General features: G+C 45.7%; 1 protein-coding gene across 1 annotated transcript; it reads right to left on the reverse strand.

Annotated features, from left to right (window-relative positions):
- Positions 1–7,479: 7,479 nt before the first annotated feature.
- On the reverse strand, positions 7,480–79,660 carry LOC119176777 (transcription factor LBX2-like). Its single transcript, XM_075877345.1, has 2 exons — positions 79,163–79,660; positions 7,480–11,909 (listed from the first exon to the last, which is right to left on the reverse strand). The coding sequence occupies exons 1-2, from the start codon at positions 79,635–79,637 to the stop codon at positions 11,554–11,556; spliced, it is 831 nt and encodes a 276-aa protein (XP_075733460.1). The 5' UTR covers positions 79,638–79,660; the 3' UTR covers positions 7,480–11,553.
- Between the last annotated feature and the right edge of the window lie 64,519 nt (positions 79,661–144,179).

Here is a 144,179-nt window from a genome sequence, read left to right on the forward strand (position 1 = left end):
TGTGGTCTTGCCGTGATGCGAGATATGCCACGGTTATTTTATTGACGTCCAGTCCCCATTTCGCTTCTGATTTGATCCACAACACTCAGTTCAAATAAGTGAGTCCTAAAACCATCATACTTCTCCAGAAACTTATGAGCACCTCATATCTTCTCTTTTCTGTCGCGCCTTTTTCCTCTACGTCAATATATCACCACCCTCATTTATTTCTACTCGAAGAAACTTGCATTCCCTCATCCTCAGTATCCCGTAGCCCTGTGTTTGTTTCAGCCTGATTATTCACGTCATTTAACATCATCAATTGACATTTTATTACATGAAAGCCTAGTTCTAGAGCTTCACCTTCCTGCCTGCATATACCAGTCAAATTGATTTGGCTGCCCGCAAATGAGATAATGTGGCAAACAAAACATTAACCTGGGAGCTGTTGGTTTCTCGCCACGTTGACCTGCTTGTGTGATAAACTAAAAAAGTTACACCGTCCCCAACTAAAAGGAACCATGAGTATAGTATGCGAAGCAGCTGGCAGATAGACTTCAAGTTCCGTTCGACACGGGCACCTTGCCTGATGTTAACGCAGCTTTGCAAGTGGAGCAAACCATGAAGTTCACTTGTATTTTCTGTTGCTGTTACTTGTCCCGAACTGTTGTTGCAGCAAACCTCGCGGGTCCATGGCCACGCCACGCAGGAGCACATGGGTTGATCACGCGTCTGCAGAATCTCGTTCGCCGACGCCATCACGTGAATGCTGAGAGAGTGTAAGGCACAGAGGCCACAGCCTATTTAATACAGAGCCACTTACACGGGCCAGAACGCGCTAGCGCGTGAGCGCGTTCTGGCAATGCTCGGGCCTGCTGTTGCGCATGCGCAGTAAGGTTGTGCACGCCGCACACCGGATTGAACTCCACCATAAGCTGCTTCGCATCTAAAACTTCAGGGATGGTTAAGCTTCGCCTTCAAGGGTATAATGCGACAGCGTAATAGGGCGCCATACTCATCGCCTTCTCAAATGCTGGCATAATTGATATGTGGAGTTTGACGTTCTAATCACTAGCATGGCTTCGCTTCTCGGTGACTGCCGTGCGGCAACAAAAAAAAAAAAGAAACATAAGTGTGTGTAACATGACCTGTTTAAGACTATATTAGAATACCTATATTGTGAGTGCAGTTGTGAACTGCCCCCTATACCACAGTATACTCCCTTTTGCGAATTGGCGAAGTACCTATTATAGTGGGTACTAGGCGAACTTGTTCGCCATTTTACCTTATGAACACGTATTCGCGTCCATAAGGCAACACGCGCACCCATGCAGCTACACTTTTTGTTGATGTTGCTGCTAATGACGATTGCTTATACCTGTTCGCTATGCGATTGGTGTGGTTTTGAACCAGAATTTGCTACACGCTGTGCATGTTTTCGTGCCTGGTGCTATTTTGTGCCTCTGCCACGCAATATGCTCCTCGCACTACATGACATCCGTATACGTTTTTCTTGCTTCCTCGAAATAGTTTCAAGGAGTAGCGTGCTTGTGGGGTATAACACCTGCCTGCCATGCAGAGGTCATGGGTTTCTTCTCAGTGAAACCGAAAATCTTTATTATGCATTTATTTGCATTTTTTTGAAATTTTTCCCCACGGACAACGGTGATTTTTCGCTCACCAACGAAGCCAGCACCGACATATCTGTGAAATAAGTTCTGTAACGCTATCGGGTTAGGACCAATGTATCTCTTTTTAGAACCATTTACAGTCTCACAGCCACGGGGAGAAGAGTGTCATCTGGCGGTTTTCAAAGAAATGGACTGGTTCACTTGATTATGCATGCGCTCGTGTGACAGAACGCGTCACTCAGAAGCGGTGAAAGCTACTCGATAAGACACGTAAGCCCGGTCTGTGTTCTGAACACTGAATGGTATGCCCATGAAAATGTGCCGTAATGCATCCCCTCTTCGAGAACATGGTTACTGGAGGCTACCATGCTTCTTCTATATAGATTTGTGCTCGACGACGCCTTAAAAGCAGCGGGACAAATTCGAAATTTTCTTGCGACCAAAATACATGAATTGACAGATGCTAACTTTCTTTTCCGGACCCATGTAGTTTGTAATCGAGACTGCCCGCAAATTAGAAATAACGCTATTTAAAAAGTGATAGACTTTCGGCTCTTTTCACCAGCTGACCCTTCAAATTTCCTACAATAAAGATTGCTGAAATTAAGCAGTTTAGTATCAACGCAATGAAAATAATGTTGTGCTCAAACCTCTTGCGTGTGAATGCGCGCCCGTGCTTTTTCTTTGATAAAAGAATACTGGCACGATTTGAAGACATCGCAAACGGGGACATTTTTTTTTTTTGTTTTCTGAGTATGAGGTGTCAACGCTCTCCACACACCGTCTACAGTGAGACAACGCATATTAAACATTTTACATTGGTTTTAATATATTCGTCGCTGAGCCTATGCAAAGCAGCTCCACTGCAATGGACACTATCGCGATGAGTCAAGACCGTTCCTGAGTTTGCGAGCTCTGCATGCACTCTAAAACGCAGAAATCACGGTCAGGGCCACTGGAAGACCAATCACTCGTCGTTTTTCTCGTGCGCAACGTGTACACGATAGACGTGTCACAGTGGCTATCTTCTCGTGACGTCACACTGCGTTGGCACCTCACTGAGAAGCCGCCCTCTCAATATCGAAACCAAAAGTTTTTTTTTTTTTTAAGATATAGCGGCAGTAAAAATATGTTTGTTGCATTCCCAGAAATAGGTGATTGGTAATATGGGCAATCGCAGGGAACTGTGGGATACGACGGCTTCCTGTTCGACGCACCACGCGGGTTAGCAGCGGCACGCGCACATTTTTGTACCGCTCCGTTGAAAAGACACCTCTCCGTGCAATGTCAGTGCTTTAGAAGTTGTTTGTTTTGTTTTTGCTAACCATGACTGTGACGATGACAAGCTACGAAAGCTGTTAACGGTAAGGAAGCGTTTTTATCGCACAAAAATGATCTCCAATGCTTTTATGCTGCTCGGGGGTGCGATCAGTTTGGCTAGCAGACCAGTCGATACAGAAAACCGTTTTCATCGCATGCTACGTTACTGCAGATAAAAAATCACCATTTTAAAGATCTCAGGGGACGGGGATGACAGTAGCAGTGCGCTAAGAGTTTATTTCGGGATCACTGCTTCCGCCGCCATCGCCGGTCAATTGGCATGAAGCGCACTTATTGGGCTCGTTGAGATATCTTTTTTTTATTTCTTTTCTAGCCTTCAGCGCACTATAAGATGCATTTCTTAGTCGAAGCCATATGCTTGTTTGAACGCTGATCTTGATGCAGCTGCGCGACATGGCGGCACATAAACAATACAGCCAGACATAGACGGCACCGAATAGTCGAAACCCCGCGCTTGTTTAACGCACTTCTTCCTTTGGGTGCCGTTCTGGCGCACAGTTTGACCAAAATAAACGCAAATGAACTCGTCCAGCGCTTCGTGTAAACCTACTCTTGAGTGAAGCTTTCGCGTTTTTTGCCGTATGTATGGGTGCAGTGGCCGGCTCTCATCATATGGCAGGTGGATTTCGCCCGCGCGTCTCCATATCTTTCCTATAGGTGCGCCTGCGCGACGATTTCATTTCTAAATATAATATTCGCAGCAAATTCATGCGTAAGCTTTTTTTTTTTTTAGTGTGGAATACACACGTACTATCGTGAGCAATATGAGCTCGAACAGGCGAACGTGCGTCGAATAGCCTCGAACATCGGCCGATTTGCAGCGGCCGCTGTCGGAAACAAAGTGGAAAGGGAGGCGCGCTTAAGCTAGCCGTTGACACTCCCTCCTCGATATCGTTGCTTCCAAACGCAGCTTATAGCGTGTCAGCTGCTAGTGGCTGCTGTCGGTCATACGAATTGACATCAACGCGCACATCCACAACCAGTTGACCCAGCAGGCTATGAAGCTACTGAAACATCGGCTGCTGACGTAGCCGGCCGCGATACACAGGCCGTGCTTTTATTACATCTAGATGGTGTTCGCTGAGCATTTTGATACGCATCCTTGTTTTCGGGGAATTTTTTTATTTATTTTCGTGTTATCATTGCTAGTGGCCAAAGGCACGCGATAAACTACCGTTTCACAGCAACGAACATGCGGGTATGGGAATGCGGGAGTGCAAACAGTCAGCGGAAGAGCACCCTCCTTTTCCCCTCCGGTTTTGGCAGCGCCATCCACGTATCACCTTATCTGTATTTTCAGGTTCTTGGCCACGTATACTCGCGCGTTCGAACTCGTATTGCTCACAATAGTACCTGTGATAAAATGGTTTCCGCACACTCTCCATGGCTTCAACGTTCCGTATATGAAAGGCTACCTGTCACTGTGGCTCTCTTCAGAGCCGCGGCCCACCTCATTTTTCTTTCTTCGTTCCAAGGGAATCGATATATGCGTTTCCCTTTCACGCTCGAGTGGGAGCAGCCAACGGCTCAACAACCGACCATGGTTATCAGGACGAAGTTAAACGGGCCACCACGCACGCGAGTTCTGAATAATCTGAGGCTTGCGGCGAAGCGGTTCGCCGTCGTCTATTCTTCTAGAAGCTGGTAGGCGACGGTGCATCCCATAATCCCTCGCTCTTTTACTGGTCACCTATTGTTTTAGGTTTCTTGAAACCAGTATTTTATTTAGAGCAACAATCCGAAAATACTTAAGTTCGTGTCAGTGCACCTTTCAGTTGTTGTATTTGTTAATAACTTTATGAGAAAAAGAATTACTTAAGGGGAGTAGAGAAGCCAACGACACACATGTGGACAAACCTCTCCTTAAATACGTTTATTAAAAGCAGTGCAATCAAACTGATAAACGACCATTGACGTGCTGCATAAGGCTTGGCAACAACGAATACAGCATGTCGGGATTGCTAGAGATCGAGTGCTTTTTTTTTTTGCTTTTCTCAAGGTCGAGAGGCTACATGACATAGTTGCTGTCATTAAATATTTTCCAAACGTACTGTAGTGCTTGTAACGCATATAAACGAACACTACTCTAGAAGTAAGCGATAATATTCTTAATTAGGCGTCCAAGCACTCTACCCCCACGTACACGTGCATCTGAGCAACGCAAGAGATTCTAAAAAGAAGCTTTTTTTTTTCAGTCAGTGAGAGTAACCCACCTTGGGAACAAAAAGTTGGACGTCACCGTCATCATTTATGCCGGGGACGCGTGGTGGAAATTAACTCCATCGCTGGTGAAAGACGTGAGGCCCCCCGTTCGCCACCAGGTGCTGCGAGGCGCTGTAATCGTCCACCGCGACGCTTCCGTGATGGATATCGGGTACTTACTTGTCACGGCGGAAAGACGACCCTCCGAGCCCTGATCGATGGTAATGGCTCCGAGCGCAGATCGATGCCCAAATGATCAGGCACACCGGTGTGGAGCGCCTTGGATTTGTCGAAGGACTCCGGTATCGCAGCTGTGGGACGAGCTGCTAAAAGTTGGCTGAGCCCTTTGATTAATGAAACGCTTCACATCCTGCCTCCTGGCTAGTGCAGAAATGGGAAACTGTATTATGGAGGTGCCTAGCTCGTCGGGACGGGTGTCATATGAATGAATAACGCCACGCAGCGGCCCTCTCTACCTGCACGGGGGCTCATGCTAATGGTTCAACGTTCGCTATATTTGAACAGGGGCCTGGCAGCCGGCTTGATGTGTTTCGGGATGTTTATTGCGGTCCGAGGCTCTTTCCACCCTCGTTTTCTCCGTAATTTTTATGTACTAAGCACAAAAAAAATATGGCAGTTAATTGCTGGGCGACATGTGTAGAACTCCGAGCCTGTCGACCCGAACAAGGCCCCTTCCGATGCATTTTCCTCCAGTTATTAGTGCCGTAGCAGTTATAAATTTCGCTCCTATTTGATAGCGAGATCGAAGAAAAAATAACATTCACAAAACAGGCAGCACGCGAGGACCTATACAACACAATGTTTGAGCCGCCTTCGCGTACGTCATTTAGTGTGTTTGTAATTTGAGATAAGGGAGAGAGAGAGAATGAAAAGAAACTTGTAATATGCGTTAATAATATGCAGGCTCGGCGGATCAACGAGGAATATTATATAACCGATCACACAACGTACCAAAACATCCGCAATTTCTAAGACTCTCGTATAGTTTTACAGTTTTTCAACGCTACAGTGAAGGGCACGTCATCTCTGGCCGTTTGTGTTTCGAAGCATATTTTACCTTTTATCGTCTCACAATTCATGATGAAAGTGCAAAGGAAGCAGGCGTCTGTGCGATTTGCATGATAGGGCACGCTGAATTATCTCTGCTTGTTATCGGGTGAATTATCACGCATGCTTATGAATCCACATGTAAGAGAAAAACTGAACAGAAGAAATATAATTATCTGCATTACATCCTCGGACTCTGTCCCATTGAAGGTAGCAATTTACAAACAATAAGGTGCAATTAGCGCAATTATCTCGAAACATCACCAAAAAAAATATCGACCAGCACAGTGTATATACTGATACTGAAGTGTCTGGTTACTTAAAATACCTTTAAATCTCCAGCTGCCGTCGGTAGCACAGATGAGGCAAACATAAATGCCTTTCATTTTGTTCATGTCTTTTTTGTGTTTTCTTTTTACTGTGACCACAGTCAGGATGCTAAAAGTGGGTTTTAGGTATATATGTCGTCTTGTCATCTACTCTTTCTCATATTACCGCGACCGAATTCATGCCCCTGCTGTGATGCGCAGCATGCAGCAGCACATGTACACGTGCTTATTAATGAATGATCACGAGCACAAAATCATTCATTCTGTAAACAAACCATTATTGAGCGCAATGAGTCGCTCGCATTATTAGTCAGTATTTGTGACCCTCTTCTCCTTCGAAGGGAATTATACGTAATGTTCATTAACTTCTTATATCTCACCTTTCTGTTCTTTCTCAGCAGTATTATTTGCCACAAAAATATCTACTAAAGTTCTTACTACTAGTGTGCTATATGTATATCAAGTTCTCACTCTTTCCTTTTACTCCTTTCTCCAGTCGTATTCACACGCACCATGAAACATCCTGATTGAATGCACGCCAGGCATGTACACAGCTGTCGCCCAGCCGCAAGCAGCTGTACCCGTCATGGGACTGAGGCTCAACTTTCACACTATTGGGTTACCGAAATCGCGGTATGGCCGATCTCCACACTGCGCTCTGCTCGCAATGTCGTTGACCAGGTTTGAGTCATCCGGCATGTCGTGAGAAAAAGAATGGTTTTTCTTGTACTTGCACTCACGTGAGTTCGCGGGGGTTTCGTGTACGACCGAGTCATAAAATTTATGCTCTCATGCAGTTGAACTTCCACTATACTGTTAGAAATCCTCCATGACCGATTTTGGCTGTGGGCCGGAGTCTCAAGCCGTATGTGATGACTCAGCAATGATTAGGCGAGACTCCTGATGGCCAAGAAGTCAGAGGCGATGGATAAATTCAGATTTTATTGTTATACGCATTGTTCATTCAGCTATGAACGCTACAACGTCTCTCGAAACAATAAGAATTATCACAGGATCGTTCAGTGATGTGTACAGATACCAATATTTAACAAAACATTGAATACGCAAGTAATAATAAACATTTAGATTTTGTCGTGTACTTAAATAGGAACTACTTACAATATATGAAAGAAGCACGGGCAACAGTGGTTTTGTGATTGCAACGCGAACCGTACGTATACGTTTTTTTTTTCGCCTGAAGCATGATTGTGAACCAAGAGACAATCAAGATGCCGCGCCTCGATCAATAGGTGTGATTGTAATGATTATTCATCAGCTGGCTTGAAACCAGTTAAAAAACAAGCCTGGATGAAGGCCGAAATTGGACAGGCTCAACGAACACTACACGTAACCTGGCTGGCATCGCTGGCAAATTATGCATTCTCAGACGGGTTCAGCTAGTGTAAAGTACGATATTGGCGGCGATATTTCTCTCTTTTTTGGCAGCACTAGCCCACCCTCATTGTTCAATACAGCATTGGCCACCACTGTCGCACGGCTTCATTGAAAAGATAATAAAAAAAAATGAAGAGAGAAAGAAAGGACTTGACGACACAGGCTTGAATCTCACACGTAACAACACGCAAAAACACGACACAATGTTTACTCTCGCAGCAAAGACGCAAACTCTGCACAACAAGACTGGCTGCTCACTATGTACAATGTGTATAATGCGTTGCAAAGTGTATACGGAGCAGTCGCTACGAGACCTGTACGGTAGGCCCGGTATATTTGGTGTGAGCCGACGTTTCCTTCTGAGAAACGAACAGAAAAAAAGAATTAGAACTAGACAGTAGAAGAAGAAAAACTCATTCGAGAAATAGTTTACTCGAAGACGACTGTTGGTTGTTCGGTTTGACGTATTTACCATCTGTGTGAGCGAAGCCACTTTGCGAGCAAGCTTTCGAAGTCGTTCGCATTTTACGTATCTCGCATGATGTGTACTGGTTGGATGACAGTGTGCAAGCTGTGCGAGTTCTCTGTCGCTTTTTTTTTTCTTTCTTATAAAATCTACCGTTAGGCCTTGACCAAACGGCAGTGTTTTATCATGCATGGCAGGCGTTTGAAACTGTCGTGATCAGAACTAAAAGGCAATGATAGCGAGGAGATGAGGGAAGTGAAATGTTTATAAAAGCAACACATGGCAGCGTACGCCTTTGCTTCGTAACAGGCGCATGAAGTAAGTGGTGATGCAAACGAAAGAAAAAGAATCCTTGTTTGGGAAAGATTGTTTTTCATTCACGATTTGTGCCTTTCAGGCTCTGGTTGTGTGCTTTATTTCCTCTGTTTTGAACTGTACTGCGTGGGTTGAGGATATGCATATTGTGGTCGGTCACCGTGGAACTCTTTCACTGTACTGGCTCGTACTTTCGCTGCTGTTCCACTACGTATTTAAACCACGCACAGGAGGCCAAAAATGCGAAGTCCACGCGCATTCGGCCGGCTAAAAGAGGGAAGTGGATGTAAGGCCCATAAATGAAAGCCGCTCTGCGATGACCTTGAAAAATGCGAAAGCGGCATTCGTCAGCCGCTGCGTATGTTCTAAGGAGCGGCGACAGTTTTTCCAAGGTTGTTAAATTTCTTTTCCAGCAAGAGTCGTTCACTACTCCATATACATGTATATATACATGCTGAAGATACTTTCGTGAAGGCTGTGTGTGTATTTTCGTTGACAATGTTGTTTTCCTCTCTAATTGCGCCAATAAGCTGGATTCGAGCACTCGGGTATAAATATAAGTGATGGGCGTGTACCAAGCGCAATATTCGTGGTAAAACAATTTCTGACAAGAATGACTGGCACCTCTAACGGATGCCACAAACCGGGGATTCATGTCGCCATATTAACGATTGTTTTAGAACACCTCTAATAGTCAGACCATGGAAAAAATACAAAAGATACAAAGGTTCTCGCTTTGAGCGCCGTGTTGCATTTTTGTTTCGTTGTGCTGATGTACGAAGGTAAATAAAGCCCAAGGAAGTAAGACCAAACAAAACGACACAGAATGAAGCAAATATTTCGCGTACAGTTCAACATAGCCGAGGCCTGCCGGCGGCTGTGTTCGCGCAAGATGCCCGTAGAGTTTTACATAAATTTATGGGCGAAGATGTAACATATGTACACGGGACATAGCAGCAACTGCCGAAAGCATACGTATATACAGGGCGAAGGCCTTTGCCTCGCAGAAGACTCCGTTGACTCGCAGAAGACTCCGTCATTGAAGTCACCGCTGACCGACTGGTGGGCCCTCCGGACCTTCATTCGACTCTCCTTGAAATCGTTACACGCAGCGCAGTGCATGAAAAACACTGCGCGGGAACGGGTGTGTTTTCTTCGCCTTCAAGTGCAAGAGCGAATGGATTGCACACGAATCGGTGGCACGATTGTCGTGTTGACCGAGCTGCCGAGACGTTTCCTCGCACAATAGTGAACTGCTGGGCACGTACCACCGGCACTATTTATCGAACGTCATCTATGCTCTCAACGCTTTAGAACATAAACTTAATAAAATCGCCTTTTCTCTGATCAAGAAAAACAAAAAAATTCTTTTTTTGGGCAAAACATTGCAACAGATAGATACAGGGACCACGAAGAACAAGTCATCGCCACGTTATGTCCACTTTGGAAATGATTTCATAGCTTCTCTTAAAAAATCTGCACATGTTTTCAGCAATTAACTGAGGCAAACTGTTCAGTACTGTTCGCAATTTGATTCTTCAAGACCGGCGATGAAAAGGCAGGATTTTCTCTCTTATGAGTGTGCGGTAAAGTTCTGAAAATTTTGTTTTGTTTACAGTCATACGTTTTTCCAACTAAACTTTTATTATACAAAATAAGACTTTTAGTTAACCTGTCCATCATTGAAAATGTGTTCATGCTCTACTTCAGGCATCGATGAGAGCGAATACTGTTGGTTCCAGCCTCTCAAGCACGCCAATAGTAGCGGCAATCAAGCTACCCGCCATTTGAGCATGTATACGTGCATTGAATCAATTCACAAAATGTGAGCGCCTTCCTATCTCAACTTAAAATACTGATACTGCGCGAGCAATGTATCAGAATAAGAACGCACACATAAATAATAGAAAAAATAGTCTCACCGAAACAAGCTTTATGCGGTTTCACCGAAAAAGAATATTAGTAGACTTGACCAATGTGTTCACAAATAAATTGGTCACCTCCCCCCCCCCCCCCTGTCTGTTTGTCGGATGTCCCTTTGGTAATCCAAGACTGAGCTGTGCAGTGGACCTATCTTTACATGCAAGGGATGCTTGACTCTAGCTGCATAATGCCTGGATTTCTAAAGGTGGGCGTTTCTCAGAACCACAACTAAATAGCGTGAAGGCCAATACAGAAAGTTGGCTATCTTTCCCGCTCCATGACATCAGTGGTTCGCTTTCTAATAAGTAAGTTGATGCCAAGCTTCATTGAATGTTGCTATAGAACACGAAATGATCTGACAATTTTCGTATCGCGTCAGTAATGAATGTAAAAAAAAAGTCAAATAACAGCTCGTTGTGGAAGGCTCGCCCGCAGCCGGCCAGCACAATCGTGAAGAAAAGTGTACTTCACAGGGAACTACTACATGGTAAATAAATACTCTCCTTTCAGGACTTTGTCTGCTTGAAGTCGGCCCTCTTCGGGGGACCAGTTACGTATATGCGAGGAGCACGACTGAGTAGCTCCCTCTACCGGGGAGAGCGGCGAAAGAAAGGGAGGCATACAAGGCATTCAGAGAAAAAGAGCACACCAAGCGCACAGTTCGCGGTTTCGCGTGGTGGCTTGTAGCATGCGTGTGTGTTGTCGTGTGCACCTTGCGGCCCGCCGCGAAGAAGCGGACCATAGCACAAGATGGCAAAGCAGTGGCGACGGCGGCGTCGCCAACGCACTGTCCGACGAGTTACCCGTAGAAAGGCTGTCTCTGCACATGGAACCCATAGAAGGTATCGACAGTTCTTGCGAGAACTTTTTTTGGACTTTCCGAGAAGATCGTGGCGTCAGGGGCTCACGGTCCGCTCGCAGCCTTGTGGATGTCCTTCTTGAAACTGCTGAGATCTTGTATGTTGTCCAGTAGGGTCTTGTGAATGGTGTGGATCTTGGCAGCATCCATGTCCTTTTTGAGCTCTTCCATATCCCGCTTGAGCTTCGCGCGCCGGTTCTGGAACCATGTGATCACTTGGGCGTTTGTGAGCCCCAGCGACTGCGCGATCTCGTCCCTATCGGCGGGTGACAGGTATTTTTGGTAGAGGAACCTTTTCTCCAGCTCGAAGATCTGGTGGTTGGTGAACGCCGTTCGCGACTTCCGCTTCTTCTTTACTGGCTGCCGACCGTTGAAAGAGCCGCCGTTCTCCCTGGAGGAATCTGCGCAGAAAAAGGAAAAATACATGCTATAAGCGACGACGCTCCAGGGGCTTTATACGTCACTTTAACTTATCGCTGCTGAACTTTACAAAACATCTATTTACTTTGAACAATACGTCACAATAATGGCAACAAGGCGTTAATTTATTCGGTGGACCTACTGTCCCATCGTTTAAGCTTGTGTATATATATGAATGTTATGTCTGGTACTGAAACACTGACCACGAACAATTGACAATGTCATGACCTAATTTTCACAAACTGCATATGTTTTGTTTGCATTTGCCTTTCCTTGTTACCAGACTCGAAAGGCCAAATGCATAACTTAAACCGTGCAACTTTGTTTTATCACTCATCGTGTCTATATATATATATATATATATATATATATATATATATAAATATATATATATATATATATATATATATATATATATATTTATATATATATATATATATATATATATATATATATATATATATATATATATATATATATATATATATATATATATAAACCCCAAAAAAAACTTCGGAGCGTGGCATCGAACGTGGAATCTCAGCGTCTTGACAGCAAGCTATTTATATGTACCACACACCGCTGCTGACGGCCGTCTCGAGGGGATTTGTGTTTTCAGCATTACCAGCAAGATGGCGAAATGAGCGCGCGGCGTCACATCTCGCGGTGGCGCGCTCTCATCTCCCACGCGTATTTTGCAACGCTTAGAGGAAGGGCGCGACGCTCCCTCGCGCGCCCTCAACTCTATGCTTTCGCGCCCTTATCTCGCGGTGGGGAGGAGGGGAGGATCGTACGTCTTGGCTGGCCTCGGGCTTTACTTGGAACGATTCTGCTGTAGTTACATGGCGCACAAAGGTCACAGCAATCATCGCAGTCTCCGTTTTTCAGACAGAGCGAAGTAACAACTGAGACGTTCATTCGCGTTCATCTCTACCTGTGAGTACGTTTCGTGCGTGATTTCTGCGTGAGAAACGCGGGGCACCTTTCGCTCTGCTTTCTATTCTACACGTGACATTCCAATTTGTTGCTATCGCCTTCATTGCTTCATCTTTGCAGCAAAGCTGTGACTTTTTGTTGAGTTTTTTTAATTACGAAGTGCCTACTGTACACACTCAACCACAGCATACAGCCCCGCCGCGGTGGTCTAGTGGCTAATGTAATCGGCTGCTGACCCGCAGGTTGCGGGCTCGAATCCCGGCTGCGGCAACTGCATTTCCGATGGAGGCGGAAATGTTGTAGGCCCGTGTGCTCAGATTTGGGTACACGTTAAAGAACCCCAGGTGGTCGAAATTTCCGGAGCCCTCCACTACGGCGTCTCTCATAATCACATTGTGGTTTTGGGACGTTAAACCCCACATATCAATCAATCAACCACAGCATACAAAACGCACCTATCTCTTTGTAGAGCTTTCAGGAGCAGAAACAAACAACACAATGCACGTCACTGCCAAAATAATGATATTGTTGTAGCCGTCATAATAGGTGTAACAAAAGGAACGTTTGCAATAATACGTCCTGATGGTATGAAACACACATTAGAAAGCTAGCGGTTCATCTCGTTCTATTGTCTCACGTATATTCAACTATCGCCTTCTTTCTGTATTCCCCGCTACCACACTTGCTCATAAAAGGTATTTGTTTCTTTTTCTCGCTTCGTATGTTATTGTTTTCGATTGTACGCCAAGTGAAAAAGTGGGAGAGACATTGACAGACAAAATAGTCATGAAGGTTAATTCTGTTGCACTCGGTTTGCTACCCTACATTCAGGAAGGAGAAGTAAGCAGAAAGGGCAGAACAAAAGGATCAACAAGGATACGCACGCGCACATGACCTCATTCAATACGCAACCGAAAGTAGTTTCAAAGTTCTGTCGAATGCCAGGTGGCATGGTACAAACCATACAAGTAGGAAAGCCGAAAATCTTGCATGTGCAGGTATACGAATTCGTAGGTATCGGTTATCATACGAACATAGGAGCACATTCGGTCGCGGCTACCCCGAAAGCAGTGATAAAATCTGTTTCCTCTAGCACATGGCGTAACCACCGGTCCATATAGCATCCGATACACTCCGCCCGATTGGCAACGGTCCCGCGTTGTGGTGGCGAACAAGGGCTGATCCGTGGCGACGTCTTAATGGAGTTCGAGAAAAGTCGAAGGCGTTTGCACCGGCGGAACCGAGGGGGCGACAGGGGGCGGGGTGGCGACCGCACGACACGCGCCATTCAACGCCGTGCTGTCCTGGACGCCACCGACAATCGCGGTTTTCGGAAGAAGGCTTGATTTATGACGTGCCCCGGCACGAGGAGCCACGGCGGCGGCACCCCGCCCCGTTCTGGTCCAAGGAGCGCAGTGCGCATCAGCGCTCGATTAGCGGAGCTCTTGTTCATCTCGCGGCGGCACCGCGAAAGAGAGCATCTTGCGCGCGAACGCGGCGACAGTCGGCGCTTTTCTTGGCCGCGGTGTGGCCCCCGCACCGGTCGGCTATTGTATGCCGCATCCCCCAACCGCCGTGTTCGGTGATGTATCGACTTCTCGGCTTCGCGGCTCAGTAGTGGGCCTTGCAAGAGCGAGAGAACAGCGTTCAACCTGCAGAGCCGCCTGCGTGGTGTTCACCTCCTGCTTCGACTTGACACCTATTCAAAGAGTCCGATTTCCGCACGGCAATTTGCTACACGAGGAGGCGGTCGGCGAGAGAAAAATAACGAGCGCTACAGGCCGGCGATGACAGCGGGGGAGCTCGTCACCTTAACAGCGCTTCTATGAACTCGGCCGGGTCCATCGAGTGTGAGGCGAAAGAATGCGACCCCACGGCTGCGCATCATTCAATGGACCCGGAGTGTGACAAATTCACCGCTTTTGAGCGAGTCCCGCAAAATGAGTGGCGACCTTTGCAGCCTTCGAGTGAACGTGGTCGCCTTATTATATCGTATATACGGCGCAACAGAATGCACATCATGCTGCACATGGCCATTCCATTCACGAAGAAGTAGGAAAGGCTAGGTTATTTTCTGAAAAATATTCACATCATTGTGAGCCCCAAAATGCTTAAAACAGTGGTATAATTTATTGGAACAATTGTGTCACTTCTGTGAAACCCTCATTTCCAATAGCCAAAGGATTTGTGGAAAAAATAAGCAACGGTTTCGCATCGGACTGGTGTATTCTCATATATCACGTTTCAAACAAATAGTCCGTTCGTGCACATCTCAGGCTGTCAAATACCTGGCTTCGTCCTCACGCTTGGCAATTTAACTGAAAAATACTCTTTTGTTTTTTTTTTGGGGGGGGGGGAGGGGGGCAGCTCTCTTTTTTATGTGGAGTTTCGTCCACAAACCAATCTACGCAATTACGAGCGCGCAACTGCACGCTTTTTATCAAGCTCAAGAGGCATGTCGGCGGCAAGCTCGACTTGCACGTCTCGTGTTTCGGGCCGCTGTACACCACCGTCCTGCACTCGTCTATGCACTGGTGCTGCCTGGCGGGGCCATCATGCAGAATGGTGGGAGGAGGGTTAGATGGGATGGCGGGAGCGGGCGGGCGCGTTCACAAAATGACTCATCCTCGCAGTAGCACATTTTGGCGTGCTCGCGTTAGATTTCTCGCCAGCGCACGCGGCGGCGGGCGCGGCTCGCGACGTGAGACAGCCCGGTGTGGCTGGCCGAGCGCGCCAAGGGAGGATTTCCACCCATTGGAACTAATTATCTCGCCCGACCGCTCTGCCTCGGCTTCTTAGCGTCCTCCCATGCTTGCGAGGCGCATCTACTTTCCTGCCCGGAAACGAGACCTCCGTGCGGCTTGCTGCACGCTGACAAGCGCCCGCTCGGGATGACAGCGAGCGCAACGCTCCGCTGAGGCGCCGCCCGACGTGAGCGGACCAGAAGAGCTGCTGGCACGCAGGTCCAAGGAATAGCGCACAAGTGGGGCCCACCGAGAGGCATGCCGTGCAGTGCGCCTTGTTTTAGCATTATCTGCTTGCATAATCGTTTGTTCAAGGCGCACAGAACAGCGATTTCTTTGTTTATTTTCTGGTGGGAAGGAAAGCCTCTCTTCCCGGTTAATTGCCACGAACTTACCGTGCTGACGTTACCCGCCGCAGCAAACGAGATGACACCGTGTCGACAACCTTGAGAGGCTCGAAAACACGTGTAAATTGGTGGGTTACGTTTCAGTCGCCACGATTAGCTGTCTTGAATTGCATAAATGAACTCAGCTTATAGTCCTGTTTCTCATTTCTGCCTATGGAGACGGCAGGCATGAATGAATGACATCAGTACGTTGGCGTTGTGTGAAATAGTACGTCACGTCATAACAGAGGAGCACATCCTGCTGCCTCGTTCTTTCTGCATGCTTCTCGGCGTGTGTATACGTCCGAGTATATGCCATCAAAGAGATGACCAAAACGCAACGTTAGTGCACCTTGGCTGCCGATTTCAAAAACATCGCGGGAGCGAAGTGCTTAAGTTTTGTTGACCAGCGCCTCATTAGTAGACATGGACGCTTATACAGCTCCGCCTTGATGAGTAGCCCTCGTTATCCGGCGTCAGCGCGGGGTGAAGGCATTGTTGACGGCTCGAGAGTTGATTATGGTGTCGCGCGTGTGTCCGACCTGCAGGCACAGCTAATGTCCCTTGATTTGGGACGCAAGCTGAGATGACGCCGTATACGCACCGAAAATAATGGCGGGTAATTTGCCGCTTCCACGCTACGACGTTAGGCCCCGCGTTAATCTCCACGTTTTCTTTTCTTGTTTCCGCTATCTCGAGAGGCCAAGGAAACGCACAGCGTATAAGACCGCAATGGTGTTTGCGCGCTGCAGCCAAGCTTCTGCGCGCATTTTAGTTTCTTTTTACAGGCTGTAATTATTCTTCACACGGGCAGCTCAGTGTACATCATGCAAGCGATCTTGTGCTGTGGCAATGTGCAACATCGACTTGGGCTCTCGTTTATGGATTGACGAGCGCAACGCTTCATATAATAACCTATATGTAGTGTTAACGCACTTCGTTTTTCTGGCGGCATTGACAGCAACGGTTTTCGCCTACGCCTACTAGTAACTCTCAACCTGTGGCTCACTACTGAAATGTCAGCATCAACATTTTGTAAAATCAGGCGGCTTTTCGCAAGAGCAAGCAGCAGCGGCGCTTGCTCGGAACACTTATCCATGGAACCATCCATGCATATGGGTGCGTCGTCGGAATGGCAGGCACAATATAGGCAAGCGTCGAAGGTCTGTGTAAATATACTAAGTTTTATATGTAGATATAAGTTGCGGAGGTTACTTTGATCGGTTCAGATGGGAGCCTGAATACGTGTAAGACTATACTCCAAGATTGGAAAATTACGCAAAAAGAAAAAAAAAGCCGGATACAGTAATTGCAGCCTGCCTTAGACGTGAATGCTTCGTTCGATATATTTCGTGCTCGTGTTGTTCATTTTCTCTCCGCGCTGTTTTTCACTCCTGTACCGAAAGAATGCTGTTTAAACGAAACGCCTTGGATGCTCTTTGATGCGCCCTGGAGAATTCTATATTTATCCCGGGCTCGTCAAGCGACTGAATAATTTATTTCCGCCATAGTCGTAACACGCGATGCGATTGGATAGCTAGTTCATTCTAATTTTTACTGAAATGAAGTCATTTCACAAAAAGTATGTGTACAGAACGCGCCAATTAGATTTCGCACAATGCGACATCTTTGGTCCAAACAGACCCCTCAGAAAAGAAAAAGCGAGTATTTGATTGTGTGTATATATATATATATATATATATATATATATATATATATATATATATATATATATATATATATATATATATATATATATATATATATATATATATATATATATACATATATATGTAAGAGAGACAGCAGCTTTGTCAATGGGCCTAACGTACATGGGAAGAGAAGAGACACAACTTCGTCGTTAATTGTTGTAATTTTTGTTTTCCAACAGTTCATCTACCAGTCTTCGTCAGGTTTTATGAACAAGTGCCACCTGACGAAGACCGCGCATGCACATGCTTAAAACCTTTCCAGCTCAATGTTTCCCGTATTGAATCTCTTTTTTAGCTATACTTTATGCCGATATCCGGCTTAGTAATCTGACGTAAAGTGTCATTACTTAATGCAGCTGTTCGCACTGTCTGCCCTTTGGAGTAGATATCTCCACTTTGGCTGTAACGATGGCACGACGCTTGGATGCCATCTGTACAGGAAAATCTTTGGCTTGACCATAATTTGTTCCAAAGCGGGCCTAGGCTTGTCGAGAAGTATTTGGCATACCACTTCTCGCGTGTTGTTGCTAAAAGTGTAACAGTCCCACACCTGACGTGTCATCACACCGTATACCCGTATCGTGTGCGAGAAGACGCTCGTCTCGGCTTAATCACGAGACGAATGGCCTCGTCAGGCAGCAGACACCGCGTGCTTTTCTCGGAGCTCAACTGAGGTAGCGGCGCGAGCCACCTGGTCTCGGCAGCGGGTTGTAAAGCGCTCACCGGAAATGAATGGTTGCGGAGCGGCTAAGGTGCGAATGGCGTGCTGCCCGTGGGAGGATTCGTGGAGTTCCCTCCCGGAGACTGTCAGCGGCGGGGGAAGGCCGGGAACAAGGGACAGCCCGCCGTGTTGTCGGCCCTAATTGTGCGCGCCAGGGACCGACAAGCGCGGCGCTGACCATGGGTGGCCGCCCGCGGGCCCTCGCTCGCGGAAGCGCGTTTTGTACCGTATAGCGCTCGCTCGCTCGCAAATGGGGCTCCTCCTGCCGCCGCCTCCCCGCGGTCACTGTATACGCGCCGGAGCTGAACCTCTCCGATCATGCGTCATTTCTCGCTGCGGGGCTCGACGCCTGCGCCTGGCGAATGGCCCAGCAAACCGCAGGTTTGTTGGCGGCTTAGTTGCGGTGTGCGTGTGTACATGGCACTTAGTTACAGCCCTGTTTTCCTCTGGTGTGCGCCGGGCGGCGTCCGCTCGCGTATTGTGGGGACCGCCGAAAGGAAACGGCGAGTCTAGAATATATATATATATATATATATATATATATATATATATATATATATATATATATATATATATATATATATATATATATATATATATATATATATATATATATATATATATAATAAGGGAAAGAAGTGTATTTTGCCGTGTTTTAACACAATAATAATGAGATCTCACAGACAGTAATGCAAAGTAATGTACAGGGGAAGTTATTAGAACCATTGATTGATCGATATGTGGGGTTTAACGTCCCAAAACCACTATATGATTATGAGAGACGCCGTAGTGGAGGGCTCCGGAAATTTAGACCACCTGGGGTTCTTTAACGTGCACCCAAATCTGAGCACACGGGCCTACAACATTTCCGCCTCCATCGGAAATGTATTAGAACCATTGAAATGTAAATAAAAAGAAAGCAGAGTGGATGAAAAAATAACCAGCCGTATATATATATATATATATATATATATATATATATATATATATATATATATATATATATATATATATATATATATATATATATATATATATATATATACATACACACATATATATATATATATATATATATATATATATATATATATATATATATATATATATATATATTCAACGCCGTAGTAGGTGCTTCGAGTGTTGTTTCTTTGACTCTATAGAGAAATAAAACAGCAGGCCGAAGAAAGCGAAACGAACCCCACTCTTTACTCTTATGTTTCTTTTTCTTTAAAATGAAATAAACATATTTGCACAAGTGTACGCCACAAGTTACTCTGCATATTATAAGTATACACTGTTCCTTGAGGTGCCTTTATGTACAATTTCTCGCTCTGCGACTTTCGCTCGAATGAGATTACTTTGCTTCGATTAAGCCTTCTATTTGCATTTTGCAACACAATAGCTGCAATTACATTAGAAAACAAGCAATATAGGCAAAACGGAATGGACTTTTTGTTCCGAAATGCAGAACGAAAATTCGCTTGGACTGTGTTCATTGTGTTCGTGAGTCAGCGAATTCTCTCTGTCTTCTACAAAAGTCTAGTAGCTAAGGCACTCGGCTGCTGACCCGCAGGATCGCGGGATCGACTCCCGGCCACGGCAGTCGCATCTTCAATAGAGGCGAAAATTCTTGAGGCCTGTGTGCCTGGATTTAGGTGCACGTTAAAGAACACCAAGTGGTCGAAATGTTCGGATTCCTTCACTACGGCATCTTTCATAATCATATGGTGGTTTTGGAACGTTGAACCCCAGCAACTAACAAACTTGTTCCAAAGAATAAAAGAGAGAAAGCGAGAGAGCGAAGTATATAGCTGCTGTTAAAAGGTCCTGGAAAGAGTTCTTAGACTTAAGCGTGAAGATACCAACTCGGATGACGGCGCTCGACTATGTACATTTGCTGTCAATAATGGATCGGCGCATGCGGTTAGGGAGATGATCAAAGTCGACAATTTCCATTACGTTGTACGAATTTTGGTACGTGCTCTTAAATTTTCACCTAATCGACCACATTACCAGATGCGATGTGCACATCACAGTTTCGTGTCTGCCGCTCTCGAAAGCCTGCTGCTTCACGTCAGAGATGAGCGTCTCAGAATGGAAGGAATGCGGGAAGGGAGAGGATACGCATCACAGTGAAGCAGACGCATGTGCAGTCGTCAGCCATCTGACGCTGGATGAATGGGTATAAAAGATGAAAAGACAGGAAGAAGAGACCAACGTATCTATAGAACAAAATCGCGCGAGTTTCAAAGGCACTGCTACGTTCCAGTGTACTGGACGCAGTGTCGCAGTCAATTCATGTTGCCTTTGAAGGCTTGCGAGTACTGGACATATCATACAGTATCTTTCGTATGGACTGAGCGCTCGGGGATTTCAGCTTGCCGACGGACAAGCGAACTGTTAAGAAAGCATCTCAGAAGTTGAAGTTACTACACGGGTGTATTTTCACGAATGTGAATAGAGAGTAATTCGTTGACACCAGTGTCATATAAAAGAGAAGTGGAAGCGTTTAGCACAATAGCTACGTTACTCGTGGTAATAGCAAATCGAGGTGAACACAAAATAAATGTAAGTGAACGAATAAGAACGTATGAACAAGAAAAATCACCAATGGATCCATGCCAGAGCTTAAACTTGGAACACCAAGCGTTGTGCTCAGAGCTCAGATTGATTGATTGATTGATTGATTGATTGATTGATTGATTGATTGATTGATTGATTGATTGATATGTGGGGTTTAACGTCCCAAAACCACCATATGATTATGAGAGACGCTGTAGTGGAGGGCTCCGGAAATTTAGACCACCTGGGGTTCTTTAACGTGCACCCAAATCTGATGCTCAAAGTCGGTAGCAGCCGCCTCGGGTACACCATTTCTGAAACTACGCGCATGAAAGTAACTGAAAGCTACTTCATCTTCTACTTGCACATATATTGCGGCCAGAAGGGCCTGTAGTTCCAATACTGTCTTGTGCTGGGAAACATATGTCCATGCTTCAGGGTCCAAGCACAGGCACAACACAGGCTGGGCGTGAAGGGGCTCGCATGGTGGCGCGTCGTGGGCCCTTTGTGTTTGTGTGTGTGAAGCAGGAGGCACCCGAGCGAGTGTTGAAGGGGGGGTATGATGCGGGTGCAGATGGGCGGCCGAGCGAGGCCCGATTTGCTGCCGGCCCCGTTGCGGGCGCACGCACACAGTGTTCGAGGGTCGCCGATTAACGGCCGGCCCGGCCCCCTCGGACCGCGTCCGCCAATCACGTCGTCGTTGTGGGCCGCTCGACCATTTTTCAGCAGCAACGCGAGGCGACGCAATGAGGCCGTTTAGGCGCCCAGCTTTATTGCGCCCTCTGCGATGCATGCCCCCCCTCCTCGGGAGCTCCGGTTTGCGTGCTGCGGGCAGAGATAAATGACGTCTAACACAGTAGCTGGTACGTCACGCCAGCGCTGCTGCCGGCGGCCAACCGTTGCTGTGGAACGCACCACCAGCATGGCGATTTTGGGCCCCCGGTGCAACCATCGTCATCACTTTCTCAAACTTCTCGTTTTGGCGTTCTCACGCAGCGCCGTGACGGCCTCACAGACACAAAGGTCTTCTTTTTTTTGTAGGAAGACTTTTTGATGACTGTGCTCCAGCTTCTGGTGAGCACTTGCCGAGATCCTAACACTCGAGGCGTGTTTGCTGAGAGAACCTGTTCGAGGCTGCCCGTCGGGCACGAAAAGGCCCCCGTTCGTGAAACGACGGGAGTGCTTTGACGGACAGGCGACGCGAGGGATTAAGTTCTTTCTGGCGCGAACGAAGCGACCGGCCAGCGCTTGGCGAATCGTCAAACAACCAGCGGGCGTGCGGAGGTGCCGATCATCGCGGAAGAAACAATGGCGCCTGGGAAAGTGAAGCGCGTAGTTGAGACAAAGGAGCTCGTCGTGGCCTGTCACGGGGTATCGCCCGGCGCTCCTAATTGCCACTAATCACGGAGGCCGGGCGCGCGAAGAAGTCAAGCACCCACGGGGCCGTCATGCGTGCAAGCGGCAGCAGTGACACGACGCCTTCAACAGGTGCGCCCTTAAAAAATCAGATGCCAAGCACTCGCCTGACCTTAATTAGCCGAGAAGGAAGGCGACCCGGAGGCGCAACCGCCCCGCCGATTTTGTCGCTCCCCGCGTGGCCAGATGTTCCGGCGTGCGAGCAGCTAATAATGGAGGCGCGTCGGAGAAGCTCTCCGGCGCCCATGATATTCCGCCACTCTCTTTATGGCGCGCCAAATGGGCGGTGAGTGGGAATTGAAAAGTCTGATTGGGGAGGAAGGCAATCCCCAGGGGAAGGGGCGGTCCTACAGTCGTTGCCGGTGATGATGAAGGGTTCACGAACAGCCATTTCCTCCGCCCTGCGGCACACAATCGCCCTCGGCGCGCACGCACGCTTTGTTTCTCGGCGATGTCCGCGCGTCAGACGTCTCGATTCTCGCGCTGGTCCGAGTTTTGTCGAAATACTCGACGGTCGCCGCCCGTAATTTGACCGTTACGCGCTATCCCAGCGTGATGAGGTTCATTTGATGCAGTTTTTTTTTTTTTTTTTGTCGTGGCGGTATAGCGTCCTAATACTACCTCGCGCGGAAGAGCAACCAGTTCTCCCCTTTTGACTTCAGCTTGGAAAATATTGGGAAACAATGGTTGAGAAAAACAGCTGAATGCTAACTATATCATAAATAAGTTGTGAACAAGGGGTGTCGCTGGCCGACGTTCCTACAAGATGGCTTGTCTTCTTTGGGGCAGTAAGGTTTCTAGGCTTCAAGGCTGGTGCAGACTTGAAGAAGAGGAAGCTGCTTGCTGAGAGGTTGGCTCCAGCAACACCCCGTGTTCAAGAATTGTTTATGCACTCACGTTTCCATCTTGACTCCTGCATTTTTCTACCAATATATATATATAGCTTCAGGCGTAAGCAAGGCATGAAAAGAGAGGTCGCTACGAACAGTGGTAGCGTTCGCTAGAACTGATCGTTAAAAACAGAAACCATATTCGGCAAAGTCAGAGACGTCGGCGAGGGATCCTGCCCTTCACTGCAAGCGATGCGGGCGTAGTCTACAAACGAGCCCGGGTGATGGTTGCTCATGCATCGCGGCGGAGAGTTCGGGCGCAACCGGCCCCGGAGCTCCAATCGAATCGCACTCGAGAGGAGCGGGGACCGCCCTGCGGCGGCGTTCCAGCGCTATTTCCAGCTCCAACCCGGCTGACATGGCGAATGTGTGCGCTGGCCGGCCATCTGTCATAAGCACACCCGGCGCTTTTTTGATTCAGGCCGGCCGTGCAGCAGCGCAGCCGAGGTGGCCAAACAAAGACGCTCGCATATATATAGAAGCATCTGCGCAAATCACATCGCGCGCTCCACGTTAACGAGTCTGCCAGGAGCGCGCGTCGCTGGCGTCGCGGCGCCTCGGCTGCAGCGCATTCTTGGGACGGCTAATAGCACGGGCGCTGTTGGCTTTACCCCATTAGCTTGATTTATGAGCGTGCCCAACTCCAACGAAAACTGCGTCCGCTCACAACTGGAGGTCTATATAACAGTGCACGCTCACATGAAGTTCCTTGTTTATTGCTGCTCTCGGCGACTGCCGGCCCTTCTTTTCCTTTCATTCGCGCGGCTCTTTTCAAGCGGCCGCTTCCTTTCGCGCGCCGGCGTTCTGTCTCTGTCTTCCCATTTCCCAGCGCCATAATACGAGCCATTCTGCATAACTCGCATGGATTTCGCGAAATTCCGCAGCGCGCCGAAAGCACTGACCGTTCCTTTTTTTTTTGCAATTTCTTTTATTTTGCTTCTCGCGCCACTGCAGCCTAGCTCGAGACTTGTCTGACTCCTTTTATGCCGGTATGCCTGTTTTCAGTTGGTACTTCTTTTCTGCATTCATCCGCTACTATAGGGTTCTTCAAATGGCTCCATCTATTTCAACGTTTCGCGACGCGAGTTTAGTCGATTTCGCGCTGGACTAACAGAGTTGGCGCTTGTAACGAGCCGTTTCTGGGACCCGCGATGCTATTTTTTTCTCTTTCTTTTCTTCCCTGAATATTATATATCCCAGCGGGAAAAAATGCGTTTTTTTGTAAAGGTATTATGAAGCGGCATTTTTATATTGGTTGTGCAGCATTGTAGCCGGTGGGTGCTTATATATATATATATATATATATATATATATATATATATATATATAGCCGGTGGGTGCTTATATATATATATATACATATATATATATATATATATATATATATATATATATATATATATATATATATATATATATATATATATATATATATATATATATATATATATATATATATATATATAGCGTATCACCGTTACGCGATGTGTGTGTGTGTGTGTGTGTGTGTTCGTGCACGCGCGCTTTAAGTAGTAACAAAACTGTTATCCCAATCAGTGGCGGGCAGTCCAACCCATCGCATCTAAATAATGAATTTCACCACGAGTGTCTTGCTGTCTACAAGAAAACTGAAATTGTAGTCCTAAAATCATTACTTGGCGCTTGGTCGTGAAAACAGCAAATGACGCGGCAGGGATAGAAACAAGCAAAACTAATTTGTAACGCGCAATGCGTCATAATTGTTGGGGCAGCAGGATGTATTGGCTAACATGCAAAATGTTGATTGCACAGCGTGCGCGCTGAAACGCACAAAATATAACTGATTTCTCCGCATTTCTCTGATGTCTTGCACCACCTTCACTGGCCACATATTTCGGGCGGACGTAAACTTGGAAGAATGTTCGGTACCACATAACAGTCTTAAATGGTATGGTATTTCAGAGTGGCATGCACGTATTTGGGGGAATATGATCTAAACTGATATAAGTGTATCGTCGCCAATTGAATCATTATTTACAAGTTGAGAGTGAAACGTGCATTCTTAGAGCGCGCAGCGCGAGTTTACTTCTTTCAAAAGCGAGGCTTGAGTGCCGGTGCCACGTTGGCGGGATCACAAATGGCCGCTGGCGTGGTTAGCGAGCAACGATACAGAAAAGTAAGCCACTCGCTCTTGTGTTTTCTTTCATAGCGGCGCCCGACACAGTACACGCCACAAGTGGGTCTTCGACGTGGGATTTTTCCTCAGAGGGCAGAAGAGTGACGATGAAGGAAACGTGCGTACAAAATAAGAAGCGAACAAAGCCTATCATGCTTAGTGAGAGAAGTGCCCAGCGACCCACCCCTTGGAGCACGGCGGCAGCAAGCAACAGCAGCGGGGCCATTTGGCGGCCGACCATTGCGGCGGGCCGCGCAGCAGCGAAGCCTAAAGACCGGGCACGCATCCACTTTTTCCATCAAGTGGCCAACAAACTTTGGGGGAGTCTATAAAAGCGACGCGACTCCCGCAGCGGAGACGCGGGTGTCCGGCGAAGGCGTTGATTCCGGCCGATGTCACGAAATTGCCGCCGGAGGGGGGACTCCCTCGGCGGCCCTCCTCGCCGGCGGCATAAAAGGAGCTGCCGCCGCTTTGAAGATGCCGACAGGAGTGACCCGGCTGAACCCTCAACCTGGCACCGTCCTTAAGGCGCTAAACATCCCAAGGGGGGAGGGGGGCCCTGCAACCGTGCCGCTAATTTCCGCGAGAGCCTCACCTGAGCGGAGAGGGAGACTGATTGGGGAGAGGCGCACAAATAGAGACGGTGGAGGGGCCGCCGACGGGGAACGTCCGGTGCGCGCCGGGGGGGTCCACGGAATGGGCTCGTCGGCCTCTTCGATTACGGATCCATTCACTGGTATCGGCAAGCCCTTGTCAGCGGCTGCTTGGGCCGCTCACAACGGGACCCTGGCAGGCCTGGTGTCTCCGCCGCTGATTGCCCGATTGGATGCCCCTGGGTTCGACTCCGCCTCGAGCTTTGCACCCGCAATGAACGCCGGGCGCGGCCGTCCACGAAATGACGGAGGAAGACACAAGGCTTCGCGAGAGCGCCGCCTGGCCTTCCTGTCCTCGTATGTCTCAATGCCTCAATCCGAGTCCACCGTTGGCGGGCTGGCCGACTTGCTCTTCTGGCGAGATGGTCGCAAGAGACATTGGCCTTGCTTTTACAACATTCAAGACAGGAAAAGAGCCGCGACAGGGCCCGGGTGCCTCCTGAACATCTCCCAATAATTTCCGCCAGAGAGACGCGGCCGCTGTGGAATTTTGAGCGTCCGCGTGAATGCACGCGCCACGTTTCGCGATAGCGCGTCAGCTCCTCGCTGGAAATCACAGGGGAGTGAATAGCGGATTACAGGAACGTATATCCCCGCCCGGGGAATGTCGGCCGTTTGAATGACCGCGCATCTTCTCCTCGAAGGCCATTCACGACGAGAGCGGCACCCAGTGTTGGCCCTCTCCCGGCCAGGAGTCGGGGAAGAACAATGCGGGCCAGCGGTCTCGCCTTTCTTCTGCGCGCACACTCCCAGACGCACGCCCGGCGGTGGCCGGAACCGCGAGTATAAAGTACAAATTTTTATTGCGCCTAAGTAGGAGCGCGCCCAGACGTTTCCGAGGGGCCGCCCTCCCGCCGGCTCTCCTCCCGGGCCGATCCTAATGATACTGCGACGATGGATCAAAGGAAGCCGCCGTCCCAGGCGTGATGCTGCCACAGCGTAGACATGTAATTAAAACCTTGAGGTGCGAATTATGGCGGCCCGGCTGCGTTCCCCTTCCTTGCTCGCCTGCTTTGGGGGAAAAGAAATGACCGCAGCGCCATCGATGCTCGCCCCGGCGTCTCTTTGATCAGCGCACTGCTGTGGCCCCCGCTGCACTGTGTGTGCCGGAAATATGGCGCCGCAGCGACTTTTTCGTCACCAGCTTTCTCCGACTCTTCTCCACGGTCGCGTTTGGCTCGAGGCCGTTTTTTTTAAACGATGCCCGCCGCCCGCTGTGGTCCTCTGTTTTGCGCGCGGTCGTCATCAAGTGGGGCGTTGCATCGTTTTATTCTTCTCGTTTTGAATCCGACACCTTTCTCCTTCCTCCAGAGTGTGGCTATATGTGTGATGAGCGCGGATTTTTTTGCTTAACACCCAGCGGGCGTGTATACACCCAAAGGGCGCGGAGCCATGTATACGTCTCTGTTGGCTTCAAGGAAGACCTTGCACATCAGCGCCTCATTTCGCGAGCGCGAGAAAATAATGGTCCCGCAAGTGATTCATTATAATCCACCGCTCACGCTTCGCGGAGCTGTTCCCGGGGCGTTAGAACGTGCTCGCTATTATCTTGTCGCGGAAAACGCATGAAAGAAACGTCGCCCGTTGATCGATCGCTCGGCAAGGCGATAGTCCGCAACAAGCGTCCTCTCATTGAGCGGTCAAGACACGCTGCATGTATATATGGCCCGGTCATGCGGCTCACTTAATGCATGCGCGTATAGGGGCAGCCACGTGTGCGCGCAAAGCATGCATGTGTCCAGAGCACGCGTACACAAAATGCGTCCGACACCCAACCCTTTCGCTACCATTAAATTTTTCCGTGAAATAGAAATATCGGCAACTTTTTTTTTTCTGGCTTTTAATGGCGCAGTGCGCCTGAGAAACCTGCATGATGTCCATGCAGGCTGTTCGGGAGGATCGATCCTTGAACATAGATGGGGCAAAAAGTAGGAGCCACAGGCCTTCGGTATAAAATCGGTAAATTTAGGATCCCGCCTCACACTATAGTGTTCATATCACTCTGGTTTCTTTCTTTCTTTCTTTCTTTCTTTCTTTCTTTCTTTCTTTCTTTCTTTCTTTCTTTCTTTCTTTCTTTCTTTTTTTTCTTTCTTTCTTTCTCTCTCTCTCTCCTTCTTTCTTTCGTTAAGCTGACATCAGGTATCCCTGTGGTATAACGATCATGGTATCACGATCTAACCTCAGAGGACAGAGGTATTTATTCTAAAACAACAAAAAGAGCAAGGAAATCACATCTCACAAGTTGACACCAATTCTAAAGTTCTCTTATGCACCACTGTTCTTGAGAAGTTTAGAAAATGCAAATGTTTTATGGCACAGTACAACCAATTTCGCCTCAAGCTAAGCTTTAGTGTGTAGCTAAAGCACCACGAGAGAAGTAGAGAAGGACGAAGACAAGAAAGAAGGAAGATAGGTTAGCCGAACACATGCCTGGTTGGCTACCCAGCGCTGCAGGAATGCGAAAGGGCAGTTAGAAAAAGAGATCATTTCTTTCTCTCCACCACAAAATAAGGAGATAAATGCGAAGTAGCTTATATGCAGCTACAGCAAAAAATTCTTTACAACGAGAGGCCAACAGGCCCCTGAGTCTCTTGGATGATTGTAAATATGCCGTAACCACAGAACCTCCACGAAGACGCAGCTCGGTGGGCTCCTGATGCGCTGTATATAATCATCATCATCATTATCATCAGCCTGACTACGTCCACTGCAGGACAAAGGCCTCTCCCATGTTCCGCCAGTTAACCCGGCCCTGTGCTTGCTGCTGCCAAGTTATACCCGCAAACTTCTTAATCTCATCTGCCCACCTAACCTTCTGTCTCCCCCTAACCCGCTTGCCTTCTCTGTGAATCCAGTTAGTTACCCTTAATGACCAGCGGTTATCCTGTCTACGCGCTACATGACCGGCCCATGTCCATTTCGTCTCCTTGATTTCAACTATAATATCTTTCCTAATCCACTCTGTTCTCTTCTTGTCTCTTAAGGTTACACCTACCATTTTTCTTTCCATTGCTCGCTGCGTCGTCCTCAATTTAAGCTGAACCCTTTTTGTTAGTCTCCAGGTTTCTGCTCTGTAGCTAAGTACCGGCAAGATACAGCTGTTGTATACCTTCCTCTTGAGGGATAGTGGCAATCTACCTGTCATAATTTGAGAGTGCTTGCCGAATGTGCTCCACCCCATTCTTATTCTTCTAGTTACTTCAATCTCGTGGTTAGGCTCTGCGGTTATTATCTGCCCTAAGTAGACATAGTCTTTTACAACTTCAAGTGCACTATTACCCATCTCGAAGCGCTGCTCCTTTCCGAGGTTGTTGTACATTACTTTCGTTTTCTGCAAATTAATTTTAAGACCCACCTTTCTGCTCTCCTTGTCTAACTCTGTAATCATGAGTTGCAATTCGTCCCCCGAGTTACTCAGCAATGCAATGTCATCGGCGAAGCGCAGGTTACTAAGGTATTCTCCATTGACTCTTATCCCTAACTGTTCCCATTCTAGGCTTCTGAAAACCTCCTGTAAGCACGCGGTAAATAGCATTGGGGAGATTGTGTCCTCCTGCCTTACACCCTTCTTGATTGGTATTCTGTTGCTTTCTTTATGAAGCACTATGGTAGCAGTTGATCCCCTGTAGATTTCCTCCAGGATGTTTATATATACTTCATCGACGCCCTGATTCCGCAGTGTCTGCATGACTTCTGATATTTCTACTGAATCAAACGCTTTCTCGTCATCTATGAAGGCTATGTATAGTGGTTGGTTATATTCTGAGCATTTCTCTATTACCTGATTGATAGTAAGAATGGGGTCGATTGTTGAGTAGACTGTTCGAAATCCTGCTTGTTCCTTTGGTTGATTGAATTCTAATGTTTTCTTTACTCTGTTAGCAATTACCTTTGTAAATAGCTTGTATATACTACAGAGAGCAAGCTCATCGGCCTGTAGTTCTTCAAGTTCTTGTCATCTCCTTTCTTATGTGTTAAGATGATGTTAGCGTTCTTCCAAGACTCTGGTACTCTTCCCGTCAGGAGACAATAATAATAGGATAGACTATAGGCTGTATATAATAGGATAGACTATAGTTGCATTGGTATATTTGATGCATTTTCTGTGACCACGAACCTAAGCCAGCCGTACAGAAAAGAAAGACGCGGACTCTTTCCACGTCGCAAGGCACACAAGTCCTTACGTTTGCCACACTGGTTCGCTGCTTTACATATCCTGCATTGCCTAATTGTATAGTATATTACACGCTGTATACAATTGAACGTGGGCATAGCAAGAAGTCTCAGACATGTTTGGGGCTCCTGAGGGATGTCTCATCAGCAGAAGAATTGTGGTCTTTACCGAAAAAAAAAGTCACGATATAGTTTACACGCTATTTCCGATTAAACGTAACGAATTGGCCGCACCAAAAAAAAAATCACGTTATATGATCAGGAATTTCAGCGAGCGAGTCTTCATTATTAAAACGCGTGCATATATCATAAAGGTCATATTTTAATATACAGCAAGCAGCAAGAGGATGTTTTGAAAATGCGTAAAAGTTGATTTTCGTGATGACTAAAAGTTCCTGCTTAGAGGTTTGAACCTTAGCTTCCACCTATTTTATAACGTAGTGGGGACCGTTTTTTTTTAAATGAAACTAAACAAACCAAACATTCGTCGTCAGTGTGACTCCGCAAAAAACACGTTTCAGTAATTTTAGCTTTACACCTCTGCATTCGCAATGCCCTTCTAAGCAAACCTTGCTTTACAACGAGCTTTCAAAACGCCCACAAACATAACTACACTTTCTGACTACACTTTCCACAACATAGCGGAATTTCGATGGCGTGAAATAAAAAATATCCTCTTGTTGACGCACGAGACTCTGAGGCACAGCTCCTCCAAGTGACAGCTACAGCACTTCCAGTTCTTCTTGCAGACTACATTATAATTTGTTTATTTATTTATTTCTGTCAAAGTCGTGGGCTGCTTTGCGTGAACTTTGCTTGTGTGAAAGGCGCTGCGCGCAGGAGAATTCACTCATAGTCGCGACGGAATGCGGCTTTCGAGTTGTCACAAAAGTTGTTTTTACTGCGCTACTTACACGCTCAACAAGAAGCATATTTTACCTCTCTGTATACTGCAACAAAAGCGTGTATGCAGCGACTATTAAAAAGAACAAAAAAAACCTTATTCCCTGTTTTGTGCCACATGACTCTCTTCGGAAGATAAATTTCCAACTTATGAGTCTGCAATTTGAACAAAGAAAAAAATCATAGAGCCAGCGAAATCATGAATACATTATCACTGCGATAGTTAAACATTAGGCCATTTATGTCTCTAGGCATACACGCGGACAAATTTACCATTCCACTGCTAAAAAAAAAAAAAATAAAAAATCAAGAAATCTTGCTCCTAAAGTTTGGAATACTAGAGATGATATTTATAGAGCATTCAATTCTTTATTCTCATTCACTGTGATTCTTAAAAAAACACACAATATTGAAGAATTATTGGATTTCCGCGGTTTCTAGCAATATATAATATGTTGTTGTGACATAACATTGTAACGACGTAACCATGTTAATCGCATATCGCTGGCAAAGAAAGTCAGCGATAGAGTGCCTATGAACAACAGGTTTGTGAATTTGGGCTGTAAACGACACGGTAGAAGCACTGTTGGTATATATTTTTGAGCACGTGCCATGGATTTGACGAATATCACTACCAGCTTCGAATCTCACCGACAAGAGACACTGTGTTAAACTCATTGAAGAGAACGTAAAAAGAACGGTACCAATTTTCGAATATTCAAATTATTATACTATAACATTATGCTCACCACCTATCAGTATAGACCCGTATACAAAATTCACTTAACATAGCTATGTACGATGTAACCTGTGATCTCATATTCATTGTTTTGTATTTATTTCGACGTGCTGTAGTTCTTGGGTACCACTTCTTGGATGATGCTGTTAACGTTCGCAGGCTGCATTCCTGAAGATCCTAGACAATCAGTTGGCCTAAAGCAAGAGGCGACACTCCGCGCTCGCGTGAGTAGCTTATCCACTTACTTGTTCAGCCATGGTATCCTTGATTAGACGAACCTAACAAGCTTGATTTCATTTGATTGATCGATATGTGAGGTTTAACGTCCCAAAACCACCATATGATTATGAGAGACGCCGTAGTGGAGGACTCCGCATATTTCGACCACCACGGGTTCTTTAACGTGCACCCAAATCTGAGCACACGGGCCTACAGCATTTTCGCCTCCATCGAAAATTAAGCCGTCAGAGCCGAGATTGGATCCCGCGACCTACGGGTCAGCAGCTGAGTATACCTAAGCCACAAGACCACCACGGTGGGGCGACCTGACAAGCGCTATGCATAAATTACGACGTGTGCGATAGTGCGACTTTTCAGACGACTCTTTCACAAAGTTATCGGGATAGATGCATCAGTTAGGTATGTATACATTCTCCATTATAAATATCACAGTCACATACGAAGATTGTCCTGTTTCATGGATTGAAGGGCGCAGCGGTGATCTGTATTTAAGGGGCAACATAACACTATACGTGATAATTGTTATCGTGAACTTGCTTTTGACGACTAGCTTACAAACCTATATAGCTTTGCTGTACACGTTAGCTTGTAAAAATTGCTCAATAAAAGTACCTTAGAGTCATTAAAGCCCTCTAAACAACCTTTCAAAAAAGAAAGAACGTTCATCTTGGTTGAACAGTACACACGAGAAGACGACAATGTAAAAGAACACAGACAGGCACTGTCTTTTACTTCGTCGTTGTCTCGTGTGGGCTGCTCAACGAACGCATATACCAACCATATAGAGTAACATTACCAACTCACTCAAGTTTCCATTCATATTCGCGTCGCCAGCAGTTTGTGACGTCAGGATGAAATAAGCCTTCGATTGGTCGATGTACGAGATATATGCTATAAGAATTTCTATACCCTGCTTTGCCAAGCAGGCGAAAGCCCGTTCTAACGTGTCTCAGGTGACTATCAAGCGCCACGACCTGATTTCGTTTTCTGCATAAGCGACTGCGCAAGCAGAATTGTTGCGTATACCGTTTCATGTAACCGACAAGTGCGAAATTCTGACTGGCTCATGCACCACTTAGGGTTACATTGCATGAACTTTATGCTACATTGCACGAAATAAGTGGCGAAGAGGAGACAGCACTTGTAAGAAGTGGAAGTGAACGTGAGAAAGAAACTACTGTGGAACCTTTGTACTTAATTGGCATGGTTCAGGGACCATTTAGGCGAGCATGAATACTGTTAAAATATAGTACACTCAGCGTTATGAGTTCTTGTGATTACATGAATTGTTCTGCACTTATGTGTTAGCCCAGTGTTGAATCTGTTACCGAAAAAAAAGTAACTAACTACGTTACTCGTTACTCCAACAAAAAAGGGACGTGTTACTGCCCTACGTTACCCACGAAAAAAGGTAACGCGTTACCGGTACCATTGCCAAAAAAAAAGTAACGGACGCTATACCTCTGCCGTTGCTACACAATCATAAATTTGAATCAATGTGTCTTTTATACAAGAACTCAAAATAAGAAGTTTTATATATATCAAATTTTTGTTTCGCATGAAGCATGCAACCCTAAAAAAACGTTATATTCAATATTATCATTAAGCGAATGTTATTTGTTCAATTGCACCGGACCTTTGTAATGTTATAGAGGCTTAAAGTTGCTGCTTACATGTGATTGCTTGTGACTCTCTGGCACATAATGAAGCCATTTCTTTCAATGCGACATTGTACACAATATCAAGTTCAATCATCCACGCTAGCCACAAAGAAAGCACCACTGAAATCTCAAGAAATTTACACTAATCGACTTTTCCGGGTCCGAACAGCCCCTCCTATCTAGATCATCGAAATCAAAACTGGTGGTCCTTCGCGTCTAATTACCTGCTGCGCGCCAGTAGGCAATCATTAACGCTTTTCTTAAAAGGGCTGGGGATAGGGGGGGGGGGGAGGTTGCATGCTTTTGACACCAGATGTCCCTTGGTTCACTCCTGTCATCTCGTCTGGGCCACCAAAACTTATGGCGCATGCCTCATTGATGCCGGCATGCATAGGAAACACTTGATGGCTTATGCATGAAAAACAAATATTTGTGCATAAACATTTTTCGTTCATTAATACCACAGAAATTCTTCAGCATTTATGTAAGAGTGCTCACGCATAACAGCCTCGCTGGCTCAGGACATCAAAAACAAAAAAAGAAGTATCCACTATCCCCAAACCATTATCCAGGACAGTGTGTGCATCCCTTCAACATGTGAACTTGGGTACCCAGCCATCGCAAAGTATATTTGTACATCTCCCGCGCCACATTTTCCAGTGCAGTGTTCAAGTCTCCTATTATATGGCAATCAATTCGAACATGAGTTTTTTTTTTTCGTTATAAGGCAAAAACTAGCATATATTTTTTTCGGCTAAAGCAACCACGCAATTATTACGGCAAATTCGTAAAGACATTTTGATGATAACGCACCCCCGCTGAGGTGGTCTAGTGGAAGGTACTCGGCTGCTGATCGAATCCCGGCTGCGGCTGCTGCATTTTCGATGGAGTGGAATACGTTGTAAGCTCATGTGGTCAGATTTGGGTGCACGTTAATGAACCCCAGATGATAGAAGTTTCCGGAGCCCTCCACTACGACGTCTCCCATAGTCATATGGTGGTGTTGGGGCGTTAAACCTCACATATCAATCAATCATCAATCAATACATGTTAACGTGATCATGCGGCGTCATCACTTCAGGACATGTTTCGTGTGAAACGCTCACCTTCAAATGCAGATATTTACGCACGTCTCGTCCGGATAAGTGCTCCAACTTTATGGGTAGTATAGTGAATGTGTCGCGTGTGGACCTGCTATGTGTCGGCATGCCAAAATTACTTTTGTATATATGCAAGTTGTAACCGTCGAGGGGTCGTGCACCCTAACTGTTAGTACTTAACACATCAAGGAAAAGAATCGATTAAAAATGCATTCTATCCTACATGACAGTGATTTTACCAAGCTTTCTTTTCCCCTTCCTGCTGGTTTCGCACGTGGCCATGCCCAGTGACCTGAGGTGTACAACGCCGTACGCATTAGGATCAACAGTAAGCAGCAGCAACCAACGGGAGATGGCATACTATAGCTGGCGATGAAACAAGAGTATAAAAGAGAACTATGTCGATGGCGCGCCTTATCAAAGTCGGATCATGCCGCCTCAGCAGCAATAGAAAGGGAGGGGGCGTTCCTATAGATTGCTGACCATTAATCAGGAGCTTATTAGCAGCACAGGTAACCTGTAATTTAGCCAACTATCGTGCATGCTCTTCGGTCACATGAAGGGAACTTCCCCTGCGGCGCGTGGCGCTTGCCCGCACCAATGCAAGTGGCTTCGTGGCCTTTAGATGCGGCACCGCGCCAGAGTGGCACACTACCATCGAGCTTGACCCCTCTGAAATAGCCGCTCTGCAAGAGCACGCGTCGTTAGGGCGCGAAACTTGTGTCAACTTCTCCTTCGCACGACTTTGCTTTGATGAGCCGAACGCCTGAGCTGTGTAGAATTAGAAAGTCGTGTAGTAGAGATACCGCCATGTGAACGGTCTTCGCGTGGTTCTGATCAGCCCGCATATTAAAAAAGAAAAAATAATAAAAAAACGATTATGTAAGGAAAAACTGTCCGTATACACCACCAGCTGCCTTACAGCTCAGGTGGCCGGCCAATAACAACGAACATTTACGAATGAAAAATTTGTGAATTCGGGTCTCGATGCTCTCATTAACGCTGTTCAAGCGCCCTCTCTTAGCCGAACCTAGCCTGCGTGGCCAAGCAGGTTCTGTGCCTGTGAAATAACACCGTGATGAATTTCAGGGTAAATCGAGACCCTCATCCGGCTGTGTGCCTGGGCTCACGCGAGCGGAACACTTGACCTGGATGTCACGCTCATCCCACGAGATCTTGCAAACATTCAACGTAAATGAAACGTGCAAGAACGCCGGCTACGCGAAGATTGTGATGTTTGCAATTTATGTCACAGCTGCTGCTGCTGCTGTCTATTCATGCGTTCCCAGTATCACACGTGTTTAAAAGTAAATTTCTGAATATAGTGCATGGTGAAGCCTGTGTTCGTCGACTTTGGGCCTACAGCTATAGCAACGAGGGTTTTTCTTCTCGCTAATTTCACAGCATAATTTGTGTGCCCACTTACTTTTCATTACTTTCACCTCACGAGCTATACTGTTATGGCCTTTAATTGCTACAGTGACTTCAGGATGTAACCAATTATCAAAAGCTCATACCTGTAAACAAATGTAAACAAGTAAAGCAAGTAGGCCTAAGTAACGGCACGCACTGTGGGAGTGCTAATGATGCTACTATTGTTTCTTTAAAAAATATTCCGACCGATCATGGCAGTGCGGAGGCAGAGTCCTCGTTACCAGCGTGTATTTGACACGTTATACACACGTTATTTGACACGTATTGTGAGCATGAGCATATATCTTTTAAGCTATATGCTGGTGTTTATAGCAAAAAGTGGAGCTAAGGGTAAATGCAAGTCAGCAGCTTGCGACGTTAGGGAAATCGCATGACTTCTGCATATATGCCACCATCATTGGTGTTCTGCGTGTCTTCGTCGTGATCCTTCGTTATTCGTTTAGGAGCGAAGCTCCTTAGGGCGTGGGCTGTGCGTCCCCTGTAGCCTGTATGTAGCCACCTCTAGTTTAGTTCTTGCAGTGTTCACTAGATGGCGGTACCGTCCCCTGTATGTAGCCACCGCTAGTTTAGTTCTTGTAGTGTTTACTAGATGGTGGTACTTGTAGCTGATGATGAAAAGATGCAAGATGTTATAAAAGCGGTACTTGTAGTTGATGAAAGACGCGAGATCTTATAAAATAGGAATGATGTCACATATGGCGCGTGTCATTGGTTGAAGGCAATCGTTCGATTTAGTGCGGCGACGTACGCTAGGGGGAGCGATGTAATAAAATCGATTGGGCAAAATGTGCAGAGGATTCATGGTTTACCAGGTTTACCTCCGGAGCTTCGCCCACTCATCATCATTCACTTCGTGGATATGGCGGAATTTTTTTTTTCGCTCCCCTACCCCGGCATCACAAAGCTGACTAAGAGACTTCACTTCTTATTACTAGTACCCCATTCTTTTAATCGATAACCTGTTGGTCTTACGCTTAATGAAAGCCATTTTCTTTTTCCTGTAATTTATTTCGCTCGCTCTTCTTGAATATCGCAGGCCTCAGCACGTGCTACTATTTGCTGTTCGATGCTTTTAGTGACTCGCCAAATGAGCAGAGTTGGTTCAGCGGGACCAGTTTGCGCGCTACCGTAAGCACGTGAAACGCTTGCGTGGGGAAGGTGGCGTAATGGGTGCAATGCCTCTTCCTGGGGGGCTCCAGGAGCCGCGCCTAGGGTGATTGCAGCCACGGAGCGTAACCCGACGCGCGACTGGGGCTTCTCCGAGGTATCGGAGGAAGTCGTAGCAGTGTACGTGTTTACTCACACGGCATCGGTCGCAAATCGCGCCCATGACGCGCCGCAGCCGCCTAGGTGAGCTAGAGGCCCATTACGCCTGGAGAACCCAGGCTGCCGCTGACAGGGCGCACTTCAGGGCCCCAGTCTCGCCGTCCCTGCTTTCAATCGCTGCTGCCCGATAAGGGAGTGCCCGGATGCCGTCCGGCCGTCTGTCAGCGCCGGCGGCCATCCGTAAGTGCGCCGCTTCGACCAGCTTGTCAAACGACGCGCCGAGCGCGCTCCCGACTCGCGCCAGCGCTGTGCTCGGGCGCCGCGGGAGGCCATCTCCTTCTCGCGCGCATCTTTCAGGAGGGCGCAGAAGCCCCGGAAGATGGCATCTGTCAGCGCGTAATCCCGCTGTTTTCCTTTGTCCCCCGATCTTGTTACCGGAGCGTGTCGCCAGTTGCGGGCGCATGTCAACTCGTACTTTACTGGCGGCGAGCGCCGTAAAGTGCGCGACGATTCCTGCGGCGAAGGCTGACCCAGTCCACCGCGCGCGGATCCCCTCCACTCCACTGTGTGCACTTGGTCCGCGCTGCAGGACTGGCCGTTGAGTGATTTCTTTGTCTCGACCGCTGTGCGGTTGGCTACACGCGCGGCTGACTGGGCAATCACTCAGCGGCCGCTTGTGGCGCGCGAGTGCAATTCCTTTCCCAGGGCATGCGCAAATGCGTGCGAACAGTTCGAGGGGTCTTTTGTCGTCACGGTTGTGCGGACGCAGAGTCAAAATAGGTACCAGACAAGGCCTCCGTAATCCCTGCGCACACTGTCGGTAGGAAAAGTGGGCGCTCTGCAGACAGGCGGAAAGGGCGCTCCTTGATATAGCGCGGCGGCCGGAAACTCGCCGAGCGCAGAGCTGCTGGCGCGGCCGCGACGGATTGCACAAAGCATCTGTTTGATCACGCGCAGCTCGTAAGACTTCCAAAGCGGCCCCATTGAAACACACCTTCCTGTTGACACACGCCGCGGCTTTTGTGGCCAGCCGGCTGCTCCAGGCGTTATGTCGGCACGATTACTTCCTTTCATTTCCACGAGGGCCACTTTGGCGCTCTCTACACTATTTGCTCAAGCTGTTTCTTTGTTTCTTTCTTTGTTCCTTTCTAATGCTTGTTGTGTCTGACTGGTTCTATCTCGGAGCAGCTAATTTGTTCAATGACGTCACTGAAAAATAGGCTTCCACTGTGCTAAGAATAAATAGTGCTTAGCATTGTTTTCAAAGATGTGATTATGAAACACACAAAACCACATTATATATATATATATATATATATATATATATATATATATATATATATATATATATATATATATATATTGTGGAGGTGCTCACTACTTCTGTAAAGTTGTTTGCGCCATGTCGCGCACGTGTCTAACCCAGAAGCCGTACTTCGGAGTCACAACTACTGAGTGGTAGGTGGCGTTCTGTTCGCGAGCGTTGATCACCACTATCATCATCACGGCTAGAAAACGTTAGCGCCGGCGGCGATGCCTAGCGGCGCGCAAGAAACCAGCTGGTCTCTTCGACTGGTGGCATTAGGGGCGAACGTGTTGGCTGTTGCAGTGGGACCCCCGGTGCACGGCACCGTCTGCCGGGGCCCTTGCGGTGATCGAGTCAGGCGTTAGCGACACCACCTTGTTTGTCGTGTGGTTGAGTGTTGTCACTTGTGTAATATTGTGTAAGGTTGTCTTATTGTATAAGGTTGGTTATACATCACGATTGATGTATAATAACTCGGCTGACAATGTCGTCGTTCAAAAGTAGGTAAATAAATGTGTACTGGCTTGGTTTGTTCCGACCGCGTCTGCTGTGTCCGTTCACTCCAAGAGTGGTGGCGCTCTCCACTTCAGACCACTTCAGACTGCTGTGTGTGGAAGAGGCAGTCCGAATGATAACGAGACTCGCCGTGATGGTATAATCGATCGAGCAAGGCAGTTTCGTAAATCCGAAGAGGCCATGCAATCAAATCAACGTACTTCTATCGCAAGAAGCTAGTCGCCGAGCTCACGAGATGCTGTGTTAACTTATATACAGGGTATTTGACGTAACAAGAAGAAGGATTTTAAAAAAAAGGATAACGGCAACTGAATGAAATCAGCTACATACTGTTTGCAGTTATCTGGTGCTCGTTAGGGCACTATTACGTTGAAGCTGTAGAGGTACATGAGTGCGTAAAAAGGATAATTATAATAAAAAAAAACCAACGCTAGTACATGTTAATCGATGGGTCACCACGCTTGCACAATAGTCTCTCTTCTGGTTTGTCGGAATATTGGAATACTGAGCGCACCATAAATCGCTACTCAAATCCTTCAGGTGTTCCTATTACATCTTTTAAGATAACGTCGCCAAGCGCAAAGTTTGACGCATGCGTCTGGCGACCTCTCGTGGGATGATAGAGAAATAAAAAGCTACAAAAGAAAACACTTCGGCAGATCTCAGATTGTGACTAATATCGGGGGGGGGGGGGGGGGGGGCGTACACAAGCTTCTGCTTCGCTGGGTTACAATCTTCACGCAGTGCTTGGGCTGCGATTTTTCATATTGCGCTTAATTAGTTAACTAAAACCAATCAATATTTTTTCATTATTTACGTTAAGTACAAGGACTTTTCGTTACATCGTAAGGGCATTGGAAAAGCGACCAATCCAACGTTTCGCGTACATGCTGGGTGGTGCTGCGGGGTGAAGCCACCATGCGCACGCCATGTCAGCCTATCGCTAATCAGGTATACGACGGCGCCTTTTCCGACTTGTTGCGCTCTCAGAAATGATGACGCTCTGTGGAGCCGCACGGCTCTCACTCGAGTCACGGTTGAGGCCGCTCACGTGTTCTTTTTTATTTTTTTCCCAAGGCTTTCTATTCAACATTCGGACTGAGGGCATGGAACAAATTCGTGATGTCACGTTAATTTCTCGCAGTAGCACGTTGGGGACAACCTGTCCATAATTGCTTAACCAAATCAAGCAATGCTGCGCTGTTTGACCCTGTTTGAGCTGCGATGCAACCATCAGGCTCTTCTGTTTTCAGAGACACTTACGTTCCCGAGATTGGACTTTCTGTTACAAATACATTGTTATGTATGCGGCATAAAATGACTTTGAGGAATATGACTGTTGAGAAGACAGTTCTGCAGGCAAGCTGGCCCTGCTTCCTTATCGCCTTCCCAGAAATAAAGAAGAAGCAAGTAAAGAAGTGACCGTCCAATTAGACAGTGGTCCCATCGTTACCCCACCGACGTCGTCTCGCTGAAAGGCGGACGAGCGGATTGCGTGCAGGTTCTTCCCTCGTTATTGCCCTTCTGATGGCCATCCTCAGCGCCATTAGGCAGACGGGTGGAACCTCGGGCGGTTCTCTTGCGCCGACAAGTGCGGGTCGCTGGGTCCACGGACGGCGACCAATCGGATTCGGGCCGCCCACACGCCGCGTACACGAACAGGATCCCAGGCGCGGGAGGGGGTTGACTCGGCGTCTCCATCGCCGAGTGCGACGTGGTGTCCGCCCCCTTTCAAGAATTCGCGCCAGCAGGCCACTCTCGCTCGGCCGGCGCTCGGAAACGACCGCGTCACGACAGAGCCATTGACTTTAACAACAAAGCGTTCAGGTAAAACACTGACGACGTGCGCGCTCTTTCAAGGAGAAGCTGCTGCGCAACATTGAAAAATGGTATGTCATTATCCGCGTTCTCATTCAAAAGAAGAAGACGGCCGCGCATGACGAAGCCCGCTCCGCCCGTCGAATCGAGCGCTCTTCGTCCGGGGCGATAGCCATCGCCTTATCTGATGGGCAGCGCGCGCGCCACGCACTTGTATTATGCGCGGCGCAACAACCGGGGCCTTAATACCGGTGTTTTCGCCACCATTAGGCCCTTTTTGTTTCCTTGTGTCTGCCCATTGGAGGGGATGGGCTCGCCAACAGCTCCCTCGGCGGGAAACAATTTGGACAAGTGCGGCGGCGTTTCTTGATCTTGGCCGCTCTGCGGAGAAGGGAGCGGGCGGCCTGCTTTTGAACCACCGGAGCAGCCAGCCACACGGCGACGACCCAGTCGCGGTGGTCGCTCTCGGTAGGCGCCGTGGAACACGCGTTCTGCATTTCCGGCAGTTTCGTCGTTTAGCCAGACCCCCCCTTCCCCATACACTGGCTGCCGTCCCATCCTCTTCAGAGCCTATTCCTCCTCGGACATCTCTCGGTGACCGCGTAGAAGGTGTCGCTCGTTGTTGGCCCATTTTTGTGTTTCTTTTTTTTTCTAGCCGACATTCCTGCGTTCTAAGAGGGACCCCAGCCGGCTCGTCCGGTGCCTGTCGTCCCATAACAAAACAACACTTAATTTTGGTATTCAGTATTCCGTGCGCCGGATTCAAGTGATTTGAGCGCCGCTGGAGCTTGTTTAATTACAAACGTGCTTCGTAACGAAGCGTTATTACTTCGATCGAGAAGGTCTGCTGGAGTGCTTACTCTGCAACTGCGTATGGTCGCAGTGAAGTTCTTGTCTAGTGTGGTCAGGCTTGTTTTTAATTTGCTTGCTTTTTCTCCTGAAAGACAGATGTGAATGAAACAAGAAATCACTAGGCCACACGCTGTGTCCATCTGTACGTTATGTTTCTTTTCCTCTGCGCACAGTTATTACGTGAGCGCTATGTTGTCGAGGCTGTTCGTCGTAGAGTCGGTGTAAATTGTACCACACATTCCTGTTTATTTACAAGCTAGCAAGCCAGAAAAAAAAGCTACAAGAGTAAAACTGCCTCGTCGACAAAGTGGATAGAAATGTAATTAGCAAAACGATGAAGAAACATGCACGCGGGCATATATATAAAAATACAGCGGTATACTCATGGTGTGTACATACTCAAAAGTATGAAAATATTGAGCTGGGATATACTTTCATTTCAGTCTGCGTTTCGAACTCGATACTAAACCGGCGTGTTAAGCGGTTAATGTTTTACTCTTTCTTTTTGTTAACATATCGGCAAGTTTAATCGCAGTATATCGATTTTTCTGTTCGCCTTCTTTGACCACATTTAGCCTCTGATCGTGCACGTATGTCACCATCGTGGGTGCTGGCGAGCATTCGAACGTTGTTAGCCAGCTTCGGCAACAGGCTCTGCGCAGACCGCGGTTGGCCACGTTCTCGAAACGAAAATCCTCGGCACGTATAGGGCAGTTTGAACCAGAACTAAACCCGAGTCGGTGGCTGTACGAAGCGCCGTCTCCATACATGACTGTAGCGGGTGTGACAAAAACGCACTGGCAACGCGCTGCCATAGACGCGCCTCGACGCTCGCTCACGTCCGCACGCGCACATCGACAGCGGACGAGAACAACGAGGCCGTGACCCAAGGGGACGCGTTAAAAGAAAGTTGAAATCTAACAAATCACCGAAAGCCCGGGAAACACGCGCAGTGCACTGGCCGCCGGTTGCGGACGCACGTTGAAACGGTAGCATAGGCAAGCCCGCGTACCACGGCAGTGTCCCATTATGGCGGCACCGGAGGGAGAAGGTGTCAGCGACCGCGGTCGCCATAGCAATGGCTCTGCCAATCGTTGGGCACGGACGCCGGTGGCCGAAAGGAAGTGAAGTCTCGCAGCGGCGGCCACACCAACGCGCACTCGATGCGAGCGATTAACCAGAACCGTGAGCAGACCGGTCTTGCCGTTTGCCTCTTGATTAATTATTTCCGAGGGCAGTCCGGTCCGCTGCTTCACGAACGAGGCGAGCTGCCCCGAGCTTCATTCCGTTGTGTTTCATTTTTTCAATTTACTTTAGTCATTTTTATCGGACACGCTGCTGCCTTGTTTTCTGTTTCGCACGCTCCCGTGTCTGCAAGCTTTGATTTTAGTGTTGTTGCTTTCTCTCGCTGCCTTTTAGCCACATCAGAAGTGGCCGCGCTGCAAGATAATAAAGAAAAGAGAACGAGCGTCGTTACGCTCATGAGATTATACATATCTATAGCCTAGCAGCGAACGTTGCAGTTACGCAAGCGCCAAAGCCCGATGCGTCCGTAAGTAGAGAGGTGGCGATGGTTCAGATCAGCGCTGTACTTACAGCGAGAACACCTCAGAACGTTAGCTGCCTCCATTCGTGAATACAAGGTTACTTAATTGCGCACAAAAAGGTTGAGGCACGATATATGCAAAGTCTATAGTTTACAAAGACTGGTGGTTGAATTTTTTTTTTCTTTAGATGTGATATAAACGCCATGAAGTAACGTTAATGAGCTTTGAGAAGTCAACAAAATGCACTGTAGTGATTTAACGCAAAAAAAGTAGTAGTAGGTGTAGTAATAGTAGTAGTAGTAGTAGGGAAAAAGTAAGACACTAGCTCTTCCCCGTGAACCCGTTAAGGACACAAGTAGAGGATGATATGATACGTCGGGTTTGAACGTCCCAAAACCACCATATGAATTTAAGAGACGCTGTGTGGAGGGCTCAGGAAATTGGGCCACCTGCGATTCTTTCACAAGTAGAGGAGAAGCGCTGTTAAATATACGAAAAGAGAAAGGCGACATCATATAGATAGATAGATAGATAGATAGATAGATAGATAGATAGATAGATAGATAGATAGATAGATAGATAGATAGATAGATAGATAGATAGATAGATAGATAGATAGATAGATAGATAGATAGATAGATAAATTCATTGTGTTCTCGGCAGCATTCGAGAGTGAAATATAAAAAATAGCGGTTGTATTCACTGCCTGTTTTGTGATGCGACACCTGGACGTCCTCATATGCCTGATGTACTATGACACGGACCGGCCAGTCAATCAATCACATCGCGCTCAATTGCCCCGGCTTTCCTCTCCGGTAGCACCGCGTCTCCTCTTAACGAATTGTGCTCCCGTATAGAACACACCTTATTCTGCCACGCCATTCTTCCTTCGCGCCCCGCCGCGGTGGTCTATGTACTCGGATGCTGATCCACAAGTCGCGGGATTGAATCCCTGCTGCAGCTCCTGCATTTTCGATGGAGTCGAAAATGCTGTGGGCCCCTGTGCTCTGACTTGAGTGCACGTTAAAGAACTCCAAATGGTCGAAATTTCCGGAGCCCTCCATTACGGCGTCTCTCATAATCATATGGTGGTTTGGGGACGTTAAACTCGCATGAATCAATCAATCGTATTCTTGGTTCGCAAACTGGTCCAAATGACCTCACAACAACAACAACCGCTGGCGCCACGGGCGTCTGTGTAGGGAGAATAATAAACGACCGCAGAAGCGCACGTTCCACGTGTCCCCCGAATAAGCGCGCCGCGATGACACCGGCCGCCCAGCCGCGACCGGTGTTCTGGTGCGCTCATGGGGGAGCCGACTTCGGCGTCAAATCGAGCGTGGTCCGAGTGCGACAGCCGCAGTCACGTCATCCCATCTCCGTGCTAGAAAGAAACGACGACGCCCGGCCCTGCGTGGGCGTGAACGCTAGATGGCGGCACCGTGAACCCGCATGCGAGCGCGTGCACGGTGTCGCGGGCGCACCAGCCTGCATGCTTAACAAGAAGAGAAACAACGAAAAGCAGGCTCAATTTTACGAGCGCATTATATGGGCCAGGCGAGACCACGTTCGCGCTATTATGGTATCCGAACTTGCTTCGGTGCAAACTAGCTGGGGCGATATATGCCTCTTTTTTTTCGCATAAAGTAGGCGTCAACACAAAAGGGGGAAAAGAGAGAGGGGGGGCGGAAGTGACCGCTGTTATAGCTTGTTTTGCGGATCATTACACGTGCGTTTGGATTCTCTGACAGTCGAATGTTCGGCGGCGAGGCCGAGATTGTATAACCGAGGAAAAGGTACTCGTGAAGGCGTGCTCAAAACGAGCTTCGTTCAAGTTATGTATGGCTGGTGTAAAAACAACTCAGCTGTAAAACTCGGGTGGCGAAAAAAAAAAAAAAAGACATGACGGTGCAAAACGCCCGGTGCTTCGATCTTGACAGCAAGCGGATACTATACGATTATAAGTCGTGCGCGTATATACGATGCAGCGAATATATTTTACTGCTCCTGACACATGCTGTGTGGCTTGTGCAGCAACTTGCGAAAGCTTTAAACGTACATCTTTATCTCAAAAATATAAAACGAATGACGTCTTTGCATCTAGAAAGCAGTATACGACAATGAAAATTTTGTATTGCACTTTTATTGAGGCCAATGCGTCGTAAACTAAATATATTGGCTTAGGTCACCTAATTAAGCGTGTGCTCTAAACAGTGTGACGAGTGCCGTCATTAGTCAGAGGAACCACGTTGAAACGTGCTGCCCGCGTCGTTGGCATTAGAACAATGCTATAAAATAAATCCTAGACGTCGTTGATGGTATTGAGGCTGTGTGACATGCCACCAGCATGAAAGAAGTGCTTCCCTATATACTTGCGATAACATAAACTGAAAGCGACAGTTCCAAAAGTTGGTCGTGTGCGTGCACGAAAACTTTGTCGAGGCCGTAGTTGCTCTATACATGCATGGTACCCTGGGATAAGGGCTCCACTTTCAAGGCACAGCTGCTTTGAACGAACGTAGCTATTGTATGAATTGTTACTGTAATGTAATGTACCCTTACAGACGAACATCTCTGCATTTTTTTATCAGCGCCATGTATTGTTTGCTCTCGATCACTAATAATTATATAACGTTATTTTTTTGTTTTTACGTACTCTAACGCGTATTGTTGTGTTTCGATGTTTCAAATAATGTGATTATGCACTGTGTTATCCCCCCCCCCCGCACAATACTGCAGCTGGAGCGTGTCGGAGTTTGCGAATAAATAAATAAATAAATAAATAAATAAATAAATAAATAAATAAATAAATAAATAATTAGATAAATAAATAAAGTTCATTCATTCATACAAAACCACTGCAGCAGATCAATGACACGGTTTACTAAACAGAACAATTAAGGAGCTATGCAAACCTTATTAAGAAAGTTAAGCTTGTTTGCGCTTGTAAGAAAAAAAAAACGCGTATAATTAATTAATCAATAAGTGATGCTCGCTCATGCTCAGCCTATAATATTGATACCAGCAGATACATCAAACAAGCATGTTTCTATAGCACTTGGTCGATGCGAATCGTTGGCTTACACAGATTTGCTCAGGTTCTCAAAAGAGCAATGCATGTATATATACTTTTCTGGAAGCTGAAGTTACAAAGAATTTAGTTCGAAATACATTGTTTCCTATTTGCCTGGCTAATATGTTCGAAATCACGTTTCCGTGAAATCTGTCTTTGGGAAAAATTGTAGCGTACCTGTTTTTCTTTTCTTTTTTGAAAATGTGGACTTTAGCTGCATGCTCCTTTATTTTGCGAGTCACGAAGCGTAAACCATATTTACAGTCAACCGTTGCGGATAACAGCCTTGCATAGGAAAAAAACCTATACAAGCGTGTTGACCGGTGTATACCCTTTGCCGCGTCAGTATGCGCGGCGGTGATTGCGCTTGCAAATGTTGTTCAAGACGCCAGCCACTCGGCGAATTGCTCGTCCGCGGCTATTGCAACCCTAACGAGCGCGCTGCACAATCCCTCCTCTCTGCGTATTCCCTCTGCCTTCGCCTGTGGTCTCCGCCGAGCTGAAAGCTGGGCGCGAAAAGGCGACCCGGGCGAAGGCAGCCGCGAACTTGGCAAAGGCACGCGCCGGCGGCTCGCAAAGGAAGAGCGCCGCCACCGAAGATACATGCCGACGAGGGGCCAGGTCAGCCGTTGCCGCTCGGGACTGGCTGCAGACTTGGGTTTCCACGACGATGATTGCGCAGCTGTCAGACCTGTCAGAATCACGGTCAACACTACCGACGGCCCATTACAGCGTCAGCTCTTCCCTCGCCGTATATAGGAAGTGGTGTCCCCCTTTAAAGATGTCTGCAAATTGGACATCTCCTGAGTAATTCGGGCTACAATTTCCACAGCCTCTCGACGCCCGGCCAGACGCAATCGTCACACGCGCGCGCGCTCCCGAACAAGTGTGACTGAAGAGCATTCAGCGGCCGATACAAAAGGAGGGAGCCGCGCGACCGCCGCAGACGACGCGCCGCTCAGCCGAGTGCCCCGAACCATTTTCTTTTCTTTTTTTATGTTGTCCTTTTATGTCGACCTCCTCGAACGTCTGGCGAGTCTCCCCCACCGCGTTGAAAAAAGGAATATCGGCGCCCGTCGGAGGGACTTCGCACCCGCAGACGAAATGCAGAGCAATTTCGTTATCAGCGCATTTTTCTTGAAAGGATAAACTGGACGGTCTGCGTGAATCGCAGAGGAGAAACGAGATGGGCCGACGGCTGGCGATGCGCAGGAAAGCATGCCTCATGAAAGTACGCGATGGCGCTTGCGAAGGCGAGATTATTTCTCTGTATGGTTGCTTTTTCGATGGAGGCGAAGATGTTTTTAGGCCCGTGTACTTAGATTTAGGTGCAAGTTAAAGAACCTCAGGGGGCAGAAACTTCTGGAGCCCTCGATTGCGGTGTCTCTCATATCAGTTAGTCGTTTTGGGACCCAATATGCTATTATTATTATTATTATTAATATTATTATTATTATTAATATTATGTTGTTGTTGTTGTTGTTGTTGTTGTTGCCCACATTCACATTTAGAACGCGAGGCACCCAACATAGATGAACTTATTGTATGGCTCTGTAAATACAACATGGAGAAAAGATCCTGATGGGGTATTAGGAGCACAACGCGCGCCTGTACTCGTCAATATTCCTTCACACTTTCAGCGATCCGGCATTTACCTTTGAGAATATTTCTGATTAGCCCTATTTCTCCCTTACGTTACTTCTGGACGCATAGTACTTTTGGATAAATACATGTGCTCAAATGCACCAATCGTTAATATATATTGCACGCTTCTTTGGGGTACGAGTGTCGTGCCCACCTTGACGAATCATGTGCGAATTGATCTCCCCCCCCCCCCCCCCCCGCACGACCTCCCGTCACTTAAGCAACGCCTGTAAGGGTCACACCTGCTATATAGCTATATACCGCTTGTAGCATATAGTTGCCCCTCACGCCGTGTATATATATATATGGGCAGTGGCAGCCGTAGCCCGACAGCAACTATGACGCGACTGACACATACCTCACAGATCGCGCCATTCAGCCCTCGTGTTTTCTTCTTTTTATCTCGCGCGTGAAATACGTGTAGCTGCGGGACACTGCCGTTCTTCCTTACTGAATACGTGAGGAAAAATCTGACGTATGACAGGTAGCAGCAGCACTTTGACGGGCGCTAAAGGAAAAGCGTATAGGCGGGCGAGGGTATGCGCAGCCAGAGGTGGTCGGGGCGGCTCACTCGATTGGAGCAAAAAAAAAAAAAAAAAGCGAGAGAGAGAGAAAGAAGTTAGTCGAGCGCATGGCGGCTTCCCAGAGGGTCCGCTTCGAAACAAGGCCCAATTACGGGGTGGCGCTTCAGGGCCGAAGTTATCTCATTTTTACATATCAATTAGCCGAGAGTGACGGGCGCGCGATGCGCCCCCAATAATGAAGTTGCGCGTCCAGCCGGGGCCTTGTTTCGGCATCCCTCTCACCTGCCAGCCTTTCATGCACGATCTCGCTTATTCAGCCAAAGCCTTGACCCCCGAAGCGCGCCTCCTCGTCTTGTGTTTGATCCGCCAATTATCATTACGCGAGGATGCTCAATGGCCGAGATACTAATGCTGGCCCCGCGGCCATGCAACCCCTCCTTTCCCCCCATCCTTTCAAAGCATGCACCATCGCCAACCTCCTTCAGCTCTCTTTCTGCTGCAGTACTTAGGCCTGCTTTGGCCGCCCTGCGCGCAGCGCTGCTTCGTAGCCAGTGCACAGGACATAAATCAGATGGCTCATTAAGAGTGCAGGTCAGCTCGTAGAACAAAATCAAGCGGTTGTTGGCAATACAGACTTAGATTTTACACCTTATTGGCATGCACGCGTTTCCGCCATACACCCGTGAAAAAAAAAAGGGGGGTGTGTGATGCTTTGAAGGCTACGAGTGTTGCAATCGGTATTTATCGGGTGATGCGGCCATCGAATTGAACAAGTATTACAACAACCGTGAATGACATCTTCTTGTAAATAGCTCTTTAGTCACAGAGGTATATTTGCATGAGCAAAACAGGAAAATAATGGCATCGTTTAGTCCAAGGGGAGTCAAAAGTTCCTATGGGCTACTATCCCATGTATTTTTATGGAAGCGTGGCCTGGGAACTTTTGACCGGGACTGTACAATGAAAGGGACCCGAAAATATAGACTGCTGCGAGATGTTTAAGAAGCACTGTTTGCATAACTGCTACTTTACTTTCTTTTTCTTTGTTTACACCTACTACTGCAATTGTGCGTGTAACCATGTATTCAAACATTTCGCTATGTATAGTAGTATATGACGTAAACATTTAGATGTCGAGCTCTTCTATGAGCGTCTGGCATAGCTCACAGGAAAAATTCTGAGATAAATTAATCGCAGCAAGAATTCTGACGCAATTATTTTCCATGTATAAAGACTAAAGACGTATATATACCGAACGTGGCTGCGTACCGTACGTAATGACTACACATCCCACTTTACGCAACTAATTAAGATGTATTCTTGCCAGTGAAGCGCCGTTCGAGAAGTGGTTAATTCTGTGTTTTAAAATATTATTGTTCTTGTATATAGCTCTTAAAAAGCAACGCCCAGTAACTTGTGCATCATATGTCAAGGATATTACAGCAACCAACGTTAACAGCAATTTATCGATGAAGATAACATCACTGCAGTGCAGAAACTGACCACATAAGCCTATGAAAACTGATGCTGTCTCATTCAGGGTTTAGGTGGTGTATATATACTTAACGGTGAATGGTATAAGCAGGTGGCCTTTCAGTGCTCAAACAGAACAGGATAAAATGTAGGGCATCACTTTTCTTCTTTGCTTGAGGCTGTCGCGATTGAACGAAGATACTCGCAGAGAGAAAACCGTTATATTCTGTCCCGTCCCAGAATACGGGGTATATAAGGGTTTCAAAGGAACAACAACAAAAAGTAGTCGTGCAACATATATACGTTCGTATTCAACGGCAAAATTGCGCGCTCTCAGAGCTCAGTGAACATGTCTTATTATAGCTCCACGATGAGGATGCACGACTGGCGGGAACAGGGCGACACCTTCGCACATCGCAGTTACAGCTGTCAGAGTGACAGGCGACGCGCTTCTACCCCGGTGAGCGGAAGTCGTGCTAAGAGTTGCTGGCCCGGGCTCCCATTGGGGCCTCGCGAAACAAGTATCGCCTCGGTTGCACATCTACAGAGCGCCGTCCACCATGGAACCTAAAAAAATGGCCTTTGAGGAACTTCGTGCCGGCATTGATGGGTGCCTGTGATGCTGAAGCTCGATCTAACAAATTCACATCAGATACAACGGTGCATACATCTTATCCCATCTTTGTTATAAACACGTATCCCGTACATGGATACGGGCTATAAAATATTTGGTATGCTGTTCATTGTTTACGACATATTGTTGTTTGTATCCCTTATATCGAGGCTCTACTGTGTATACGCACCGGATGTATACGTTTGTGACTGGTGATGGCTGCGTGCATGCGTTGAAATTTCACAACGCGCCACCGTGTATAGTTCCTCCTGCCGATTCCTGCCTTCAATTTTTCTGATACATGCGAAGCCAGAGGCATTGTGTGCAAAAGAAAACAGTTGCTCAAATAATGAACGGCACCTTTATTGTACTTGAACTGAAACCGGTGAATATAAATGCACCATTTCTCCAGTGCCCATGGTCACTCATTACTGACAAACCATCATACCGGTGGACGTGGTCTTTCATACGTGGTCGTTTCAGCACTTCCTCGATATCAGAAGGCTTTCAGGGAGTCGGGCTTTTCAACCAATGCCATGTAGTGCTGCGCCGAAGAATTAGCTAACCACTGAGGTACGTATACATTTATTTGCTATACGGCATCTTACTTTGCAGCACATTTCATTCACGGATGTGTCTGTGTTGTTCCTTCACCTTCCTTGGGCGCCGGAGAGACCAGCGTTCGGCTAAGGCACTTCGCGTTGCAATGGCTCACTCATACTCACTCATTAAATATATTTTGCGCTTAAGGCTCACTCGGGCTCAGACATGCGGCTCAACCTGAGACTGAATGAATCCGAAAGAGTCGACTCATGAGTCCATCAGCCCAAAGTTAGCTTCTTCGATCATGGTGTCAATGCTCTTTAACACCAATATCTCATGTAATCGGTGCTCTTCGTGTCACCATTCGATATAGTATACCTTCGAATATGAGGTATGAGAGCTCGCAAAATAGGTTATTTTCATGGAAAGAGATGACAACATGAGATATATTTATCGAAAACTTCCCTGGAAGTGTTGGTGGGGAAGGGGGGAGGGAGGTTCAAGGCACCCTTCTACGTAATTCGTAGCTCCAATCAATAACTATTGAAATGGTGCATGAACGACCCTGTTGTGGAATACGTGTCGGCAAGCGGGAGTATAAACGTGATTACAGGGGAGGCTGATAGTAATATTGAAGATTGGTAGATATAGACCATAGGTGGACATAAAAACAAAGTGGGACTCACTCACTTAGACCCACTCGGACTCTTGCCCAGCCGCGGTGGCTAAGGTACTCGGCAGCTGACCCGCGGGTAGCGGGATCGAATCCCAGCTGCGGCGGCTGCATTTTCGGTGGAGGCGAAAATGCTGTATGTTTGCATGCTCAGATTCGGGTTAACGTTAAAGAACACTAGGTGGTCGAAATTTCGAAGTTCTCCGCTACAGCGTCTTTAACAATCATGCGGTGGTTTCGGGACTAGGCCCACACATCAATCAAATCACTTGGACTCATCAAAATTTTCCTGGCCCGAACTCACTCGGACACAAACACACGAAAATGTTCCTCCGGACTCACTCAAAGTCAGACTCAAAGCACGATCTCAGTCTGAGTGAGTCCGGGTGAGTCGATGAGTGAGTTCGCCGACTTGTGCACATTTCGGAAACACCACCCTGCTGAATAACGGCAGATTGATTGGACTACGCTTGACGAAGATTGCATTCCTATTCAAAAATGGGGGAAACAAATAAGTCAGCGCACTGCTGCACACACGCAACGACGGCTGCGAACGCGGTAATAATAAGATAATCAATAAAAAAAATGAGGAAGCAAGTACTGGGAGAGGGAGGCGACGCTGAGCATGGGAGGGCTGCTGAAGAATTCACGAGAGCCTCGGCAGACACCAGAGACGCGGTGCTTGCGCATATATAATGCATGGCGCAACGTTGTAGCCCGCGAGCACAACAAAGTTAGGGGGAGAAGGGGGGTGGGGGAGCTTTAGAGAAGCGCACTCACGGGCTCTTTTGGCACGGCTGTTCCCGCCACTTATCCCCGCAAAGCTCACGTGACTCGCCTTTTTCTGTGCTTTAAAGTGCGTGAAATAAAACGGGTAGGGCGGTCCCTTGCCGGCGGGCGAGACAGAAAACACGGACAAGTGTATACATACGGCTGCCAGCCAAGGCAAGAGAGGGAGAGAGCGTCGGAAATTACAATTAGCCAGTCGTCGCACGGCGCCACGCTCCCGCGCTTCTGTCGCCAGCGGCGGCTTCGCTGCGTGCGAGGAACGCCATCGTCCTCCCGAGATGCGCGCTCTTCTTCCTCTTTTTTTTTTCTCTCCTTCGGTTTCGCTTACTTTACTCGAATGGGGGAACGTTCCCATTCGCACGATGCATCCAGCATTTGGCGCGAAAAAAAAAGAAGAAGAGGTGAGAACGCGCGCTTCTAAGTAATGATAGCGGACAGCTTAGCGTAAGTCAGCGCGTTGAATGTTAAATAGGAGAAGAGCGGAAGGATGAGAAAAAAAAAAAGAGAAAAGAAGTTGTACTCGAGTCGCGCGCCTTTGCGAGCGCTGCAGCGTTCAGTTATTCTTCCTCGCGCTCGTTGTCACTTTATAATTAAAGCCTCCCGTTTCTCCTTGGTCTGTCATTTTCGCGTCTCTTGCGCGTATTTGTGCCGCCTCGTCGTCTTGCGTTCGTCGAAGCTGAAATTCGCTCCCTCTGGGCGCGTTCAGCTCATGCACGTCCGCTCATGTTTCCTGGCGGCATCCCGCCGCTTGTCCGCAGCTATGCGTGTCCTCGTTACACGCGCTATTCGAGCGCTCGTCTCATTCCGAGGCAGCCTTATTACTGCGCCGTTCTCGTTAAAAGAGATCATTACGACGTGGCCTTGTCCATCAAAGCTGCGATGTGTGTTTGTAAGCTTTCCCGGCTGAAAGGATACTGTCATTAGTATTACTTTTGTAATAGTCACGAGGTTCCTCCGTCTCTTTTTGCCTGTGTCAAAAATTTAAAAAAAAAAACGACGGCTTTTTGACCTGACATGTTTGTAACCAGCTCGAGTTTTATTGCGTACGCTTTAAACTCGTATACCTCTGACATGGTACGAAGGCAATGCAAGGCATTTAAGTTAACTAAATACGGTATAAGTATACGGCTAGTGCAGTTTCAAACTAATGGCAAACGTTTTAAATTGTGTTCTCTTTCTCTACAAGAGCCATCCTACACAGCTCTTACGGTATTTGCACGGCAGCCATATAATATACGACGCTGTCTACAAATGAACAAGAACAAAACAAACAAACAACTAAGATGTTTCTTTAAAAGCAATGGAGTCTGCTTCATTCACGGAGTGCTTCCACACGTGGGCGCAGAACCTGTTTATCGTGTGGGTACAATATGCAAAGTGATCCTGTTCCATGCTGTCCTGCCGTTTGGTTGCTGCGTAGACCCGCAACTGCTCCCGTCGCTTAACTTACAGTCACAACACCGTGTAAATAACTCTAAGTGGGTAACATTTCGAATGCGAGTGTCTCCCCCGGCATGGGCCTGGGTAGGCCGGTGTACAGGAAACAGCGTGCGGCGACAGCAGCGCGCCCCATTCAAGGAGACCGCCGCAGCAGAGTCCGCGCGCTGGACGGGGCGAGGGGAAAAGGCTCATCGAAATTCGGCGCATGTCGCGCCGCTCGTCCGCTCCATAGGGCTCGGCAAACAGAGATTGCTGTCGGGATTTCGAACAGCGCCGGGCGCGCGTTGTCAACGTGCGCCACGCATGTCGCATTGTCGCGGCGGAAACGTTTTACTCATTCACGGCCAGTCGCTGCTTCGCCAACGGCGCGATTAGCATAGAACGCGCGACAGCGTGTTACGTCGATGGCGGAGCCGAGTGCGCGTTGGTGATTAACGGCTTCCCCAGCCGCTGCGTGTTTACCGACGCGCGCCGCTGATGACGTCGCGGGCCGAGACTGCAGGCTCGCGTCGAGCGGGGAACAGCAGCGAGACGCATGGGTGAGGGTGTTTCCTTTGCGTCCTTTCCGCGTGACTAACGGTTCTTGATTGGAGCAGAAAATGACTAACGACCGTGGTGTGTTCAACGCCGGTGAGTCTTGGAGTGCTCGTTCACGCCCTTTAACACTTGAGCCTTCTTCGTCTCATCTTGGCACTTCAGGGCGAAGGAAAAGACTGCGAGACAGGAACATCGACGAATGAGAGAAAAGACATGCGGAGGCGTTAAGTGCATGCACGGGGGAATGGAATAACCGAAATCCCACTTGTACGCTGCTTTTTGTGTACTCTACTTCAAAGATGCGGACAGCGTTGTAGTATTACGTGACTTCAGCTAGTGCGACGACGTTCAACGATCATACACTGGATCTAGAGTATGCCTAAGGCAGTGAGACCGAAACGGCGTTCAAATATTTATCGGCATCAAATTGCGAGCGGCGGGTGTCGCGATAAATCACGGCTCTTGTATAGCGCCCGCGAATCGATGCTGCCCAGAGGAGCAGAAAAACAGTAAGCGCGCTATAAACGCCCGGGTGCAGCGAGCCGGAGAGGAGTTGCAAAGAACGCAAAAGTGACTCGGCTGAAGTAGAGCAAAAAAGAAATGTAGTGAGTGAAGACGGAAGTTAAAGCGCTAGAAGGACCAGCGGGCGAAGGGAACAGGAGAAAGCGGGCTCTGTAAATGAGAGCTTTCTCTTCCCGCGAAACAACACAGCGGTCCCCAAGCAGCGGACAGTCCATTTTTCAGGCGTCTGATGGTTTCTGCTGCATGCGCCGGTGCCGAGATAGCGAGGCCGGCGTATAGCGTCGGCTCGAGGCAGCCCTTCCTGCTTTTGTTTTGAAGCGGCCGTGATGAACAGCGCCTGTCAACTGGGCGCTTCGATCGGGGCGCTCCCTCGTCCTCGCAGTCGGCGCGCGCTTCTCCAGCGCCCGGTAACGCGTCGGCGAACGTGACACCGTGGCTGCGCCGGCGGCCGACTTCACGCCCGCCTCTGTTTAGATAGCTGGGCTGCCGAGGACCGGTAGCCCCCGAGCTCTGGCCCTCTTCTCGGCCGCGACTGTGCGAGGAAAGCATATATGCAGACGTGTCTCACTCGAGCACGCGTGCCCAGTCGAGCTGCACCAATTTTGCGCATCAAAGATGAGCATCGCGTCGGCTCGACAGCACAACGCCTTACATGCTCTGTACAGGAGAATCGGAGCCATTCTGACACACATAGGTGAAATTGGCGGGGCGCCAATAAGCGATCTCCCAACGGCACCATAGATTTTGTCTACGCTGTGTCAGACCAAAAACGCATTCACTGTTTGCCATATGTACTTCCCAGCGGTCGAACCGTACATGTGATGAATGCGTGATTAAAGTTTGGAGAGGGTGACAAATATATAACAAGAAAATCTGTTTGAAAGGGACGAGATAAAAATGAAAAAAAAACTAGAATAGAATAGAAATCCTTATCCTGAAGCGCAACGTCATAATTCGATGTTTAACAAAAGAACCAAAACATTGTACACGCGCAAACTCCCCCGTATATTCGAATGTTCATCCTTACTCGCCTATGTTTCTATAGGCACGCGTTCAGGTATTTGTGCAGGCGCATAGCCGAAGACCAATTCATAAAAGTAGTAGAAATTTCCAAACTACTGGCGCCATAAGAAGATAATGAAAGTATTAACATAGTTCACAAGCAAGCTTGTTTGCCTAACTGATACAAATCGCAAGTCACACTTCCGGAAGCTAAATTACGGAAATCTCGTTTCCGGCGGTCTATATTCACAACGCACTGTAATATAGGTCGTATACACCTAAGGGTGTTTCTTTTTTTTTTATCTAGACGTAATGCTCGAGAAACTGACAGAATGATATGTTCAATTCATGCAACAAAACGAGACGTTTGCGAATAGATACTACGAATTAATCCCCCCAATCCAGAAAGTAACTGCCTCAAACTTACTGTAGAGCTGCACTGGTATACCTTTAAGCCGTCGTCGTCACCTCCGTGCAACAGCCCTCAGGCCTGGCCGACCACCCGACTTTGGCCACTGGATGCATGGACCTCACCACCCTTTTATCTACTGGACTTTATGCACGGAGCAAACGTATGTCTATTCTTGAGTCAATATTTATTATGCTTAGGGGCAGACTTTTGAAATAAACAGAAACAGAACATCTTGCTGAACGTATATGTGTATATGTAAGCATGTACGGTCCTATTACGGGGAAACTTGATATCAATGGGAATGGTGATCGCAGACTGCAAGGGAAGAAACCCAAAGCGAAGAACAAACTGCTGCTCATCGTGCATCATGTTTTTATGTATGGACCCGGGAAACTATACGTACACCATGTGATGCTTATTTATTATATATATATGTATATATATATATATGTGTGTGTGTGTGTGTGTGTGTGTGTGTGTGTGTGTGTGTGTGTGTGTGTGTGTGTGTGTGTGTGTGTGTGTGTGTGTGTGTGTGTGTGTGTGTGTGTGTGTGTGTGTGTGTGTGTGTGTGTGTGTGTGTGTGTGTGTGTGTGTGTGTGTGTGTGTGTGTGTGTGTGTGTGTGTGTGTGTGTGTGTGTGTGTGTGTGTGTGTGTGTGTGTGTGTGTGTGTGTGTGTGTGTGTGTGTGTGTGTGTGTGTGTGTGTGTGTGTGTGTGTGTGTGTGTGTGTGTGTGTGTGTGTGTGTGTGTGTGTGTGTGTGTGTGTGTGTGTGTGTGTGTGTGTGTGTGTGTGTGTGTGTGTGTGTGTGACGCTATGATGACTGGGAGACGTGGCCTGGCTCATACGCCATGTTTATTCCGTTCTCTGACTTCTTCCTCCTCAGCTTCTACCAACCATCACTTCATACGTCACACGATTCCCCCTCCCCCGAAAGCTGGCACCGGTTACAAACTACAACAAATTGAAAACAAAATAAACAAAATAATGGCCAAATTCGCAGTTTCACGTCCCGACGGAGTTCCACAATCACACTAAATCTTCAAGGCCGAGGGAGCAGTCTGGTGATTTTTATGACGACTCTGGTGGACGAGCTTGACTGTTGCGTTCCGGACAGAGTGGGCTACACATGAACACTGACAATATTGCTTGAACTCCTCTGGGGACTGAGCAAGGATGAAACGCATTGTTGCATCGGCAGCTCGGATGTCGTCGGGGTTGTATTTTTCGTCGCGAATGGTGCAATCCCGGTGCTTGTTGCTTTCGTGCTTTTTGACAGACTGGGACGAAGTACCTGAGTGCTTGCGGTGTGCAAGCAGTGCTTCCGCGTCTTTCTCGGCGTTTTCTGCGGTGGTGCAGTCGGTGTAGTAGCTGAGGCAGGGAGTGTCTCTGGTGACTTTTCTTTGTGCGAAAGTGTCTGACGTTCTGAATTGGTCTTTGGTTTCGAGATCTTATTTTCCGATGTTCTTCAATTGGTGAGTGCACTTCCGTTGAATTTTGCGTTTTTCGATGCCCTCGTTGCAGTCTCTCTCGTTGCTTTCTGAGTTTGTGAACTTCGTTTTGCTTGCTTTGCTCGTGCTGCTCAGGAGATGGCTGTAGTGGCACCCGTTCCGGAATGGGGCATTCATTTCGTTCGGTGTTTGACGCGTCCTGTAGACAGCTGATGAATGGTGAACTGCTGTCTTGCTTGTCGGGCATAGTTGGCAATGCGGCATCATTGCTAGCATGCTCTTCAGAGGCTTCGGTGACGGGGTTCATTAAGGGCGCTTCCGAAAGACAACTGTGTACGAGGTTTGATGTATCATGCACTTCTGAATTTGTTTGATTCATAAATTGGTGAGCTCTGCATGTGGGCACCACAGGTGACATGGCATTACTAGGTTTGAACTGCAGATTTTGGCAAATTTGCGGTGCCGTAGAAATGACACGAAGCTCTTCAGGGGCTTCTTTTTCGCTGTTCACTGCGAGTAGTTCTTGCGCCTGGTAGCGTGCGACGTTCGATGCGTCTGAGCCTTCTGCTTTGCTTCGACTGTCCAGTGTGTGTGCGACTGTCCAGTGTGTGTGCACCGCACGGTGACGAATGAACATGTCCGGAAAGAGCATGGCTTGACAGTGTATTTTCGTGAAGCGTTAGGTCATCTACCGAGGTTGCGGCGTCCTTATGAGGCGAATAGTGAGCGATAGGAGCGCTTGAAAAACCACGTGACGAATACCCAGGTGGTGGACCCCGTATGCGAGACGAAGAGTGCAGGGCATCAGGCGGTTCAGCAACGTCTCGTGTAATATGCTGAAGCGATGACTTCGGAAATGCCGACTTTCGTGTACAAGGGAGACGCGCTTGACGGTTGGGTTTTCCCCAATGTATGCATGGCCTTCTGTAAGTAAACGCATGTGCCACTTCGTCTTGAGGCACTTGTCCATTCGCGCTGGACTTTCGAATGCTTGAGGACTGCTTGGGAAATTGACGATAGTGTGCAGTTGTCTCTAGATGGTTCACAATGAGTAAGTCTTGGTCATAGTCATTAAAACGGGTAATCATCTCCTCTTTGATTTTTAGCCATGACTCGTCGTTCTCGAATATGTGAACAAGGTAAAATTTAAATGCCTCACCGGTGACGTAGTCGCCGAAGTTCGTAACCATCTCCCGTTCCGACCAAGATGCAGCGGTAGCGTGGAGTTCGAACAGGTCGAACCAGTCCTGCACGGGTCCGTCGTCCGCTGATCCTGTGTACTTGGGGATGTCGAGGTCAGCCGATGGTTCTGTCATATAGCTGGTCGTTGTCCTCCTAGGCGATGATTCGGTAGTCAATGTACGGTCAGGGCGTCTTCTAGGGCGTCTTCTGGGGAACTGCGTCGATGATGAGTGACTGATGAAGGGGCAGGCAGGTCTCCGTCCTGTCGACTTGTGTGACGCTATGATGACTGGGAGATGTGGCCTGGCTCATACGCCATGTTTATTCCGTTCTCTGACTTCTTCCTCCTCAGCTTCTACCAACCATCACTTCATACGTCACAAGAATGGACCCGGGAAACTATACGTACACCATGTGATGCTTATGTATGATATATATATATATATATATATATATATATATATATATATATATATATATATATATATATATATATATATATATATATATATATATATATATATATATATATATATATATAAGGATCCACACTGAGCGCGTCAGCGTGTAATTATTTGCTGCTTCTTGGAGGAAGATTCGCCTTCGCGATTCGCAAGAGACCCCTGTAGGAACAGCCCGTGCTAGAATGCCGACGCCGACCAGAACTGTCTTCACAGCGGAAATCGATTAAGGCCATGCTGAACTTTTTGAGCAGCAGTGGCCTATATAATAGCCTATGGTAGTCCCGCTGAACACCTATAGCCTTTGCTTGCGTGTTTTCGTTGCTTTTTTTCGCGCACTTGCTTCTCTCCGCACTTTCTTTCCCATATGTTTGTCTTTCCTTTTCCGCTAACCCGTAGTGTATAGGACAATATACTAGATGCTACGGTTTTGATTTACCTATATATGTATACCTGCATTTTTCTCATTTTGATAAATCTCCCTCTTTTGAGCAGGTTCGACTTCGTATTTATGCAGTGTGCACCTCCGGCAACCTTCCACGGCTTCAGTTAAGGACCATTGTACTCGACTTTATTATTCATTCATATGATTTAACATGTACTTTACTTCATGTCATTTGTATGGTTGCCAGTTGCCACACATTTCTTTTATCGTGCTAATCTTTCCGAAAAGCGCCTATAAACAAGACCGCTCCGCAGATAACACTTGGCTCACGTTGTCCCAGTCCTATACGAAGTGCGAGAAAGAGCAAAAAGTAAATAGTGCACCGGCAGCGATCCTCCTAGAATGCGGCAGTGCAGGCTGCCACGTTAACTGCCCCCCCCCCCCCCCCCCCCCGCCAGAAGAGAGCTCTGCTAACGTGCAGACACCACAGAGCGCACGGTCGAGATATATATTTCTTCGCAGGAATTCCGGCAGACGGTGCACGGGGGCGTTAGAGCTTGCATGTGAACCTCGCGCGACCTCCTTAGGTCCAATTAGAAACGTTGTGAGCGGCGAATAAAGCCGTGTATTGTGAGCGGCTCTCCGCGCGGCGGTTTCGCTTTCTGCGCGTCCATGTGCTTTGCAGATGGACGCGCCAACGGGAGTTCGGTCGACCCCGCATGCTGCGGCGCATTACGGGCCGCGCAAAACAGTGCCGCGGCAGCACTTCGCGAGCCGGCCCAGGAATGTTCGGAGCACGGTAGGTCTCTGACGCGTCGTTTCAGGAGAGGCGCGAGTGCGGTGGAGTCAAAGAAAAACAAAAAAAATCAGGGTCGGCGAGGATGGCCCGATAAAGAGAGCCGACGGCGTGTGCATTGCAGGTCCGCGAGACGACCTCCTCTTCTTGCTTTGTGTCCGCGGTCTCTGTTTCTGCCTCCGGCTCGAAAGCCGTGCTATACACACCTCACTAATGACGGCCGCTGCGTCACAAGCCGCGGCGCGTAAATAGTGATTTATGGCAGGACGCCGTTCTGGAGATGACGTCGCGCGACCCCGCGTGCGCTCAGTATATAAGCGGCCCCGTGGTGTATCGCTGCTTGTTGGGCTGACGCCGCGTCGGTGAGGCACATCGAGGGCCTCTTCTCCGCCGCGGCCGTATATATAGATCGCGAAGAAGGGGGCAACGGGATCTTCTAATCTCTCTGTCATCGGCTTATTGGCGGACGTGTATAGTATAGGTTTGGATGCTTTCCGTGGTGAAAAGGTACGCAGTGTTTTGCGACGATGGTTAAGCTAATGTTATGAGGAGGGTTTGCAGGAGAACAGAACTATACTACGGGACTATCAGACTCACTGCGGACGTTAAAATGGAGTAAAGATAACTTGACAACGTCTTCCGAGAGTTCTACACCTTGGACCTATCCCGCTAAAGAGGCAGGCATATATGAAAGCCGTAGTAAGCTGTCACTGTATCTCTTACTAGGTGTAAGTGTGGAAAATTCAGGCCCATCAAGCAACCAATGAACTGCATGTGAAAAATAAAAGAAGAAATTGTGCCGAACCTCCCTTTATCTATACACGTTGTAGAGGAGCTCGCTTATGTGGTGTGTTTGATTTCGAAGTTCAGCATGTATGCATCTAAAAACAGCGCATTTGTATCAATGTTTCCGCTGCTTCATTCTAAACTCCAACCGGAACTGATATACAAAAACACGGCCGTTCTTTTTCCTGCATCCCTGCAACAGACAGCGAATTTTATACGCCGCGTAGCGACGATAAAACACGTGCAGGCCACGTTACGGTTGCTGGTAGATCTATACTTCCGCGTATATGTAATGAAAATAATATTACTATAACAAGGCGACAGCTCTGCGACAAGTAATGAGAGATGTCTCTTCATTGCTTCGTGCAGGCTGCCAGAACACGGCTTGCTCGTTCATCACACACTGGCGTGTTTATGGAAGGACCAGACCCGATGCTCTTATATCGTTTCTTTTTAATCTGCGCATCACCATAAGGGAGACGTAGACACGAGACTCGAGTGTAATGGGCTTTATATAAAGAGAAAGTACTCTCAGTAACTTTTTCCGTGCAATGGCATCGTGTAACATTGAGAGTATTGATTGATTTGGGGGGTTTAACGTCCCAAAACCACCATATGATTATGAGAGACGCCGTAGTGGAGGGCTCCAGAAATTTCGACCACCTGGGGTTATTTAACGTGCGCCCAAATCTGAGCACACGGGCCTACAACATTTCCGCCTCCATCGGAAATGCAGACGCCGCAGCCGGGAATAACATTGAGAGTATATAGCCTATATGTGCCTTTCCCAAACTGCGTCCATACCGGTCCTCCAAGATTGGTTAACATCCATGTTTTCCGTTTTTTTTTTTCCCGTTCCTTCCTTCCTTCACAAACTGCGTCGCAAACTGAATAGACGCGTGTAAAAACGCTCACTCAACCTTCCTTGGAGAACATTTTCTGGACGTTATGGTCACTGCGACGTGACGCAGATTCATTTTTTGTTGAGGAGCATCGTACAGCTCACTGTACGTGATTATTGTACATACGTAACCGAGACAGGAAAGCGGCGGTAATTGTTTTTTTTTAAGCGAAGAACGCCAATTCTTTTTTGACAGTTCTGTTACCTTGATTACTTTCGTGGACATGACATGCTTCCGAGTGGCAGGGTTACATCATATTCAAACGCGCCGCTTTTGCTCGGGACGCTTTTGCGCGTGCTCACTCCACGCAAAAATGCAACGTCTCTGTCGGTAAATAACCATTATGTAAGAATCATGTGGGGAAAAAAGATAAAAGAGAAATTTCAGCAATCTATAGTTTCAGATGATATGGGCACGTGCGTGATAAATATCAATTTTAGACTACACTTCGAAATCCTGCACATTTTAAATGTTATCGCTTTTTTTTTTTACGCTCTAGGTGTTCAGTGTTTATAAGTATTAGGCTTTCGAAAAAAGAAAAGTTTCGAAAAGTTGTATTCGTGCTGAAAACGGCGAATATTCTGAAGCAAGAAAAACGTCTTTTTTTGCAATCAAGATGAATGCTTATCCTATTGAATTGAACGAGCATTGATTCAATGAAGCGTTAATTACATGATGATAGATCGTGAAATGAAGATGCACTGTTCATTGAGGGCGATCAATTGGTGTTACGCCGGTCACAAACGTAGGATAAACTATAATCCTCCTTAAGCCATCACCAAAATATATTCCAAATTTCAAGCTACTGTAGGAATTGTTTGCGACTGGATATATTATTTGTATGTATATACGTATGCGATTGTTGTGTACATAATAGTCATCACCCGACACCTGAAGTAGCAAACCAGCCGATAGACCAGGCTAACTTTTTCCCAATGTCATTAAAGGTTACTATTTCTGTCTATCCTGGACTTCTGAAATTAAACTATCTCGATTCCGACAGCAAACCTAGGAATGAACGTGCTACGAAAAAAAAAAAGGTGTGGGATCAGAAGTCGTTGAATAGGAACTGTCGCGGAAATGTCCAGCGTGACTTGACATTCTTGCTTGGCACTTATGCAGTTTAATACACCCTGAATTGACCGTGGTTAAATGCTGGATATGTCCACGCAGAAATCAAGATAAAAAATTCTCGGTTTCCTGTGCATACTGGTACTTTAAGCGGGACATGATTAGGAGCATAGATCTAGTATTTAAAAAAAAGTGAACCACATATCTTGACCAAGAAATAATTTACATTAATTAATCTTCCGTCAACCTCGTATTATACCAAATCATTCTTTTAGCCAAAGCACTATCACTATATACCGCGCAAAAATTAGTCTTCTATATAGCACAGATAAACTTTGCCGTTTACTTATTGTAACTTTGTCCCGATGCCTTTTATATATGATAAAGGGGAGCAATCCAAAGAAAGCACTCCAAAAAGTGGTGCCATCTGCTACAGCCCTTAAAGTTTACAACCTTGTTAGTTTGAATGCCTGCATGGCTTTTCAGGAACACCCTAGCGGTATAGATAAGGCGATGAGGGTGAATAAATTGCATAACCATCAGTTCACAGGTTAGATCTCGGCCGCGGCAGTCGCATTAAGATGGAGGTGAACTGCTGCAGGCCCGTGTAATGTGTGACCCCAGTGCACGTTAAAAAACACCAGATGGTCTAAACTTTCGGAGCCCACCACTATATGGCGTGTCTCATTATGATGTCGTGTTTCCAGCTCGTAAAATTCCAGATGATATTATCATCCATAACCGTCAGTAGATGTAGGCATTTCAGGATTCACGTAAGCAGGCGATTATCAGTACGGATCGTGTTCGCAATAGTTCTCTTACGTAAGTGCCGTTCACGATCGACTGTCGCCATGGTTCTTGTCTTTGTTACGCGCATCACTAATGAGCGACGGGTGTGTGGACGTCGACAATGAGGAAACTCTCTCATACGTAACATAAGTTTCGTGAGCGATGGCCCCGTGTCTAGCACGCGCTGGCATATCGATCGTTTACAGGAAAGAAGGATTGTGTATCTGCTTGAAAAGCTGTGCAGCGCCAGAAGTGAAGTGCCCTATTTCAAGACATTTTAACTTGCACCTCTCACTGGCAGTAATTGTACTTAACACTGTATGCCCGTATTGTTACTTAGTGTTGGTCCGTTTGTGCACTAACTGTGACAGCGTGTCGCCATAAAGAAAAACACTCGCAAATTCCCTGTGCATTCGACTCAGATGACTCAAGGCGAAAAGCCATCTTCCCCCTTTTTTTTTTTTTTGAGTTGACATACTGATCTTTTCCCGCTTTATACGAAAATTTAGGGCATCTAATGTGGTTTTCTACGGCCTCCGGGATCGGACGCCTTGGAAGCGTCCTGCACCTTACCTAATTTCGCATTGCATCCGTGATAGGCCCACCTCTGACCAGGCGACGATGTCAAGCGATGACGCAAAGCCGTGACGTGATGTTACGCAGCGTCAATATGACTCTATATGACGACGCTAAATATATTGGCGATTTGTGACGTAGCAATGAAGTCATATGGTGACGTTGTCCCATGATGGTAATTTTTGCATCAGTCATGTTGACACCGAGCCACCGACGTTCACTTTTCGTGTTTTGATGAGGGATCTGAGGCTTTCGCCAGTAAAGTTTTTTTTTTTTTTCGAATGCAACAATAACTTGACCTGAAAGGTCTTTTAGTTTCGACGAGGAAAATGGCTCCTGAATTGTTCTATGAGTATGCTCTTTGAAGCCAAGTAAATAAATCATACTAAACAATTAGGCTTGTTTTTGTTTCTTAGGTTTTCCATAGTTGCGTATACAGCACAGATCTATAGCGTGTTTACTTGAAATGTGAGGAAAGTTTTAAAGTCGCGTGATATGTTTCTTTTTCGCTGGTTTCCAGATTTTGAGGTAGACTTTGCCGGGTCACCACTGTAAACGAGAATACCAGGATGGCATAAGGGGTAATCCAGGACACGCATAGGACGTTATGCTAACGCCAGCTCATGTGCTTCCATAAATGTTTCACATAACGGCGAACGCCCTTCACCTGGAGCACGGTGTATTGGAGAGGGCTCACAGACTTCAAAGTTGAAAGAACGTGCTGCATGGTGCAATGAATAAGCACAAAGACTTCCAAGGACAGGCCATCATCGCTGGGTGTGCGTGTCGTTTAAGAGGCGCTATAATACCGACACAATCCGACGTTTTTGCTGCAGCCACGGGGAGTATCGCGCAAAAGGTGTGGGTGTCACCACCCAGGACGTGGCGTGTAAGCGGCTTCAGAGGGGGCAATGTGTGAAGAAGTATTTAATGCACCTCTTGAAATGGTCAAGGCATGCCATCATACGAGGTATATAGGCAACACCATTTAGGCGACAGGAAAAACGCCGTTGTGAGTGACACACCTCATGACGCTTTTATCACCGGCGATTTGCTTTTCCCCCCCGCACTGTCTTTAGTTTACTTAGGAATTTTTCACAAAAAAAGTAACATATTACAGCCAGAAGGGGCTGTATAGAAGATGCAAAAAAAAAAAGGGTAAAGTATGCAAACGTGAGCAGTACACGGCTGATAGAAAGCAGGAGGCAAACTCAAAAAATAAAAGCGATGAAAACTATATGCCGAGTGTACATCGCTTTGAACTTCGCACGTGTAAACGCTACATCGTTGCGCAATTCGCCTCATACAGAGCGTCGTTATCAGCGTGGAAACTAAGCGCCCCAAACAGTGTCACGCGCGCGAAGCACTTTTTTTTTCTTTGCCTAGTGTGCGTGTGTGTGCATATAAGAACTTCACGATTTCTTGACGAGAAATGAAGGGAAGGAGAAGAATAAAGAAACAAACAGGCATATTTCAGAAGCACAGGGTGGGAAACAAACAAACAAACAAAAAATACACGCACCCAGCGCGGCACCGTCCTCGTCGAGTTAGGCGTGAGCCTGTATGGACACGGCGGCCGGCCTGCTGCATGCGTAGATTTCCCCATATTTCCCCGCGGACAAGAAACCACGCATCTTTCTCACCTTGACCGCCTCGCATGCGGCTTATAATATGGAAGGCCCTCTCGCATTAGGCGAGATTCGTGTCTTTTGGTAATGTTTCTTCGCGAAGGGCGAGTGTGAATTGCCCCCACTCTCCCATTTCTGTGGTCCCATGCATGGAAGAGTGTGCGGCGTGAGCTCTCTCTTCGTCGAGGCTGAAAAGCGGCGCGAACGCCGTGAATTTAGCCGCACTTTCGCTATTGGCAGCCCTCTCAAACGCGGTCTCCGAGGCAAGGCACCGTGCATGCGTGCGTGCCGCCCCATTCACGAGCTTCGGCAAACACCGAGGCGTATCCGTGGATTAAGCTCATCTCGTCTATGGCAGCGTCTCCACGTCGGCCGACGTTCAGGCACACGCCATTGATGATAGCTATCGCCGGGATAAGAAGATGACCGCTTTGACAATGAGAAATCGCGCGCGAGACTGCGTACAAGCGTGTACAGCAAGTATGTCGTTATGCAAGAACTTATCGTGAGAGGGAGAGAGAGAAATGGAGAAGAATGGCGGGGAGGTTAACCAAGCTGTGGCTCGGTTGGCTACCCTACACTTGGGGAGAGGACAGGGGGAATATTAGGAAGCAAAAGAATATATAGAGATAAAGAAATAAGAAGAATCAGAAAGAGATGAATAAATAGCTCGAGACTACACAGCACGGTCTCACGGTGCTCGTTCACAAGAGCTCGTGAAGTCCGGTGGTCCTCAAGAAGCACAAGACAGCTTTCGTGGCCTTGCACGTATATGCGAGACCGACGGTCAAGATCCTAGGATCTTCTTTTCTGTCAGTGGTCTTCAATCGAGGTGACAAAGAGCTTGGCTTTCATACCACGTCGTTAAGTCCGGTATGATGGGCAATGACATAGAATGTGCTCAAGTTCTCTTCGCCGACACCAATGTTGCACGCCGCACTGCTGGCCATTTCAGTGAGACACAAATATGAATTCGTGAATGCGCCGCCCAACTACATGCGACACAGCAACTGAGTTATAGACGCGACTCTTCTTGAGAACACAGAGAATATATATACACAATATATATATATATATATATATATATATATATATATATATATAGACAAAGAGAGAAAGAGAGCAAAAGTCGTAAGAAAAGCACATCACGTCAAGCACGTAGGAAAAATCGTTCCGGAAAAAGACTAAAGACCAACGTTTCAACCGCGAGACTGGCCTTCGTCGGAGTGATGCACACATGCGACAGCATAACGTATATAATATAAGATAAGCAGTGATGTAGTACAGCATTGTTACTGGCTGACAAGGGATTGTTCAACGCGCGTGGGGAAACAATACGTGTGATAGGACAAAAAAGGAGCATTCGCGCACTTGGACTTAAAAACAAAAAAGAGTGAAAGAATGAAGCCGCCACACATGTGTCATCGGCACAAACAATAACAAGTCATAGGTTCAACTGTGAGCAGATTATCGATCAACATCAGCGCGTGTGCAACATCCTGTCATGATTCGACCCCAAAAATGAAATGAAACAGGAACCTAATCTATCTGCGGGAAATAGGGGCAGTAAATAAACAGCGGGGAAGCTCAGGAGCAACTAAACGGGTAGAAAGGAAAGTCAGCCAGCTCTTTAATTCATAACACAAGTAGCAGCTTTGAATTTATGGATTTAATATGACTCTCGAAGCTCTCTTTCGTGGTGGTAATGCAAACCCTTTGGACCACTGCAGCCCAACGTGACAAATATATATATTTGTCACGTTGGGCTGCAGTGGTCCAATATACATATCTATAGAGATGTATATTTAAGCCACACGATGTCCCCAAATGCTAAAGAAAAAGTCATTTAAATGTAATATTTCATTTGAGGAAAGAAGAGCGATTGCGTCACTGGCTCAACGCACTGATATCATGTTAAAGCCAGCCTACAAAGATGTTGCCGTTGTAATCATGAGTAAAACAGATTATATGATTGAAGCTCAGACAGCTTAAGAACCCGATTTTACAGACATATATTTATGCGCTCTTGCGATTGCATTACTCATAAAAGTATGTTCCGTAAATTTATGATGCTAGACAAAGCTCATGATGCGGCTGCCCAACCAAGACGGACACTTATGAACCGAAAAAATCGTGAATTCGTTCCCAGAATTGGCATCTCGAAGTAAGAAATTCTGTTTTGGACCTTATACCGTCGACTCATTTCACTTATCCGAGTGCAAGATTCAAGATATAACGAGCAAATAGATGCGTGCACAGTTTTTGTACATGAAAAGATGAAGTGTGTTCTTGTTCGCAGAGCACACAGGTGCTTATAATGATATTTAGCTATTTGTGAGAGGCTCGGCAATATTGAGTTGGTCTTACAAGCAAAGGCAGCCACCTGGCGTCAAAGCCCTAAGTCATTTCGTTCATAAGACATGCTTTTTTTTTAACGTACTGCCACGCTTATTTATAGCATCAAGCATGTTCTCCATTTTTATTCGCCAGTGTTGATAACCACTCCAGCACATACTATATACAAGGGTCTTGTAATTACTTGCTCATCTGCAGGATAGCCAGGGCCAAATGCGCAAACATTTTTTTTTGTTCATAGATGCTGTATAGTATTGACATAGCACTTTCATTATCAACGTACCTTAACAACGCAATTCACTTGATTGATTTGATTTGATTTGAGGGGTTTAACGTCCCGAAACCACTATTTGATTATGAGAGACGCCGTAGTGAAGGGCTCCGGAAATTTTGACCACCTGGGGTTCTTTAACGTGCAACCAAATCTGAGTACACGGGCCTACAACATTTCCACCTCCATCGGAAATGCAGCCGCCACAGCCGGGACTTGATCCCGCGACCTGCGGGTCAGCAGCCGAGTACCTTAGCCACTAGACCACCATGGCGGGGCAACGCAATTCACTTACGTCCAAACTTATAGGAAAAAAAGAACTCTCCGGATTCACGGAAAAGTTCCTATAGACTAGTTTCCAAGTATAGGTGATTATCCCAACTGCGAACACATTATGATATATTGGGGCTTTCCAAATAAGGGAATACAGTTATTGCGAACGGGAGCTTTCGTGAATTCAGCCGCTTATTGTTTAACAACTGCCTGTCGAACGGCAAGAGTACCATTTCTCCACTAAAAATTTGCCTTGTAATATCTGACACAATACTTATGGTATATAAAGTTTTCGAATATTTTATATACAACACTCAGTATATCTGTGCCTCCATTGGAGAAGAAAACTAGCCAGTAATGATCTTGGAATATGTAGTAATGATTAGTGTGCAAGAAACTCGGTCGCGCACTATGCACTAAGTGTGAGTCACAAAAGCCGTCATACCATTGGGATTATCAAAGTACCCTCCATGAATCCTTGTAAGCCTGTGAAAACACTGTTTATTCACCCGCAGTGCTTATGGTTGACTGAGAAGTGTTCAGTCATTCGCCTGTTTTGGCACACTTGTTTGAGACCATTAGCGAGCAGTGCAACAGCAAGATATTTATCCATTTCCTTAATAGGCCACTATAGGGCGTACGTTTTACACACAAAAGAAATTGTACTTAAATATTCAGTTCTTAATTATAGCATAGCTGAGAACTAGTGAAGCGAGAAAGTTGATGAATTTATCTTATTTTGTGAGCAATACTTGTGCTGCATTCTTTATAGCTTTTAAAGAGTAATAATAAAACCTCTCTTGCAGTTTTTTCTAGATCCGCTCAGATTTTCGCAACGAACTATGCTGGTGTGCAATTTTAGCATTAACTTAATTCGCACCAACAGTGTGTAGAGTGCTGCCAACCGTTTACGTCATTAAGCGATAGCACTAAACTAACTGTTTCGGTCTTTTACACTGCATATATTTCGCCATCTATTAGAAGTGAAACGAAATAACACGAAAACCACGCATGTAAATGACTACGGAATAATGCGAATATTGCGAACTATATACAAGTGCAGTCTGATAAAAGTGAGTCATTTGCGCTTACGGAATGCTGCGTGGCTTGTTTAAGTTCTTTCTAATGAGGCGATGGTAGTTCTATATATCAGGTACGATCCGATTAAACTTTGATCATGAAAGTTCGACTTCTTTTGCTGTATAACTGCAGTTTGAATAAAATGAAGAGGGAGAACTCAACTGAAGAAGCTATGTTTATGTATAAAGCGTTCAACAGTCGTACACTGACTGCACTTTAGATATGTTTAGAGATTTATAGAGCGGATTACATCACGCATGAGAGTGTGGCTACTGTATAGGTGGCACGTGGGCTTATATATGTGAATTGTTCGGGCGCATTGTGCTAAACGATTATCAAGTTGGAGCTTCTATATATACAACGAAGCACAAATTTTAGACCTCTTTATCTTGGATATAATAAATTACTGCAGTCAACATACGACATTCCTTATGGAGATCGTGTTGAAATCCTGAAAACATATGTTTGACGTTCCAATATAGTTAGAGGGTGCTATTTTTTGCAATATAAATATAGTTCTACACGGCCAAATTGACAGTTTGTACAAGATATCGTAAAATAGACATTACTTTGAAAGTTCTTCGTCTTGCAGTGGATATAATAATAACATCTGAACTTTCACGTCTCAAAACCACCATACGAGTATCAGAAACGCCGTATCGGAGGGCTCTGGAAATTTGGACCATCTGGTGTTTTTTTTTTTTTCAAAGATTTCATCTCCATCGAAATTTGATTGCCATGGCCGAAATTGAACCCGCGACCTTAGGGTTAGCAGCCGGGCGCCATAGTCATTGTTCCACTGAGGCGGACCTTGCAGTGGATATAAACAGGCTGAAAATGCTGATGATCCAAGATGAAAACCAGGGGGAACAATCAATTTTTAGGAAGAACAATAGTAGTCTGTGAACTAGCGAGGTCTCGCATTCTAAAATGCGCCTATTTTGTTAGCTTCACATACGATTGCTTTCGTTATCGCTATTCTGCGAAGAGGAAGCTTCCAGAAAACAGGATGTGGAAGAAATAATCTTAAATTAGCATGAGCATTGTCAATCATCATGATATATATGGACTCAAATTTTCATGAGTTTTGTTGCTTCCAGAAATGTACGTGTCTCGGTGCTTCAGGCACACGTGCCGGTTGCCCCGCCGCGGTGATCTATAAGGTATCTGCTGCCTCGCAGGCCCGTGAGATCGAATCTCGGTTGCGGCGGCTGCATTTTCGATGGATGCGAAAACGTTGGAGACCCGTGTGCTCAGATTAGGGTCCACGTTAAAGGAACCCCAGGTGGTCGAAATTTCCGGAGTCCTCCACTACGGCGTCTCTCGTAATCATATGGTGGTTTTGGGACGTTAAACCCCACATATCAAACAATCAATAATGTGCAGTTTCAAGAACAAAATTATTTTTTGCCATACACTATATATGAAAGATATACCGTTATACTTTGGAAGTGTCCCTAACGTAAACAACCTTCAAATTCACTGTAAAAGAGTGGAGTACGCTGTGTGATGGCACGAACTGAGACATTTGTTTTCTTTACTTTTTTCTTGAACACATTTGGCGCTTACTAATCGCTTTCTCAGCACATGCATCCGGTCCGAGGTTTCTACAAAAACACGCAAAATGTTTTGAGCATAAGTACTTTCAATGCTGTATACATGTCTATTTGAAAGTATATATACCTGTCTCAGAAGAGGCTATATAGCTTTCTGCAACTCTATATAGCTGTGTTTATTAGGGGACTTGAGAAATGCAGTAATTTCATGCGACCCCCCAGCTGAACTACGTACGCCCTCACATGGGCCGCTGGTATACGATCAATGCAAACCCGCGCAGAAATTGTCATAACCACCACTACGAGTGAATTTTTCATAAAAAATCTGATGTTTTGCGTTTTACGAATACTCATGTTAGCTTATTGTGCAGTGTGCCATCACAAACACCCCCCTCCCTTTTTTATATAATATCAATGCCCTTACATTCCATATTGAAAAAGCTTCGTATATGCTTCTTGTGTATTTGGATGCCTGTATTTTCTTGGTTCTCTGGGCGTTCGACCAGACCAGCTACATACATCCTGCAGGGAATTTTGCTGGCACCGGCTCGTGCAAAGCCGCGTAACAGTTTTCACGCATCCATGCAGTTTGTGCGTGCACAGCGATATGCATGCAGGTACCTCAGGGCTATTTCTCTGTAATTATATGTATGGAGACGTATAGAAGTTGAAGCGTAGCCGACGCGTCTCTTCGCATTGACAAGTGCAAACACTGCAGCTCACGCTGGTTTAGAACAATTCAGGCAACAACAAAAAATGAATGGCCACGTTGAACTGTATATATACTGCGGACTGTATACGCCTCGTGTACTCTGAAATAAAGGTCATGCAGACAATATACACAGCAACACATTACAAACATGTGTCGTCGGTGATTGTCATTTGGTCTGCGTGATCAAAGTGCATGCATTACATAGACGCGAAGAAATGAATTTGTCGACGCGATCAAGTTGAGTAAGCAAATTATTCTATGAAGTTATTTTCGTATACAAAGGCAAAAAAAAATGCGCAGGTCGTGATATTACCAGTTTTATTTATGAGAAGAACCAAAACACAGGAGTGCGCCATGTATGTCCGGTCTTATTACATCTGTCACGAATACGGGACCAAAGCTTATTATATCCTGTGCTTGGCTATATTCGCCCCTTTTCTAAGCGCACGATTAAGTAGTTTGTACGTATACTGGCAGAAGTGCTGGTTGCTGCCTTATATTTCTGTCTGCATGGTTATACGTGGTCAAGAAATTAACTTTTTTTGCTGCTGGCTTCAACTGCTTTCTCTATATAGATACGGACGCGCGAAGCTACTTTTTCATGTGTTATTATGCAGGCCCACCTTACAAAAACGTGATTTCCTTTTTTTTTTCCATATATGCATTTGTGATTTAAGGTACTGCTCTGGTATGATTCATGCTTAACGGAAAATATGTTACTGCAGGTTCGTGATGCATTGCTTTCTTGAAATGTTTCAACATTTTTGTGATGTTGTTTTCGCAGTTCTTGTCCGAAATTAAAAGGAAATAGAAGGGGATGAAAGTCGCCAATGAAAAACATTTCCAACAGCAAAAGAAAAAAAAACGTAAGAAAGGTAACTTGAAAGATGTTGGTTTCACTCGTATATGTGGAAATTTGGATGAATGCTCGTGTTCGTATACATGCGTTCCTGTTCGTATCATAGTTCTCATTCTCTCCATTTTTTTTTTCATTCCGTAATGATGAGTTGGATACATTTACATCACATTAAAATAAAAAAAAGAACTGCACTTCATCACAACATGGTTAAGTGTGAAACAGTTACCAGTGTGTTCTCCGCACTGACATGTTTGTCTATATCACGGAGCTTTACACTGGTAGACCTATAGATGTTGCGTGTAAGGTATACATGTCATGAAGTTCATAGCCGACATGATAGATGGTTTTGATCAGATGCAAAAAGTCGGCAAGCTGTATACCCCCAACATTCAAGTAAATGCAAAATCGGCTGCATTCTCGAAGACGAAGGTAGAACATGAAGGGACTGCTTGACATGTTTTTTATCAAGCTGATATACTAAGCGCTCGGAGGCGCACAAGCGTGATATAGATGCATGAATACGTAGACCGAGACGGAAAATCTCCAGCAACGTGTATGTGCATGTGTGCGTTCACGCGTGATATGCTAATATTATGATCCACTCGAGCGTGTCAAATGAGAGCAAACAGAGTATGAGAACGTTATCGTACTGGGGACTCCATCTTATCAATTCACACCTCGTCATCTACACGAAATTATTCAAGTGAATGCCTAGACTGTGGCTGCCGATTATACATTTAGATGTTGTTCTAGTGACACCACCTCTGGCGGACTCGTCTTATCAAGGGGCCTATCTAAAAACATCTGCTCTGTTATTTGACTCGGCAAGCTTGCTTTTGCACAATATATATATATATATATATATATATATATATATATATATATATATATATATATATATATATATATATATATATATATATATATAATATACGAACACATTGTACCCCGACACATATAGTTCAGGTCATGCATGCGTGTCAGAAGGCATGTCCTCATGCGAGGAAACAAATAGCCGTATACACGTCAACATGTTCATACAAAAGAGGCAGTTGAATATATATATATATATATATATATATATATGAGTATCATCTACAGGTATATACACTTATTACTTATCCCTGGCCACATTTTCCAAGTATTCTTTTCCTAAATAAGATTAAACCAGCAAGGCTGGTTGCGCGTTCGTTTCACCCTTTGAACTTTTGGACAAGTTCATATTCGACTTCGTCGTATTCGGAGACAAGTCTATTTCGATTAGAGAGGGCACCTATATAAGAGACAGTTTTGAAATTGAAGAAGTATGGGTGCGTACGTTTAATATATCCTCGAATATACTGTGACATGTTAAAGTGATGCTATAGATACACATTTTTCTGCACAAATTCATGCGATTTTCAGACTTTTAGCAACTGCTCAGGGGCGTAGTAAAATAAGATTAGACAACTTGTCGATTTTTTATTTCAGCAGTTGTACTCGGTGTACGCTCACAATTTCTATCTCTATTACGTAACAGTTTGTTCCATGACAAGTAGTATTTGAATGTCATGCAAGTGAAACGTGTAATTGTTATACGGGTTGGCTGGAGTTAAGTTGAGGTTATGTACTTTTCGTCAGGGCGATAGTATCACTGCTTTTCAGCGTTTAATAAACGTGCATGTGGTTTCAACGTTTGTGCATTGATATGAGCACAGAGGTGGAGTGTGAGACATGGCGTACGCCCGATGCAAAAGTCACCAACTTGTGTTTTGAATCTGCAACACACTCTAGTTGTTTTGTATGTCCTGCTCAGAAAGTTCGAAAAACGAAACTTGCTTCTTTCATTGCAGTCATGTATAGTGTTGACCGAAGAATAAGGCAGGTTCTTCAAACTCACTTAGGCGTCAATGAAATACCAAATACAAACTTATATGAGCCGTAAGCGACCGCATTGAAGCTTTTTAGGGGTCAACAAAACAACGCCGCAGAACTCACGATCACTGCTCTTCATGTAAATTCGAGGCGCCTCAGTTTTTTGGTCGGCTATGTTAAGCTAATTGTTGATGCTAGACTCGCAAGTCCCAAACGTGTTATATAGCGCCGGATAGTGCAGCGAACAAGCTACATGTATATTAGCTACGAAGGAAAAATAGGGCTATAATAGGCTGCCGATATACGCAACAGTATTATAAGATGTATGTATACCTGTCTAAATTCACTGATATATGCGAAACCACACTCAGAAGGCGTGTTTAATGTACTCTATATATCGTTTTTCGGTAGGTGCAGCATACTTTGAGCACAGATTTTGATAGCTGTTCCTGAGTATATACCCTAATGTTTCTCAATGAAGTGAGGGCCGAGGCATGTGAACATGTGGTTTCAAGATAAGTATTTCTACATTGTGTTAAATATGAGCCCTACATTTTTATTCAGGTCGCACTTAAGGTGCCAGATATTGTCCGGAAAGCGGACAGCTCCCTTAGGTTTTCCGGATATAGCTAGCAATTAAGCGGAATTTGATTGAGAGTGCATAGCTTAGTCAATGGAAGCGTATGTGTCACATATTTCTTCAAGATCATTTACGTTATCGAAGGTTCTGTGCACATCCAGAAAGACCAATCACACGCATAGGTCGGCAAAACTTGCTGAGCTCACTCAGACTCACTCAGACTAATACTCACGACAATCTTTCTGAGCTCGACTCACTCGAACTCCCACTCAAAAAAAAAAAATCTTTCTTCAACCGAACTCACTCAGGCTCAAACTCACGCAAGCATTACTCACCCGGACTCATTCATACTCAGACTCGGGGATCGATCTGAGTCTGAGTTAGCCGACTCATGAGTCCGCCAGGCTAGAGCTATAGCTTCTTCGACCGGGGTGTCAATGCTATTTAACACCAATATCTCACGTAATCGGTGCTATCTTTGGTGCCATTTGACATTTATTTTCGAAAACGAGTTTTGAGTGCTTCTAAACCAGTAAGGTCATTTTTCTTGGAAGAGATGACAGCATAAGATATAATAATCGGGAACTTCCCTGGAAGAGTTGGTAGGGGGAGGTCAAGTCAACCCCTACGTATTTAACGCCTCTAATATTAATAAATACTGAAACCGTATTTGAACGACGCTGCTTTGGAATACCTGTGAGTAGACGGGAGTATAAACGTGAATCCAGGTAAGGCGGATAGTAATCCCGAAGATGAGGACCGAAAGTCGGCACAAGAAAGTGTAACTCACTCAAGAAATATGTCTTGCGCTTTGGACGCCTTCGGACTCATACTCCCCAAAATTTCCCTGAGCCAAACCTATATACGCGGACTCGCACCCATGAAAATGTTCCACAACTGGACTTGCTTGGAATCAGACTCGCGAAGATATTACTCATCCGGACTCACTCAAACTCACAGCTCGATGTGAGTCTGACTGAGTCAACTCATGAGTGAGTTCACCGACATATATGATAACACGGCAGTACAAAATGATGATACGCTATTTTCTCAACTTGAGTGTATTCAAAAGTGTATGCATGCGCTGAACTTGTCAACGATGGACTACGCTTATGTAGCCAGTCCAAATGCGTGTTCGAGCAAATGGTTGCATACTTATGAATTTATTCACGCTTCCTATAGCCTATAACTTGTCTATTACGTTATGGAACCGTTGCACAGGAACACATGATGAAATTTTGATTGCTGCACAGGCTTGTGAATGTGAAAATAGTATACGTAGCGTAGAAATATAGCCTGTATTTATATAGTAATAAATCCAAGCAGGAATACTATGGTATTGTCATGTGTGAGATAGCATGGTTTCATATGGTTGATCAATGAGTAAATAGACATGTATACCCGTTCATGTCTGGAAGACACGCTTCTCAATATTTAGGAAAACTTCTCTTAGTGTGCTCCAAGGGTTGACAATATTGCGCACTTGGAATGTGAGAGTAGACATTTCTTGGAAAACTGTACCTCCTGCAACTTACGGTGTTCAGAATATAATGAAGGTGCCTGTTCAGAACATTAAAATATACGATACACTATCACTTCAGATTGTATTTTACTAATGTAAGCACAGACGCATAGTTGTGCAGTTTGAAATTAATTAGTTTTGTAGCAACAAGTTCTACAGAAAATATGCTGGACCTGCTTTGATATAACGTGATGAACTTTGATGGTGATTTTGCTATTCAGCAATCGTACCAGCACTTTCGCATTCACGGCTGATAAGCGTACGTAACGTGACAGAAGTAAGCGCAAGGTGCCTAAATCCCATGCATGTTCAATATATTAAATAAAAAACATCCCGTACAGCATGTCTAAGCTGCGACACTGAAATTGCTGTCAGTTAGCTCAGAGGCAACGAATGTTCTTGCAACAAGCTCAGCATTTTGTTAATATTGTACACGTACGCCTGTGGCCGAGGCCACGGGTTTAACAATATTTCGAAAAGATATTGAATGAATAAATGCCACTGGATGGTGTTTCAGGTCTCATATATAATAAAATTTAGTTCGGGACCCTTCGGGGTCTGTCCTTGATTGCTGCGAGTGTATTCAGACTTTGAACCCGTTGAATGAATACTCAGAGCAACACCTAATCCCCTTGTAATTTCGGTGTCGTAACAATATGAGTATCGTAGAATTTCTTTTTCGTGGTGTAAGCATACTTTTCCTGTAGGTATGTGTCCATACACTGTTCGCAAATATTGTGCCCACACACGTTGTTCTGTAGAAAATGCCGGACGAATTCACAACGGTCTGAAGCCGTGACTGTTTTGAGGACGCACGAAGAACGGCATGCATCAAAACAGTCACACATTCAGTTTCATTCAATGTGTCAGGAATGATTCTCGCGATACAACAGTAACAGTGTCTTCTTATGGCAGTTGAAGGCACCAATAGCTTACAGTAAAAACTACACTGTCAGCGGTTTCTGTTTTCGTGTCACCGACCACGAATGACACCTGTCAACTGTCCATCAGCAGTCAGGGTCGTGAATCACGACGACAAGGCGATGTGGAGCCTCAAAGAGATAGCGACGGACACATGCAACGAACGGGTCTCGTGCCACGTGCCGCTTGGGCCGGCGGCACGTGACACTAACAGCGGCAGCTTCCACAGTATACGTATAGAGTGACTCGCCTGCTGTGCGGTCTCCGGACTCGAGCCCCTCGAAGGCCTTGCTCGTCATCTCGAAGAGTGCATCCAGCGGCGACGTGGAGCTGTGCTGCTGCGGTGCCGCCGGGCTGTCGGCGGAGTCGCTCTCGGAGCGCGAGTCCTCGTCGGTCGAGCGCGGCCGTCGGCGGCCGGGGCTCGCCGACTCGAGGTCCCAGGGCCGCACAATGCCGGACGCACGGCGCGCGGGCTTGTGGCTCAGGATGTCCTTGATGAAGAAGGAGGTGAGCGGCTTGGGCGACGGGTTCGCCGGTGCCTCGAGCATGCAGAGCCGCTTGATGGGGCGAAAGTACTCTTCGTCCTCGGAGAAGTCAGCGCCGTCCAGCGATGCCGTGCTCACCACGTCGAGCAGCTCTTCGTCGTCGCGCGCCGGCGGCGAGCCGGCCTCGTGAGCGGGCGACGCCGCCGGCTCGTCGGGCTGCTGGCCCGCACCGTCCGCCATGCTGTGCGACGCTCTCTGGCTCAGTCGCGTTGCCAGTCCATCACACGCGGTCACTCATGCCGCGCAAGCAGCCCTGTCGGCGCCCGCCGAAGAGGGCCGCGCCCTGCGCCTGCTCGCCGTCCAATGGCGCGCGCGCAAGGGCGGGGCTTCGCGGCGCGCGGGCTGGACCGGCTCGGCCGGCGCGCCCGGCGGGGATTATGCGGCCGATGACAGGCCGCCGATCAGGCCGTCACGATGCGGCTCCCAAGGGCGGCTGCCCCGTTTCGCCGGTGGACAACACACAGAACGTGCGTGGGCCGCCATGGCGCTCTAACTTTGTCTCTTTAACTCGAATGAACGCATGATGTTCCCTCCTCCTTCGCTTCCTCCCATACACAGCGGCCTGCTGTGCGTGGGATCGATGCGCATGGAACAGAAATGCGAATATCGGAGGACAGCTCGGGTTACTCGAATTATGCCCTGCCACTGCTCGCCCGATCTGGGGTTCTAAGTGCTTTCTCCCGGCTAGCGCTCCTTGTCAGGCTCCGTGCAAATGCTGTTTCTACCGCAATCCTAATACCACGTACACTTGCGACCTTTCCTCCCTGACTAGACGCTATTGTAACGCTTGAAAGGATAAGCTGTAAGATTGAATTGCAGGGTATATACTTTGTGTAGGGCCTACATGTCCAATAAAGTGTTTAAAATTCCTTGAACAAGAGAAGCTATTAATCATGTGTGATAAAATCTTGATTTTTCGTAAGAATACCCAGAGTTTCTATTATCCGTTTCGCTTTGAAGTTCTTTTGAATCGAGACACCGGTTCATCTTCGCGATTTTCCCTAGGCCTTTGTGAAAAAAAGTAGCTATCTATGTGCCATTTTCCAAGCCATATGTTTGTACTGATGACATGTCGATTGCGACTGCATGAGAACACAAACAGCATAAGAGCGACAGAATGCTAAAATCTACCAACCCCGCTCTTGAAATATATGCCCTGGGAAACGTATTTAACTCCTTGGTGGGATAATTATTACTTTTGTTTCGTTGGATGGGAGGCAAAAGGGAACATAAAGAAGCGAGAAAATGAAAATAAACTTTACCTATATTGTCTTTAGCACTTGGGTCTCCATTGTTTTTCTTCAAGATCAGTGTGAATCACTGTGCCAGATTTAAGAGTTCACTTTTTTTTCTTTTTTTTGATCAACTTGACTTATTAGAAATTAATTCGTCTATATTGTCTTTAGCACTTGGGTCTCCATTGTTTTTCTTCAAGATCAGTGTGAATCACTGTGCCAGATTTAAAAGTTCACTTTTTTTTCTTTTTTTTTGATCAACTTGACTTATTAGAAATTAATTCGTAAGAACCTGACCCAAACAAAGAAAGAGATGATTAAAAGAAGTGCTTTTGTAATAATTGAAACCCATCATATGCCAGTTATTTTTATATCTTAGAGAATTGATAAGAATAATTTTTCATGCAAATGTAATGTATTTCTTGTTATAAGTATATGTATACTCATTCTAATAACACTTTCACAAATGACACCATTGCATGATTTCGGTCGGTGCTTTGGTTCTTTCTTTCACAAGGCTGTACTCGTTGTTCAGAGAGTGAACCAGCCTATGTAATTGTGAATATTGGATACTCATTTGTGCACTGCGTGAATCTAGCAAGTCTCCCAAGACGCCACCGAATTCGGTGGTTCAGAGCCGTGTGCAGGTTGTGCAGGTTCAGAGCCGTGTGCGGCTGTTGAGTTTGAGGTGACGCAGTACAACAGCGAAACAGTATACTGGCACCAGAGGTGGCGTAGCCAGGGGGTCGCACACTGAGCCTGCGCCCCTGGCCACCAGGTTGCATTTCTTTTTTTCAAATCGAAACACTCACTTTCAACAAACTGGAGACGAAAAGGTTTGTGTTGCAGGTTCCATTTTTTATAATCCTCGTAGAAGTTGTGCACTAAAGTTAAGGCGAACTTATGGCTTATAGAAGATGCCTCTATGTTCTTTAGAATAAAACAAAAGTAAAACGTGAGCGCCGCCTAATTGGCGTTTTCGTTATATAAGAAATAATATAATGAAGCGGCGTTTCCAGCTCATACATTTATGCCCCCTCTCCCTCTTTTTCTTTGTACCTTCGTGGCATCTATAGAGCGATCGTAGAAAGGTGTACATTTTTCAAGCGTCTCGACTGGTTGTCTGTGCAGTCTAACAATTGCAGAAATGTGTGAAAACAAGTTGAAGCGGAAGGTCACAAGTTCTTAAAAAAAAAAAACCGCATGAACACAGCGCGGAATGAAGGCAGGAAAAGCCTTTTCTAACCTTTTTTCCCCCCTCAATTGAATCCATTGTCCATGACAAAACAAATCATATTGGTGTAACATATCTGATGAGCGACCAAAACATACAACAAAAAAGGGAGGAACATATTAGGCGCGTGCATGTGACAGCTGATTTGTGGTTCTATAATAGATTAGCAAACCAACGCGAAATACTGATTGCTCAGATGTTCGCTTTTAAGGTATCGCAATTGACCCGGCTTCAGAACGTAAGAAGTATAAAAGTGCTTGAAGCGACAAAAGGAAGATTTTTTAAAAGGAAGATTGAGCAGGAACGGTAATTTCTACGGTAGAACAGTTGCTTTGATGCATGCCCGAAAAAGAGGTGCAGTTTTACTTAAGTATTATTGCGAACTTTCGCTGAACTGCTTTCTTCTGACTAACGTTTTTACTTGTCGTGGCAGCTGGTCCTCACGCATGGTTGCGTACGTTTGTCTTTGCACCACGTGAAATAATTCCACACGTAAGCGAAGAATGTTCCTTCCCCCCCCCCCCTCCTGAGTAGCCGAGCAAGACCAATGTATCCTAACCGTGTAGCCAAACATGGGGTCGCTCCAAAGTTTTTCGAAGTATTTGAACCTATTGCACTTCCTTCATGACGTTGCTAAAAAGCACTTAGTTATTTATGTCCATGGACCTCTTATTTATCTCGCGAAATGTGGAGCCGTTACGCGAAAAATATTTGCTTTTCGAACGTTTCAGCATCGTGGATCCTTTTCGCACCATTTCCTTCCTATAACGTTGTCAGCTTTGTGATTATAGCTTAGATTGCCATGTGATCGCAGCCTACTTTGAGTTTTGCGCTTTCGGGAAAGCCGAAACCGCACAACGTTCAAAAGAAACAGCAGTTTTTGCAGAGAAAAAAATGCTGTGTCACTCTTTTAGACACCTATTTATAGAGCTCTGAATTATGGTTTTTGTGCTTCATGCTGGTCACAAAGTGAATATTCTTGCCATCAAAGTAACTCCGTATGCGGGCTTTAGGTTGCCACATCGTATAAACGGACCAAAATCATCTGACGGGAAGTTTGTAAAAGAATGAATAAAAGAAAGTAAAGGGGGGCACAATAGAAGAAGGCACATTGTGTGTCTAAAAATGCTGCAGAAACAGCAAAAAAAAAAAAAATAATAAAGACTTAAAGGGAGAGAAAAAGAAGGCCTATTCGCGTACGTTCCAGCCATGTTTTTAAGCTGAACTGGCGCAGTGATCACAGTTTTTCAAGGCGTTTAGGCACACAGGGACGTATATACGTCTAAAGGCAGAACTTGCGAGGGAAGGGAAACGCGACTCACCCTTTGTCGCTCAAATAAACTATTCCCGTCTTCTTCTTTATCCTTGTTCTCGCTTTAAGTTATACTTATATATTTTTTTATTCTTTCAGCCTGTTCGAAGCTGCTAAGAGACGGCGACAAAAACTGATGCTTAAATTGCGTTTTGCCTGTGTGGTTTCGTGCCTCGCTTTGCAGCGCCGTTTTTAAGGTACCGTTATGCTATTCCAACCAGCTCCAGTGTGACCTCTAATTAGTGCAATGCAATTACTGACACGAAAGCATCATTGTATGAAGGCCTGCGACAAGCAAAAACACCGGAGGCTCTTCTTGAAGTCTCGGTCAAAGAGACCCACGTGTGCACACTTAAACCTCCTTTTCAAAGTTAACTCAATTCTTTTGCGCAATAGTGTTGTGTTCACCAAATGCTGTTAACACACCCGATTTTCATCCAATATGGAGCAACACAAACCGCAAGAAAACAAATGTTCTGTGCAGCGCTTTCCTCTTTCGAATACACCCCAAAAAGAGCTACATCAAGGAGCTTGTGGGTTCAAGATTATTGTTCTTATTGTCGGAATTATAAATGTTCATGTTCATTCATTAAGAAATGATATCTGGGTTTTAAGTTTCCAAAACCACGATGTGATCATGAGAGACACCGTAGTGGAGGGCTCCGGAAATTCCAACCACCCGAGCTTTTTTAACGTGCACCTAAATCTATAGGTACACAGGCCTCGAACATTTTCACCTCCATCGAAATTCTAGCCGCCGCCACCTGAATTCGATCCCACGTCCTTCGGGTTAGCAGTCGAGTGCCTTAATTTCCACACCAACGTGGCAGGGCTTAAATAGAATTCAGGCAAGTATTGTTACAAAAAAAAAAAAAACGTACTCGTGCAATGCTTGCTTCACTGCTGAGCTTCGGTGCGCGCTAAAAAGCAAACACATGCGCAACGACTAGGTTGGTCGATCTATTGGGGAGGTTGATTATTACTTAAATCATCATGTTCTTGTTAACAACCATGTAGAACAACAGCTATGACACCATGAAAAAGAAAATAATAATGGAAGAGCACGTGTTGTAAGCAGTGGTGTAGCAATTTTTTTTCTTCATGGGGGGGGGGGGGGTGTACCTTGTTGAAATTGTCAATTTTCGCTATGTATGCCATACCGAAAAAAATCGGGAGAGAAGGACATGGGCTTGGTGCGCCACCTTCTGGCTACGCCACAGGTTTGAAGGAAGCATTATGCAACGCAGTGATTACAATGGTCACTGCAGTGAAGGGCGAAATAGTCGAGGAGCACATTATGACACAGATGACTAGTACGATGTATTTATTATTCCTGCGTTTGTTTTTCTAAGATATCTATAGAGAATTCAGCAAGTGTCACCCCATCTAGTCAAGTTCTCTTCTGTCGTAAGATGTATTCCGAAAGTGATGGTATATTTTGTATCCTAATTATGTCGCAAAAAGCTGTAAAGTATCTTTAGCAATATCAGCAGCCTGTTTCACGTGAAAAGGAATGGCGTTTGTGTACCATGATTAAAAACAGTTCTCAATGGTGCTTAGGGCGTCGGCTTGAAGTATAGGCATTGTATCCAAGATGCTTGCGTCTATACTGATGCTACCAGTATATAGGCGTGTACCTATGATGCCTGGTGTTTAGTTTCGTAAATATTTTATTTATATATTTTACATGTTGTAAAGCGAAATTGTGTATGTCGAATAATACAGTGTTTATTAAAGTATAACTGATGCATTTTACCGCTTATTAAATCCTAGCAGTATATGAGATATGGTGCTTACATCCTTTTGGAATATTTGTTGAACATATGGAACGAAGAGTTGTTCGGTGCTCGTGGATTCGGTCACTGAAGGTTAAGGATGATATACGCTAAAAATGGTTCCGAAACACAATCCGGATGTTTGGCCTTGAGCTTTAAAATTTACGCCACCAAATATGTAGGTAAAGCAAGTGATCTTTCACCTATTCGACAGAACAGGCTTTCAATGCGGCAATATATATGGGAACCTAACTCGGCTGAACTCCACGCGTTAAAACTGTCCTGAATAGCCTGAATCAGCCTGTAAAATAATAAAAAAAAGGGGAAGAACAGTGGGCGGCATTGATAAGGGAAGACAGCAGGTGCTTGATATTATAAGCCTCCTTTTGTTATACAAGTGCTACACAACATCATCATGCGTGGCGCGGCAGCTGTTCTTTTTCGATGTAGCCAAGAAGCCCCCCCCCCCCCCCCCGTCTTCTACGTAGTTCTGCTATTGTTCTCACAACAACATGTCAGCAACCAGGTCGCATATCACCTGGACGGCAATATCTTGCAAACACTGTGCTAGCACGCGTGAAGCTATAGGTGGTTGTCATCGTATCCGTGTCAAAGTTGCAACGTGACTTCAGCCATGTGCTGCTGAGAGCACTCTAATAACAAATACTACGATGATGAATTTTTTCACCATCTACTGCATTACCTTAGCAGTCGATATGCCCTTTTGAGCAATGCTCACAGGATTTTCAATGTATACATCATGCAGAAAGCGGATTTATTAGCGTGCAGGATGACCCTGTCCGAGCAACGCGATCTATAATGCCTTAAAGGTTGGCATATTCTTGTTGATACCTCACGCTACACATTAGCCAGTAAACATCTGGCTCCCTATACACTGAAACGAACGATGAATTGCCACAAACTCAATCTAACACTGTTCCAACCACGTACCACTAAGCTATTTATGTTCAGCGTCTTTCCTAACACTATTGAAAAATGGAATTCGCTATACGTAGTTTACCGGGAACGTTGCATAGAGAAGGCTTCTTGCACGAATGTGCTCATTCGCGTTATGTTTCTTAAGAGTTGTATAAGTTTTTCTGCTGATCATGCACTCTGCTTTCTGTTGACGCAGGAAAAAAAAAAACACACTCTTGTGATATATAGCCCGAATCGGGCTGCAGTGTGAAAAAATAAAATAAAATAAACTGATCCAAATAACTGGAACCTCGATTCAGCGTGTACCAAGCGATTGCGATGCAACTATTGCTCTCTGCCGATTCCAATGCTTGTCACTGTTGATGCTGTTAATGAAAATAACATGGTGAAGTATACGCCAGCCGAAGGGCCGATAGCGTGCGAAAACAAAGAATAATACCCTCCTGTCACCCTTTTAACCCCCCCCCCCCGACTTAATTGACGAATAGTATACCTAAACGTATAAAAACTGCCAGTAAACAACGTCATGAAATTTAAAAAGTAGAAAGCAAAAAAGAAGAAATCGAAATAATAAAAAGCTCGCATAAGGCAAACACAATCGCCCTACAGAATCAAATGGCTATGTATAAACTGTGAACACGACACGTTGTCAATCCATGAATTATAATGATTGCTCACATTAGGAATAAATTTCTACATCCTACACATGAACAGAAAAAAAAGCTAAATGAGAAGCAAAGAGCGCTCACACATATAATGGATAACGTAATGCTAATAATTGATTCCGGTTCATCTTCCTCATTTCTTATCGTCACTCTCAGGGGTCGCTAATTCAGGCCATAAATTTAGGCAATTCAGGAAAAGATGATTGTGAGGTGCACGCTGTAAAGGGGGAACTGCAGATAAACTCCGACACCCACTCGAAACACTGCCGGTTTGTGAAGAGATATAATTAGAATAAAAATAGTCAAATGAATATCGCGACGAAGTGACACAGTTACCATGCTATGTATACATGTACTCTCAATGGCTGAAAAGACCAGTACAAATCTACGTGTCTGTGAAAAGTATTTTTTTCGTCTGTTTTAAAACTATCGACTTGCACTCACAGTGAAGGTATTGCCTGGCAGTGAGTGCAATATTTTGCCACGTATTTACAAAAGCTCATGGATAAGCTGGCAGAAGGCGCACTTATGAAAGTTTGAAAAATATATGACTGAAAAAGCATACAACGCGAGGACAACACTTTCCATTAAACTATAGGTTAGAGGGGGCTAAAACGCAAGATTGTAAAATTTCGAAGTATATAATAAAACACAACGTGGCCACTCTCACTATATAACCAACTGTGAAGACTATGAAATGAAAATAGATTGACTGCATGGACTTAAAGACAAGAACTAGCCCTTTTTACCTTTTAATATGGACAGAAAACCCCATATGGTATTTATGGTAGTCCACAAATTTTAGAGCATTCGTATAGGTTTTAATAGCGCAACCATTTTCGGGCCAATACTCTGTATATAAGCATTCTACGATGGTTGAGAGTTTTGAACCACACAGAAAATTTTACATCGGTGGTACAGTTGGCATGTTGCAATTTTGAGTTACCCGATTATTTTCCAATGCCTTGAAGTGGGTGTAAGCCAGTCTTGGGCAACGACGATGGCATCATCGTCGTTGTCGTCGTTATCATTATCATCATCATGAAAAACAACAACATCAAGAACTACTACTACTACTACTACTACTAATACTACTACGACTACTACTACTACTACTAAGACGACGACGATGACGACGATGAAAATGGCGACAACAGCAGCAGCTTTACTTTACGCCCAAAATAAGCAAGTGCTTGACAAACGCAGCACGTGTGACACGGCCACGGCTCGGTCCGCGCCAGCAGCCGCCGATGTGACGACTATATTGTTTAACTGAAGAGACATCGTATCGAACTCAATGATTTCTTGTCCAGGTGGAAATATAAACAAGAAGCGTCCATTTATTTGCCGCTACGGGCCGAAACTTTGTGCATTCTGATATAGACAGACAAGTGGTCACTGGTCGTAAGAGTGGAGGTGTCATAGGTATTTTTAGTTTTCAAACTTTTGCCTTTATTTTATTTTTCATTCATATAGCGTAACTAAAAGACACCATACAAGCCCCGTCTTTATATATATAATTTGTATATGCATCTTCGTTTTACCGGCCGGTCTTTGTAGCAAAGCACAAACCGAAAAGAACTGCCAAGCTATAGGTCTCAGTATTAAAGACAGTCTCATCGGATACATACACACGGGATCGTAAAATACGTCTCACGCGGTGATTCGCCTTTTCTAGGATTTACTTGGATATAAGGTTCCGTACCTGTTCATAATACATCAATAAAGTTATATTTATGACCTTATATAACATATTAGCTAGGATGAATGTGAGTTTATGTAATTAATTACTCGCACACCGAAAAGTGGTGCCACGAACCTTCAGATAACTCTTTTTTTGTGCAGAGTATTTACTAAGTTTTTGTTCACCACTAATCTTTACGTTAATTACTACGTCTCAAAATTCTTTATCCTATAGTACATTCTGATTATACGTGATTTGTTTCGATGTAAGAGTGATGTATAAATAAAAAGTCTCAATTAAATATCGTCGTACAATGAAGACGCAGGGTAATTATGTATAATCTGGTCCTGTGGTGACACTAGTTACATGTAATTCTCGCTTGCTCTTCCTGAAATGAGATAAAACCTCTCACGAACTTATAATTTTAGTACTGCTATTCGTTTTTCACGTAAAAATGCATGGCTGCATACCTTCGGCACAATATACCTCTAACATGCTGGGTCTGTATAAAACCTTTTCATGTAGAATACACACACACACACACACACACACAAACACACACACACACACAAACACACACTGCGTTGCACAATAAGAAAGAAAGAAAGAAAGAAAGAAAGAAAGAAAGAAAGAAAGAAGGAAAGAAAGAAAGAAAGAAGAAACTACGCAATGAGCCACGGCTACATCAGATTCATCTGCCGTAACTCTAGGGGTTCACTATGTTGGCGTTATCTCCAATACGTTTAAAAGAAGCTGAGCCACAAGACGTCTCAACATGCACGTTCCATAATGCTTGTCATCTGCGTGTTTGAATGCACACACAAATAAGCTTCAATGCAGGCAGGAAGTTCAAACACTGTGTTTAACGGCATGCAGTTCTGCTTATAGACTGAATTCACCGCGTAATAATGATCAGCTTTGAAACGTACAGCACGATGTCTATAAGATGTTTTACAGCGTTGGACGGCTTTGACTGCTCTGACTGGAACCTGGTGGTAGTTTTACGCGCTATAGTTAAGCACACAGATATTGGGGGGGGGGGGGGGGGCATTCTCTAATGCCGCTTTCCATGTGAGTTACGAAACTATTCTTGCTTTTTTGTCGTACGGCACTCAAACCTTTCTATACGTGGACAGTTCAGGAACAGAAGTGAGAATGTTCCCGGAGGCAGAATATTTTGTGTGTGAATTTCGTTTGAGTGTTTGGCATAGCAACATGTGGACAAGAATATTGTCTGTTACTTATCTTAACAAAATGTTTGTAAGACCTTTGTGAAAGTTTTTATGCCTCTAAAATCAGCACTAGTACGAGCAGCAATGATCTGAAATTTTTCTGTTGGCCATGGACCCAAACTTTTCTCTATTGAGGTAGGACATCTATCTAAAGAATGTATTTTTCAGAAAATTATCTTACAAAGAACGTCATAATGTCTTTATTTCTCAATATTTACTCAATGTGTTCTATGCGAACTCTATGCGAACTTCGGCGACTTTCAGCGTATCTATCTATCTATCTATCTATCTATCTATCTATCTATCTATCTATCTATCTATCTATCTATCTATCTATCTATCTATCTATCTATCTATCTATCTATCTATCTATCTATCTATCTATCTATCTATCTATCTATCTATCTATCTATCTATCCGCCTACGACTTTTAGCTCTCCTATAGCCGTTCCGATATTGGTATCGATACCACAATTGGTATGGCATAACACATTTGTATGGCGAGTCAATTGTATAAGTGACTAGTCATAGCATCAAATTAATGATATGCATGTCATGAACGTCAGGATTTACATTTCATGGTCTTGCTGATCTTGTGGTGGTTTCGTTCACATGACATGTTGCAAAAGTGGTATTGTATCACATTACTGCGCGGCAAAAACAAGTGACAGACCCCAACGTGGAAATCATGAGATACATGACATGTAAGTCATAAGTACACGCCACCCTCATGGTGCTCTCACGGTCGTTTCACTATAGCTTCGCATATAACAATTTTGGTATTACGGAACGTGAATAGATGTCCAAGGTGCGAACGCGATAGTCATGAGACGCGTGTCATGTAATAACATTGATTGATATCTATACGCTTTAACGTCCCAAAACCACGGTATGACTATGAAAGACGCCGTAGTGGAGGGCTCCGGTAATTTTGAGCACCTGCGTTCTTTAACGTTCACCCAAATCTGAGCACACAGGCCTAAAGCATTTTCACTTTCATCGAAAATGCAGCAGCCGCAGCAAGGGTTTCGATCCCGCGACCTGCGGGTCAGCAGCCGAGTAGCTTAGCCACTAGACCACCGAGGCGGGGCTATGCGTGTAATGTAGCAATATGACTACATGCCACGCTCATGAAAAGCTCGCGGCCGTTTCGCTAGCTTCATATAAACCAAATATGGTATCACGTTACGCGGACAGACGACTAAGGTAAATGACACGTCCAAACATGATAATCATGATATGCGTGTCATTTAAACATGACTAGAATCTATGCTCATAGCGTGCTCGCGGCCGTTTCGCCTGCAGCTCAACATATACCAAATTTGGTATTACGGGACGTAAATAGACGACAAAAGTAAATGACACGTCTGAACACGATAATCGTGACATAGAAGTCGTGTATGACATAGTTTACGTCCACCTTGTAACGTTGTGCTGATATCGAAGTGATGTATCAAACTTCCTCATTCGTGCTTAGCATATCTTCGCGAATGGCAAATTCCACGTGGGATTTGCCTTTTTCATGTCCTATTCTGCAGCAAAATCTTCGTATGCATACGTATAGGACGGTATATAGACGTGAATATTTAGTGTGAGGATATGATAAGGTTAATTGTTTTATGGCAAATGTGGACATAAAACACTTGCCAGTAGCTCCCATAATCAAAGTTAGAATTGGTGCAATGAAGTCCGCCATGGATATGCGCATGGAGGCCAGCACTCGTGCGTATAGGCTGCAGTGCAAGTTTTAGTGTCGAAGTATGTAATCATGTTTCCGTGCTGCGGTTCTCTCCTGAAAATAGTTTGGCATAAAGAATGGATTGCATGTTGAGTTTGGAGACGTGTTCTGTGCATATGGACGTGTTCTGTGCATCTCAAGCCACATAAAGTTAATCCCAGCTGTGGCAGCTGGATTTCCGATGGAGGCGGAAATGCTGTAGGCCCGTGTACTCAGATTTGAGTGCACTTTAAAGAACCCTCGGTGGTCGAAATTTCCGCAGCCCTTCACTATGGCGTCTCTTATATTCATATGGCGGTTTTGGGACGTTAAACTCCACTTATCAATCAATCTATCAAGCCATGTAAAGTTGGCTGACCGGACTCAGCAACTACCATGAGCGCTGGCAGATGTTCGCAGCACTTGAAGACATGTGCACGAAGGCTCCTGGATAACACGCTTTGGATTTTTTTTCTTATAAATAACGGGGCATTCCATGTAGAACATGGGCGGAGTAACATATTTCTCTCTAACGGTTGTCAAGTGAATGCGTTGTAAAGAAGATCATGAACTATCCTATCTTACACAGGTAAATTGAGGAATATTATTGATTAGGGAGATTAGTACTTGGTTGGGATACTGAAGATATTTTTCGTTCGCTGTAACAAAAACCTTTCTAACATAGGACATCATGCACATGACGTGAATTTTGATTATTTTAATGACTGTCCAAAGCATGTTTTATGTGCGCGCGCACAAACAGACAGCAAAGCTTGACAGTGTCTTGGAAGGAGTAAGAGAAAAACTTTATTTTAACAGAGGACTTTGGAGCATGCAGGCTCCTGGGCCCCCGCACAATCCCGCTGCGCTCAAGCGTTCGTTTGGTGGTGCTCTATGACGTTGGCAGCCCGGTCGGCAGCCATTGTCTGCTACACCGGGTCCTCTGAACGCTGTAGGGTCTCCCAGTCCTCTCAGGTCTTGAGGCGTTCTAGGGCCCGTTGGGAAAGGATTCACCGGGCAGTGAGGAAGGATGTGTATAGCAGAAGCATGATATTCAGGGCATAGAGTACAGGTTGGTGTTAGGAAAAGGGGGTGATAGTGCGATAGAATGAAAGGAGAAGGAAGAGTGTGAGTCTGTAGCTGGCGCCAGAGGGTGGCTGATCGGTTGCTGAGGGACTTGTGCGGTGGAGGTTAAAGCTGTCGTTCTGCCCTATAGGCCTCAGTCAGCTCGTTGAAAGTGTGCGTGCGCTCCTCCGAGAGCCCGGGATTGAAGGCCGCCAGTGCCCACTTTAAAAAACCTCGAGCTAAGAGGTTGGCGGCCTCGTTTTCAGGATTCCTGTAGTGCGCGGGCATCCAGATCAACTCCACATGACAGGGCGGGGGTGCAGCGGGCGAGTCCAGTATGCGGAAAACAGGAACGTGAATTCGGCCTCGCGCGAAATTTAGAATTGCGATTTTGGAATCGGATAAAACATACCGGGCTTCAGTGTTAACAATTCCTAACGCAATAGCAGCTTCCTCTGCAGCTTTAATTGGGGGAGGTGTCCGGAGGAAGTCTGTGTGTATCTATTGGGGAGAGTGTGATCCACCATGGCGGCGACCGCTTTATCGCCCACACAGGCTGCGTCCACCCATATGGCGTCCGTTTCGGAGCCATAACGCCTGTGTAGAGATTTAGCACGAGCTCGGTGGTGTTTGATCATGGTGGCTGGGGTGCATGTTACGGGGAAGGCCATGGTGTAATGAGGAGCTCAAGGTGCAAGTATGGGGAGTAATTTCGAATCATTGGCCGTTATCTAGATTCCAAGAGAATGCAAAATATGCCATCCGGTGTCAGTTTGTGTAAGGCGAAGGTATTGCGCTTGGCGGTGCGCGTCTTTGAGTTTCCCGATAGTATTGTGAAGGCCCAGCTTGAGAAGTCGATCGGTGGGTGTACTTATGGGAAGGTGAAGGGCTACTTTGTATGCCCGACGGATGAGGGCATCATTGGCGTCAGTGTCTCGGCGAGATAGTTGGATGTAGGGAGTGGAGTAGAGCACGCGGCTCAGTGCGAATGCATGAATAAGGCGACATATATTAATTAGTTCAGCCTCCTTCACGTCCCGGTGGTGGCCCGAGACCCGGCGCATCAGGTGCGAAATCGCTTCTATACAACCTGCTTGAGTTTCAGATTGTGTTAGTGTTCTTTCCATCCCTTTGGATATGCATGCCTAATATCCGTAGTGTGTCCACCTCAGGTACCGATCTGCCACCCAGTTCGATAACGATGGGGGAGGAAGGAAAGTTGGGGCTTTTGGGACGGATGCAGAGCAGTTCAGACTTCTCTGGAGAACAGGTAAGTTCTACACTATAGCTGCATAGTTTTGTGTTAGGTAGGCGGCGGTTCGAATGGTGTCTGCGTACAGAATTTATGTAAACGTTGAATTGAAAACGTAGTCTTTCAATCTGTGCCTTTGCAATCATCCTGCTCGCTCTATACGGCATTCGATTAGCACACGCTCTCCCGAACATTTGTCTTGGATGGCTGCATAGCTTTGTGAATTCCGTGTCTCAAAGAACATACACAAACACAGGGCACAAGCTTCTATAGCGTCACCTTCGTCTTGTAGGAGGAAGGCAAGAGCGGGTCGGCTGTTTTCTCACTCTCGTCGGTGCACCTCTCCACAATGAAGCCGTCGGCAAGAGCAGAAATAGCACCTTCAGCGCGTTGATAGTTCGCAAATCACTTACTGCAGATCGCCACAGAAATACTCCGCGACACCCGCGTTAGACACGAAACGCGCAGAGTCGTGACGGTCGCCATGAAACCCGGAAGAAAGGGGGGTAGCGTGGATCGTACATTTGCAAATGCACGCCTCTCTCTCTCTCTCTCTCTCTTTGCCGTGTGTTGAAGAAACAAATATACACGATTAGTTCACTGCATGCTTCGCGGCTGCTTCTCCACTATATTCTTTCCTTTGGTGTATCGGCTTTCGCACATTCAGAATGGTCGCTGCCTGACTTGCGGGCACGTTTCACGGCAAACGGCACATTGGTTCTGAGGAAGAAAAAAAACAGCAAGGGGAGCGAGAATAGCAGTGACCAGAAGATCTATTGCTACTGTTTACTAATGCCTGAAAGCTCTATGTTTCGCAGATCTTCGAGCGCACGCAGGCTTCGCCGATGTACCGCATGGGCAGAAAAAAATTTTTTTTTCTGTCGCATGCTCGCGTGATTCACTCACGACTTCTTCGTATACCGGGACTCCGTGTACAAGGAGCAGTCGATGCACGAGAGGCGCGTTAGGGGACAGGAAACTGCGCAAACAATGGCACGCCCGCATGACTCGAGGAGCGAGCTTCGGATTTTTTGTTTTGTTCGCTCTTGTGTATATGCTCGCGCTTCCAAAAGGCAGAAGAGTCCGCTCAAGCGAGACCATATACAGTTTAGAGCCGTAGGAAGAAAACAAGCGACAGACAGAAAATGAAGCGGAGTTCTTGAAAGAACTGCGACAGAGTGAGAGAAAGAAAGTCGGGCCGAGGAGGAGACGGGCGTCAATAGCTGCGCTCCTCGCGCCTGTCGTCGTCGCCACTGCTGATCGGCCATTTGATCCAAACCTGCGCCACCCGCCTTGAAGATCGGCAATTGAAAATCGAAGCGCGCCGGACGGACTCAATGGCCGCGAAGGGCTTTTGTTGGCTGCTTTTCAATTGAGCTGCGAGAGCTCCGGCGCTTTGCGGAGAGGCGTGGACACGTCGCGGCCGTTATGTGGCCCGACTCTGAGCGGCGCGTTTCCTTTGAGCGCGCCGCGACTCGGCTGCGGTCACTTGGCGTGCGCCCGCGCTCTTCTCTCCTTCTCTCGGCACTTGCGCATGAATCGCGGCGCCGAAGTGTCATCTTCGCAAACGCACACCTCTTTCTTTATTCTTTTATCTTTCACGAGCGGCATCGAAGAGTGCGCTTGTGTCGGTTCGATGTTCCTTGGTGCGGGGCACTAAAATACAGCGCGTGCCTATTGACAGCGCCGCTATGTACTGGAAAACAACGCGACATGAATGGCCACACACGTTAGGCATGGACGTTTCGCCACAACAAGCGACAGAGTCCCTATAAATTAACATTCCGTTTAAGACCCCGAAACTGCGATGTTCGTTACGAGATATTCAGTAGCGAAGGCCTTGAAATCCACTGTGTAAACGTGTATAGGGGTATTTTTAGCATTGCGCCCGCACATGGAGCGCTCGCCGCGGCGGCAATCGGAACCATGATCTCGCGGGCTAACGGGGAAAACACTCATCAGCACCTTCATTATTCACTCATTCACAGATTGGCGGACCATTGCGACGTAAATCACGCTCGAAGATAATCACCGCGCTCGTAAGTTATTGCGTCAAGTGAAACACTGAATAACCTGCATCTAGATGTGTGCAGTTATTCAGTGAAACACTGCACACACGCACACACACACACACACACACACACACACATATATATATATATATATATATATATATATATATATATATATATATATATATATATATATATATATATATATATATATATATATATATATATATATATATATATATATATATAATATACATATATATGTGCGCTCCGAAATCAAATACTAGTATAAACTATTTTGTAAGCATATGCCCTAGCCTGGCGAGAGAAACCCCATCGCCAATGCATCTCAGGCACTTCTGCTTTTGGCGACATGACTTCCTGGCTATGTGAAATTCAGCAGCGTATATACATTGGCAGCTTCATCAACATCTCATACGCATAGCTATGACTCCGCAAGCTTAATCAAGCGATGGGCGCATACGCGCTACAACAGCTTCATCTTATATGGGCATGTTAGCTTGCACTTCCTCGCGATAACCACAACATCACTGTTCTAAAGTAGCGCCGATGTTACGTCATACCATGAACGGCCCTTTAAACATCAGCGCACTCGGTGTGACTTGAGTCCCGATGGAAAAAATCAGGCTACTCAATTTACAAAAACACGTCGGCACACCTTGTAACACTGCCCAAATTTATAAATCCGGCATATGATGCTGCTCGCTGACTGCTTCCTGTGAAGCTGATTAAAACAATACATGGAATCTGTCGATTTTTTTTAAATGCGAATAATTTTTAGTCAAACAAAGGCACTTCTGCCGTTTCTATCTATCTATCTATCTATCTATCTATCTATCTATCTATCTATCTATCTATCTATCTATCTATCTATCTATCTATCTATCTATCTATCTATCTATCTATCTCCGTCGGCATGTATGTATGTATGTATGTATGTATGTATGTATGTATGTATGTATGTATGTATGTATGTATGTATGTATGTATGTATGTATGTATGTATGTATGTATGTATGTATGTATGTATGTATGTATGTATGTCTCGCTATCTACGTCAGGCGCTCTTGGGGTCGTTTCTTTAACTTGTTATAACACCAAATTAGCATGGGGCAGTGCTGGATAGTATCGAAGGTACATGTGCCTTAGATACTATCCTAAATACACTGAGTATTTGGTATCTTTACTATGATACGCCTCAAAAAACAAGCATCTGTATTCCGATACATTCAATAACCTATCGTCCAATAAGATGCAAGATGATAGAAAAACCACCGTGCTTGACAAAAGTCGTCTGAACCCCTATTCTCAAGCTTGTTACTGCTACTGCTAAGACCCCCGTATAATACGCTACTTCACCCCTGAATAAAACTAGCGAACGTGGCATTATATTATATTTATGCCCCACCGCTCTCAAGCAAAATCCACTTGGTCTACGCGTCTCTATATACTGCTGGATCAGAGTCACCTAATTATGCTCGTACCATATCGAGAAAAACAGTGCCAAAATGTCTACGCGCAGCAGGCCTTTTGTTATCTTTGTGTTTTTTTTCTTTTTAGTTCCGTCAGTGTCAAGACACTTTACCGTATAGCTTCGGTGCTGTGCTGCGTACTCCGATGAGTGCGGCGTCTTTCGCTCTAATTATGAGGCTTTTACAGGGTTGTTATCGAAGTTTGCCTTGAGTGGGGCTTCGTTGAAAAGTCTTAAGAACGCTAGAAATGGCTCGCTTGGCGTCTCGCGGCTTTCAGACGCTGTGCTTTGAAAGAAGTCGTGGTTATACGCTTGGCTTGCATGCGATGGGAAAGAGAGAGAAATATATAGGAAAAGTAGGAAGGTTAACTAAACTACGTACAGTTAACACTACACTACACATGTGGAGGATAATAAGAGAGTAAAAAGAGAGATGAGGAGAGACAGATTTCTCAACACAGACACAGTGCAGGGTTTCAGAGGTGGTCACTCAGTGCAGTTGCTTTCTAGTGCTGCAACAACTTTCGTGTGCCCTGAGACGAGGACCCGACGATTTTTCCTTCCGTAAAGAGCCCATCATTGAGTCTACTTCCAAATGATATACATAAAATGGTATGCGTAGATAAGATTGCAACGACCGTCGCATCAACGGTGCTGATGCTAGATTCAATTGAACCAGGATTTACGTAACAGAAGATAATTTGGCCTAGTGTGTCTTTGTTCTTCCTGCTAAAATGTTAAAGAATTTATTTTACTTAAATTCAATTGTTTGCACAGGTGTTCTTATTGCTGTCCTCCATTTTAATCCCGTATACATTCCCCAGGCGCCTCTGTATGGCTTTTGCCCGCCTTTTTACAGCAATGTGTGTTTTGTAACCTGCTGCTGAAATGCATTTTCAGCTTGATTCTTATTGTTTAACTGTCTGCGTCACTGTGGCTGTTTACATATGTACACCCGTGATCAATGTATATACGGACCCTTGCCGTCCGTATACCTTTGTGGCCCACTGCGGGACATTGCGACGTTAACAACGCTCGAAGATAATCACTAGACTCGCAAGTTATTGCATAAAAGGATACATTGAATGACCTGAGTTTGGGAGGATAAGAAAAATGAGAAGGAGAAAAGGGAAAAAAGAAAACAAAGGAACACGCGCGAGCGTGTTTACCCGTATACTGTTATGTCAAGGCGAGGTTGAAAACAGAGCTAAAATTATCTGAGCGTCCCTGTATATAGTATACGGTAACAAAAATTCGGCTTACGTTTTAGAAATAGTCTGAAATTGAGTTTACGTTAACTGTATTAATGGAAAATATAAGAAACAAATATTAAAGTTGTGAGGAAGTGGGCTTGACAAACATAATAACAAGTATATATACTCAGTTTCTCTTTTGAGCGTCCCCACAAGCACTTTCATGGTATATATCATATAGGTGGCGTTTAACGTTGTATACCACAAACCGCGAATCAGTTCGGTATTCTTGAGAACATGCAGCCGTGCTTTCGTTGTACATCGGAAGTGTGACGGGTAGCCTCATGGTCCCAATATCTTCCCGACAGGGGAAGTGCTTCTGCCAGGTAATCTGGAGTACTACAGTCACGTTTTTCTCCTGCTCTATAATTTTCCATCCCACTCCCCCCCCCCCCCCCCCCCTTGCCCAATGCAGGGTAGCCTTCTGGGCTCAGCCCAAGTTAACCATCCGGCTTGTCTTCGATTCCTATTCTCTCTCTCCATAGGCAGTGACTTTTCTATTGTGTGTCCACTGTGTGATCAGCCCAATTCATCGCTCGGTAAAACATTCTTCGTCTGTGTGAAGTATCCTCACAGAGCAACACCAGCGCTTGAAATTAGTGCTGCAAAGGCCCCTATTTAGCAGTCATTTCGGTGCTGCGTCAATTATGATTGCATCGTTATATATCCATTTTTATTACAATATAATAATATTACGTATGTACTTTTATGGCTTAACTGGCTGTACTGAAGTGTTGCTCAGCCCCGGAGGATTAGTTAAGACCCGAGAGCTTCTTTGCGATTCAGAAGAGCTCTCATCCTATAGAGAACCCGGGGTGAGCCAATACCTTCACCCGTGACGGGATCCATCACAACATTATTGGTCATCTGGATGGCCTGGAACTGTACATGTCCTGAACTCTACAAAGAGGGCCCAGTAATCCATGGTTTTAAGTGAAGATGCCTCTGAGGCTGGGCCCAGCCAGAGCATGTGCTCAAAATTACATCATTTTGTATCCACCCTTCAGGCATTTCTGTGACTTTACCTGATATATAAAGTGTGGTAAACAAGTAGTGGGGCAAGATGTAGTCTGTAGCATACTATGCGTAGAGGCGTGGGCCCTGATAAGCTCGGCATGAGGCACGAGGAGGTTCTGCGGTTATGCTTACAATGAGCGATACTCTCATGATATGTATATGTAGCGGGTCTTTTCCTATATATATGGGAATTCCCGAAGACTCTGATTCGGCTGCTTATCTCGTGAGGTCACGAGCAGACCAATGTGCAACCTAGTACGGGTTAATTCATTTCGGTACAGGGATGTCCCTTGAGTGACCAGGAAACGATGACACGTGCTGATATTCCTTCTCTTCACTTCTGATAGGGTGAGGTCCTGGTACTCAAGCATCTTACTCGTTGTCTTCGCTACCGATCAAGACAACGAGGATCATTTGGCTCAGAGTGAGTACAAGTATATACAGGCTGGATTCCTACGACTACATAATAGTAGCTAAACATACAGCAGCTTCCTCCGCCACATGAGCTGTGTTGAACCTTGAGCCGTGTGAATTGATGCATTTAATAATATCATCAATAACATTGGGGATTCTCAGGGCCAGCAGCTTTTCCGAGCTAGCAGACTGTTGGTCAATTGAGTACCTTTCGAATTAGAGTGAAGCTTTTTCCAGCTCGTGTACGTTCTAGATAAGGTGCAGAGTAAGATACGTGACTTGGAAGAAGGGCTGGAAGGACCGAATGGATCAACCTCCTTCAATTATTTCCTTTGGCTAGTTACACGAGCAACGAACTTTAGAACACTGTATGCTTTTCCAGTGAGACTATTCCTTCTAAAATTACTAGTTCGCTGATTTCAACAGAGTCAACTTTGAGAATGCAAGTTACCGCTTTGGAATGTCAATTTTAATGTGTATTTGAGTGGCAAGTGAGAGCAGTGGCACTTATCTTTTAGCTTTGCCTCCTTGCCTCATATCCCTGCACAGTACGAGCTGTGACATTGTTGGAAAGAGCTTTAACTCCATGTGAACGAGGAAATTCCCTGTGGTGGTGACAGCTTCTTGCAAGCTGTCCTCTACTCCGGCTAGCGACCCTCCGCGGTCCCAGAAGTGTATTCCGTTCGCACAGATGACGTGCCGTACATCTTGGATAACAAACAACTTCTCGGAGAGCTTATGCATAGCGATAATAACGATAAGGGGGGACAGCTCCAATCTATAGGGTGTGCCGAAGCGTCCTATAAAGGGAAAGGTCCTCCGAAAACCATCCTAACCCTGATGAACACCATGCGTTCCCCAAGAAAGAATTCAGTAAAGTAAAAAGTAAAAAAAAAACTGCTAACAAAATTGAGTTTGGATATCTCACTTATAATGTCTTAATGTTTGATGCTGTCAAGAACCTTAGCCAAAACTAGAACCAGAATACCCATCATGTCTATTGTGTTGTTATCCATGATCAATTTCCTCAATAGAAAGATCTCATCTTGGGATTAAAGGGTATACAAAAATCCAATCAAGTTGTGAGGAAAGAGGTAACGCCATTGAAATTGACTTGATATGCGGTTAAGAATTACATGCTCCATGACTTTGTCAAGTCATAAAGTGAGCGAGGTTGTTCGGAGGTTCATTTATTCATCAGCGACACGCCCGGACTCCCAGATTCGGTTGATCTCATTAGTTATAGCCTCTATTGCCTTGTCATTCAAGTTTCTAACTAGTCTGTGATGCCATCTGGATCTGGAGCACTATTGCAATTGTTGTTCAAAAAAACGTGTCTAACCTCTGACACGGAGAAGGCCCCTTCAATAAGAAGGACTCACATTTCGTCATATTCAGGATATCGGACTTTTCCTGCCTCCCTCCATGCATCACTGTCCTTCCCAGGGAGTATACGCGTAAAGCATGTTTTCAGCGATATATTTTTCCGTCATACCATGCCTCGTTAGCCCTCTGATTATCCTGTCTAGTTGTACCTTTGAGTTGTTTGTCATTAAGGAGATTTCTGTGAAGGCCCTATTTACATGCCTCTCGTTCTTACTGTTTTCATATACATGTTTCCTCTTCTTCTTACTGCGACATAAGTGTAGCGCATCCAATGACCACTGCGTATGATATGCAACTCATCACTGTGCGTAGTATACATTGCCATTTTTAAGCGTGTTGGTAAACGGAATTCAATAACATATTCGGCGCTAGCAAACAAGGACATAAGGACGTAGCCCACTGTGGGGTCGTCGGCCTTGTCCTTGTATGCAAGCGCTGAATATGTTTTCGTAGTATGCTGTTTCAATATCTTCTCTCTTTTTCTCTATCGACTTCACATCCCCCTTCCCCATTCCTAAAGGCGATGAACCGTGTCCCCAAACGGGAGGCAAAAAAAGCGTTCTTTTATTTTCTTCTTCTTTCTCGAATCACTCTTTCTCTATGCAGTTTGGTTAACAGACGTATGCTTTGACGTGTGTGGTAATATTACATTGGTTCATGAAATACGCCTTGGGCGTCAGCGTACTCACAGTGCCTGGTACACTCTCGATGTCCGACGTTAGTCTTGCTCGTAACGCTTATCTCAAAGAAGAAAAACTTCGACATAGGTAGTTTCTCCCTCAAATGAAGTCAATTCCTGGAGTGTGTGAAATCTGTCAGATTTTTTTCCAAAGAAAGCTTTTATTCCTGTGTTTTCGGAGTACACAAGAAGTTCAGTTCGTGGTTTCACAATTCACGGCTAAAAATAATGTTTGTAACCCCCGAAACTCAACACACATCTTCTTTAACACCCACAACAGGTAATTCACACTGATATAACGTATTCTAACAAGCTCCTAGTGACGAAAATTGGCAGTATATGGATCTGTGTTGCCTCTAAAATGTTTATTCAAGATTTACGACAAAAACACTGTTACCATATGCTTCTTCAGTGTACGAAGTTCCCTTTAAACAACGCAGATTACAGGACTTGAAAGAAAACTGAAACACTAGCGCATGTGGCCTCTCCCCTTTTTACAATCTGTGCTGTCTGTGATGCAATAGTTTCAATATAAAGCTTGCTCAATCTATTTGTTTTGGCCATATATGACGGGCTTCTTTTAAAGCGATAGCGTTCAAGAGCTAGTTTCGCCGGAATGCCGGCGTCGGTGTCGTTGGTTGTGAGCGAAAAATCATCGTGTGCGTGACCAAAAACTCGAGAAAGATGAAAATAAAATCAATAATAAAAAACTCTGGCTTGGAGTGGGGATCCACCCCGGGTCGTTTGCGTGGCAAGCTGGTGTTCTACCACACATTCATGAGTCTGCTTGTGAATTTAGCGAACATGACTTCCTCTGTTTGGAAAAGCTTTACAAACACTCACGTCATTCATACATGCTTCACAATACGACATGAAATGTTGCAGTAAAAATGCGTGGTACAAGCGTACATCGCCATCGGGCTTCAGAGCATGTGATTTTCATGAAAATTTCACGGTTTAAAGACGGTCACCCACTACACAAGGCAAGCACGTTGCTGTGCCTATTTCCTTAAGGCCACGTAGTGGGTGCATAGCAAGTTGAAAAAGGTTTCATGCACTAAGTGATCGAAGTAGGCAGGGACAGAATATCACTATCACGTTCAACTTTTAGAGGTGAAGCTTAAGAATCTCCCATTTTTTATACGGCCTTGCGTGAGCTTGACATAATGTTTTCCGACCACGCTTCAACTCCACATTTTTGCGAGCGTATACTTGTGGAGATACTTCGCGATACGAATTCCACTTAGCCTATATTGCCGAAGCTATGGACAGTCCTCCAGATGGACGGCCGGCGTAATCGACAACACCAATGAAAGTATGGACACATCTGACACAGTGTGTCCTTTGCCACCGAAGTCGCACTGGCATGCAGAGTCACAGTGCACGTCGGCAACAGGGACCAGTGAATCAACGAATGACCAGTTGCCTGAAGAAGACAAAGAAATTATCTAGTTATTCAGTCAGTCCAAGACAAACTTTGCATGTTAGTCGGCAAGCTGAAATCTCTGAAAGCTGAATGCTCAGCTCGTACAACAGATGATAGATGGCCTATGCCCAGTACTTGCAAGCATATAAGCACTATTACTCGCCTACCTGTAGTGCAACGTGATGCGACCGCGAGATCCCTCGTTCAGAACTGTGGAACGTAGCAGAGCTCTTGCATGCTCCCTTCTTTCTATCTCCCTAACTTTTAATATCTCATTCCCTTTCCCCCAGTGTAAGATAGCAAACCGAACGCGCGTTTGTTTGACCTTCATGCCTTTCCTTCCTTTTCTTCTTTCTTCCTTCCTTCTTCTCCTTCGCGTTATGTATAAATCTACAAGGCATTTATTTACTTATATGAATAACTGTACGAAAATAGTGATATCTTTACCTCGAAAACAGTACAAAAACAGTGTCACGTGATCAATCCGCATGCAACAAGAAAGAAAATTTCTTTAAGACTCATTGTCTAAACAATACTTGGTGATGTGCCTTACCTGAAGACGTTAGCCATGAAATGCACTAAGGGTAGACGCGCCTGATTACAAGGACGGGCATTTGAATAATGCTACTCTGTCACTTACTTTGCTGAAACGCTCTGCTGTACCTCTCCCATAACGCAGAGGAGACCATCCGAATGAATGCGCGTATGGGCAGGGCCACCTTAGAGTAGACGATATGCGCGTATACTCGCGTCGCGTATTCATGATCGGTGCATTTATAACAGTGCGCAAAATCCTCGCAGAAAGAATGGGCACTGATGAAAGTGACGGCAAAGTATACCGCGGGGAATGCCGGCGGCGCGCCATCTTGACGCAAACAGACCCCAGATAGGCGCGGTCGCCAAGCACGCGAGACGCAATTAGCGTTACTCTCCCGATGCCTGCACCGTCGGCTTGAATTATCCCACAGCGGCGAGGTTCGCGCTCCTTCAAATTGCGAGGGTGAGCGGAGCCGCAGCCCCAGGCGCGAGCTCTGCGCGCGTCGCAGGAATCCCGCGGACTCCGCGAGGGGGCGGTATTAATTGAAAGAGTATACGGCTGCGGTCATAAATAGCGTGAGCAGCGCGCGCCGGCGGATATAACCCAATTCGCCGCGCCGGACACGCGGACAACCAGCCTAATTGCCATCGCTTCAGCACAGTTAACCCACGATGGCAGTGCGCTTGTCGCATTCCACGACCGCAATCTCCTCCACCTCGGCTCGTTGGATTAATTATAACCTCTTCTCGGAGCGAGGAATATGCTTTGTAAATGACCAGCGGCTCTGCTATGCAGATTCATCTGTGACTGGGTGCCTTTTCTCTGCGGCGTTCCAACCAATGCCGTTGCCGGGGCAGAATCGCGTCGCTTTAATTGTCCACAGTTAGGGTTATTAATCCGCCGCTGCACGCGCTGCGCCCAAGGCATCGCAGCCATTTGGCCTCTGCTCGGAGGCAACCCATCTGCGCGCTCTAACCTTGGTCGAATCATCAGAAGCCCATAGCGCGTGCACTCAAAGCGCGACTCTATCAGATGGTGCGTGCAAGGCACACAACGGCCGTGGCAGTCAAGTGCGGGTTCGTCGTATATATAACAGCAGAGTATACCCTTCGTGAACAATTAGTTTCTGAACATGGTTTCTCCCGTAGAGTTGGGCTCGAAATTAAAATCTGTGTGGCACTTCGATGAGGTACGCCACATTTCTGCGGGAACCACGTCCCCGTATGCGTGCCACGGAAGTCTCATTCGTCATGAACAAGCAATAAATAGTAATTTCTTATTACACTCGAAGAGTCGGTGACGCCGCAAAATTGCTATTTGCAAATGCGGATTCAATGTATAGTTAATTTTGATGTGTGCATGGATGCGTGTGCTAGTATATCAGTTCGCATGCATATCTCATTGCGCCTATTGTATGAAGGCAGGAACAAAAATCTTTTCAAATTCAATACTTAGCGCGTTGCTGAATTAATTCATAGGGCTCTACAGACACAGCATGGTAGTAGAGCGTTGTTAATGCGATTATCATTCTTTGGGAACTTTCCCCGGTTTCCGGTATGTTCGTCTGTCACTTTGGTCATAATATTTCATTGTCCTTTTGACGCGTGCCACGGGGGAGCGTTTCAGTGATGGTGCAACAATTTCGCCGCATTAAATGTTGCGACAGAATGAGCGTGCAAGTTTGCTTAGTGTGTGTGTGTGCGTGCGTGCGTGTGTGTGTGTGTGTGTGTGTGTGTGTGTGTTTTGTAAACAATGTGTGCACTGCACGGGCCAAGAAATAAAATGTGCAGATTTCTGATGAAATTATTGTTTGGTTGAAATTACACTTCCCTCAAACGCCCAAAGCACATTTTATCTTATCAGTCGGCTCACGTAATACTGTCACGCGAAGCACACAAACTTTTCCCGTCTTTAGATCATCTGCAAAGCAACTAGGTAAGCTATACGCAGCAGCATTTGGCCATATAGAACAGCCGCCTTCGCCCCAGATTAGACTAGGCAGTTTGGGGTCGGCATAGGCCACCGTGAAATTGGCCTCCGCGCACCGCAACGGCCCAATAACGAGCAGCGCGTCGGGCGCAATTCATCCCAATGGCAATGATGGGACGCCAACTGACCGGGGTCCCCCGCGGGTCATCTGGCAGCAACGTGCCGGACGGTCGTTACGCGGAGTTCCCGCCGCGATTTCGTGCTCGGGGCTTGCGCACCGTGCTTCGCGCCCGGTGCGCTGAAAAAGCGGCGCAATATCCGGCTACCGGGGAAGACATACATTCGTTTCTTTTAGATGAGTCAGCATTTCTTTTAATCAAGCAGGCCGGTGGCCCCGTCGGAGAGAAGTGTGGCCAAAATTGCACCTCCTTTGGTGCGGCACTTAATTAGGGGGTCAAGGAAGAGACGCAGAGAGTAAACAGGTTGACGGCCGCCCGCGAGCCGGACTCCTCGGGGATCCCTGAATCCCGGGTCTGGCTTCGACCAAATTCAGCACTTCCTGGCCCCAGAAATTGCCCCGTCGGCGGCTGCGCACACGGGGCCGTGGGCGCGTGCCGGACGGCCGGCAGCGCTATTTGTCAAGGGGCATTGTTCCTCGAGCCTGGCGTCCAGCCGCGGTTCATCTGGCGGCCATTTGCCGCGGCCATATATCTGCGGCGCACCCTCGCACCAAACGGCCACTATGGCCCCTCTCTCCTGACTCGCCGCATAAAGCGCGGGCCTCGGCCGCGTAGGATGCCATCTCATCAGAATCGGCTTACACGGTGCGGCCTCAAAGGCGTCTGCGCTTCATGAAGACGGCGGCTTTCTTTGCGGGTTATCTGTTTGTGCGTGTACGGCACACGACGCTTTGGAACTTGCGCGGCTAACGGCTGTACACGCTTTGCAGCTTCCCTCAAATGCAGTGCCGTGGGCGAGGCGGGGTTTAGGCAAGCGCTAGCTACCCTCGAAGAACTGCACCTTCGTATATAAATCAGCCGTCAGAAAGGGATGAATACAGTGAGGCTTAAACGTACGGGGCCGCACTAATCTACCCTGAACGTATAGGAGCTTATTTTACGCCGACGCTACAAGTCAGGTCTAATAAGAAGACTCATTCAGAACAGTTCGTTCGTGTGATCTACTTACATCGTGTGCTCATTAACAAAATAGCGGCTATAAGTCAGGGGCTTGATTTAAAATCGAAATTATTTGCGTTGAGATAACTGCCAGACTTCGAATAAATTGTATTCATTTATTCATTCATGAATTCAATGAGCAATGTCCAGTGATTTTCCCATTAATAATAATAATAATAATAATAATAATAATAATAATAATAATAATAATAATAATAATAATAATAATAATAATAATAATAATAATAAACTTGCGGGGCTGATCACCCTGCTACTGATGCAGCAAATGTCGCTTCTAGAAAAATGGCGAAGTTTTGTATCTTTTATCCCTTTTTCTTAGTAAAGTGTGTTCACGTCAGAAAGCAGGATGCTTAAAAATTATCATTTAACACTTGGGTGTTTGCATTAGATAGGCACAGAACACTGAGGGGGGACGAGAGGTTGAAAACGTAGACGGGTAAACACGTGCTCTGCAGCGTTCCCCATCCGCCCGTAAAACCTGTCTTACGACGGAAAACGCAAAATAAGAACAAGTGCACCCGCCATAGTACAACGATGCCTATATGCACTGCTTTCTGCTAAGCGCCGATATTGACTGTGGTTTGATGCTGTATACGTTACTGTGACAACAATTCGTATGGGAGTGTGACAAAAGGAAAAAAGAAGGGACAACACGTGTACACTGACGCAGGAACTGAAACCACATACAGAAATTAACCTTGTGCTTCAGCTTGAAGAAAAGTTTTTTTTTCTCACTCATTTCATAGTTTGTTTGCGGGAGCAGCTTTGGGACACACATAAATCATCCAAGAAAACGTATAAGTTTGTTTTGTATGTACTCAAATACAAAAGGTTGTTGTTTCATTTACCTTCTGTTCATATTGTGGTGTTATCCAGTGTGTCATATTTTGTTTGATTCGACTATTTCACGAGGATACGCTGGCGAATTTCTATATAAAGGCATGTGCGTCTGCCGTTCATTATTTTAATGAAAATAATGAGAGAGCCTAGAGCACGTATTCTATGAAAAACGTGGCGAAGAATTAAGGGTGGTCTACGTAAGACGGTTCGGCCACCACGCACCTTGCCACACGCGGTGACTTCCTGGTTTGGCAGAGCTCTGCTAAAAGTACCTATTCGACTATTCTATAATAAATGCCAAGCGAATTGGGTAAGCGAGTCAAGATGTTGAAAAATATGATGCAGGAATATTTATTTGAAGTTGTACTAACTCGTTCAGTCTCTTTTTCTCTAATTAAGAAGAGCTTCTCTTTGTTCTTGAAGGTAACAGGTGTGACGAGAACTAATGTCGATGCGCTTCCGCGCATTTACATTTCAGTATAGTTAACAAATTTCTCTTTACCGCGGTTCTTGCTGTGGTATGGCATCACCCAAACGAGTCGACGCCGCAATAACCGAGGCCGTTAGAACGCGTTTTTGTTGAATACAACCATTCTGTGGCACAATACAGCCATGCAACGAATCAGTTGTCAATGCGTAGTTAGGTATATATAATTACGGCAACAGGTTATGTAAGAGGCGGATGGCGTTTGGTAATGAAACTATCGGTACCGCCCGCATGATTGGCACAGATGTGTGAAATGGAGAGAGTATAAGATCATGCAGGCTTTCGCACAGCCCAAAACTGTAAACGTGCTAAAATATGCACGGATGCGTGGATGTAAGGACGGATAACAACCTTTGAAATAGGCGGATGTCCTTTCACTGGGTGGCGGCTATTGTTACAAAGTTCGTGGTTAGTCGTATAGGCTCTGTATAGTTTGTGCTAACAAGTTGCCAGTTATGACCTTCTACTTCCTCCCACTTTTCGCTATTACTGCAAAATATTTTCATTCCATGTGATCAATAGTTTTTCTCCACCAATGTTCCAACGTCCTCTTGCTGGTCTCCACAGATTCCAAAGCTGTCTTTGAAACCCAATGCGTATCTCGGGCAGGCTTACTTTTCATTATTATTGCATCGATTCATTTACGTTCGGCTAGAGCATGCACAGGGGTCTCTGGACATTTCCAAGCTGATAGTGATAGTAATAATAGTGATAGTAATAATATTATTTGCTGGGGTTTTACATCCCCAAACTACGATATCGTTATTAGAGGGGCTCAGTAACTTTTGGCCTCGTATAGGGTTCTTTAACATGCACCAAAATCTAAGCACATGGATGTTTTTTTGCAACGGTGTCTCACAATGCTCCCTTTCTAACAATAACTGCAGTAGAGATACTATTCCGCTATAAATGATTTATTCATAGGACTGAGATAACGGCATCTATTTACATCGTCTTTCGAAAATGCGATGCTCTATGTCAAATAATTATAAACGCATTACAAAGCGATCAGTACATGTTTTGAGCTCACAATAAAGTGCACCAAGAGCTCATTCGTTACGGCCATGCAAACGATAAGAAAGAAGCTTTTCTGCGATGTGGACAAAGGTTTAACTGCACTGCCTGCATGATAGTAATGATACAATGTGCTTCTCCTCAGCTATAGCAGCAATTTATTGTAGTAATATAGTATTGAAAAAATTGGCGATAGATTAGAATGTTCTCAATTAGCTGAATTCCTGAGTTTTGTGGGCAGTATTTTTACATAATTATGAGATACGTTATTATCGGGCATTTAGATTATATATGTAATTTAGACAATAAAGTGTCCTTCAACGGGTACCTAAATGAAACATATACACAAGTGTTATTGCAATCGCCTCCTTCAAAATGCGAACGTGTGATCTCAAGCTCATTAGCATCGCGGCGCCAATATGGTATTTCTTAGCGGTTAAGGCGTTCAACTGCTAACCTAACGCAAGTTCGAATACCGGCCATGGTGGCCGCATATCAATAGAGTCGAATTGCGAAAACACCCGTGCACTTAAACTTAAGCTGCGCGTTAAGAAACCCCAGAGAGTCAAAGTTAATACGGAGTCTCCAACTATATACTGCGAGCCTCGCAATCACATCATAGTTTTGGCACGTGAAGCGCAAGAACTTGAGTGATTATTTTATGCCGTAGCAGAATTAACTGGTGTTCATGTATGAAGGTATTGGGATCGCGTGCCCTTCTGTGCGAGTCTAATTTCGGTCGCTCCCATCATTAGGCTATAAGATTAAGTGGCTTTGACAGATGCAGAATACATTAAAGCTTCTGGCTTTATTTTGATTGCTTCACTCGAAATACCTTGGACGTCCACCCGAAGCATGGTATACAGTCGCGTGTTTTTGCATTGGGTGACTATCATTGTGATATGAATCTGAGAATCACACTCGCGAACACCTGTTCGAAAGCAGTATTCGACTGGATGGTTTATTGAAGAATTTGCTTACCCTTAAAAAGACAAGAATAGAAAGGGCTTCGAAATAACGTAAAAAAAGAGAGAAGATAGCAGCATGAGTGCACGTGTTCTGATTCACAAGAGAAACGTGTGAGGTCGTTAAATCAGTTACTTCGCGTTATATGTGGTTACATTTCTAAGGAAACTTGCTGCCTTCCATTCTGAGTGAATTTCTGGACCTGGCGGAACAGCCGGAAGTCCGCGAGCGAACGGAATCACGTGGGGAGGCTGACAATCACAGATGCCTCGAGCGTTGTTCCTCTCGAAGCAACCTCGTGCATGTTCCTCCCACCGGAATCGCCGGCGTGCTCGACGTGACTGGCCCCGCCACCCTCCGAGCCCACCACGGCACGTACGAGGACGAGAAGGATTTCCGTGATTTCTTTCTCACCGCTCATGTCTGATACGGTTATCAGAGAAGCCCATGTAACACTAGCAACATACAAAATAAAACTTTACAAGCCCAACAAGCAAGCTAGGCGGCAGGACAAAGCACATGCACGCGCTATGTAAATGGCACAAATGTATGCATAAAAAAACCGCTTATAGACCAGTATCAATCCTGAATCTTTCTGGACGTTTTGCGTTTCTTCGGCAGTTTTTCAACACAAGCTGTTTGACAGCTCATTTATAGCAAGGTAACGATATTCCCGACGATCAGCGGTTATTCGATCCGTGAGATGCATGTTCGTTCACGTTAAAAACGTTCAGGCACGCGATTATGCCTGAGGAGTACTCCTGAGTCACAATAACGAAAAAAAAGAAGCACTTAATTTCTCGAAGATACGCATGAGCTGGAGGGATACACACTTTGTGGCTATTTAATTATTTTAAAAAAAAATGGGCAATTGATTGCGCACCATTTTGCGGAAAGAAAAAAGCGCGTGTTCTTGTCTATCAAAATTCATCAAAATATGAAGTGTCACTCATAGCCGAGAAAACAAAACAAAAAAGGAATGACTAGAATCCCGCCTTTTCAACGGTTTCCATTTAAAAACAGTTTGAAGAAGGGCAGCCTAGGAAGGGCAAATGAAGGAGAGAAAGAAGCCACTCTCTCGATTGTGAACTCTGAGCTGTGTAGGAGCGCTATAAGAAAAGAAAAACGAAAAGAAAAGAAGAAAGAAAGAAAGATGAAACAAACGCAAGATATTATACGAATGAATGACGTGTCAAGCACAATAATCAGGGACCATACATCTGCGGATTATATATATTAGTTAAGTAGAATGAAGCAAACTAAGGCCAACGTACGAATTGATCGCTGACTAATACCCTTCAATTGCTTCAGCGAAACCAGCTAAGTGTCTTGGCATTTTCCTTCTTCAGCGCATGGAGACTCACTTCACAGCCCTTGCGCAGATGCTTATTCCGAAAGCTTTCGAAAACTCGCTACTGTCGTTTTATTATAATGTTTACAGCGCTTTTCTAAAGCTTTCTTGGACTACAATGCGGCAGCTGCTCGACGTGGAAAGCGCGTGAAATTGGAGACAGCCTTAAGTAAGTCCACTCACCGGGCACTATAGACAGAATCCTGTACTGCACTCTCCGAAGTGTGAAATCACGGCGGCTATCATGTTTCGAGGCGTTATAGCAAGCCAGGTTGACCCTAAATGTCTTGCTTTGGTGGCTTCTTTTGAGGAGTTTGTGATTTCCATGCTTCCGAAGCGTAAATGACCTAATCGCTCATGTCCCTTCACAGGGGAGCTCGTGCTGTACCAGTGGGGTGACATCAACAACCTCCAAAAGCACCGAGACGGGCCTCCGTTCTCGCCCATCAAGCGGGCACGACTACACACCAGCCTAGACGCGTTTTTAGGTAAGGTGCGCTGTCGACGCCTTTTCGGCACCGCGGCTTTTGTTTCGGGAAACGGAGTACCCGCGAGGACGACGCCTCGGGCGATGACGTCGCACTTGCAGCGCCACCGCTCATCAAGGCCGCAGGCAAGCGTGGCTTCTCGGCCGATTAAGTAAATAGCGAGGCAGGACGTTCATGGTTGCGACAGTGTGCAAACACGCGCACGCACGCACTGCTGCGGTGACTGTTCGGCGACGACGTAAGGGTGGCACGAGGTGTACGTGAGTGTGTGCTCTTGAAGCGCGTACACGCCGGGGATGCCTCTACAGGCGCGCTGTTTTTTTTTTTTTCCAGGCGGGCAGGCCGGTCTGGGAGGTGCTTTTGAAAGGCGCGGAATTGTGTCAAGTATAAGTTGCGTCGGCCCCCACGGGCCCCAAGAATGAAGCATTAAAGGCACGGGGACATTGTTGCTTACAGTGAGGCAACTCGTGCGGCTCGTATATGCGGCGCCCGAAGGCGTCAAACCCATCGCGCTCGCGTACGTGTGGTAAAGTATTCACGTTCGGCCAGGAGGCGCGCCTACATCTGACGCGTCAACTTCGTTATGGTTCGCTGTCATAGTTTGACAATCAAGGATAATCTGTATATGTTTGACGAAGTTAGCAACCAGACAAAATTAATTAGTACTCAAAGTTCGGTGACAGTTTCGTACCATCTGCACAGAGACATAAAAATTGGGTCCTTACAATGATTTTCAACCTATCAATACGTCATTAGGGATGTATGTAGATGTGATTCTGGTTCACATCTACAGTGTACATGGAATCCTCACTGACAACACAGGAGATATAGGGCAGGGAACGATTTTCTTTTTGTCAATTTCCCTGGTGCCATGAAAAGGTGTTCTGGTCAGGACCGTCCGGAGCACTGTTGTAACGCAGCAGGAAAGTTACGACTAAGTGCCTTAAACATGCGCTTTATTAGAATGATGCATTTTGTTTTAAAACGCGTGTCTGAAAATGCTTGAGATTTTGTGAAAGTTGGGGCGTTGCTGTGAAGTTAATTAGGTGGTGGAGAGGTCGATGTCCAAACTTCTGGGTATGCTAAGCCAGAATTAGGAAGAAAGAAGTGGCAGCTGAGCCTGTTTGCCTGCAATCAAGAGAACAAGGTACACTCTTGCAGGCTCGCATGTCTTCGTTTACGTATAAGGCAGCTGTCCAAAAAACTCTACATTATTTTAGCACGTTACACTCTAAGCCGAAAAAGACTAAAGTGGGGTATGCCATTGGTCCTTTAGGGGTCTAAATGCGCTGCCACAGATTTTGAACCAATTTTGGACTAACTGCGGGAGTAACTGCAAGGGCTCAACTGTTACCCCAAGCACTTACTCTACTTGGTTTAAATGTTGGCCCAGTAGAATGCTCCAGTGGGACTAACAGTTGAACCGTCTGGACCAATGGCAAAAAAAAAATTGCGACACTGCGTTTGTGCAATATATTTTATGTTTATTCTCATTTAATCAGCACTGAAGATCATAGTATGTTATTCATGCAACACACACACACACACACACACACACACACATACATACGCACTATTATTTCAAAGTAAAACACCGCAAACACTGACTTTTTTTCTTTCTTTATTGCCGCAAACACTGACGGCCCGCGCTGTACTACAGAGAACAGACTCTCGGGTATATATAGCACAGTATTTTGACCTCCCATCTAGTGCCAGTGGGCGACTTTTACTCGGCTTAAGAAAAACAATAAATATTGACACCGTAACGCGAAAATTTACATGGGCTTATTCGTAGCACCAATGCGCATCGATCTTTTAATATGGATCCATCTAATCTTCAACATGCCTCCAGCCCGAGAATACGAATTATCAGCTGGTATTCGATCATGTCGGCCGAACCAGCGTTCGCAGTGCTGGCGCACGAGTCCGCAAACACAAACATAGCAGCGGCGCTTGTGCGGGAAAGCCGGCGAAGCAGCCGCAGGCGCCCCGCCGATGCCATACCGTGTCGGCTTGCCAACGGCGTCGCTAGGCTTACGACGAGTACGGCTAAACGACCGCCGGCGATCGCAACATGCGGCTCGCGTGAAATTTTCGCCGTCGTTATTTTATAGTCACAAAAGAACAATAGGTAAGTGCCCCATGTTCGCTGTGTCTTACGGAGTGATGTAGATATCTGTATACTTACAGCGACGAGACCGTTCGCAGGCACGGTTCTTTCATCGTGCTGGTAAGGCACAACCTGTGTACCGCTGGCCGCACGATTAGTCGTATCCGCGATCGCCTACACGTTGGATTTTTGATAACGATTGTCGCATGGATAAAAAGACATATGTTTGCCTGAGCTACTATTTCTGTGAACTTGTACGCGACGTTTCCTTCGCTTGTGCCGGCAATGCACTCCCACTGGCAGCCCGCTTGATACCGATGACGTACGAAGCCTACTTTTCCTATATATCGCTTTGAACTTGTGGTCACTGTGTGGGTATACGACCGCTGATGAACAGCTTACCTTTATTAGCATTGTCAGTGTTCACCGTAGTTCGAACTTATTCAGCACACTAAAGCGAGTTCTCGGCATTGCCCGTGTTTGCGGAGACTTTCACTTGGCTTCGGCTCGCCCGTGCCGGCATGGTGGAAACGCGAGGGCACTTGCTGTGTGCACTGACAGCGTGTTGTACTACTTTCCTCTCATAACACCTTCTATTCGTTTCATAGTACTTCACTTTCACAGTGGCGTATAGCCTATTTAACTTGTTTTCATGATCGCCGACCACGCCGAGCATTGCAGTGCAGCATCGACAGGAGGCGATCGCGGCGCAGTTGCCCTCCCCATTGGTCCCTTCATTGCCGGGCGTTTGCACAAAACACGCATTGTCACACATTTAGTCCCTGTTGGACCAACCGTTCGTCCATTGGTTTAACGACTGCAGTTAGTCCAACTTTGCCAAATTTCGGCTTAGAGTGTAGTAGGCTTGCATTTACGATCATTGTCGTTGGCAAAAGCCATTGGGCCGTAGTTATATTGTTACCAATCTTATTAAATTCATAATTGCTGTTCCTGTTGTTCACTGACCGTATTGAACGATAGCCGCGAGGTGCTTTTCCCCATGAAGCGGCACCGTTGTACGGTCTGATCTTTCTTTTTTCTATAACTTGGACAAGCGTCTGTGACAGTGATACCCCGTACTACGCGCGCGTGGTAGACACGTTACTGATTGCATGTTTGTGTATGTGTGCTGTGTCATGTCCTATCTATCTGTCTTTCCTTTCTTCCTTCTCCCTCTTTCAATCTCCTCCTTCCCGGTCCTACGTGTAGGGTAGCAAACCTCCTTTCCTAGACTGGTTAGGGCTCCCGGCCTTTCCTACCCTATTATTTATTCTTCTTTCCTTTCTTTTCTCATTTAATTATTCGTCTTTTTAATTCGTGTAGGTTAGTAGGCTCAACGTGATTCGAATTCCTCATTGCAGTTTTTCCTTCACTGTAACATTCGTCTTATTGCTGTGATCCCTCGCACCCTCGTACATCGCTTCCGGGGCTTATCTTTGAATTGACGGAAACATGTCTCATTGCATGCCAAATGAGCATTTTGGTGCGCATACTTAGCGCCTCGCATAGTGGCACGCTTGGGCAACTGTTCAAGACTTAAAAGCAGTCCACCTAATTAGGCGGGGTGATTAAAAGTTCTCTTTCCAACGTACAATGACGGCCTGCAAGACAAGTCGGGCGAGCACATGAGCACATGCGCACAGAAAACCAAACACATTCTTAATTAATTAAAAGAGCACTGCTTGGCGCACAAAATTAGTAGGGTGTATGAAATTACACATTAATTTCTAGCTCCGCTACTTAAAGACCACATGTTTCAAAAGTTTCCCCGAAAAAATAACAAAAAACAGTAGCAACTCTTACACTCCTTGTTCACCCGTAGTTTCAAAGTACACCGTCTTTCTTGATAACGTTATAATGACACGTGTCCCCTGATATACGCTCAGTCTAGAAACGCTTTAAAAGGTTCTCCGGCTCCTTTGTGCCTTAGAATAGCTCGACCACGTCCTGCCGCTCTTCTTGTTCCTTCTCTCGCTCTATACCGTTCCCGTGCACTCCTTGCGCCGGCAGAACGTCATGCGGGCGCTGGATGATCGCCGGCTAATTTCTCTGCTCTCTGAACAAAGAGCACTCTCTCTGCCGGAGAACGTACTTCATTCAAGAGCCATAAGGCGCCGGCTCCGTACTATCGCCACGACATGGTTCGACTCTATTTTCAGTGCCTTTATAATAATCTCAAAGCGCTGACGAGGACGCGCGTGCGGAAAGAATAAAAGGTACAGACTCGGAATCCATCCTCATTCATTGTCGTTTTGAAACTTTAATTTTAAATAATTCTAGCTATATGTGTGCGCGACTCTTTTTGATGATTTCAAGCATTCGTGTCAGGGTATTAGCGAGTTGAGCAAAATTAATTTTCCACTCAGGTGGAGTTTAACACCGCCAGCCTGTTTACGACACATAAGTTATATAAGAGACTGACTGACCAGGTTAAGCTTGCGCTTTAGCTGGATTTCAGTCGCGATGTCACTCTCGTGGGAAGAAGGAGAAAATGAGTTACTTGCATAACTCGTTAGTTCGCCTTCCGCAATAGTTCCTTTCGCAGTGCGTGTGATGCTTTTACAGCATGTGCTTCACTTGCGAGCTTAAGTATCTTACAAATAAATCCGCATGTAAATAAGAAAATAGCCAGAGATGGCAAGATAAGCAACCTAGAAAAATAAATAGAGAGATAATGGTCTTTAATTAGGCATGAAGAATTATGCCTGCGTAAGCAGGCCTGCGTGCTGTTCAGCATAAACAACAGGGCTGGAGATAGAAGGTTCCTAGAAGGCGGAAGGTAAATAGAAATTAGTGTGGTGAAAATTCACCCTACGAAGGTGACATCTATCTTCAAATAAATGGACACTCAGCCCTGTTCTGTCAAAAGAACTTCGGGCTGTCGAAATTTCGCTTCGTTGTGTTTCAGTCTACTTAGCTGTAAATGCTGGCGACAAGTAAGGGTTACCTTATTGTTATGAAAATAAAAAATAAATGAAGAATTCGTCGTCGTGATTGCACCACTATTCACTTGGTTGTTAGCATTACAAATTAAAAACAAAACATTATATATATATATATATATATATATATATATATATATATATATATATATATATATATATATATGGGATATGGCACAACGGGAGCGTTGTCAACAAGGATAAATATATTTATTTCCCAACAGTTTCTTCGGGAGGGGTTCTCCCTTCATCAGGGGATGAGTTATACATATATATATATATATATATATATATATATATATATATATATATATATATATATATATATATATATATATATATATATCTCCAAGAATCGTGTCCAGTGTTCTTTAAAAATAACAAAAAAGAGGTATCTGCGTGCTACTGGCGGCGTTGCCTTTCCTGTGGTGGCAGAAGGCACCTTCGGATGCATACTGCCCCGTTCCATTTCCCAAGTTTTTGTTATCGTCCCAAAACACCACACGATTCTCAGCGCAAACCGCGCTTGCAGTTTTCGAGAGGGTTCCGGACCGTAGTAGATCATTTCGATAAGATCACGCCCACTGTGCGAATGGTACAGATTGTTCTGGAACGTACGCCGCCGCCAGCGGTAGCGCTAGAACATTCGACAGCAAGAGTATAAATGCCGACGCGCTTCGCCGCTTGTGAGTTGTTGATCGAAGGCCGACGCTCCGTTCGCCGCTATCAGTCTGAGACTGCTATCTGTGCAAGACTGCTGCTGTAATTGGACTTTCTGTTTCCCGGGCACAGGTTCGCCCAAATGAACAGTTAAATCCCAACAAGAAGTCTCCTGTCTTCGGCCACGTCACGACCCCGTGACAATACAAACATTAATTACGGCAATAATTATGGACATTAACACAATAGCTTTTTAACCAGTGGTTATAGCCGGTCGAGTCAAATGGGCGAATTCAAGCCTTTCCTATACGGATACTCCATAGTCACTTCGAAATTTTAGAAAAGCGGCCACTGGTAATCACCATGGAGCAATGCAGTGAGTCTAATTTAGCTGGAGAAACCGAAACCGAGGCCCCAAACAGCGCATCTGCCATTTACTTCGACAACGCGCTCAGTGACGACACTGTTTTTCTCGCCGTTATCAACCATCAATTTAGACACTTCGCTTCGAGGCCGCTTCTAGCTCGCTTATTCTCCTCCCCCAATTCGAAGGAAACAGTGTCGTCACTGTGGGCGTTGTCGAGGTGAATGGTAGATGCACTGTTGGGTGCGTCGGTTTTGGTTTCTCCAGCTAAATCAGGCCTACTGCATCGCTCCTTGATGATTAACAGTGGCCGCTTTTCAAAAATTTCGAAGTGGCTATGGACTATTCCTAGGAAGGGCTTGAATTTGCCCATTTGACTCGACCAACTATCACCACTGGTTAAAAAGATCATTGGGTTACTTTCTACACAAGATTGCTGCCGTAATTTATGTTTGTAACTATCTGAAGATGCCTTTTGCCACAGTAAGGCAACGCCGCTTTTTAGAGAATATTGGACACTGCTTGAAGCACCCTGTATAAAGTCCTACATTTGGCAAGTTGTAAAGCTATCGTTTGAACAGAGCACACATAGAATCGCCCTGCCCGTTTTCAATGTATACCACTCGATATTATACACAATAACAAGTGTCCTAAAAAACATTGAAGTAATTTCACTGCTTTGCAGATTATTCGAGGTGAATATGTGCCTAATATTTTCCCTAGTGATAAAATTCACTCCAAGTTTAGCGAATGGAGTTCTTTTTCAAGACGCTGTCTATGTGTGATGTGCTTGGAACGGTCGAGCAACAGATAATGCACAGCCTTGTGGTCGTGGCCGCGAGAAATGATGACAATGACGCACACTAATGTCGGAAAAAGGAAGTGCTTTGTGTTAACAGTTCACAGTCGAAGGCAATGCATCAGTGTGTCGATATCCCTTCGGAGCTGAGGGCCTGATTGGTACGAAATATTAGGGTCAACAGGGTATAAGATCGGTTCCTTTGTGCTCTTTGGAAACCAGGTGAACAAAGACAAACATGATTATCCCGTTTATAGGGAGTTTGCGGCCAACTGTTATGTATTTTTGTATCTAGCATATCTGCGAGGGCCTGATTGCAGATTTGTTAGAGTCAACTTTTATTATAACTGCTACAACGAATATCGATTATAATGAACTAATTCATGTTCCCGGTGCCCCTTTGTTATAACTAGTTTAGACTTTAAATGAGCATTCATTGCACAGATCTCGCTAGACAGATACATTATTAAGTTGTTCAATACCACAGGAAAATTACAATCTAGCTAGTTTAGCAGGCTGGTTTGTTAGCAAAAATGATATTACCCTTGAGGTATATTTATGATGCACTCTTGTATTTCTTGGCGGTTTTTCAATTTCTCCATGCTTCATACTTTCGGAAGAGTTTATTGAACGCTTGATAAACGTTAGTTACTGGGTTACTAGCATATCTGACGCTTTTTTTGATGGGGGCTTTTGAACATTCTGACTAAACAATAATCACTTTATTTACGAGATTTTTATGGACCAAAATTTTTATCACTTGCAGTGGGCAGGTATCTCTGGCCGGTGGCTGCTGGTCAGGTGGAGCAAACCATCGCGATAGAGTACTGCCTTATCTCGCACTTACTGTTCACTCACCACGAGCATTTTCGTCAACAAACTATAGTTTCTCTTACATCGCCAGCAGGTGATAACCGGGTCAAACATTAAATGCGATTGCCCTAAACCCTGGTGCCACAATAAAATTATCTAGTACATTCCACCGTCAGAGGAACAGTGTATCATTGACTGTTTTACACTGCGACAGCCATTCAACAGCTAAAGCACTAGTACACGCCGAAGCAATCGATTGATTGATATGTGGGGTTTAACGTCCCAAAACCACCATTTCATTATGAGAGACGCTGTAGTGGAGGGCTCCGGAAATTTCTACCACCTGGGATTCTTTAACGTGCACCTAAATCTGAGCACACTGGCCTACACCATTTCCGTCTCCATCAAAAATGCAGCCGCCGCAGCCGGGATTCGATCTCGTGACCTGCAGGTCAGCAGCCAAGTGCCTTAGCCACCAGACCACCACGGCGGGGCCCCGAAGCGATCCTCTTTTCTTTCCATCTCACAACACACCTTGCGTTTCCCTGTTCTCTGGCTATGTTAAAACATAAATAAACAAAGTTGCGCGCGTTTAAACAACGAAGAGGAAAGAAAAACACTGTCCTGTGCGAAAGTATATAGGTGTTATGATAACGGAACGCTCCATTGCGACAGATGAACGGCGGCTAAGCTTGCTTGAACGAGGTGATCGAAGCGCCCGCGTCTCTGCTCGCGGTGCTCGTGAAACAAAACAAAAGGACGTCGTGGTGCACGAAAAGAAGCGGCAGCGTCCCGACTGTCGTCATCACCGCCTCCTCCTCGCCCAACGAGCGCGCGCTTCTCTCGACAGCGGCGAGAACGAGACAGGCATCCCAAACATGCTTCCTTTCCGGAGCCGGCCATACATCACGCGGCAAGTTCAACTGCCACGAGACAACCAGCCGCGCAGCCCCCGCCGTTGCCTCGGTGTAGGACCCGGCAAAGAGAGAAAGTCAACTGTAACGAGAGAATTACAAACAGTAGCAGCAAGCGCAGGCGGGGCCGTCGGTGCATGGAACGAAAGAACAAAATACGAAGCCGGCAACCGGATTGTTCTTTCTAAACTGCTCCGACAACCAACTTTGTTTCGAAAATACCTCAGCTCGTTTCACGCGTGAACTCCGGGAACAGACGAGCCGGGGGAGGCACGGGAGAAGCAAGCAAGGGCTCTGCCGTTAAAACAAACAAGGTTGCGGAGCCAGCCAGCCGAGGGGCCGTTCAATTATGTAGAACGCTGCGTTAAAGCGCTAGATGCGACGCTGGCGACCGCGGTGACGCCGTTAGGGCCGCTCATTGCACAGTTGCACGCCCAGACCTCCTCCGGGCGTAATGCGGCGAGCAGCAGGCGAGCGAGCCACCAAGATGGCCTGCATGGCTGCTGCCGCGAGACTGCTGGGGCGGAAGGACAGTAGGGCCCGCTTAATTGAATATATCACGACCCACGACGAGTCTCATTTGCTTCTTTAGTTAGTTCGTTGCTAATTACGCTTGTGCGGACCAGCGTTTGTAACCCGCTCGCCGTCCCCTCGTTTTCTGCTGCCGCCTTCCTGCTGCATGGTCGACTCTGGGCTCGGATGGCCTCTGCCCTAAAATTGCCGACGCTCGCTTATCGCGACGCTGTGGCAGAGCCATTGTGTCGATGAATGGGTGAGTCGCGAACGCGTTGTACCGAAACAAACTGCGCGAGGTAGGCAGCAGAAAAATAGGGGGAACTATCCGGCAGTTTCACCTATTGGCGCCCCGTATAGCGAAGCCGGCACCACAGCGAGAGCCAGCCGCACCGCCTCGCTGGTTGTTGCATGCTTTTTGCTCTAGAGCGATTCATACAGTTCCGCGAAGCAACTGGCAGTGGTTCAGGGTAATCTGGAATGGTGTGCTTTCTTTCCCAGAGCTACGCAGATGCGAGGTCCGATCGACTAGAAAAGGCCCAATCCAGAACAACAAAACAGTCCAGTCTCATTGAGAAACTGCAAGTGCTTGGTCAAGCTTTAGAGTAATATACATGCTGTTGTCTCAGGTGTTTGTAAAGCTCCGATCAGAGTGTAACATGCATTGAACCAAAGTAATATGAACAATTTAGCTGTCGTACAATTTAGGCAGCCATGGCGCAGGTGCTCACACCTTTTCGATTTGTCTGAATGCAGTCATGCGGTTGTACAGCATGCAATGTGATTTGCATTTGAATGAAGGCAAGCCCTCGAAGAGCCCATATGACACATGAAGCGTACCATCCGGACAAATCGAATCCGGTGACACGTACAACACGCAACCATCGCATACGTGGGCGCACCGTTGAAGCCCTCACCACGGCCCTCGGCTCGCTCGCACTATACCGTTATATGTAAGGGGAGTACGGCTCGTTGCCATGAGGACACGAGAAGCACCCTGCGCACATGCAAGGCGCCTGCGCTGTGCGCGTGTCGGCTGGGCGTTGCATGATTCGCCGCAGTGGCAAAGCAGCGTTCCGCTACATGAGTAAAAGGCGGCAGCAGCCTTCGCCGCATTCCTGAGAGCTACCGGGTGCGCGCACCCGCACCGGCTGCGCCTTGGCGCTTGTCCGCCATTCATCTTCATTGCTTACGGACAGACAAACATCGCGCGTACGGTAGGCTCGGCGTTGCGAGGGCCCTCTCAGAAAAGAGAGCGGCATCAATTCAGGGCCGTGATGATACAGTTGAATGTTCACAGCTCCTTGCCTGCAGCGATTTTCTGTCCGATTACCCCGGCGGGGCGCGGGCCACCCCGGCGTAAGCCGCGCCAGAGGCGGGCATCGCTTGAGTGGTGGCGCTGCCCCGTTCGTGTACGCTCTGTGGGGATGACGGGCGCCGTGATGTCACCGGGCTGGATTGTCACCGCCCTGCACCCCACGTCCCATTGTTGCTGCAGCTGAGCGATGTCCTCTCGAATATGTGGTCACCCAGATTGCGCATGAGGAGTCCCCAATGCCGCATCAGGCGCCGGGCCCGACGCTCTTTTCGACCGCGTAGTTGGATACGCTGGCGGATTAACTGGTCGTTTCATTCGCTCCGCACAAGCAAGGATCAGACGCGAGGGTGTTGAGAGAAAAGGTGACGAAAAAATCATTATATAAAATTAAAAAGAATCGTAGTTTCTGGGTAACGGGTTTGTTGGCTGAGTAACGGGTTCTCTAAAAACAGAGTTCATTGACGATGACGATGGCATAGGCTGTTCGCGCTGTATGGGGAAGCATTCCTCACGAGCGTAAATTTCTTTTTATTTGTTTTCGGTTAACGTCATTCACTTGATATACGTTGCCGTACGATCGAGTATAGATAGCTGTGCCTTGTTTCTACTTGCTGAAAGCATGTGTGCGGATGTACAAGGAGGGAGATAAGGATAACTAAGTGAGAAGAACAAAATGAGGCATCACTTTATTGAAAAATAACTAGACCATGACAGACATTGGCATTGCGCATAAGCAAAACAGTAAAAATGAAGATTTTTTGTTTTTAATATAATGGAGCCAGATCCACATTATAGCCCCATATATGGATGCAACTTGTTTAAGCCAGTTCTTTGGACCAATAAGGGGGAAAATACTTTGCGCACAGGGTGAATGTAACCTTTTGCGTAGCTAATATAGCTTATTTTTTTTTTCTCAATGTGCTTCATATGGCTGTAGCCGATCACTTTGCCGAAACCACTACAATGTTCCTCAGGTTTTTCGACGTGCTGTGTTGTAAAGTAATATTTTTTTATTTGTTCATAGTGAGTACTTGCTTTAAAACTTTATTGCAGGTGCAATAGGAAGGAGGTTTGAGGTGGCCCGGAAGAAACTAAACCACCCCGCACAATAACTATTGGTGGGTTCCGCATTACAATCATCACAAGAGCATATTGGCGACCGCCGCGACTCAGGCTCGGTCGACCAAGGCCGTCTGGCTCGACAGGTCAGAAAAACTGAGCAGGGATGCCTCCCTGTCCTCCAAAAGGTCATTGCGCATCCTTGTTGAGCTTATGATTTAATTTAGGTCAAAAACTAGTGTAACCGGTATTCAGGAGAAAGATTCAGGTTTGGCATTTGGTATGGACAACATAATTAAATGGCTTATTCTGAATTGAAAACTTTGTCTCAGGCCTATCTTAGTTTCACATCCACGCAAAAAAAAAAAAGTCCAAACGGCAGCTCGGAAGCAATTCGTCAATGCTTTTTGACATAATTAAGCACACAAATGTTGTTTCGTCGGAAGCATCCTTTCCACAGGATGATTATATTGTTGCCAATTGCCCGCGATCGGAGCACGAGTTTTCACGTGTTGGCCGGGCCCGGCGTAACAAACAACAAAATGAAAACAGCCGAACAGTGGTTTCGGACGTGCTTCTTTTGGCTCTATGACACTTTGATAAGATTTTTTTTTTTCGCATGGGTGCACTTGTGGGGTCGCATGTTCTTTGCTGCGCCCAGCTCGTCGCTGCAGGGGTTTTGGGGTTCGACTGTCGACCAAAAAAGAGCAGGTTCAATGCTGGTCACATTGACTTAGGTGAAATGGTTGAGGCCCGGGCCTGTACCATTTTGCCTACACTGGCTTGATACAGCGGCTTTTTGTGTTTTGGTTATGAGGTGTTCACGAGGCAAATACGTGCGTCAAAAGTGTATGGCTTACTTCGATTCGATCGATTTCAAAATATGACAGATTTTTTCATTCGACAAAAAACATTTAATGAGCGTTCTAAACACCAATTCACCTTCAGTATACTACATTTCACGAGCTGGTTGCAGAACTTTGGAGGCCACGGGGCTGCTTTGACGATGAGAAGAATGAACAACCCTCACGATGTATTCACCCGCGTCGCATCATCTGCTCGGTGTCTTTGGGGCGTCCTGGTAGCTGTAACGTGTTGGGCGATAGAGCAAGCACACGGCAGCGACCAACGCTCTCTCTGTCTGTAGCCCCGAACAAAAAGAAAAGACAGCCGACGTCAACACTGGTTCCTTGCACCTCTAAATCACGAAGTCACCGTCATGAGCTGTATGGCCCGTTAAAGACGCCATGTCATGGTCACCCTATACAATATGTGTTTTTCAGCAAAAACTCGATCGTGGGTTCAAATCCCGGCTGCGGCGGCTGCATTTCCGATGGAGGCGGAAATGTTGTAGGCCCGTGTGCTCAGATTTGGGTGCACGTTAAAGAACCCCAGGTGGTCGAAATTTCCGGAGCCCTCCACTACGGCGTCTCTCATAATCATATGGTGGTTTTGGGACGTTAAACCCCACAAATCATCATCAGCAAAAACTCGAGGTAGAAGATCTATTATATAAAGGTATGAAAAGTTGGCTGTAAAAGGATATTTCGGGGCAAAAGAAGCCCGTGAAGCGGCCGGTTGTAATGCGCGCCCACCACCGGCCACCGCTATTTTGCTATGTATCGTGTGGTGTCATGAGCTGGACGGAGCGGAGCCGTCGCCTTCTATAGTTTGAGCCGTTGCAAATCACTCAATTTCAGAGTCAAGCTGAAGGAAGTTAAAATACCTCAATTTGACGAGCATGGGACAATATGATTTGCCGGAATGCAGGCGCTCGCTTAGCCAACTGCTTGTTACGGCACGGCTCGCGAGAGCGCCAGCGTAGCCCAACTCAGAGGCCGCGAAAGCTTTTATAAAATAATTTGAGTCGAAATTGAGTGCTTGACCAAAGGTACTAAAGTTTCGCCAACTTATTTGTGAATACATAAGGATTAACTTATATAACGAAGATAATGATCAAAAATTGGGTGTCATGGCCCCTTTAAGTTCTGAGCCTGTGGTTGCGTTGGTTCAGAACACTTCGACCGCAACGTATTCGTGTCTTTCTTGCAATATTTCAAAAATTCATTCTCAAAAAAAAAAAAAACGCCAAGCCTGCGCGGAGGTGCTGCACAGTCCCAGCGAAAACTTGAAGATCAGCCTTTCAGAGCGTTTTCTAAACACTCATTGGGTAACTGCTGCAAGCACACTTGCTGGGTACCCACTATGGCATTAATAATAATGGTTTCCTTGTAGTATACCAGCATTCGGTATGCTATGTTTCGTCATTCTTCTGACAAGCGTTGTGTCCGCTAAACACTTGCAAGGAATCTTGTGCCAATTGTTCATGCAGTGGCTGATGACAATGAGGAATTATGCCTGAAGTAGGTATGCACCACAGTCTATAGGTGATTGAAAACAAGCTTTTGTAATGGGTTGGAGCATTGGACGACCCACTGGTTACGCTATTCGCATTGTGTTACGGCTAGTTGTTCTTTTGCTGCTCTAAAACGCTTTATCACTCATATTAACGCGATTCCTTTCCCGACATGAAGCCTGCCTAAGGCAAGTTTGCGAACAAGTCCAAAGCACCGGCGTGGCTCAGTGGTTGTATACTGCGCTGGCACGCAGAGGACCTGGGTTAGACTCCCACTGTGTCCTTGATACTAGTTTTTTTCTTAATTTTTGATAGTGGTTATGAACACCGGCGGTGGTGGCGGTGGTGGCGGTGGCGGATAACTACGGCACCGCGCGTCACCCGAGTTTTGGTCTCATAACAGCTTTCGCTGCAATTCTTGGGGAAAAGGCTTAACAAACAATGCTTAACAAACAGCTCATTGAAAAGAGCCAACATACCTGATAGTTCCTCCTTAGAGTGAGATGACACAAAGCAATAGGCAATTCCACCACTTATTTATTGCTGTTAGGACTGTGGGCAATAGCAAGCGTCAGTTCGGATCGAATAGGTCGAGCGCGTCTGCTATGTTGTTTCACCATCATAATTAGCGGCAGTTATGGATACAATAATGAAATATTTATGACGTACATGCGAATCATGATTACCGTATCACGTATTGCTGTGACGTAGCACGTGCCTAACAAACACTGTTTTTTTTCTTTTACCTTCTCCAAATATATAGTAGGATTGCAAATAGAACTATGTTTTGCTGCGCATGCGTGCGGTTTGTTTAAACCTTGTACATCCCGCCATGCAGCAACGATCTTGTGATCAAGAAAGTGTAAATTTCTTTGTAGTGCAAATTATACACCCTGTGTGTTTATGTGTCCAATCTTTCATTTGCGTTACAAGGAAACCTACTGGAGATTTGTTACCAGTAAGCAGGGTTGCCGTTGGGTATATATACACTTGATAAGCAGTCAGACTTCAAGCTAAAAAAGGCCCAAGTAGCCGTGCCATTTAACTCTATCGCCGTATTTGTTGCCAAATAGAAAAAAACGCTATGATGACCAGAGTTTATGCATAATATAATTTTGAATACACAAGAAAATAAAAATAAAGAGAGAAATAGAAAGATGAAGGAAAGGTATTAAAGTCAACCAGACGCAGGTCTGGTTTGCTACCCAACATAAAAATAAAATCATAGTTTTCCCCCTGGCTTGGTCTGCAAGCTCCAGGTTAGTTGCTGTAAGTTTATTTTTTTAATATTTATTTATATTTTTAATTAATTTGTTTTCTCTTTCTTTTTCGTACCGCAAGGCGACGATCAATGTAGAGTGGATAAAACACAAACTGATGAGTAACATATTACAGTCAATAAAAAAGAACAGTGAACAGACTTCTAAGGGACTTCTAACGGAAGAAGGCAATGTCATAAACAATATGGATAAGATAGTCGAGGGGCAGAGGAGTTCTGCAGAAAGTTGTACTAAAGCCACAACAGCCAGGATAATATCATGAGAAACAATAATAACCCAGAGGAATTTGACATACCAGTAACGACAGTGGAAATAAGGAAAGCCTTAGAAGGAATGCAAAAAGGCAAAGCTGCTTGCGAGATTAAGGCAAGACCGGACCCCCTGAAAGATGGCGGAGAAATTGTGTTAGAAAACAGGCCACCTTATATACGAAGTGTCTCTTTACGGGAAGGTATAACACCAGAATCTTGGAAGAACGCCAACATCGTCTTAATCCAAAAGAAAAGAAAAGTCAAGGACTTGAAAAACTACAGGCGAATAAGCTTACTCTGTTCTCTACGAACTATTTTCAGAAACAAAAACTAATAGGATTAAGGTGACATTAGAGTTCAATGAACCAAAAGACCAAGCAGGATTTCGTACAGGCTACTCTACAATAGACGATATTCATACTATAAATTAGGTAATGGATAAATGCACGGAATACAACCAACCCCTGTAAATTGTCTTCATATATTACGAGAAGGCGTTTGACTCAGTCGAGACATCATCAGTAATGCAGGCACTATGGAATCAGCAAATCGAAGAAGCCGTCATAAACGTACTGGAAGAAATCTATATTGGATCCACAGTCACGATAGTTCTCCACAAAGAAAGTGACAGAATACCAATAAAGAAGAGTGTAAGGCAAGGAGACGCGATCTCTCCAATGCTATTCACTGCGTGTTCACAGGAGGTTTTCAGGACCCTACACTGGGAAGAGTTAGTGATAAGAGTTAATAGAGAGTATCTTAGTAACCAGTGACTCGCTGATTACATTGGTTTGATGATTAACTCAAGGGATGAATTACAGCTGATGGTTACAGAAATGGACACGGAAAGCAGAAAAGTAGGTTTGAAAATTGATATGCACAAAACTAAAGTAATCTGCAACAGTCTGGTCAGAAAACAGCACTTTGAGATAGGTGGGGAGACGCTGGAATTTTTAAAGGAATATGTCTACTTAAGACAGGTATTTAACCGTAGAGCCGAACCACGAGAGTGAAATAACTAGAAGAATAAAGATGAGGTGGATCACATTTGGCAACCATTCTCAAATTATGAATGTTAATTTGCCACTAACCCTCAAGATGAAAGTAAACAGCTGTATCTTGCCAGTACTTACGCATACAAAGCATAAACTTTGAGGCTTACTAAGAGGGTTAAGCTTAAATTGAGAACGACGCAGCAAGCGATGGAAAAGAAAATGATAGGTGTAACCTCAAGCGACAAGAAGAAAGCAGAGTGGGTCAGGGAACAAACCGGAGTTAATGATATCATAGTTAAAACCAAGAACAAGAAATGGACATGGGTTGAGCACGTAGCACGTAGGCTGGATAACCGCTGGTCATTAAGGGTAACTGAGTGGATTCCCAGAGAGGGCAAACGCATGAAGGGGAGACAGAAAATTAGGTGGGCGGATGAGATAAAAAAAGTTAGCAGGTGTAATGTGGCAGCAGAAAGCACAAGGCTGGGTTGATTGGTGGATGAGAGGCCTTTGCCCTGCCGTTGGCGTAGTGACGCAGATGATGATGACGATAGCACTTGTGGAATGATGGTGTTTCACTAAAACAATGACTTTCGCCAATTGATCGATAACGAATTTGATTTCACTCGTTTGTTGCACACGGTAGAAAAGCTTCATGTTTTTTTCAAAATCGAATAGCTACCTCAGAGCGATAACTAAAGCAATGAAACACACCGTGCGGTGATATAACAAATGTGCTGTGATGGACACTACGGTGGTAGATTCTATGAAATAAGTTCAAGTGGCCAATAATGTCGGTGCACTTTTAAAGATGGAATGTAAAGGTTCGATTTCATAGCTGCTATGATAGCAGGGTATTGTAGTTAGAATATTACATTCTTCATAGTTCATGACTAATGAACATAACAAGTATATGACATATATTCATAACTAGTGACGGGTTCCAGTGCGATGCTGTTCAAGGGATAACTTGGCATAATGTTAATGTTTCAGCCGGCACGAATAACCTCGCTTTTTTGAACATTTGGTTCCATAAACCATATTTTGCCCCAACTGGCGACGCAGCAACAATATCGGATGGTTTATATCATTTCAGCGCGCCTGTATACGGTAGTTATGTAGGATGTAGTTATTACCAGAGACAGAGTAACTTTTGAACATTCGATCGAACAAGTCGAAGGGAACACTAAACGCTGAGGCAGTTTTTTCATGAACCGCACACATAGTTACCATAACAATAGCCCTGCTTTGTTTCGGCTCAGATCTTTGTTCTTTATCAGCCTCATAAGAAAACACGTGCTGTGCTATCTACACTATAAACTGATGTTACAATAGCAGGCAGCGTGAACAGCGTGCTAGCCACGCGTTTGCCAACATGAGTGCGCAACTTCGTCACACTATATCTGCAGACACGCCGTGCGTTGCGAGGAGGGGGGGGGGGTAAATAAGCACCAGCCTCCTGTAGGAGCAGCCCATCGGCTGACGCAACAGAAAAGGTTGAAAACAGAGCGTGGTTTTTAGGCTTGCTCCTTCTTTTACCTGCAAATAATACGTAATCGGCTTCTTAATGCGCCAAACTAGAAGTTCCATGTAGCCGAAACGTAGCCATGGAGTCAACCTGAAATTTTCATTCCCAAACGGGGTCCCAAAATTACCAATTTGGAGCAATGTAGCTTTTAACGGTAACCCTGCGTGCCAGTAAGCTCACATCGCTTCCTTGGTAATTTACAATTTTCGACAGCAGGGTTTTCAAAATAAAAAATACCTAAATCCATACTTCGCGTTCACGCCAACCTTAGCCAACCTTCCGTTTATTTATCGGGCTCAACTATAACTAAAAAAAAAAACGGCGGTTCATAAGTATAAGCCATATCTAGCATAACTGTCTCCAAATACGTTCGAGCTTATGATTGGAAAGCGATGAAGATGTTGCTGAAGTTTCTGTGATTAACCGGCCTTGTTGAACAACAGAATCCCGCGTTTTGCGTGTGTTGATACCTCTCTCTCTTTCTTTTATTTTCTTTCTTACCTTTGTGTTTCCGTTTATATATATATATATAAATATATATATATATATATATATATATATATATATATATATATATATATATATATAGGCCAGCTTGGCTGATGTCTGTGCCAAACCCGATCCGGATGAGGCTGTATTGTGTTGTAGCGATCAACTTGTTATGGTCATCAACAAGTCTGATCTCGATCGGCCGTAATCACGATAAGAAGTGTCATGTGACACTGGTATGAAAGAGCTGTTTAGGACGAACAAACGCAAATAATAATAATAATATAATAATTATAATAATAATATAAAAATGTTAATAACATAATAATAATGATAATAATAATAAAAATATTATAATTGTTTGGGTTTAACATACGATTATGAGAGGTGCCGTCATGGAGGGCTCCAGAACTTTCGACCACCTGGGGTTCTTTATTGAGTTTGAGTTTGAGTTTGAGTTTATTCAACCACGTGACAAGTACACGAAAATACACTGTTTACGCGGTTTGGTGCGAAGGGAAAAAAGCTGCATTTCACAGCTTGACTGGCCCCTTCACCCAGAAAAAAATTTAAACTACAAATTTACAAAAAGTTACAAAAGTTACAGGCAGCGGAAAGCGACAATACAAAAAGAAACACGCATGTGGCCCATGACAGCAAATACAAAAATCACATGCACCCTAATCTGACGATTGACATAATCATTTCAAATTTTTCATCTTTAGATGTGGAAGATTCACAGTGCCTGAGATCTAGTTATCTGACCTTCAATATCGGAGCCATTCTGTGAACTAAGGTGGTTTTAGGCCTTATGTTATTACGTAGGGAGAGCAATACACGAGTCAGAAAATTAGAAGTGTGGCAGCTTGGGCTAGTTAGTATGGCATGACGATAGTCTCTACATGTGTCGTCGTTTTGTTCTCGCGCTATAACTATCGCCAGAAAATTAGGCTTGAGTCTAAGAAGATATCTCAAGTTAGCGTAGAACAGTCATGGCCTACGGGAGGTTATTGAGAGTTACAATAATGTGTAATTTGCGCAAAACAAGGTCGAAATTCGACCCACGCGCACTCGTTCAAACTGGACGTGTAAAACAGTAACAAGGAATTCGTATCAATGGCAAAAAAAGTTGACCCATCCTGGAGACAACTCAGAAAGAATAAAATGTTGAGGAAAAAAAAAAACATTTAGGTCCTTTGAGCAGGAGTATATTGGTACTGTAACAGGGTAAGGTAGCACAGGTGAAGCCCCTTGGTGACTGGGCAGTGGTTGAAAGTGACTGATATCGCAGAATGTCAGTTTTTTTTTAAAGTCCTGTTTGCTCTCCCGCAACACGATAATCGATCAAATATTGTACAGTAATGTGCTCAATGTGACCTTGTTTTTTTTTTTTGGATGTCAACCTCTGACGATGTGCCTTTATTTTTTAACGTGACAGCGTTAAAAAGCTCGCTTCTCAGCAATTTAGGCAGTGGCGTCGGTGTCATTGGTTGTGAGCAAAAAGTCAACATCTTATGCGTGACCGAAAAAATCGAGAATGATGCAAATAAAAATATAAATTATAAAGATACTGGAGCAGAGGGGAGACCGAACCAGGGTTGTTTGCCATGGGTCCTAGTGGGGATTGAACCCGGTGCACATGGTTCGCGTGACAAGCGGATGTTCTACCAGACGGCCTGGCCTCTGCTTGTGAGAACAGTAAACTTCCCCTGCTTGGATATGCAGTGAAAGTAACTTTCATGCTTTACAAACACACGCTTCCCGATATATGCTTCACAATACACCATGAAGTATTGCAGTATTAATGCGTGGTACAAGCGTAAATTGCCAACGGGTGTCAGAATATGTGATTATCATAATAGCTCTATGATTAAAAGCCGGTACCCCACCACAATAGGCACACACGCTTCTGCGCCTATTGCCTTGAGACCATGCATAGCAAATTCGAAAAGATTTCATGCACTAAGTGTTTGAAGTACGCACTAGGAGCAGGATGGCACTATCGCGTTCAATTCTTAAAGCCGAAGCTTTGTGGTCCCCTAATTTTTTGCTTTTTCCTCCCAGTCTCAAAGGCAGCCACTCTTGCTCCATCAGTTTTGTAGTCAACGCACTGCCACCTTGCGCACATTTCGCAGCATAGGATAACTTCAGTTCGACCAAACGTTAGCCATTGTCCATTTGTGTATGCTTTCTTGTTCCTTGTTAGCTTCGAAAACTGAAGCGTTGTCGTCCATATAAAAACAATTGATGTAGAAATGCCTGTGCTGTGAGTACTAGTTTTGAATAAGTTTAATGCCTAATTATTTATCACTGCTGTAAAAAGCGCGTGAATGGCAACTATGGGGCTGTTTGATGTTTTCAAATAAGCAGCGTAAACTTAACCAACTGCCTTATTAATCCTCTTTTGCACCATCTACAACGGGGTTTCGCTTCGATCTTCATGTTGGCGTCCATAACTTGCCATGGTGTTTCGCGGGACCCATTTCGCCGCATCAACTGGTTCTCATTATAGGATACGCAGACTGTTGCTCCGGAGAAGCACCACTAGTGCTTTTCACCTTTTCACCACAAAGCGAACTCATTCGGCAAGGCTTAGTCACTATTCATTGGGCTGAGGACGCCATCGCCTAGGTGAAACTGTTCACTAAATAGTGCCAGCGTATCTGAAATGCTCTACTTTCAAGCTTGCCGTAACCGGCTTTTGTTATATTTCTTATCCCATTATTGGTTATATTATTGACGCAATTATCACTATCATTATACCAGCATAATCTAGTGTTACACTGCTAAGGTCTTGACGGCCTTATGTACCTTATATAGACATAAAACGATCGGATAAAGAAGATAGCGTGCCATAAGTGATACGATATATAAGTCGTGCAATCAGTAACCTCCTAGTATAACGGGAACTACCGCAACGTCACCACATGTGACGGAAGGCTGAGATACTGCCCCAGCAGCGCTGTGATGTTTCGCCCCCTGTCTCTCTTTAACTTGAGGACGTCCAGAACAGGCAGCAGAATGCCTCGCAACTAAGCCAAGCAACTCATTCAGGCGCCTGTATACGGCGCAGTACGAGGTGAGTGCAGAGATGACGCCACTCCGCAGTTCACGGAAGCTCAGGTGGCCGTGGAGACACTCTTCTCCCTCAACGGCGACAGCAGGGAAGTCAGCTCCTTAGAAGGACAGCGCGGAACGAGGCGTTCTCGCGACGCTCTCTTCGAGAAGAAAGAAGGCGCCCGGCGGGGTAACTTTGCGGATCTCATTTCTCCCCGCGTGCAGACGGTGCCCTCCCTCTCGGCGTCCGCAGGTTTACATAGATGCGCCCCGTAATGTGCCCGCTAATGCGTCACCGCGAAATCTCAGACGTCAGTTGGCGAGCTGGGCGCTCTTTCTTGCCTCCGGGACACAAATTAGGCCTCAATTTGCGTCGGGAACAAGAAAGGCGCTTCTTGTGCGTCCCGGCGAGGCACAAAGAGCACCCTTGCTGCCTTTTTTTTTTCTTCCCGGGAAATGGACTTCGGGCTAATGAGCCTTGGGGCGCCGCGCCACGGGCAGGCCGCCTCGTCGCTTACGCAGACACGACGGCGCGCGCGCCCTCGCGACGCCTAATGACAGACGTCAGATGATCGCGCGCGATAATCTGGCCCCGAGGAGTCTCGCGGCGACCCCGCCGCCGCAGTGACATCCCGTAGCCCGGACCCAGGGCAGATCCACAAATCATTAAGAGGGCCCCGTGTGCGATACACAGATGCTCCCGGGGCGTAGTAGTATTTGGAGCGCGGCCTCCCGGGTGCCGCCCCTCCTCATCCGTCGCGACTCCAGAGGCTCCCGGAAAATTCTTATCGCAAGTTGCGCGGACACGGGGCGCGATGGCGACGTGAAGAATAGTCGTTGGCTGCGACGTCCGGATGAGGACGCCCGATAGGACGGCGCTGCGGCTGCTGCTGCTCCAGAAACATTTGGTTTGCATTTGCACCGGATAGCCTATCGCGACGACGAGCTCTCGTAACGCTGCCTCGGAACCCGTGTTTCTCTCTTTCTCCACCGCCGCTGCACTGTGCCACTTTTTTTTTCTTTTTTTTTTCCGCAGTGGTTTCCGTGTTTTGGCTGCATCAGTTTCGAGTTCCCGACGGTGAGTGAAAGGCGCCCTAAGAAGAAACGTCAGCCTTCGGATGCCGGTTGGTGCTCTACGCCGGGGGCTTTGACAAATGAGCAGCGGTACACAGCCGTCTGCACCCGGCCCGGCGCGTTACGAAATTGAGCTTCTTCGTTTCGACGCAGGTGTGTAGAGCAGAGGAAGAGAACCTCATCGCGAGATAAAGTCTCGGCGGTGCTCAAAGGCACGCGATATATATACACGAAACATCACCGGCCTCTCAGGAACTCTGAGTCTCGAACTTCAGCCAAGCGCATCCTCGTTGCTCAATCTGCGAGTCGCATCGCAGCCTGCTGCGAAAGCCATCAATTAATTAAGAGAACTGAAACATACCTTCAGGATTGGCTTCTTGGCTTACTCACTTCCGGCTTTCCTCCCAAATCTAAAATAAGAAACGCGTACGTCCCACAGGAAAGTATATAGAGGTTGCACAATTCGGCGTGACGCATTATGGGGCCATGGATCAAGTGTAGGCGATAGTATTCTTCCTCTTCTTGCAGAGCTATGAACAGTACAAGACAAAGTATCTGCTTTTTATATAATATATTATGGTCGTTTGCGTTGCAACGCCCCTCCTCCAATCTAGAGCGTGATCGTGGTGCAACATTTGCAACGCCACGGGCGTATTACTCATCACGTCAATGCTTCGAGACGCCTTCAGGTAAACGCCGAGGCACTCGATTGCTCTCAATGCTTCGCATTCGTTTGAAACTGATGACTTGAGAAAAAGGGTTAGCAGACGAAAGCTATCTAAATTCAATTATCATTCCTAAGGAAGATAAATAAGTGATCACCGAGCTCCGACATCATTCATGCAATTCGGTTTCTCCGGCAGGCACAAAATGTCATGGATGATGAGTGGCAACTATGAAAAGCCAGCAACAGCGTAGCATCTGATGACAGTCAGCAGCCAACCTTTCTGTTTACGGCGTCATTAGGCGCTACTCCAATCTATTTGCTTTCTCCCACTTGGCCTGCGGGATCCAAGAGTAAACTTTTGCTGCAGCTGCCATGTCAGCCTTCGATGTAGTATCCTAGCTCCCAATTTAAACCATGTCATGCGTCACTGAAAGAGAATTACATACAGGCGCGCAATGGCTACAGCTTGATAAAATCTACTTTGTCCAGCGCTCACTACACTGCACTGACATGAGCCTGATCCGAGCATATATGAGCGGTGTAGGCCATTAACGTAGCCGCTGGATAAACACTGTCATTTTTGAACGCATGACCACGCCAACCAACATGGAGCACCTGCTGACTTCCGTTTCCCAACAACAGATGACGTTCTGGTAAACGCGAATGTGTTTAGTTTCAGCTGGTAAGGAAAACTACATTCTTTTTACCCACGTCCATTCACATTTTCTTCACTTACTCGTCACGGGCAGCTCAGGTACGATGTAACAGAGCGCGGCCGCCTATTCTGCGCACCGGGTGCGGCTATTTTTGATGTCGCCATTTTGTTTCATTTATGAGTATCTCCAATTACGTGTACCTTTTGCGGCTTGTAAAAAAAAAGATACTGAGGAGAGTGCTATAACTTGTCGCGCTGCGCTAGAACTTTCACATATAAACAGTCCTCTGAGGTCAATAATTAAGAGTTCATTACCAACTTCTTGTTAATGAGTCACTTCAGTGTCAGATTAGCTCTTACCTTCTCCCGTGCTTCCGTCTCAACGCAGAGTTCGTGTGCGAAGATGTCAGGAGCCTTAACATCTTTATTTAAGAATCTGCGTTGTCTAAAGAATGGGGGGGGGGGGGAGGTGGTTCACCTAAACGTTGCGTAATTTGGTATGGTTTGGGAATGCCTAATTGTTACTTCGTCTTTATTATTCTTATTTATTGAATGAAGGTGAAGTGTTGCCTTCAAAGAGTGGTGGGACGATGATGGTGGGTTGTGCCCAACTATTGGTTGAAGGTACTGTTGCTTCCATAGCATATACTCCAGTCAAGCAAAGCGCCAAGTCAAGCGAAAGCCAAGTAAAGGCACTCTTGACTAAATTTTGAACGCGCAATTTATTGCCCATATATACGGGGTGGCCAGTGAACGGTTGTGCATCGCGAGCAGTCGTTTTTATTATTATTATTATTAGAAGACGCTGCCTGCGTCGGTTTTGCGAGAGGAGAGAGGGGGAAGGGGGCGACAGTTTTGCGGGTGCCTTCCTGGGCCGGCACGAGACGCGAGCATGCGCGTCTCTACACTAAACGCGAGGATGTGGCATGAGAGGCGAGACGCGATCCTGCACAGTAAGTGTGTGGACGGCGCCACCGCCGACGCCGAAGTGCGACATCATCTAAGAAACGCTTCGCATTTAGAAAAGCACCCGACATGCAATAAACAATTGTTGCCCTTGTATTTACGATATGATTAATAAAGGAATTAAATAAGAATAGCCAAATATATAATACGCTCCCCTGACGGACACCGCGTGGCATTGCAAAAAATACGACTGCCCCCTGCCGACGCATACTGACTGGCTTCTGTTTTTTTAAGTAAAAATAAATAGCTCATAAGCTTCCCCACGAATTCCGTAAGAGAATAATCTACTTAATAAAATGTGATGAGTAATGAAAGTCACACACCGTCCTGAAATTGATTCAAAAATACAATGTGGATGTAATTTTGAAATTTTTATTATGAATTATTTTATTACTACAATTCAGACATTTTTGCTATATGCCTTTCCCATGTTCTGAGAGAGAATAACGTAATGTTTTTTGTTTACTGAAAAAAAAAAAGAAAGCAGCTCTGCATTATTGGGCCCAGGCCCGAAGGAAAAGTTCGAAGCTCTGTGGCTTCTTTGTTATTACTATTTTTTTTTATTCGTCCTCGTTCCTTTTCTCTGTTCTGTTTAGTTTTCTGTCTTATTTGACGCTTTCGATATTGCCACGGGCGTTTCTTGTTTTCCCTTTTGTTTTATTCGGCTTTTGCCCACCCACATTGGGTAACACGAGGGTATAGTGTGTAAGAAAATATGCAAAATCGCACGTTATATTTAGCAGCGGCAGAAATTCTCAAAAAAAAAAGGAAGACTGGATTAGTTGGTCATTGGCTGTTTAGAAAAAGTTTATTCTTTCATAGGACGAAACAAACCTAAGAGACAAGCGTCTGTATAACAGGTACAATAACAAACAAAAGACAAAGCACAACATACACTACACATTTAAACTAAAGTGTCCAAGTCCGTAGCATGTCCATAGTCCATTGTACTAATAACTGTACATATACTACGTAAATGCACTAATCACAATATGGACAATGTACATGATGATATATGTACAGAATTTACAAGACTTGGTGAAGAGGTTAGAAAATATGTACAACAGGTATCAGTATTCATAAAGGTTACATAACTTACAGCATTCGAATGAAATGTATATATAGGAGAGCTAACACCCATATTGAACACACACAAACACATAAAAATAGTAAGCACATAGTGATTACATGCACCAATCAGACATTGACAGGTGACCTGGCTATAGGAACCAGGCCAGGTGGAAAACTAATTGAACGCGTCTGTCAACTACGGACAGAAAGCGGCATGACCATTGTTGCAGAAATTCTTCCTCCCCAAGGAAGAACAATTCCTCCGACAGAAACGATATGAGTTCAGAGTAGAGGCGTTCCAGTATTGGAAAAAGAGCACGACGACGATGACCTGCCGCAACAGCTTCGCACCTATTTCGCCACAAACAAAAAGCTCCCGCTGCTATTAGAAGGCGTGCAAAGCGACTACGCGGGCAGCGACCAGATGTTACAAAGCGATTAACACCTAGGCCGCGAAAACTAGTGTTAACTGACTTCCAAAACACCTTTGCAATGACACATTGCTGCAGCATATGCTGGTTAGACTCCTGTAACGGGCAGTTAGGACAAGTGGAAGATGGGACCATGCCCCACCTCTCCAGTCTGTCCCGTGTTGGGAGTACTCTCCATCCAAGACGCCACATAAAGTCACGAAGGTGACCAGGCAAAAACAATGCCGTTATCGCGCTCCACGAGACATGTCTCGATCGTGCTAGACGGGCTGGAGGAACCAGAGGAAGCAGAAGAGCCGCCGTTGTATCTACAATGCGGCTTTCAAGAATGTCCACATCGGTACAAACCTGCTGCGCGTGTCGATAAAAAGATACTGCCGCTGAGTAAAATGCAGGTACGTGAAGTGTTTGCGGTGCAGAATTAAGCCGTGCATCTGGTAGTAAATAGCGTAACTTGGTGCCTAAGAAATAGCAGGCGAGATCACGCGCGGGGCACTGATCACCATGCAACAACCGAAGTAAGAATCGTAGGGCAAGTAGCCGGCAGCGAACAGAGACGGATGGGAATGCGAATCCACCGCAGTTTCTCGGTTGCCCAAGAGCTGCTCGGCAAACCAGCTCTGTTCCACCCGACCAGAAAAAGGAGCCAATGAGGGATTGCAACGACCTGGTGATTTGTAATGGGGGCTGTAAGACATGAGATATATACCATGCACGGCCGCAAAACACCGTCTGTGCTAGATACCTTCTTTCGAGCATCGGTAAATCATACTCTTGTGCTTCCCGGACGTGTCGTTTTACATCTTCGACTACTGAATTCCACAAGGAGGCTGATATGCCGTAGCAAGTATAATCAAGCCCCAGAATGCGAATAGAGTCACTTTTTTGAAGACCGAAAAAGGAACTTAGACTTGCGTCTGGTGAACCAATGAATAAATATCGACATTTGGAAAAATTTAACGCAGCACCTGAAATCGTGCCATACGTAGTAAAAAGTCGTAGGCTACGGGATAAACTGTCCTCATTCTTCAAATACAACGTGATGTCATCAGCAAATGCTGTCACTGTCACGGTACCACTACCTGGAAGAGGAAGGCCTCTAACGTAAGGATCAGCGATTAGCGATTGAAGGAATGGTTCGAGGCTGAATACAAAAAGCACAGGGGATAGAGGACACCCCTGGCGAACACCACGGGTAACCGGAAATGGCGCACTCTCTAAACCATCAAGAAATAACGTGCTGCGTATATTTCGGTATGCGTTTCTGAGAAGCTCGACGAAGTTTTGTGAGAAGCCAAATGCTGCCATTACGCTAAATATAAAGCTATGTTCGAGGCGATCGAATGCCTTTTCCTGGTCAAGTGAAACCAAGAGTCCCCGAGCTGATCTTGCTAACGTGTACGCAACTATATCGCGCGTAACAAAGGAGAGACTGTGGATTTCTCTTCCAGGAATAGAGCACGCCTGATGATGACCTATTAAGGAGGGCATCAGGCTTCTCAAACGCCGAGTGATAACTGCCGCGAAAGTTTTATAATCAACGTTGAGGAGCGTTATTGGTCGCCACTCCTCTGGGCGAACTGACGATGGGTCATGTTTAGGTATTAAAACAATTCGACCATCGCGAAAGTTATCAGGAAATTCAAAATTCTCGAAGCAGCGGCAAATAACAGAGGTGAAAAGGGCACCAATGTCGTCCCAAAACGTTAAATAAAACTCAACAGGCAACCCATCCGGCCCGGGGGCCGAGCCACGCTTCATGGAAGACAGTGCCTCTTTCACTTCGTCAGCTGACGGACTTGTGCATAGTTGTTCAGCTACTTCAGATGATTGCGCAGAAGAGCGCGGTTAAAAATAATATTTCCAACTTCAGAGGAGCGAGATGTAGCGAAGGAAAAATAACAGTCTAAATTAAAAGCGCGTTTGAATGCATGAACGTGGCCAATGGTGAAAAAATTTGTTTCTTGTAAACACAGAATATCACAATGTTCTGCGCGGGCTATGCTGATAACCTCGGCTTGCTTTACTGGGTTACGGAACCCTTGAACATTTAAAGAAAGAATTTTCATGGTGTCAGCCATATTGGTCATTGGCTACTATATCATCAACACAGAGGATGTTTTTTGTTATAACTCGTGACGCGGTTTTGTACTTTAGTTTTGGTTTTTCCTGTCTGGATTCTTTCCACTCTTGCATTGTGAGTCGATTGTGGCTTCTGTGTTTCTTTGCTCTTGAGATTATCTTTTGATTTAGCTCTAGTAAATTGATGTACGCATGCGCATGAAAATGCTATTTAAGCAATTGTGGTCGTCAATAAAAATCAGTTGTAGTTCACTGCTTGTGCCGTCCATTTCGTGTTTTGTGCATGTGTCTCAACCAGGTGTGCGCTGCAGTTTTATTGTAAAAAGTGTACCTAATCCAAGTCGTGAAGACATTGACGACAACCTCGAGCAACAAGCCGCGTGCACCAAGGTTTACCGCAAGAGTGCTGGCCACTACCTGAGACGAGGCGCCAGACAAAGACCCTGACCTCGGTCGCAACGACGATGACAGACCCTGCGTCACCTGCAACGATCGTGATGCAGCCACCGAGCTGCCATGGATCACTAGTGAAGACCCGGAGACCTGACTGGAGACCTACGATGCAGTGGCGACCCTTATCCACTGGGACACGGAAGAGAAGCTGCGTCACGTCTACGCAGCAAGGACTTGTTCAGAGAATCGGGAGTCTGGACTTTGAACCTGGGATCTCTTCCGTCACAGGATCGTGAGGTCGACGCAGGGAGCAGACTGTAGGTCCAAGATGAAACTGTTCATTCGGCCGAACTTGTGGCCGGTGAACCGAAAATGAGATTACAGCGGTATACACACTGGCACCGATAGCGGCAAACTGAGCATCGGTCATCGATCAATCGACAAGCGGCGAAGCGTGTAGGCATTTACACAGGAGCCGTCGAATATTTGAGCCTTATCACTGGTCGTCACGCAAGCCCTTGAATAATATCGAGTGGTCGCGTTATGCGCGCCATCTTTACAGCGCGATCTACAATAATTGCGAATCATCTCGAACAATAGGGCACAGTTTACGACGAGCATTCCTGACAAGCTTTGTGGGCGAAAACTGAATGAAATGAAAGTGAAAAAAAAAAAATGCGCACGGGAAGATATATATATATATATATATATATATATATATATATATATATATATATTACTCCTTTCTTATTTGTCCTTCTTTCTATATACGTTTATATCATGGTGTACAAAACTATAAAAGGCTATGTGGCTATGTTATGCTTCTAGCGCACCTGGGCAGTCGATGCTCACCTTCGGATCATTGGTCTTACCTTTTGAAGAAATTTCTTACTCTCTCTCTCTCTCTCTCTGTACTCGTTCTCTCACCATCAGAGTTATTTCAACTCACACCGGACAAATACTCGCACGTGTTCTGGTATCGAAGCAGCAGATGACGAAGAGGAAGAAGAAAAAACAGTGCTAGCCGATTCAAGATAACTTATATACCTTTCTGTTCGCTGATTACATCCAGCGGCTCCACGGTAAAAACTTATTTACACGTGCACGAGTACGAATCATTTTCTCAAAGCACTTAAAAAAATGGGTTTCAGAATGTGGACTGTAAATAAATTGTTTTCGCCGTTTTTGCAAAGGATTGATACTCTCGTCTTATTTATAACTTCATGAACATTAGCTGAAAAAACGGGCCAATTTTACCAGATGGGAAAATACAGCCAGGAGAAATTTCACAACAAAATTATTTAGTTCAATTTGAAGATTGCTTTCACATAGATGTTTCCTTTTCTTTATTATCATGAATGAGCTATAAACTACAAAACTGCCAGTTCACATACTATAGAAAGAAACTAGCGGCACACGTCAACTTTTTTTATTGAAATAAAAAGAACGATGGAGTTGTCAGACGGCTACCCCTTTCCACCGTATTGTCACGAAAAGAAACAAAATCACATATATACATATATAGAGCCCTACATTGGTGACTCCCAAAGTTCCCATTTTGGCACAACAGAACGATAGCCACCACGCTCACCTTTAACCTAGTCCGCTCAGTATTCGTAACAAATCTTTGTCTCTTCGTAAAATCGTTGCAGCACTTTCGTTGTTTTGCGGTTTGTTCTAGATGGCCAAGGGCCTAGTACTTTCTGCAACGTAAATGTTCGCTCGAAATCTAGCATGTGGAGTTTTTGTTCAAGTCACCGTCTGTGAGGGTCGTGTTTCTGAAAGGCAAGCAACACATGGCATATACCCTCATTGTCCTGGCCTCACAAAAGTGCTGACGATGTTGCACGCTGAATCTGAAGAAATAAGTACTTTGTACAAGCAGGTCCGAGTCTTAGGCGATGCATGATGATGTCCGCCTTAGGAGCTGAGGGTCTTATGGGCCCTCAAGATTGGTATCAACAGCATGTAGGCTTGATTCCTTTGTTTTGTCTGAGAACCACGTGGACAAGCATAATTCACGTTTTGTTCTTAAAATTCGGCTTATATGGCATTGATAGAGGAATTAGGCGGGTTTGCATGTATGATGAGTGGTTTTCACCAAATCGTCGGCCATCTCATTTCCCTTCATTCCACAGTGAATGGGAACCCACTTAAGTGCCTCACGATGAGCCGAATTTATAGCATGTCAAAGCTGTCTTCATATCGCGTATACTATTCGTACAGCCGCGGCCCCATCTGTGTAAAGCGCGTGAGCAGCCGGCCTGGCTCTGCGGCGCGACACCTTGCGGCCGTTGCGTGTTGTGACGTCGCGTGCACAAGAGCATGCACGGCCTTACAAACATGCAGGCCTGTTCTGCACGGGTGACAACGTTGGAGGTATGCTTGTTTAACCGAAGATCCGTGCTCGCGCAGGGCGCTTTCGTCATGTCTGATTTCATAACACAAAGCGCGTTTGGACTGATAACGCACGCTTGCATAAAGGATGCATTTTTGTGGCCTATTATATTTTGAGGCCATTTACAATTTTTTACACAGCTGTTAGCATTATCATATCTTCATATAATCGTATGTCTTAAAATGGCCACATAGTGTGCAGGCGCGTTTTATCAGTCTAAACGTGCTTCGTCCTATCAAATAGGTGTGACGAAAGCACCCTGAAGCAGCGCGGATCTTCAGCTAAAACTTTATAGCAGTAATGTATTTACAATGCACCGAAACAAGTAAGAAAACCCTAATAGCCCGACGTTCAACTCTTGTTTGATGAATTGTCTGTGTCAACTACTTACGTTATTTTGTTATGCTTAACTATTCGGAAAATATGTGTAACTGAAGTGAAATAAATATTATCAATCCAGCTGTAGGAAAGGCTTTAGACCCACTTTGAAAATACTGCCTCAACCACGTTAAAGCGAAAAATTCCAACTGAGATGACCACAGTGCACACGAGCACGCATCGTCCGACACGCTGTAGACATGGGATAAAAGTTTGTTGAAGACAAATATAGGTTCAACAAAACAAAGAAAAAGAAACAGTTTAAAACAGTACGGGCGCCTACATGCTGGATGTTCCTTGTTTTTGCTTGTTTTCTCGCCTACATATTTAGACCGATATGTGTAACCTGCTACATCGAACAACCGCTTTGAAAATAAAAGCGCGGATAAAGACAAAACAGAGTTTTCATAGCGTTTTATTTAACCATTGATTGAATAATATGTAGGGTGTAACGTCCCAACACCACCATATGATTATGAGAGACGCCATAGTGGAGGGCTACAAAAATTTCGCCTACCTGGGGTTCTTTAACGCGCACCCAAATCAGAGCACACGGGC

The sequence above is a fragment of the Rhipicephalus microplus genome, chromosome X (genome assembly GCF_043290135.1).
Source record: "Rhipicephalus microplus isolate Deutch F79 chromosome X, USDA_Rmic, whole genome shotgun sequence".
Taxonomy (NCBI): Eukaryota; Metazoa; Arthropoda; class Arachnida; order Ixodida; family Ixodidae; genus Rhipicephalus; species Rhipicephalus microplus.

Excerpts from the sequence above, each read along its gene's own strand:
- LOC119176777 (XM_075877345.1), bottom strand. The coding sequence starts at position 79,637 with ATGGCGGACGGTGCGGGCCAGCAGCCCGACGAGCCGGCGGCGTCGCCC. Across the intron at positions 11,910-79,162 it reads GTCCGGAGACCGCACAGCAG|ATTCCTCCAGGGAGAACGGC; the intron begins GCGAGTCACTCT and ends TTTTCTGCGCAG.